The following is a 144,179-nucleotide window of genomic DNA, read 5'->3' as shown; positions in this document are numbered from 1 at the left end:
CCTGTATCTAGATCCAGAGTATTTAAACTCTATAGCCTTTAGATAGTTATTTCCCATTCACCCAATCCCAGGCCCTAGCAAATAAGCCTTGTGGTTTCATCACTGTGCAGCATTTAAGTAATACCAGAAAACAAACAAAAAAATGCAAGACTAAAACTTTAACCAAGCTTCTTTCTGTACTTTTCACATATTTTCTTGGTTCTTAAATTAAAATTATCTGATGGATTAAAATTTACTATTAATTCCTTGATTGTTCTTTTATTGAATGTATACAAGAACACAGAACATGTCAAAGCATTAGAATATAGAGAAACTTTTCAAGAACACTTTGAACGTCCCAATTTCTGAATGGCAGTATGGCATGTTCCACAGACTAGCTCCCACATGAAACAAGCATCACAAGTGAAAAATATTTTAAAGACAACTATTTAAAGTGTCTTTTAAAGAAATTACCCTAAAGACATACAGCAAATAAAGATACATTTATTCCAGAAATACACTAACAGTAAAATGAGTGATGGCCTATGGCATTTTAACCTCAACTGGCTCCCTCTCTCACCCTCTTTACTCAGGGTGAGAGACTCTATTCCAGGTAGGTTCAGAAAGAGCACGGGGTTCTCACTCCCCACAGCTCCCTTTTGAGTGCCGTGGTATCTTCTTGGAAGGATCAAGCTGCTTGACTTTCTATATCTCTCTCACACACACAGTTATGTGTTAGAGACAAAGTTCAGACAAATGTTGCTGAGAGGGATCTCCCTTATTCCCTTAGCCCCACTGATAGGAAGAAGCTCCATTAATGCGCACCATACTGAGAATACTAAATTCCAAGTACTCATTGCCCCAGGTCATTCATAGGATGGAGTTTCCATGAGGAAACAGGCAAACTAAAAATAGAGGCCATGGTCTTACTGCTAAAGTGGGGATATCACTCAGAAAGAAGTATGCCACTATTATTCCCCAGCTCTGGAAGCCAAGTTTCAGAGAATTTGACCAGAGGGAGACTCAGGACATAAACACAGAGCTCTAAGCTATTCAATAAGAAACTCACTTTATTTTGAAAATTCCTGTGGGAAGTTCAAACCTAAGAATGCCCACAAACTATGAAAGATAATTTGGCAAGCAATGAAGAGAAATCTGGTTGCCTCATAATAGATAGAGGTCAAACCACTGACAAACAAGTTTATCAAGGACACAGCTATGAAGAGCTTTCCTGAGGTAAAAATCCACCTGATACGCTGACTTCAAAGAGTATGCCCACAATATATTATCAGAAAATATTACTCATCACCCAACAATCAGTGAAAGCTAAAAGTAAGAAAAGAGGCAGTTAAAAGGAGTACCCTACTAAAATCATTGCTGCCCAGTAATGTGAATATACCCAAGGCTGCATCCTCCAAGAAACCATATCAGAGTCTTAACACAGTAGGGGAAAAAGACTTCACTAAAATAGCCCACGTAGTCACTAAATAAATACCAGTAACAATACATGGAGCTGAAAAGGGCCAGTATCCAGAGTAGCTACACTCTATTGTCTAAATGCAAAGTTAACAATAACTTCACAACATATATTAAAAAAAAAAAATTACTATGTGACCTACATGGAGAAAAAACAGGCAAAACAAACTTCCTGTTAGAGGTACTAATTTAATGGTTGGCTTTAACAGGAAAAACTTCAAATTAGCTAATGTCAATGGGCTCAATGACCCAAAGGAAATTACCAAAAAAAGACAAAACACTGAAATATGTAAAATAAGAAACTAAAATAAAAAATATAAATGATCATAAGAAACTATTGGGAATAGTATTATTCCTACAAATTGGAGAATTTAGAAGAAATGGATACGTTCTTGGAAGTATACAACCCATCCTCAGGAAACTATGCTTAAAGAAGAAAGGTGTAATAAAAATGTCCTACCTAATAGAGTCTATCAATAATAAATAGAAATCATATTTTATGAAGTAACAAATGAAAATTTTGAAGTAGAAAATTGAAATATCTGAAATGAAAAATTCACTAAGGTGGGGAGGTATTTAACAGCAGATTTGAAGAACTGATGAAAAAGCCAGAAAACTTAAGATAGATCAACAATATAATCCAAAGAACAGAGAGAAAAAAAAGAGCAAAGAAAATTAAACAGAGGGGTAGATAATTGTAGAACATAATTAAGCACAATACCTACACAAGGGGTTGACCCTGTGATTCAGTAGGAAAAAATCTGCCTATAATGCAGGGCATATGAAAGAAGCCATAGGTTCAATCTCTGGGAGGTCCCCTGGAGAAGGAAATGGCAACTAACTCCAGTATTCTTGCCTGGACAATCCCATGGACAGAGGAGCCTGGCATGACTCAGTGACTAATACAACAATAACACACACAAAATGGGAGTGCCAGAAGAAAAATGCAAAAGCAAAATCTTCAAAAAAATAATGCCTGAAAACATCCCAATTATGATGAAAAATATAAATCTACACACTGCATTTGCTCAACCAATTTCAAGTAGGATAAACACAGGAGAGCCATACAAAGACATTAGCGAAATGTTGAAAGCTAAGGACAGAAAATCTTGAAGCATTAAGAGAAAAATTATTCAACCGTAAAAGCAAACTCCACTAAGATACTACTTATTTTTCATCAGAAACAATGGATGCTCTCTGGCAGTGGGATGTCATGTTCAAAGTGCACAAAGTCAAAACTGTCAGCCAAAACTTCTGTCAAACAAAGCTATCTTTCAAAACTGAGGGCAAAATACATACATTTCTCTATAACCCACCCCGGAAAGAATTCTTTGCTATGAATTCTGACATACAGGAAAAGCCAAAGAGAGGTTTTCAGGGTAAAGAAAATAAACCCAGACTACAATTCTAATCACCATTATCAACCAAAGAGCACTGGTGAAGATAACTAAGGAATTATACAGGACAATACAAACACACTGTGGTGCTGGAGAAGACTCTTAAGAGTCCCTTAGACTGCATGGAGATCAAATCAGTCAATCCTGAAGGAAATTAGTCCTGAATAGTCATTGGAAGGACTGATGCTAAAGCTGAAGCTCCAGTACTTTGGCTACCTGACTGAAGAGCTGACTCATCGGAAAAGACCCTGATGCTGGGAAAGACTGAAGGCAGGAGGAGAAGGGGATGACAGAGGAAGAGATGGTTGGATGGCATCACTGGCTCAATGGACAGGAATATAAGCAAACTCTCAGAGATAGTAAAGGACAGGGAAGCCTGGCATGCCACAGTCCATCTGGTAACAAAGAGTCGGATATGACTGAGTAACTTAACAACAGCAAACACACATTTCTTCTCCTTTCTTCCCTTAACAAATATAAAATGCAAGCATGTAAATCAAGCATATAGTTATATTGTTAAGCACATTATAATATAGTTAATATATTAATATTAAATGGGTAGCTGTTGCTGCAGTGGTACAGCATGATAGATTAAAGCTGTGACGTAGGATACAGAGAGGCTATGTCGACCAGCAGCAGCTCAGCCTAGGTATGGCCAGTCAAAGTCACAATTAAGGATACAGAGTGCTATACTAAGTTGTTTCTGTCATGTGCAACTATGTGTGACCACATGGACTGCAGCCTACCAGGCTCTTCTGTCCATGGGGTTCTCCAGGCAAGAATACTGGAGTGGATTGTCATGGACTTCCTCAGGGCATCTTCTAGACTCAGGGATCGAACTCGAGCTTTTTACATATACTTTGCATTGACAGGTGGGTTCTTTACCACTAGCACTACCCAGAAACCCCCAGGAATACAGAGTGATATCCAAGGAAACAGCAGAGTGGCCCCAGTTATGGCAAGAAAAGCACTGACTTAGAACCTGGGGCCAGAACACAGAGCAGCAGCTTCAGTCTCATAGATGGCAAGGCACTGTAACATTTCAACAAGGAAAGCAAGGTACAGGAGTGATGGGGCCTCAAGCTCAGGTTTCACCACAGTGATGTTTCCAGTCTCAGGAAAGACACAGCAGCAGGGACTTTTGGCAGTCTGTCAAATGGAATCAGTGCCGGTGAAGACTGTGGAAGTCCTCAGTAACAAAGGCTGCAGATGCTTACAGAGGTGATGCTCTTTGGAATTCTGCTCTCTTTCTTTCCATGGGGAAGATCCTGTTGGAGGGATCCTTAATGCTGCCAAGCTGGTCTGAACTGAACGATGTTGTTATGTATGTAAAATCTTTCCCATGGTTTTTTACATGGACATCTTCAGTTTTTGCTTGGCCTTCTTCAGGATTTCTACTCCTTCATTATAACAGAACTTTCCCCAAATAATTTACATTGGTTTGTACTTGTTCACTTATTACTTTTGTTGTTTTTGTGAGGGATACAAGTGTTGGGACCTCCTAGACCTCCATCTTGAAGATGTCACCTTATTTCAAATTCTGTGTCAAGGAGACTGCAAATAAAAGTGCCTCTCATTCCTACTGTTTTTACACTAGTCTTATCTCTTACATAACGCAGTGAATTTGTTGTACAAGATCCTTGACTTTCAGATGAGTGATAGCACTGGCAAGACAGTACATTAAACACACTGTTATCTGGAAGTGTTCTACACTTTGCCCTTTCACTGCTTGCCACACCTGCTGACGGTTCATATCATGTATTGACTTGAAATGTAGGAGTTATAATTTAACTTCCAGATTGATTTCTCTTTGGCTATAAGCTTGAGCAATGGCAAAAGGATACAGTTATTTTAAAGAAGTACTGCATATGAACATGATGTCTATGAAATGGCTCTCGCTTCTGCTGCTGCTACAGCTGACTTGTTACTTTTGCTCTGGGAGTTGTGGAAAGGTGCTGGTGTGGCCAGTGGAATATAGTCACTGGATGAATATGAAGATAATTCTGGATGAACTTGCCATGAGGGGTCATGAGGTGACTGTTTTAACATCTTCAGCTTCCATTTTTATTGATCTCAACAAACCATCTGCCATCAAATTTGAGAATTTCTCAGTATCTTTAACTAAAGATGATTTTGAGAATGCTTTGAAGCATTTTGTCACGAAATGGACAGAACTGACAAATTCATTTTGGACATTTCCTTTGTTACTGCAAAGCTTATTTGAGGACTATTCTGATCTTACTCTAACGATCTGTAAAGAACTTGTTTCAAACAAGAAACTTATGACAAAACTACATGAATCAAGGTTTGATGCTGTCCTTGCAGATACCGTTGGACCCTGTGGAGAGCTGCTGGCTGAGATACTTAAAGTACCATTAGTGTACAGTATCCGCTTCACTCCCGGTTATTCAATTGAAAGGAAGAGTGGGAAACTTCCATACTCACCATCCTACGTGCCTGTTATATTGTCTGAATTAAGTGATCACATGACATTCATGGAGAGGGTCAAAAATATGATATATGTACTTTATTTTGACTTTTACTTCCAGATGTTAAATGAGAAGAAGTGGGACCAGTTTTACAGTGAAGTACTAGGTAAGTCAGGTTTTTAGTTGGTGGCATGAAGTCCTAACTTTCCTTGGAATAAAAGTTTGTATGAAGTCACAGAAATTTGTCTATTATAAGTAAAATGATGAAAAGAAAATATAAAATGTTCCATCAATCTCATAAATAGTATAGAAACATTAAATGATAGGGTAAGATATAATCTTATGGTCCATTATTAGTACAGGACACTCCAGGAAGTCATAAACCACAAATTGAAACACTTAGAACTTCTCTAAGAATTTGTATATCCATCTTACTAAACTTCTTTTTTAACTTGAAAAAAGTCACTAGAAAACTCATAAAATGTCTTAATAAATGAAGACACATAGATTGAAGAGTTATGCACATATTTGTAACACAAGCTTCTAGGTAGCATTAATTTTTTTTATTTATGTAGTTCAGTTTTCAGATATTTTATGTTTAATATATATTATACACATACATATATATTGGCTTTATCAAAGAATAGAAACATTCAAACATCTTTGGCTACATCATTCCAATCTCTTTTCCAAAACTTACATTATATATATATATATGGCAATATTCTCATTTGATCTGTCTTTTTTTTTTTTTCCTTCCTTCCAGGAAGACCGACTACATTATTAGAGACAATGGAGAAAGCTGAATTTTGGCTCTTTCGATCCTACTGGGATTTTGAATATCCTTGCCCACTACTACCAAATGTTGAATTTATTGGAGGCCTCCACTGCAAACCTGCCAAACCTCTGCCTAAGGTCACCTACTCTTATCTGTTGTGCTTCTTTAACTTTGCATTTTCAGTAGGAATAATTTTGCATTCTTTATTTATAATGTTTAATATAGTGAAAGTGACATAGGAAACTAAAGTGACTTCCAATTAGAAACTCATATCCCACACCAATACAAGTATCTGAATTTCATTAACATTACAGAATAAAAGAGGGATACCTGGGAGATTTTGAGAATATGTAAGTTAAATTATGATTTCATCATTTAATGCATAATAAAGCATCAGACACTCACTAAAAATAATTATAAAGTGACTAACATATTCCAGAAGTAAGTGATATTATGCAGAGAAATGGCAGAGACCCAGTTTCTGCCACTTGACACTTTACCTGGAAAGACAGAATACAAACAAGTAATAAAACTTGTGTGTTAATTTTTACAATATGGAAAGACCACAATGATAAGGAAACATCTAGCAGCAATCACAGAAATATCTCTGAGTCTTTAATAAGTAAGGTGAGATTCAAAGGACATTCAGGAATAATTGAAGGTATAGCACCGAAGAATTGATGCTATTGAACTGTGGTGTTGGAGAAGACTCTTGAGAGTCCCTTGGACTGCAAGGAGATCCAACCAGTCCATTCTGAAGGAGATCAGTCCTGGGATTTCTTTGGAAGGAATGATGCTAAAGCTGAAACTCCAGTACTTTGGCCACCTCATGCAAAGAGCTGACTCATTGGAAAAGACTCTGATGCTGGAAGGGATTGGGGGCAGGAGGAAAAGGGGACAAGAGAGGATGAGATGGCTGGATGGCATCACTGACTCAATGGACATGAATCTGAGTGAACTCTGGGAGTTGGTGATGGACAGGGAGGCCTGGCGTGCTGCAGTTCGTGGGGTCGCAAAGAGTCAGACACGACTGAGCGACTGAACTGAACTGAACTGAACTGAGGGCAGAAGTGGATACAGAGGGAAAGCAGGTTGAGTAGTAATAAAAGTAGCCAAGAAGTCCAAGTTCCATCAAAAAAGGAAGAAGCTGAGTCAGATGATGCTGAAGAGGTAAGTTGGAGACAGATAATTATGAGGAGTTTGAAGCATCTAGTAAAGGTGTTCAGTAGAAATTTAAAAGGGTCAAGGGAGAGATTTGATCACATTAAAAAAAATAAACCTACATAAGATATAGTCACTGGGTTGGATTGTAAAGGAGGAAGAGTAGAAAGGGACACCATTTAGCAAGTTGCTATGAAATAAAGGAAACAAGGATGGTAACGATATGACCACACTAAGTCATGATAATAGTACCAACCTCATATTGTTCCTGTGGGGAAAAAAAACTGTACATATGAAACATCCAAAATGTCCCTGACACAAACTCAGTGGTCTAGAAGAAATATTAAGTATTGTTATTTTGCTGCTATTCAGCTCAGTTCAGTTCAGTCGCTCAGTTGTGTCTGACTCTTCACAACCCCATGAATCGCAGCATGCCAGGCCTCCCTGTCCATCACCATCTCCCGGAGTTCACTCAGATTCACGTCCATCGAGTCAGTGATGCCATCCAGCCATCTCATCCTCGGTCATCCCCTTCTCCTCCTGCCCCCAATCCCTCCCAGCATCAGAGTCTTTTCGAATGAGTCAACACTGTGCATGAGGTGGCCAAAGTACTGGAGTTTCAGCTTTAGCATCATTCCTTCCAAAGAAATCCCAGGGCTGATCTCCTTCAGAATGGACTGGTTGGATCTCCTTGCAGTTCAAGGGACTCTCAAGAGTCTTCTCCAACACCACAGTTCAAAAGCATCAATTCTTCGGTGCTCAGCCTTCTTCACAGTCCAACTCTCACATCCATACATGACCACAGGAAAAACCATAGCCTTGACTAGACAGACCTTAGTCGGCAAAGTCATGTCTCTGCTTTTGAATATGCTATCTACGTTGGTCATAACTTTTCTTTCAAGGCGTAAGTGTCTTTTAATTTCATGGCTGCAGTCACCATCTGCAGTGATTTTGGAGCCCCCCAAAATAAAATCTGACACTGTTTCCCCATCTGCTATTACATACTATCAATAGCCCAATGTGTGCCAGCCACCTGGATTTAATTCCTAATTGAATCAAGACTGGTTTCCTAACACATCAAGATCATGCTCTCCAGCAAAATCCTAGAAAGCAGATATCCCATGAAGTGATTTAAAAATAAATTTTTAAAGTTTTTTTATTAGAAAAAAATTAAGTTAATAAAAGTAATTTAATAAAATATAATTTAATAATTTAAAATTTTAATGTTAAGAATTTCTTAAGGTTTCGGCAATTAAATAAGCAAGATGAAAAGGTAGAATTATTTTCTGAGGATTGACTCTATTCACCTGTGCTCTAGACAAAATGAAAATTATTCTTCGTCAACAAAAATGTATGCCCTAACAATTTTTGCAGCCAAATACAACATTTCCTTGCCTTCACATCAACTTTTAAACCAGTCCTCATTTGAAATCCCAGGGTTTTATAGCTTACAGCATAAAAGGAATAACTTCATCTATTAGGCCAAGTGTTTTCTGCTTACCTTGACCTTATACAAAAACCTCAGCAAAACTCTCTTAAGGAGTGTAGGTCTCAACATCATAGCGGCCTGACAGAATGAACACAGTGAAAATGCACACTGCCTATATAGGAATCATAAATTCTGCAGATTATGATAAAGACCAAACAATTTGTGCCACTTGAATCTGAAAACTGTCCAATTATAAAATTTCTTCAGTTCATAGGGCTCTATTTCTAATGAAGGAAAGCAAGAATATAATGTTATAAATTAAAATGATTCATTTTAAATTTAGTTAAAACTTAAATAGGAAGCAAATAATCTTCAGCAAACTATTTTGTGATCTCTTAAAAGATCCTTTTGTCTACTCATTATTGGTGGAAAAATTAAACTGGTATCTTTTTCAAAGGGAAAACTCTTTGGATTGCAAATTGTTTGAGTTATCTATGGTAATTTTCATAGTGTCCAAAGGGTGAAATAAGATTAGTGACAGTTCTTCACTACCTAACCATGTATTTTGAAACATTTCACCATTCTCATTTCAGGAACATGATAGTGTTAGTATGAAGGGAGGTTGGAAGGAAAGGGAGAATGACAAGGAAAGATGAACAGTAGGATAATGATAATAATCAGTAAATGTAGCTGTTGTTATTAAGTCATAAAACAAGATTTGAATCCAAGTCAATTACTGTGAAGATTTCATTATATAGAAAAACTATTCCTTCAAACAATAACTTTTCTATTAATTATTAGGTTCTCAGAAATTTTCATTACTTTTTAAAGAATTGACTTTTGGCAAAATGCATCAATAGTTTTGATATCAATTCCTCATTGAGTATGTGATTTGAAAAACTTTTCTCCCACTCAGTAGCTTGTATTTTCATTTTGTTGATTGTCTCTTTTGCTGTGAAGAAGCTTTCGAGTTTGATATGGTCCTATCATTGATTTTTTCTTCTATCATGATTTTGGTGTCATATTCAAAAAAATCATTTTCAAAACCAATATTAAGGAAGCTTCTCTCCACTTTTTTTTTAAAGACTACTATGCTGTCTAGTCTTACGTGAAGTCTCTGATTCATTTTTGTGAAATGTGTACAATAGGGATTTCCTTTCACTTTTTTGCATGTGCTTAGTTTTCTCAGAAGACAAAGAATAGACTAACATTTCCCGATTAGGTGTTCTTGTCTTCCTTGCCAAATATTGACTATAAATGCAGTTTTAATTCTGGGCCTTGCATTCTCCTTCACTGTTCTATTTGTCTATCTTTAGGCCAATATCATATTGTCTTAAATATTATAGCTTTGTAGTAGAATTTGAAATTGGTAGGAGTGCTGCTCTGGCTGGCATTGAGTAGTGTGGATATTTCAACAGTATTATCTCTTATGATCCATGAATACATTATGTTTTTCCATTTATTTGTTTTTTTCTGCTATTTCTTCCAACAAAGTCTTATAATTGTGCAGAGTTTTCACTTCATTGGTTAAGTTTATTTCTAGTTATTTTATTGTCTTTGATCATATAGTAAATAGCATAATTTTTTAGATGTTTCATTATTAGTATAGAAAAATGCAACTAATTTCTCTATGTTGATTTTTTATACTATAACTTTACTGAATTTGTAGATTAGTTCAGGTTTTTGGTTGAACCTCTGGGATTATCTGTACAAAAAAATTATGTCATCCAAAAAAAAAAAAAAAAGAGTGACAATTTTACTTCTTCCTTTCTGATTTGGATACCTTTTATTTTTTGTCTTGCCTTATTTCTCTAGCTAGGACTTCTAATACTATGTTGAATGAGTGTGAGAGGCCATCCATGTCTTGTTCCTGATCTTAGAGAAAAAGTTTTCAAATTTTCATTGTTGATCATGTTAGCTTTGGGTTTATCATATATGGTCTTTATTATGTTGAGGTATGTTCCTTCTACACCCAATATATAGGAGGTTTTATCAGGAAAGGATGTTATCTTGTCAAATGTTATTCTCCATCTCTTGAGATAATCAAGTTATTTTACCTTTTATTTTATTAATGCAATGTATTACATCTATTGATTTGGATGTTGAACCATCTTTGCCTCCTATGGATAAATTCTACTTGGTCATGGTATATAATTATTTAATTATTTTATTATTTTGTTGAATTTGGTTTCCTGATATTTGGATGAGAATTTTTGCATATATATTTACCATGGATATTGGCATATAGTTTTCTTTACTTATAATGTTCTTGTGTATTTGATATCAAGGTGCAATATTGGCCTTGTAGAATGAGTTTAGAAATGTTCCTTCTCTCCTGTTTAATTTTTTTAGGAAAAGTTTTTGAAGCAATGATTCTCAGCCCTTGGAGTAAGTACTGAGCATGAGCTTCATCCTATGAGGGGATGTGTCTGAGGGACTGACAGAGATCCCACTTTAGTCTTTATGGCGCTTCATACCCTCAGAATTACTACTTTCCTTTCTTTGGCTTTTTAAACAATATTACAAGTTTACATAGACATATTTGGAGGAGAGATTCATATTCTCTTCAGAGAATCATAATATTGTTTACAATATGAGGTCCATACTGTTTAAGCAGTCTCTGAAATGTAACTGTGAAATTCCTAAAAGACAACAAGTGAATCAGGTGGAAGAACTAAAGAGATTCAGGTTGAAAAAGCAAAAATGATATTAACTTACTGTCTTTTCTAATGAAAGACTTCATGATAAGTTTCATACAATTTTCATCAACCATATTTGAATTAATGGTACTTACATTTCTTTGATGTACAGAGATGAAAATATCCCTTTAATATTATTTTGATTCTTATAATGTTTATACTTCGGTAGAAGAAAAAAAAATCACACCCCAGGGGAGTTTAAGAATCTTTGAGTTCCAACCAGTGGATACCTAGGGTTCCTGGAACCCAAAATAAGAAAGAACCTTGCAATTTAGAAGCCATTTCTAAAGCCTGGGAAAATTATCTTAGGAGAGAACCCCTTGGGTAGGGGGCATTTTTGGTCATATAGTCTTTCCCCTTGTTGATATAACTTTGCTTGTGGCCTCCAAAGAAGACCTGAGAACGGGCTTAGAAGTCAGTGTGGACATGGGGATGTCCAAGTTAAAGAGCTTGGACAACAATGCAGTGATGACCATTTCCTTGTGTGTCATGGTGGATGCAGTTCCCTGACCTTGAAGGAATATTTTAGATTTTTTTTTTTTTAGACTTTGTCACCAGCATCAAATTCCTCCAAAGTTTTCAGGATTCTTTCCTCCAAATTCTGAAATTCACATATTTCTATGGACCAGGAAATAAATTTTATTCTAAGTTAAACTAAGATCATTGAGAATTTACAATACATACACAAATAGGGAGGAAAAAAAGAATGTATAATTTGGTTTCCCTGTTGGCTCAGTGGTAAAGAATTTGCCTGCCAATGTAGGGGACACAGTTTCAATCCCTGATCTGGGAAGATCCCCTGGAGAAGAAAATGGCAATCCATTCCAGTATTCTTGACTGGAAAACCCCATGGAGCCTGGCATGCTACTGGCCATGGAGTTGCAAAGAGTCAGACACAACTTAGTGACTCAACAACAGCAACAGAAAATATTAATATTTTATAGAATTTGTCAGTGAAGACTTCTAGTCCTGGTGTTTTCTGTGTTGGGAGATTTTGATTACAGGTTCAATATCTTTACTCATTATAATTATTCAGATTTTCTAATTCTTCCTGATTCTGTCTTGACTTATTATGTATTTCTAGGACTTTATCTATTCTTTGTGGTACGTAATTTGTTGGTATATAATTCTACACAGCAGTAACTTATGACCCTATGTATTTTTGTGATATCAGTTTAATGTCTTCTCTCTCATTTCTAACTTCATTTATGAGTCTTCTTTCCTTTGTTACTCTAGCTAAAGTTTGTCATTTTTGTTTATCTTTTTGAAAAGACAAAGACAAATACTGTATGATATCCCTTGTACGAGGAGGGCATGGAAACCCACTCCAGTATTCTTGCCTGGAAAATTCCCATGGGCAGCAGAGCCTGGCAGGCTACAGTCCGTGGGGTTGCAAAGAGTCAGACACAACTGAGTGACTAAGCACACACACCCATCCCTTGTCTGAGGAAACTAAAAAAGGTCAGACTTTTAATAAAAGAGAGTGATATGATAGTGGTTACCAGGGGCTAAGGGCTGGGAGAAATAAAGAGATGCTTTTAAGGGTACAAACTTGCATCTCAGAATAAATAAGTGCTAGAGATAAGATACAGACCAGTGAATGTAGACAACAATATTATAATCATCAATCATCAATCATGCTGAGACTAGATCTTAGTTATTACAATCACAGAAAAAGAAAATATAATTGTGTGACATTATGGAGATGCACACATCATTAAAATGGCAAACCTATTACAATATATAAATGTATCAAATCAATACATTATATGCCTTAAGTTACATAATGCTTTATGTCAAATATATTTTATTCTTTTAAAAAAGTGTATGAATTTTAAACTAAGGATATCCTTACTCAGTAGTATACCTTATTTCATTTTTATAACTTTTTGTATTCTGCATGCTTTTGCCATAAGCTTGTGTTATTTTCATAAAGATGTCAGAGAAGGAGAATAATCAGTCCACATCTGTGATTAATTTTTAAAGAAAGGCTGCATTACAATATGATAGAGATGAATCTTCCAGAGCAGAGAAAAATCAGCTTTGAGTAATAAGACAATGAGACAAAATACTGAAGACACGTAACTTTAAATACTGCTAAAGGTCACTGAAAATATACCTATGACCTGGATGTACCATGTGAGTCAGTCATTCCTGATGGCTCAGTGATAAAGAATCCACCTGTAATGCAGGAGCCAAAGGAGATGTGTGTTCAATCCCTGGGTCAGGAAGATTCCCTGCAGGAAGGCGTGGCAACCCACTCCAGTATTCTTGCCTGGAGAATCCCATGGACAGAGGAGACTAGTAAGTTACAGTCCTACAGGGTTGCAAAGACGAGGACATGACTGAGGCGACTCAGCATGCACACACCATGTGAGTCATAGGAAAGTTCACTTACCTTCATATTGAGACTGATATCATCAGGGTGAAATTACATCTTTAAAGAATTTTCTACACAATGTAATCTACAAGGTTAAAGTTTGAAAAAAGATTCCATTTTCTTTTTTCTCTGTTAAAAATAGGTTAAAAAATGTTTTGTGATCATAAGTAGGGTCAAAAAATATACATTTTATGATGGAAGGGTTGAGTCATTATTCTCCAGAAGAGAAAAATAATAAATTGAAAACAAAAAAAAGGAAAGAAGTTTAAAAGAGACGTACATCATTTTCACTAGCTATTCAGGAAACCTGCTTCCATGAATTTTTTTTGTAATAGAGTACAGTGAGGAATGTGGAATTATTCTAACATAGAAGATAAAAAATTTATATTGGAAAGTATAAAGCACTACAAGACAAAATAATTCTGATATAATTCCAAGCATACAATTTTTTTAGGAGAGTACATTGAGGAATGTGGATTTATCCTAGTATATTAGTGACAAAATTACTTTGAACTGATGAGGATCTGGGGTTACTCAATAGAATAATTCTAAAAGAACTCCAGCAAAGACAGCTTCACCAGTAGCTTTATTTAGTTTGATGTGAACTACACGTTCACAGCAGTTACGCATAGTACCTCCTACTGTGACATTAAGAAAGCGCAAACAAACTCAATAAAGTACAGAAATGGTATGGACCTAACAGAAGCAGAAGATATTAAGAAGAGGTGGCAAGAATACCCAAAAGAACTGTACAAAAAAGATCTTCAAGACCAAGATAATCACGATGGTGTGATCACTCACCTAGAGCCAGACATCCTGGAATGTGAAATCAAGTGGGCCTTAGAAACCATCACTATGAACAAAGCTAGTGGAGGCGATGGAATTCCAGTTGAGCTATTTCAAATCCTGAAAGATGATGCTGTGAAAGTCTGCCCTCAATATGCCAGCAAATTTGGAAAACTCAGCAGTGGCCACAGGACTGGAAAAGGTCAGGTTTCATTCCAACCCCAAAGAAAGGCAATGCCAAAAAATGCTCAAACTACCACACAATTGCACTCATCTCACATGCTAGTAAAGAATGCTCAAAATTCTCAAAGCCAGGCTTCAGCAATACGTGAACCGTGAACTTCCAGATGTTTAAGCTGGTTTTAAAAAAGGCAGAGGAACCAGAGATCAAATTGCCAATATCCTCTGGATCATGGAAAAAGCAAGAGAGTTCCAGAAAACCCTCTATTTCTGCTTTATTGAGTATGCCAAAGCCCTTGACTGTGTGAATCACAATAAACTGTGGAAAATTCTGAAAGAGATGGGAATACCAGACAACCTGACCTGACTCTTGAGAAACCTGTAAGCAGGTCAGGAAGCAACAGTTTGAACTGGACATGGAAAAACAGACTGGTTCCAAATAGGAAAAGGAGTACGTCAAGGCTATATATTGTCACTCTGCTTATTTAACTTCTATGCAGAGTACATCATGAGAAACACTGGGCTGGAAGAAGCACAAGCTGGAATCAAGATTGCCAGGAGAAATATCAATAACCTCAGATACGCAGATGACACCACCCTTATGGCAGAAGTGAAGAACTAAAGAGCCTCTTGATGAAAGTGGAAGAGGAGAGTGAAAAAGTTGGCTTAAAGCTCAACATTCAGAAAATGAAGATCCTGGTATCTGGTCCCATCACTTCATGGGAAATAGAGAGGGAAACAGTGGAAACAGTGTCAGATTTTATTTTGGGGGGCTCCAAAATCACTGCAGATGGTGATTGCAGCCACGAAGTTAAAAAACGCTTACTCTTTGGAAGGAAGGTTATGACCAACCTAGATAGCATATTGAAAAGCAGAGACATTGCTTTGCCAACAAAGGTCCATCTAGTCAAGGCTATGGTTTTTCCAGTGGTCATGTATGGTTGTGAGAGTTGGACTATAAAGAGAGATGAGCGCTGAAGAATTGATGCTTTTGAACTGTGTGTTGGAGAAGACTCTTGAGAGTTCCTTGGATTGCAAGGAGATTCAACCAGTCCATCCTAAAGGAGATTAGTCCTGAGTATTCATTGGAAGGACTGATGTTGAAGCTGAAGCTTCAATACTTTGGCCACCTGAAGCGAAGAGCTGACTCATTTGAAAAGACCCTGATGTTGGGAAAGATTGAGGGCAGGAGGAGAAGGGGACGACAGAAGATGAGACAGTTCGATGGCATCACCGACTCAATGGACATGAGTCTGGGTGGACTCCCGGAGTTGGTGATGGACAGGGAGACCTGGCATGCTGCGGTTCATGGGGTCACAAAGAACCAGACACGACTGAGCAACTGAACTGAACTGAAACAAACTCAGCAATATGATCACTCAAATATATAAATACACAGATATATCTCTGGGTTCTACATATAGGGCTCATAGGACTCTTTCGTACAGCATACAAACAGCAATACCAGACTCCTCATTGTCAGTGATTAGTAATTTAGAGAGAGAGTCTGGGAAATATTGGCAAAGTTTAAGGTAAGGTATAAGGATTATAGAGCTGAAAGAATGAGAGAGTCATTAGAATCGTCTTTTTTCTTAGTACTAATAGTCAGGAAAATAAAATACAAATGATGAAACTAAAATAACTCACCAGAATGTATGGAATAAATAAATGATTTAGTAGGATTATAATAATAAATAATTAAGATGAAGCAAAAAGTGAAACTGAAAGTTGCTCAGTTGTGTCCAGTTCTTTCTCTGTGACCCTGTGGACTATACAGTCCATGCAATTCTCCAGGCCAGAATACTGGAGTGGGTTGCCGTTCCCTTCTTCAGGGGACCTTCCCAACCGAGGGATCAAACACAGGTCTCCCACATTGCAAGTGGATTCTTTGCCAACTGAGCCACAAGGGAAGCAAATTTTTCCAATAATCTATGTTAGTAATCAATGACATTACTGATGAAGAATCTGAGTGTAGCATTGTTTAATAGTATCTCCTCACTATAGTCTTTTTCTTGCTTTTACACACATACACATTTACACAAATACACATATTAGAAGAAATTAACCTCATATTACATATCTCCTTCCCAAGGTTCTCAGGGATAACATCTGTTTGAAAGAGAGCTATTAATGAAAACCCTATGGAGATTCTTCAAAAAATAAAAAGTAGAATTACCATCAGTTCAGTTCAGTTCAGTTCAGTTCAGTCGCTCAGTCATGTCTGACTCTTTGCAACCCCGTGAATCGCAGCATGCCAGGCCTCCCTGTCCCTCACCAACTCCCAGAGTTTACTCAGACTCACATCCATAGAGTCAGTGATGCCATCCAGCCATCTCATCCTCTGTCGTCCCCTTCTTCTCCTGCCCCCAATCCCTCCCAGCATCAAAGTCTTTCCCAATGAGTCAACTCTGCATGAGGTGGCCAAAGTACTGGAGTTTCAGCTTTAGCATGATTCTTTCCAAAGAAATCCCAGGGTTGATCTCCTTCAGAATGGACTGGTTGGATCTCCTTGCAGTCCAAGGGACTCTCAATAGGTCAACAATTCTCCTTCTGGGGATATATATAAACAATTGAAATTAGTTATGAAATTAGGATGACATATTTACACACCATGTTCATGAAAGCACTATTCACAAGAGCCAAGAGGTTCAAGAAACCCAAGCATCCATCGACAGATAAAGCCAAAAAAAAAAAAAAAAAATGTGGTGTCTGCAAACAATGAAATATTACTCAGCCTTTAAAAGGAAATATGAAACAAGGCAAAACATGGATGAACCTTAGGCTAAGTGAAATAATCCATCACAAAGATACAAATACTGTACAATTCAGTTTTTATGAGATTGCTAGACTCTCAAGTTTGTAGAAACGTAGAGTAGAATGAAGGTCTCCAGGGGCTGGGCAAAGAAGAAATGGTGCTTCTTAATGGACATAGACGTCTAGTTTTGAGATGAAAAATGTCTAGAGATTGGTTCCACAAGACGAATATACTTGACACTACTGAACTATACACTTAGAAATGATGAAGATGGTAAATTTTATCTTATGGATATTTTACCACTTTTTTTAAAAGTCACTAATAATTCCTAACTATAGTGTTTGTAGCCACCCTTCAGTTAATGTTTGCTATGCTGTTGCTCTTTTGTGATGGAGCAAATGTTTTTTTCACAGGAAATAGAAGAGTTTGTGCAGAGCTCTGGAGAAAATGGTATTGTGGTGTTTACTTTGGGATCAATGGTCACTAACATGACAGAAGAAAGAGCCAATATGATTGCATCAGCTCTTGCCGAGATTCCACAAAAGGTACACACAGTAACTTAATAGTGGACAACTATTTAACAAGTTGGGCTTCTCTGGTGGCTCAGTAAAAGAGTATGCCTGTCAATGCAGGAGACTCAGGCTTGATCCTTGGGTTGAGAAGATCGTTTGGATAAGGAGATGGCAAGCCACTCCAGTGGCTTGCCTAGAAAACCCCATGGACAAAGGAGCCTGGTGGGCTAGTCCATGGGGTCGTGAAGCATTGGACACAGCTTAGCGACTGAATGACAGCAGCAACTAATGAGTCTGTTAAACTCTATAAAAAGTCTAATTACAGAAAATTTTTGCAAGAAAGGTAAACTACTATGATAGCTCCAACTTATCTGAAATATTTATAAAAATACAAAATATACATGGCAGATGCTAGAGTGGTATAGAGTGTTTTTGATTGACAGTAGCTTTGGACTAACATTGTAATCAAGAAGAGATATACTTAAGAGAATCCCAGGGACAGGGGACCCTGATGGGCTGCCGTCTCTGGGGTCACACAGAGTCGGACTCGACTGAAGCGACTTAGCAGCAGCAGTATAAATTTTGGTATTATAATAGTGTTGTAGGCGGGAAAAGAAATCTCAGATTCTGTTATGTAGTTTACTCCTTTACCTTGAAGGGCTCCTGAGGACACAATATATATATATATACAGGTGTTCTCAGAGGTTAAATTTTAACAGTAGGCATAATACCGATTCTTTGCAAACCTGTGGACTGTAGCCAGACTCCTCTGTCCATGGGATTTTCCAGGCAAGAATAATGGAATGGGTTGCCATTTCCTTCTTGAGGGGATCTTCTCAACCCAGAGATCAAACCCAGGTCTCCAGCACTGCAGGCAGACTCTTTACCAGGGAAGCCCAATAATACAATAATGTTAAGCAATATTGACAAAAATCTGAAATGTGCCATGCAATTTCTACCTGCCAGGAAATCCCAACCCCTTTCCTTCTCCTAAATGTTGAAACAGCCTTCTTCAGTGTCCTTTTCTGGTTGCTACACAGAGAAAGGATGGTCAGGGAACCGCAAGCTGCTGCCAGATATCCATATAGCCAGAGTGATTCAGAGAAAGAGAAACATCAGCCACCTTGGTTGACTGGGTCCTGCCAAAGTCTGAGGCAGGAAGAGCAAAGAGAAAGGGTGAAGGTGGGGTCCTGCCCTTTGGGTGAACCCGGTGCATTGTAAAGTCTGGTCCTTAATGGACTCTGCTTCTATTACTATTCTGAATTGAAGAAAGACAATAGGCTATAAGAAGGAGTCAAGCATGAGAAAGACTGGCATGGAAAAGGATCAGCTGCCTCCTTTTCCATAAAATAGAGTAGTAACTTATTTTCTAATGTATAAAATACACCAAGGGTCTTTGGATGTTTGTGAACTACTTTTTTAGTTTACTATCTGATATTGTAGTATTCTCCTAACCACACATGCTAATTTTTCGCTGGAAACCTACTTTACGTTCAGATAGCAAGTAGAAGTTAAACAACTAAAAATTATAATCCAGTTTATGAAGATTGCTTGGTACTAATTTAGCACCACAGTTTTTGAACTTTACCAACAGCTGTTTTGTAGATTCATGTTGATGTATGGTAAAACCAATACAGTATTGTAAAGTAATTAACCTCCAATTAAAATAAATAAATTTATATTTTAAAATAAAAATAAAAACCTCTGAGTATAGAAAAAAAATAGTTTTACAAATTGCTGACAGACTCTTCTTTTCTAAATTTAAAGAATTTCCTAACCTAGAAAAGTGGCAATACACTGGATTCATGTCAAAAATTGCTAATAGACACTTTTCTTGGAAGTAGTGTTTAACAATTTGTAGTCTACAAGAAGCTATCTTCCTAAACAGCATTAATTAACTTGCTATTAATAAATTACTAAATAGGCAGAAATATTAATTGTCATAAGTGGCTGATTGAATGTATTCCTTTTTGTAAACCAAAAGATATAAAACTCTAGTAAAAATAACTTAAGCTATATGAGTAAGTGTATATAAGTAAAGTCCCTACTATGAATCCAAAAGGAATCAGTAAGAGACAATTAAATTTAAAAATAAGAGCTAGTGTATGACATAAAGCAAAATAAATGTATGTTATTAATAACTTGCTACTTTTTTTAATAGAATGGATACCACATAGCAATTTCTTAAATATATAAATTTGCTATTCAAGATCTCATTTCTCTATGGCATCATCTGTAAGATGTCATTAGTGCATACCACACCTGGTTGAATAAGTTCATAAAATGTGGGTCTTCCTATTGATGGCAGTGTATTAGTAGATATTATTACTTAAGAGCTCATGTTCTTGTTTCCTTAACTGTCATCAGTTCAGCTCATTTCAGCTCAGTCACTCAGTCATGTCTGACTGTTTGTGACCCCATGGACTGCAGCACACCAGGCTTCCCTGCCTATCACCAACTCCCAGAGGCTACTCATACTCAAGTCCATTGAGTCGGTGATGCCGTCCAACAATCTCATCCTCTGTCATTCCCTTCTCCTCCTCCCTTCAATCTTTCCCAGCATCAGGGTCTTTTCTAAAAAATTAGTTATTTACATCAGGTGGCCAAAGTATTGGAGTTTCAGCTCCAGCTGAATGTCATATGGAATATGACAAAGTGTCATATGAAAGACATTTAACTAGATGTCTTCAATCTCTTTAGAATTCTATCCCTATAAACTTGAAGTTCAACTTATGGAATATTTTCTTTACTTTAACAGGTTCTATGGAGACACGATGGCAAGAAACCAGACACCTTAGGACCCAATACTCGGCTGTATAAGTGGGTCCCCCAGAATGACCTTCTTGGTGAGACTTGGTAGAGCAATTGAAAGCATGGGTGATTGTACTTCAACAGGAAACAAACTTACCGAGCATTTATTATTGAAACACTCAAAAAGAAAACTTTACTCCTTTATTTTTATTTCCAGCTCTAGGTGAAAATAGAAAATATAGCAACTGTCACTTTATTAAACATAGTGATCTCCCTTATAGAATCGAAGTGTCTTATTTTAGCTGTAATCATTTCTAGCCATGAATTTTTAAATAACTTCATGGACTGTTGTTCTGTCTTTGAATTCTCTATCTTTTCCCCCCATAGGGATATTTTAAGTTCCACTAAAAGAAAAAAAAAGTTCCACTGAAAAATAGCGGCTCCTCTTTTATTACCAATGACCCTTCATTTTCTGTAGGAAAAATTCTGCAATCATTTCCTTGAGGCAATTACACATTTTATGGTAATGTAGCTTTTCCTTCCTCTGGCTCCAGAACAACTCCCATTACCCTTCCTGTGGCCTTGTCACCCTTTCTATCAGACTGAATGACTTTACTGTTTCTTTAAGAGAATATATTTCTGACATGCCCTCCTCTGGTATTTTTGTTCATCCGCTTTATTTTACGCAGACTATTCTTTCAAGCTATTCACCTGCCGATCTTGAACTCATTTATGACATTCAAAAGGTAAAGTACTTCTTTCATGAAGTCTTCACTTACCTCTCCAGCAGACTTAGTGGATTCTTGCACTGAGTTCCAAAAGCAATTTAAATGCAGTTTCGTATGTGTAATCAAGGGTTATATTTAAAAAAAAAGAAAGAAAGAAAGAAAAACATTGCTTTCTTTCAGTGTCTTCTAATGCCCTTATCTCATTTTTAAGACTTTTAATTAATAATTTTACTGAAATTCACACAATCCTAGGTCATCCAAAAACCAAGGCCTTTATAACTCATGGTGGAACCAACGGCATTTATGAGGCCATCTACCACGGGGTCCCTATGGTGGGCCTTCCTGTGTTTGCTGAGCAACCTGATAACATCAACCGAGTGAAGGCCAAGGGAGCAGCTGTCAGATTGGACTTGGAAACAATGTCAAAAACAGATTTTCTCAATGCACTGAAGCAAGTCATTAACAATCCTTCGTGAGTATATATATATATATATATAAACATATATTTTTTACCACATATTATTTCTAGAGGCATTCTCATAGGAAGACACAAGAGGAACCAAGGAGTCTTCAGTAAAAACAATGAGGAGTAAGATTTGCTCAATGCTTTGAAAATAGTCATTAGTAACCTATTGGGTCACATTATGTGTTTTCAGTGGCTTTAGAGGAAAGATTTGTCAGAGGCTTAAGGATGGTGGAGAAATTTTGAAAGAGCTCCTCATTAGAATGAGAAGAATCCCTCAGTGGTAACAAACATTAAGAAGAAGCACTGAGAACAAAGTAAAAGTAGGAAACTATGAACTCTTTAAGCAATCATCTGCATACTTACGACCTTCGTTCAGCATATGAATTCCTCAAATGTGTTAGACTCTTCTGCTGCTGCTGCTGCTGTCGCTTCATTCGTGTCTGACTCTGTGTGACCCAATAGATGGCAGCCCACCAGACTCCCCCGTCCCTGGGATTCTCCAGGCAAGAACACTCGAGTGGGTTGCCATTTCCTTCTCCAATGCATGAAAGTAAAAGTGAAGTCATTCAGTCATGTCCTACTCTTCGCGACCCCATGGACTGCAGTCCACCAGACTCCTCCACCCATGGGATCCTCCAGGCAAGAGTACTGAAGTGCAGTGCCATTGCCTTCTCCATTAGACTCTTCTAAAATGGTCTAATTTTAGTAAATCACCATGACATGATCCATCTCAAATTCTCATTACATTGAGCACTTTTCAAATTTTCTGTGCTAATATTTTTCCATAAAAGATGAAAGATAAACATCTAGAACTATCTAATTAACTCTCTAATTACAACTATTTTGAGACTATTTATTTTTTACCACCAGTGCCACCTGTGAAGCCCAAATATAGGTACATTCTTAGTTCTTCTTTAGGTTGTTTTCGTCTTGTTTTGAAAAACTGTAAAATCAAAAAGTAATTGACTTTGAAAAGACATGTTGGGATATTCCTATGTAAAAATCAAATTTTCTGAAACCAGAAACATTTTGTTTTCAAATTGTTTCATGGTTTAACTTGAATAATATTATTACTATTAATATCACAAATATGATGCATGTATTTTCCCCCTATTGTTTTATGATGACTTTGGAAAAAAACATTTTGAGACTATATTGGTAATAATAGGACAATGGTCATTTGTGCTTTAAAAACAGTGTTATTTAATTTTAATTTTAGCACAAACATTACACTAAATGACTGCCATAAGAAGAATGTTTTCTTTCTTTTTAAAAGAAATGTTTCAGTAGGCAGTTTTATGTAAAAGTAACTCTGTGTAGTATCTTTGTGTATTTTTTTAATTTTTAATAATGTAAAGCTAGCATCAACAAACAAAGATAATGTACTGCTTGATATATATTGACTATTTATGAAATGGTACACATTGTACTAAGTCCATTATACATATTAAGTAACTTCTTCATTATAAACTTTCCCTACTCTATTAAAAGTATTTCTGAACTACTACCCTCTTCTCAAATACCCAATGCTCCCCCTGAGTTTTTTACAGAACAGGGAGAGAAGTTACCTCCATTGTTACCACACTGTTATTTAAAGTTCATGCATCACATCGCTTTATTCCTCCTTCCTTGTCTGTTAGTCCATCATCATTTCAACAGTAAAAACAAATAAAACTCGAAAGCCTGAAGGTGAAATGTTTGGCACACTCTGTATTCTAAAATAACTAGCAGGGAAAACAATAATATTAGGAAAAATTTACTGAGTATACTGTATACAATAAATCTAAGGATCAATATATTATTCCTCCAAATAGTCAGATAGGATACTATTGTTATTCATTCCATTTAACAATGAAAAACTGAGAAAGGGAGTTTAAAAAGCAGGCAGCAAGGTAAGTGTCAGAATCAGAATTCAAACGAAGGCAATTCACTTCCACACTTCAACCACTGCTTCACTAATACAAGGTCAACACCACCTCCTGGCCAGTGCTGTCTAGCCATGTCTCTGAAGCTCATGATGTATTTACCTCCTATCTCTGGATTATGATAGTGTTTCAAAGCTTCTCTGCCAGATCTCTTAACAATTCCTTACTGGATAGCTCAAGTCATGTATTTCTTTTCTTTTCACCTTCACTATTTAACTTATTCCATTCTCAAGCTACAGATGCTTCTCTCTTGTCTTTTTTCTTCATAGCTTGAAATCCTATGCCTTCAACAAATTCTAGCCCATAAGCTCCTGTATGTGTGTTCAGTTGCTTAGTCATATCCAGGTCTTTGTGACCCCATGGACTGTAGCCTGCCAGGATTCTCTGTCCATGAAATTCTCCACCAACAATACTGGAGTGGGTTCCCATTTCCTTCTCCAGGCCGATGAGCTTAGATCTCTATAATTATCTCTTAGAAAAACAATCAATTGTTCTTCCACTCTATGTGGCACTCATTTCCTCTCTTTGCATGGAAATTTCACATATTTAACTTTTCTAGTTCATTCTATAAATTGATGTCTCTTTGATTTTCCTTCAGGTATAAACAGAATGCTATGTGGTTATCAACCATTCAACGTGATCAGCCTATAAAGCCCCTTGACCGAGCAGTCTTCTGGATCGAATTTGTCATGCGCCACAAAGGAGCCAAGTACCTGCGACCTGCCGCCCACAAGCTCACCTGGTTCCAGTATCACTCTCTGGACGTGATCGGGTTCCTGCTGGCCTGTGTGGCAGTTGCTGTATTTGTCATCACAAAATGTTTTCTGTTCTGTTGCCGAAAATTTGCTGAAAGAGGCATGAAGAGGAAAAGGGAATAGCTGTATTTGGGTCCCAAAGCAGAAATGCCCCATAGGTGGAATTCTTCCAGCTTATTCCAACAGGAAGGAGTTATGAAAAGGCTCCTATCTTCCTGTGACAAAATGGCTTTTCACAGTTCAGCACCTCCTTTCAAAATTTGTTTACAAGGAATGTTTTAATGGTTTAAAATTTAGAAAAATGTCATACCAAGATGAAAGCTGATGAAAATTATATAAAAGTAAATGCATAAATATTGAAATTTATTATTTTAAATCAGAAGTTTTACTAAAAAAAATCACTGAATATGTTATAACAGTGTTTCACATGGTGTGCACAGACACCTCTGACTGACATAATCAGATAACAATGGACAGAATACAAAAATGACATAAAGTTTATGGAAAATTGGTAACTCAAATGACAGCAATCTGAAGTCACTTTTGTAAACTGCACATAGGAAAGCAGTTTATAATCAAGGTGGTCCAGGTGAGGAAATGGGTCTTATTGACCAAGAGGACCATTTAAGTCATATAACAAACATTCATCAGTCTAAGGCATAATTTATTCAAATTATTTAAAAGTAAATTGATGCTTAGGGAATGATAGGAAAGATGTACCATAGAATTTTCCATACTGCCTCTCAACATAATTACCATGTTTTAAAAAGATAGAATTACTATGGTACCATAGTAGATAATATTATTAAATCACATATATAGCTCTAAATAATTTTCCACAAATCTATCCTGCAACACTTGTAACAAAAAAAAAGGGTTTGTCATTATTGTACAGTGAGAATTACTCCAAATCCCCCCAAAAAAGTCAAACAGTCCAATATGAAAATAGATGAAGATGAATAAGAAAGTCACAGAAGTGAAATGGCCAATGACATATAAAAAGGGACAAAGGTCACTGGTGCTTTGGGAAATGGAAATTAAGTCACTTATGTCTCTGGATATGTTTCAGTATCTCCTAGTTTATAGTCTATAGGAACTTGAGTAGAATTTGTGTCCTAAGGTTATGTAAAAAATGCATAAATCTTAATATGTTGAATTGATTCATGATGCTTTTCAGGTCTACTATATTCTTCTACTTCTCTATAGATGCATTCTATTAATTTCTGAGAGTTTGATATTGAAATTCTAACTAAAAATCTTATCTACCTAAAAATTGTAATATACAGGGAACTATATGTAACTGCATTTTCCAAGTCTTCTATAAATGTGTTATCATATTTTCATAATTTAAAATTTGTTTAAAGCAAATTATTTTCCAAAAATAATTTTCAGAACAAATAATATGGGAGAACTATTTTTCTGTATGTATAATGTGGAGATACCCTTTGAAAATAAAATTTAAATGTACTGTTTAACACTGCAACTCTACATCTTGGTTATCTGTCATTCAGAAAGACTTGCATGTGTTCATGCATGCTAAGTCACTTAGGTCGTGTCTGACTTCCTACCACCCCATGGACTGTAACCTGCCAGGCTCTTTTGTCCATGGATTCTCTAGACAAGAATACTGCAGTGGCTTGCCATGCCCTCCTCCAGGGGATTTTCCAAACCCACATCTTTTATGTTTCCTGCATTGGTAGTTGGGTTCATAATTATATACTGAATTCCCACTAGCACTTAAATTGCTATCAGTTTATGAACACACTAACTAACTTACAACATAGTTGTACAGCATGAGAGAAAACAGACGGATTATGGACAATGCTGTCCATGTCACATTACTAAGTAAATAACAAGTTGCAAAAATTACAAAAAATAAGCATGACATTCTTCTTTGGACATAAAATGAAACATATGTAAATATATGTAAATTTGTGTACCACAGAGAAAATGATCTTAAAGAATACACTGAATTTCCAACGAAGAGAATTTAAATTTTAGTTCTAAATATTTTTCAATGGTTCCTAATTGTGCATTTATTGTTTTTGTAGATTTTATGTGGGATACAAGTATTGGGACCCTCTTAACCCTCCAACTTCCTGATGTCACTTTATTTCTAATTCTGTGTCAAAGGGGCTGCAGTCACAAGACCTCTCACTTGCTATTATTTTTACACTTTTTATTCCTTACAAGATATAGTTGATGTTCTGTGCAAGGGCATCAGTATTTAACTGTGTTCAGTTCAATTCAGTCGCTCAGTCATGTCCTACTCTTTGAGACCCCATGAATCACAGCACGCCAGGCCTCCCTGTCCATCACCAACTCCCAGAGTTCACTCAGACTCATGTCCATCGAGTCTGTGATGCCATCCAGCCATCTCATCCTCTGTCATCCCCTTCTCCTCCTGCCCCCAATCCCTCCCAGCATCAGAGTCTTTTCCAATGAGTCAACTCTTCACCTGAGGTGGCCAAAGTGCTGGAGTTTCAGCTTTAGTATCATTCCTTCCAAAGAAATCCCAGGGTTGATCTCCTTCAGAATGGTCTGGTTGGATCTCCTTGCAGTCCAAGGGACTCTCAAGAGTCTTCTCCAACATCACAGTTCGAAAGCATCAATTCTTCGGTGCTCAGCCTTCTTCACAGTCCAACTCTCACATCCATACCTGACCACTGGAAAAACCATAGCCTTGACTAGAAGGACCTTAGTCGCCAAAGTAATGTCTCTGCTTTTGAATATGCTGTCTAGATTGGCCATAACTTTTCTTGCAAGGAGTAAGCATCTTTTAATTTCATAGCTGCAGTCACCATCTGCAGTGATTTTGGAGCCCAAAAAAATAAAGTCTGACACTGTTTCCACTGTTTCCCCATCTATTTCCCATGAAGTGATGGGACCGGATGCCATGATCTTAGTTTTCTGAATGTTGAGCTTTAAGCCAACTTTTTCACTCTCCTCTTTCACTTTCATCAAGAGGCTTTTTAGTTCCTCTTCATTTTCTGCCATAAGGGTGGTGTCATCTGCATATCTGAGGTTATTGATATTTCTCCCAGCAATCTTGATTCCAGCTTGTGTTTCTTCCAAATAGAGGAAAAGAGCAGAATGGGAAAGACTAGAGATCTTTTCAAGAAAATTAGAGATACCAAGGGAACATTTCATGTCAAGATGGGCTTGATAAAGGACAGAAATGGTATGGACCTAACAGAAGCAGAAGATATTAAGAAGAGGTGGCAAGAATACACAGAAGAACTGTACAAAAAAGATCTTCACGATCCGGATAATCACGATGGGGTGATCACTCATCTAGAGCCAGACATCTTGGAATGTGAAGTCAAGTGGGCCTTAGAAAGCATCACTATGAACAAAGCTAGTGGAGGTGATGGAATTCCAGTTAAGCTATTTCAAATCCTGAAAGATGATGCTATGAAAGTGCTGCACTCAATATACCAGCAAATTTGGAAAACTCAGCAGTGGCCACAGGACTGGCAAAGGTCAGTTTTCATTCCAATCCCAAAGAAAGGCAATGCCAAAAATGCTCAAACTACCGAACAATTGCACTCATCTCACATGCTAGTAAAGTAATGCTCAAAATTCTCCAAGCCAGGCTTCAACAGTATGTGAACCATGAAATTCCTGATGTTCCAGCTGGTTTTAGAAAAGGCAGAGGAACCAGAGATCAAATTGCCAACATCAGCTGGATCATGGAAAAAGCAAGAGAGTTCCAGAAAAACATCTGTTTCTGCTTTATTGACTATGCCAAAGCCTTTGACTGTGTGGATCACAATAAGCTGCGGAAAATTCTGAAAGAGATGGGAATACCAGACCACCTGACCTGGCTCTTGAGAAATCTGTATGCAGGTCAGGAAGCAACAGTTAGAACAGGACATGGAAAAACAAACTGGTTCCAAATAGGAAAAGGATTGCGTCAAGGCTGTATATTGTCACCCTGCTTATTTAACTTATATTTAAATGTGTGATGACTGACAAATCAATATTAAACACACTGTATAATCTGGAAATGTTCTACACTTTGCCCTTTCAGTTGCTTTCCACATCTGCTATTTATATATTTACTTGAGGTAGAGCTGTTATAATTTAACTTCCTGACTGATTTCTCTTTGGATATAAGCATCAGTTTGGTTCAGTCACTCAGTTGTGTCCAACACTTTGTGACCCCATGAACTACAGCACACCAGACCTCCCTGTCCATCACCAACTTCCAGAGTTTACTCAAACTCATCTCCATTGAGTCGGTGATGACATCCAAACATCACAGGATGAAAATACACATCTTTAACATACTCCTTTACCTATTTGGAAACGGTCTGTTGTTCCATGTCTAGTTCTAACTTTTGCTTCTTGTCCTGAATACAGATTTCTCAAGGCAAGTAAGGTGGAGTGATATTCCTATTTCTTTCAGAATTTCCCACAGTTTATTGTGATCCACAGAGTCAAAGGCGTTGGCATAGTCAATAAAGCAGAAATAGATGTTTTTCTGGAACTCTCTTGCTTTTTTGATGATCCAGAGGATGTTGGCAACTTGAATTCTGTTTCCTTGGCATTTTCTGGAAACATCTTGAACATCTAGTTCATGGTTCACCTACTGTTAAAGCCTGGCTTGGAGAATTTTGAGCATTATTTTACTAGCGTGTGAGATGAGTGCAATTGTTCGGTAGTTTGAGCATTCTTTGGCATTGCCTTTCTTTGGGATTGAAATGAAAACTGACCTTTTCCAGTCCTGTGGCCACTGCTGAGTTTTCCAAATTTGCTGGCATATTGAATGCAGCAACTTCATAGCATCATCTTTCAGGATTTGAAATAATTCAACTGGAATGCCATCACCTCCACTAGCTTTGTTCATAGTGATGCTTCCTAAGGCCCACTTGACTTCATATTCCAGGATGTCTGGCACCAGTGAGTGATCACACCATCATGATTATCTGGGTCCTGAAGATCTTTTCTGCATATATCTTCTGTGTTTTCTTGCCACCTCTTCTTAATATCTTCTGCTTCTGTTAGGTCAATACCATTTCTTTCCTATATTGAGCCCATCTTTGCATGAAATATTCCCTTGGTATCTCTAATTTTCTTGAAGAGATCTCTAGTCTTTCCATTCTATTGTTTTTCTCTATTTCTTTGCACTGATCACTAAGGAAGTCTTTCTTGTCTCTCCTTGCTATTCCTTAGAACTCTGCATTCAAATGGGTTTATCTTCCTTTTCTCCTTTGCTTTTTGCTTCTTTTCTTTTCACAGCTATTTGTAAGGTCTCCTCAGACAACCACTTTGCTTTTTGGATTTTTTTTTTTTTCTTAAGGATGGTCTTGATGCTTGTCTCCTGTACAATGTCACAAACCTCCATCCATAGTTCATCAGGCACCCTGTCTATCAGACTAGTCCCTTAAATCTATTTCTCACTTCCACAGCATAATCACAAGGGATTTGATTTAGATCATACCTGAATGGTCTAGAGGTTTTCCCTACTTTCTTCAATTTAAGTCTGAATTTGGCAATAAGGAGTTGATGATCTGAGCCACAGTCGGTTTCCACTCTTGATTTTGCTTACTGTATAGAACTTCTTCATCTTTGGCTGAAAAGAACATAATCAATCTAATTTCAGTGTTGACCATCTGGTGATGTCCGTGTGTAGAGTTCTCTTGTGTTGTTGGAAGAGGGTATTTGCTATGACGAGTGCACTCTCTTGGCAAAACTCCATCAGCCTTTGCCCTGCTTCATTCCATACTCCAGGCCAAATTTGCCTGTTACCCCAGGTGTTTCTTGAATTCCTACTTTTGCATTCCAGTCCCCTATAATGAAAATGACATCTTTTTTGGGTTTTAGTTCTAGAAGGTCTTGTAGGTCTTCATAAAACCATTCAACTTCAGCTTCTTCAGTATTACTGGTTAGGGCATAGACTTGGATTACTATGATATTGAATGGTTTGCCTTGGAAACGAACAGATGTCATTCTGTCGTTTTTGAGATTGCATCCAAGAACTGTATTTCAGACTCTTTTCTTGACTATGATGGCTACTCCATTTCTTCTAGGGGATTCTTGCTCACAGTAGTTGATATAATGGTCATCTGAGTTAAATTCACCCATTCCAGTCCATTTAGGAATCAGTTCACTGATTCCTAAAACGTCAATGTTCACTCTTGCCATCTCCTGTTTGACCACTTCCAATATGCCTTGATTCATGGACCTAACATTCCAGGTTCCTATGCAATATTGCTCTTTATAACACTGGACTTTGCTTCTATCACCAGTCACATCCCCAACTGGGTGTTGTCTTTGCTTTGGCTCTGTCTCTTCATTCTTTCTGGAGTTATTTCTTCACTGATTTCCAGTAGTATTTGGGCATCTACTGACCTGGGGAGTTCATCTTGCAGTGTCCTATCTTTTTGCCTTTTCATACTGTTCCTGGGGTTCTCAAGGCAAGAAAACTGAAGTGGTTTTCCATTCCCTTCTCCAGTGGAGTGGACCACATTTTGTCAGATCTCTCCACCATGACCCGTCTGTCTTGGGTGACCCTACATGGCATGGCTCATAGTTTCATTGAGTTAGACAAGGCTGTGGTCCATGTGATCAGATTGGTTAGTTTTCTGTGATTGTGGTTTCATTCTGTCTGCCCTCTCATAGAGAAGGATAAGAGGCTTATGGAAGCTTCCTGATGAGAGAGACTGAATGAGGGTGAAACTGGGTCTTGTTCTCATGGATGGGGCGATATTCAGTAAATCTGTAATCCAATTTTCTGTTGATGGGTGGAGCTGTGTTCCCTCCCTGCTGTTTACCTGGGGCCAAACTATGGTGGAGGTAATGAAGTTAATGGGACCACCTTCAAAAGATCCCATGCATGTACTGCTACACCCACTGCCCCCAACCTTGCAGCAGGCCACAACCGACCCACGCCTCCCCTGGAGACTCCTGGACACTTCCAGGCAAGTCTGGGTCAGTCTCTTGTGGGGTTGCTGCTCCTTTCTCCTGGGTCCTGGTGCACACAAGGTTCTGTTTGTGCCCTTGAAGAATTTATTTCCCAGTCTTGTGTAAGTTCTGGCAGCTCTATGGTGGGGTTAATGGTGAGCTCCTCCAAGAGGGTTTATGCCATACCCAAGTCTGCTTCACCCAGAGTCCCTGTCTCTGTAGCAGTCCACTGCTGACCCGTACCTCCACAGGAGATGCTCAACATAGCTCTGTCTCTGTAGGGTCCCTGGGTCCTGGTGCACACAAGGTTTGTCTGAGCCCTCTGAGCATCTCTAGAGGGAATGGGATTTGACTCTAAATGCGAATTCACCCCTCCTACCATCTTTCTGGGGTTTCCCCTTTGCCCTGGGTCATGGGGTACCTCCTTACAGCCACTTCAGCACTGCACAGCTGCCACTCCAGCACCTATCCTCTTACTGGGGTTTCTCTGACCTTGGACATGGGGTACCTCCTCATAAGCATGAGGAGATATAAGCATGAGCAATGGCAAAAGGATTCAGCAATTTTTGCATACGAATAAGATGTCTACGAACTGTCTGTCATTTCTGTTGCTGCTAAGGCTGACTTGCTACTTTAGCTGTGGAAGTTGTGGAAAGGTGCTGGCATGGCCAGTGAAATATAGTCATTGGATTAACATGAAGATGATTCTGGATCAACTTTTCACAAGGAGTCATGATCTGACTGTTTTGACATCTTCAGTTTCTATTCTTATTGATCCCAACAAACCATCTGCTATTAAGTTTGAGGCTTTCCATGCATCTTTAGCTAACGATGATTACAAAAATTTTATCAAGCATTTTGTCAAGATGTGTGGATGAATGTGTCAAAACACTCATTTTGGACACATTTCTCAATGCTGAAAAATGCAATTTTGGAATATTTTGATACTACTATGAAGTTTTGAGACGATGTTGTTTCAAACAAGAAACTTATGACAAAGCTACAGGAATCAAGGTTCAAGGTCGTTCTTGCAGATGCCATTGGACTTGTGGTGAGTTGCTGGCTGAGAGACTTAAAATACCTTTAATGTACAGTCTTTGTTTCACCCTGGTTATTCAATTGAAAAATATAGTGGAAAAATTCCATTCCCACCATCCTAGATACCTGTTATTATGTCAGAACTAAATGACCATATGACATTCATGGAAAGGCTAAAAAATATGATATATGTACTTTATTTTGACTTCTGTTTCCAGGCACTTAATGCAAACAAATGGAATCTGTTTTACAGTGAAGTGCTTAGGTAAGTTATCTTTTAGTTTTTAGGATGAGCCCTAACTTTTCTGGTGCCTCAGGAAGTGTGTTTGTATAAAGTTCCAAGAATTTTTCTTCTATAAGTGTAAAGATGAAGTGAAAATATAAAATAATCCACTGATCTCATAAATAATACAGAAACACTTAAATTATACAGCAAAGTAGAACCAGAGATCAAATTGCCAACATCTGTTGGGTCATCAAAAAAGCAAGAGAGTTCCAGAAAAATATCTGCTTCTGCTTTATCGACTATACCAAAGCCTTTGACTGTGGATGACCACAAACTGGAAAATTCTTAAAGAGATGGGAATACCAGTCCACCTTACCTGCCTCCTGAGAAACTTGTATGCATGTCAAGAAGCAATAGTTAGAAGTGGATATGGAACAACAGACTGGTTCCAAATAGGGAAAGGAGTACATCAAAGTTGTATATTTTCACCCTGCTTATTTAGAAGGACTGATGTTGAAGCTGAAACTCCAATATTTTGGCCACCTGATGCAAAGAGCTGACTTATTTGAAAAGACCTTGGTGTCGGAAAAGATTGAAGGCAGGAGGAGAAGGGGACGACAGAGGATGAAATGGTTAGATGACATCACTGACTCAATGGACATGAGTTTGGGTAAACTCAGGGAGTTGGTGATGGGCAGGGAGGCCAGGTGTGCTGTGGTTCATGGAGTCGCAAAGAGTCGGACATGACTGAGCAACTGAACTGAACTGAACTATTGAACTTATATGCAGAGTACATCATGAGAAATGCCAGGCTGGATAAAGTACAAGCTGGAATCAAGATTGCTGGGGGAAATATCATTAACCTCAGATATTTGGATGACATCACCCTTATGGCAGAAAGTGAAGAACTAAACAGCCTCTTGACGAAAGTGAAAGAGGAGAGTGAAAAAGTTGGCTTAAACCTCAACATTCAGAAAACTAAGATCATGACATCTGGTCCCATCATTTCATGGCAAATAGATGGGGAAACAGTGGAAACAATGAAGACTTCATTTTCTTGGGCTCCAAAATCACTGTACATGGTGTCTGCATTCATGAAATTAAAAGACGCTTGCTCCTTAAAAGAAAAGTTATGACCTAGACAGCATATTGTAAAGCAGAGACAACTTTGCCAACAAAGGTTCATCTAGTCAAAGCTATGGTTTTTCCAGTAGTCATGTATGGATGTGAGAGTTGGACTCTGAGCACTGAAGAATTAATAATTTGAATTGTGGTCTTGGAGAAAACTCTTGAGAGTCCCTTGGATAGCAAGGAGATATAACCAGTCAGTTCTAAAGGAAATCAGTTCTGAATATTCATTGGAAGGACTGATGCTGAAGCTGAAACTCCAATACTTTGGCCACCTGATGCGAAGAGCTGACTCATTTGAAAAGACCCTGATGCTGGGAGAGATTGAAGGTGGGAAGAGAAGGGGATGACAGAGGATGAGATGGTTGGATGGCATCACTGACTCAAAGGACATGAATTTTAGTAAGCTCTAGACCTGGCATGCTGCAGTCCATGGGGTCACAAAGAGTTGAACACAACTGAGAAACTGAACTGAACTGAACAGATAGTAGAACCCTGTGGACCATCACTAACACAGAACATTTCAGGAAGTAACAAGCCACAAACTGAAGAACTTGGAAATTCTCCAAGCAATTATATAACCAACTTACTAAATTTTTTTTTTAACTTAAAAAAAAATCACTGGAAACCCCATACAATTTCTTGATAGATGAAGTCATTTAAATTGAGAAATGACACACATATTTGGAGCACTAGTATCTAGATAGGATTTAGAAGTTCTTCTTATTTGGTTATCTCAGTTTCTATACTGTATTATTCGTGTCCAACTCTTTGCGACCCCATGGACTATACAGTTCATGGAATTCTCCAGGCCAGAGTACTGGAGTGGGTAGCCTTTCCCTTCTCCAGGGGATCTTCCCAACCCAGGAATAGAACCTAGGTCTCCCGCATTGCAGGTGGATTCTTTACCAGCTGAACAATAAGGGAAGCCCATATTATATTATAATATAATATTATTCTATTGTTATATTATTATATTATAGGGTTTCCCAAGTGGCTTGGTGGTAAAGAATCTGCCTGCCAATGCAGGAGATGCAAGAGACCCAGGTTTGATCCCTGGGTTGGGAAGATTCCCTGGAGGAGGACGCAGCAACCCACTCTATTATTCTTGCCTGCAGAATCCCATGGACAGAGAAGCCTGGCAGGCTACAGTCCATGGGATCTCAAAGAGCTGGACATGACTGAGAGACTGAACACACATGTGTATTACAGTATACCCATATCTAATGGCTTTATCAAAGAACAGACACTTTCAAACATCTTTGGCTGTATCATTCTAAGCTCCTTTCTAAAAATTACTTAAAATACCACATGGTAGCATTCTCATTTTGTCTAATCTTCCTTCTTGCTTTTGTTTTTGTTTTTCCTTTCAAGAAGACCCACTACATTATCAGAGACAATGGGGAAAGCTGAGATGTGGCTCATTTGAACCTACTGTGATTTTGAATTCCCTTGCCTTCTGCTACCAAATTTTGAATTTGTTGGAGGCCTCCACTGCAAACCTGCCAAACCCCTGCCTAAGGTGGCATATTCCTATTTGCTTTGTTTTGTTTACTTTGCATTTTCAATAAGTCTGTTTGCTTTATTTAGAATATTTGATTTCAATGAGTGAGATGTAGAAAGCTTACAAAAGTGATCTGCCAACTAAAAACTCATTTATTTCTATGCCAACACAGTATCTGGATTTTACTATCATTAAAGAGTAAACTGGGAAGGAGGGTATCCTGGAGAAATGAGAAACCCATGAGACTTTGAGAATATGTTGATCAAATCATGAATTCATTATTGAACACATAATAAAGCATCAGAGATTCATTCAAAAAATTATAATGGTGACTAGCATATTCCAGAAATAAGTGCTATAATGCAGAGATATGGTGTAGGCACAGTTTCTGCCACCTGATACTCTATGTGGAAAGATAGAATGGGAAAGTAAAGTCATTCAGTCATGTCCAACTCTTTGCAACCCTGTGGACTGTAGCCTACCAGGCTCCTCTGTCCATGGGACCAGGCATGAATACTGGAGTGGGTTGTCGTTTCCTTCTCCAGGGGATCTTCTCGACCCAGGGATCAAACCCAGGTCTCCCGCATTGCAGGCAGACACTTTATTCTCTGAGCCACCAGGGAAGTAAAAGATAGAATAACAGCACACAAAAATTGTGTGAAAATTATTATAAGAAGAAAAGACCACAACACTAAGGAAATATCCAGGGTGAATCATAGAAATTATCTCTGAGACACTGTTATTAAGGTGAGATCTGAAGGATATTTAGGAATAAACAGAAGGGATAGGGCATGTGTGGAGGAAGACAGGCTGTGCTACCTAACTCCATTTTTTAAAAGATTTCCCCATTCTCATTTCAGGAAAGTGACAATGTTAATAGGAGAAGAGATTAGCAGGAGAAGAATAAGGTAAAAGAGAAAGATGAATAGCAGTAAATCACAATAATTAGTAATAATATGTATTTTTATTAAGTTGGAGAAACAAGATTTGAATCCAAGTCAATGACTGTGAAAGTTTTATTATACAGAGAAACTTCTTTCAAACTACCACCTTTTCCTTAACTATTAGGTTTTCAGAAAATTTCTGTACATTTTGAAGAAACAAGATGTTTGGCAAAATGTGTCCAGAATCTTAAAAATGCTTATAGCCTTTGGTTTCACAATATACTCCTATGAAATGATACAGAAAAAAATAATCAAGATATGCAAAAACAATATTATGGGCAGTAATTCATAAGAGTCAACACAGGAAGCAATATAAATATCCAATATTAAGCAATAATTAAACAATGTATCAATGTGCACATTGCACCATTATAATTGAACTATCAAAGAATACTTCATTACCCTAAATCATCTACATATGAGACTTATTTGGAAACAAGTGGAAAATAACAAACATAATAAGATCATAATTTTTTGTAGGATAAAAAAGAATATGTTAGATTACAATTTTCAAAATATATGTCATAATGTATATTTAATTATAGAAGTAGATAAAAGATTAGAATGAATGTACAAATTCTAGCATAATCTTGTCAAAGTTCATCCATGTTATCAAATATGACAGAATTCCTTTCCCATGGATGCATATATTTTATGTCTGTGCCTGTGTGTGTGTGTGTGTATCAGATCTTCTTTATGCATTCATCAAGTGATCGGCACTTAGGTTTTTTCCCTTCGGTTCAGTAGAGTTCAGTCACTCAGTAGTGTCCAATTCTTTGCAACCCCATGGACTGCAGCATGCCAGGCCTCCCTGTCCATCACCAACTCCCAGAGTTTATTCAAACTCATGTCCATTGAGTCGGTGACGCCATCCAACAATCTCATTCTCTGTTGTTCCCTAATCCTCCCGCCTTCAATCTTTCCGAGCCTCAGGGTCTTTTCCAATGAGTCAGTTCTTCAAATCAGGTAGCTGAAGTTCACAGTTTCAGCTTCAACATCAGACCTTCCAATGAACATTCAGGACTGTTTTCCTTTAGGATGGACTGGTTGGATCTCTTTGTAGTCCATGGGACTCTCAAGAGTCTTCACCAACACCACAGTTCAAAAGCATCAATTCTTCATCACTCAGCTTTCTTTCCAGTCCAACTCTCAATTCCATACATGACTACTGGAAAAAGCATAGCCTTAACTAGACAGACCTTTGTTGGCAAAGTAATGTCTCTGCTCTTTAATATGCTGTCTAGGTTGGTCATAACTTTTCTTCCAAGGAGTAAGCATCTTTTAATTTCATGGTTGTAGTCACCATCTACAGTGATTTTGGAGCCCAAAAGAATAAAGTCTGTCACTGGTTCCACTGTTTCTCCATCTATTTGCCATGAAGTGATGGGACCGGATGCCATGATCTGATTTTTCTGAATGTTGAGCTTTAAGCCACTTTTTTCACTCCCCTCTTTCACTTTCATCAAAAGGCTCTGTAGTTCTTCACTTTCTGCCATAAGGGTGGTGTCATCGGCATATCTGAGGTTATTGATATTTCTCCCGGCAATCTTGATTCCAGCTTGTGCTTCATCCAGCCCAGGGTTTCTCATGATGTACTCGGCATGTAGGTTAAATAAGCAGGGTGACAATATACAGCCTTGACGTACTCCTTTTCCCATTTGGAACCAGTCTGTTGTTCCATGTACAGTTCTAACTGTTGCTTCTTGACCTGAATACAGATTTCTCAAGAGGCAGGTCAGGTGGTCTGGTATTCACATCTCTTTCAGAGTTTCCCACAGTTTTTTGTGATCCACACAGTCAAAGGCTTTGACATAGTCAATAAAGCAGAAACAGATGTTTTCCTGGAACTCTCTTGCTTTTTCCATGATCCAGAGGATGTTGGCAATTTGATCTCTGGTTCTCTGCCTTTTCTGAAACAAGCTTGAACATCTGGAAGTTCACGGTTCACCTACTGTTGAAGCCTCGCTTGGAGAATTTTGAGCATTATTTTATTAGCATATGAGATGAGTGCAATTGTGCGGTAGTTTAAGCATTCTTTTGCATTGCCTTTCTTAGGGATTGGAATGAAAAGTGACCTTTTCCAGTCCTATGGCCACTGCTGAGTTTTCCAAATTTGCTGGCATATTGAGTGCAGCACTTTCACAGCATCATCTTTTAGGATTTGAAATAGCTCAACTGGAATTCCATCACTTCCACTAGCTTTGATCATAGTGATGTTTCCTGAACGCCACCTGACTTCACATTCCAGGAAGTCTGGTTCTAGGTGAGTGATCAACACCATTGTGATTATCTGTGTTGTGAAGATCTTTTTTGTACAGTTCTTTTGTGTACTCTTGCCACCTCTTCTTAATATCTTCTGCTTCTGTTAGGTCCATAACATTTCTGTCCTTTATTGAGCCCATCTTTGCATGAAATATTCCCTTGCTATCTCTAATTTTCTTGAAGAGATCTCTAGTCTTTCCCATTCTATTGTATTCCTCTATTTCTTTGCACTGATCACTAATGAAGGCTTGCTTATTTCTCCTTGCTCTTCTTTGGAACTCTGCATTCAAATGGGTATATCTTTATTCTTTTCCTTTGCTTTTTGCTTCTCTTCTTTTCACAGCTATTTGTAAGGCCTACTCAGACAGCCATTTTGCTTTTTCACTATAAGGGACTGGAATTTTCCCCTTGGCTCCATGAATCACTTCAGTTCAGTTCAGTCACTCAGTCATGTCCGACTCTTTGCAACCCCATGAATCACAGCACACCAGGCCTTCCTGGCCATCACCATCTCCCAGAGTTCACCCAGACTCACATCCATCGAGTCCGTGATGCCATCCAGCCATCTCATCTTGGGTCGTCCCCTTCTCCTCCTGCCCCCAATCCCTCCCAGCATCAGAGTTTTTTCCAATGAGTCAACTCTTCGCATGAGGTGGCTAAAGTACTGGAGCTTCATCTTTAGCATCATTCCTTCCAAAGAAATCCCAGGGCTGATCTCCTTCAGAATGGACTGGTTGGATCTCCTTGCAGTCCAAGGGACTCTCAGGAGTCTTCTCCAACACCACAGTTCAAAAGCATCAATTCTTCGGTGCTCAGCCTTCTTCACAGTCCAACTCTCACATCCATACATGACCACAGGAAAAACCATAGCCTTGACTAGACTGACCTTAGTTGGCAAAGTAATGTCTCTGCTTTCGAATATGCTCTCTAGGTTGGTCACAACTTTTCTTCCAAGGAGTAAGCGTCTTTTAATTTCATGGCTGCAGTCACCATTTGCAGTGATTTTGGAGCCCTCAAAAATAAAGTCTGCCACTGTTTCCACTGTTTCCCCATCTATTTCCCATGAAGTGATGGGACCGGATGCCATGATCTTTGTTTTCTGAATGTTGAGCTTTAAGCCAACTTTTTCGCTCTCCTCTTTCACTTTCATCAAGAGGCTTTTTAGCTCCTCTTCACTTTCTGCCATAAGGGTGGTGTCATCTGCATATCTGCATGTCTGAGGTTATTGATATTTCTCAATTCCAGCTTGTGCTTCCTCCAGCCCAGCTTTTCTCATGATATATGTACTCTGCATAGAAGTTAAATAAGCAAGGTGACCATATACAGCCTTGACGTACTCCTTTTCCTATTTGGAACCAGTCTGTTCCATGTCCTGTTCTAACTGTTGCTTCCTGACCTGCATACAGATTTCTCAAGAGCCAGGTCAGGTGGTCTGGTATTCCCATCTCTTTCAGAATTTTCCACAGCTTATTGTGATCCACACAGTCAAAGGCTTTGGCATAGTCAATAAACCAGAAATAGATCTTTTTCTGGAACTCTCTTGCTTTTTCCATGATCCAGCGGATGTTGGCAATTTGATCTCTGGTTCCTCTGCCTTTTCTAAAACCATCTGGAACAAATATTTCTTTACCACACTGCTTTTGTTTTCTTCAGGTATATACCCAGAAGTGAAATTTCTGGATCACATAATAGACCTCTTTCTAATTTTGTAGAAAACTACATTTTGTTTTCCACAGACACTCAACCAATTTACATTTCCTTTTCTCCACATTCTCATCAACACATATCGCTTATATTCTTAATGGTAGACTTTCTAACAGGTGTGAGATGGTATCTCATTGAGGTTTTGATTTCCATTGCCCTGAGTACCAACGATGGTAAACATCTTTTCAGATACCTGCTGGCCATTTGGGTACCTTTGGAAAAATGTCTATCTTGTCTATCTGCCAATTGCAATTAATTTTTTGATTATTGAGATGTATGAGTTATATATAATATATATATGATGTTAATGCCTCTTTTTATGTGTGGTTTGCAATATTTTTCTCCTATACTGCAGGTTGCATTTTTATCTTACTGTTTTTTTTGCTGTGCAGAAACTTTTAAGTTTGATTTAGTCCCAATTAGTTGATTTCTTTTTCTTTTGTTGTGATTTTGGTGTCATATCCAAAAAAAAAAAAAAAGAAAAGAAAAATAGGAGCTTCTTTTAGGAATGTTATTATTTTTGGTCATATTAAACCATTGATCCATTTTCAAATAATTTTTGTGAGTGGTGTAAGTTAGGGGTCTTGTTTCATTCTTTTTTTTTTTTTTTGCATGTGTTAATCTAGTTTCCTCAGAAGAGAAAGAAGAGACTATTCTTTCAAGATTGGATGTTCTTGCATTCATTGTGAATATTAGTTGACTGTACATGCAAGGATTTAATTCTGGATCCTGTATTCTGTTTCATTGTCTATGTTTCTATTTTTAGGCCAATACCTTATTGTCTTAAATACTATAATTTGCAGTATAATTTGAAATTGAGAGGTGTGTTATCTTTGGCTTTGGAGAGTGTGGACATTTTAACTATTCATTCTTTTGATCCAAGAACACAAGATGTCTTTCCATTTCTTTGTGTTTTATTCTATTTCTTTCAACAAAGTCTTGTAGTTATCATTGTACAGATCTTTCACTTCATTGGTTAAATTTATTTATAGTTATTTTCTTATTCTTGATGCTATTGTGAATGGGAAAGTTTTTTTTCAGATGTTTCATTGTTCAGTTCAGTTCAGTTCAGTCACTCAGTCCTGTCCGACTCTTTGTGACCCCATGAATCACAGCACACCAGCCCTCCCTGTCCATCACCAACTCACGAAGTTCACCCAGACTCACATCCATCGAGGCAGTGATGCCATCCAGCCATCTCATCCTCTGTAGTCCCCCTCTCCTGCCCCCAATCCCTCCCAGCATCAGAGTCTTTTCCAATGAGTCAACTCTTCACATGAGGTGGCCAAAGTGCTGGAGTTTCAGCTTTAGCATCATTCCCTCCAAAGAAATCCCAGGGCTGATCTCCTTCAGAATGGACTGGTTGGATATCCTTGCAGTCCAAGGGACTCTCAAGAGTCTTCTCCAACAACAAGTTCAAACATATCAATTCTTTGGCGCTCAGCCTTCTTCACAGTCCAACTCTCACATCCATACATGACCACAGGAAAAACCAGAGCCTTGACTAGATGGACCTTAGTCGGCAAAGTAATGTCTCTGCTTTTGAATATACTGTCTAGGTTGGTCATAACTTTTCTTCCAAGGAGTAAGCGTCTTAATTTCATGCCTGCAATCACCATCTGCAGTGATTTTGAAGCCCAAAAAATAAAGTCTGGCACTGTTTCCACTGTTTCCCCATCTATTTGCCATGAAGTGATGGGACCGGATACCAGGATCTTCATTTTTTGAATGTTGAGCTTTAGGCCAACTTTTTCGCTCTCCTCTTTCACTTTCATCAAGAGGCTTTTTAGCTCCTCTTCACTTTCTGCCATAAGGGTGGTGTCATCTGCATATCTGAGGTTATTGATATTTCTCCTGGCAATCTTGATTCCAGCTTGTGTTTCTTCCAGTCCAGCGTTTCTCATGATGTACTCTGTATGTAAGTTAAATAAGCAGGGTGACAATATACAGCCTTGACATACTCCTTTTCCTATTTGGAACCAGTTTGTTGTTCCATGTCCAGTTCTCACTGTTGCTTCCTGACCTGCATACAGATTTCTCAAGAGCCAGGTCAGGTGGTCTGGTATTCCCATCTCTTTCAGAATTTTCTGCAGCTTATTGTGATCCACACAGTCAAAGGCTTTGACATAGTCAATAAAGCAGAAACAGATGTTTTTCTGGAGCTCTCTTGCTTTTTCCATGATCCAGCAGATGTTGGCAATTTGTTCTCTGGTTCCTCTGCCTTTTCTAAAACCAGCTTGAACATCAGGGAGTACACGGTTCATGTATTGCTGAAGCCTGGCTTGGAGAATTTTGAGCATTACTTTACTAGCATGTGAGATGAGTGCAATTGTGCAGTAGTTCGAGCATTCTTTGGCATTGCCTTTCTTTGGGATTGGAATGAAAACTGACCTTTGCCAATCCTGTGGCCACTGCTGAGTTTTCCAAATTTGCTGGCATATTGAGTGCAGCACTTTCATAGCATCATCTTTCAGGATTTGAAATAGCTCCACTGGAATTCCATCACCTCCACTAGCTTTGTTCATAGCGATGCTTTCCAAGGCCCACTTGACTTCACATTCCAGGATGTCTGGCTCTAGATTAGTGATCACACCATCGTGATTATCTGGATCGTGAAGATCTTTTTTGTACAGTTCTTCTGTGTATTCTTGCCACCTCTTCTTAATATCTTCTGCTTCTGTTAGGTCCAGACCACTTCTGTTCTTTGTTGAGCCCATCTTGACATGAAATGTTCCCTTGGTATCTCTAATTTTTTTGAAGAGATCTCTAGTCTTTCCCATTCTATTATTTTCCTCTATTTCTTTGCATTGATCGCTGTAGAAGGCTTTCTTATCTCTTCTTGCTATTCTTTGGAACTCTGCGTTCAGATGCTTGTATCTTTCCTTTTCTCCTTTGCTTTTCGCCTCTCTTCTTTTCATATCTATTTGTAAGGCCTCCCCAGACAGCCATTTTGCTTTTTTGCATTTCTTTTCCTTGGGGATGGTCTTGATCCCTGCCTCCTGTACAATGTCACGAACCTCATTCCATAGTTCATCAGGCTCTCTATCTATCAGATCTAGGCCCTTAAATCTATTTCTCACTTCCACTGTATAATCATAAGGGATTTGATTTAGGTCATACCTGAATGGTGTAGCGGTTTTCCCTACTTTCTTCAATTTGAGTCTGAATTTGGTAATAAGGAGTTCATGATCTGAGCCACAGTCAGCTCCTGGTCTTGTTTTTGTTGACTGTATAGAGCTTCTAGTATACAGAAATACAACTGATTTCTGTATGTTGATTTTATATCTTGCTACTGCTGCTACTGCTAAATGGCTTCAGTCATGTCCGACTCTGTGCGACTCCATAGACAGCAGCCCATCAGGCTCCCTCGTCCCTGGGATTCTCCAGGCAAGAATACTGGAGTGGGTTGCCATTTCCTTCTCCAGTGCATGAAAGTGAAAAGAGAAAGGGAAGTCACTCAGTCGTGTTCGACTTTTAGTGACCCCAAGGACTGCAGCCTACCAGGCTCCTCTGTCCATGGGATTTTCCAGGCAAGAGTACTGGAGTGGGGTGCCATTGCCTTTTCCATATATCTTGCAACTTTACTTAATTTGTTGATTAGTTCAGTTTTATGGTTGACTGTCTGGGATTTTCTATACAAAAAAAATTTGTCATCTGCAAAAGTGATAATTTCTATTATTCCTTTTTGATTTGGATCCTTTGATTCCTTTGTCTTACCTCATTGTTCTAGCCAGAACTTCTAGGTTAAACTGACTAAGTGTGGGAGTGGCCCTCCTTGTCTTATTCCTGATCTTAGATAAAAACCTTTAACTTTTCACCATTGTGTATAATGTTACCTTTGGATTTGTCATATATGGCTGTTATTACTGAGGTATGTTCTTTCTATATCCAGTATGTTGAGGGTTTTTAATCATAAAAGGATTTTTTTGTCTTGTCAAATGCATTTTCTGCATCTACTGAGATGATCAATTTATTTTGTCTTGTATTCTATTGATATAAAGTATTGTGTTTGATTTTGTTATGTTGAACCATCCTTTCATCTCAGGGATAAATCTGTCTTAGTCATGCTATATGGTCCTCTTAATGTATTCTTGAATTTGGTTTGCTATTTGGATGAGAATTTTTGCATGTATATTCATCCTGGATATTGTCTTATGGTTTTTTATTGTAATGTTCCTATTTATTTTGTATCAGGATAATGCTGTCCCGCTGGGGAGCAGATGCTCTCTGGGGTACCCATTGAGATGATAGCAAGAGTCCTTCACAGCAGTTGCACATAGCACAGCCTACTGTGACATTGATCATACAATATGAGCTCAGGGCAAAGGGTGTAATATGTAAACAAACCCAGCAATATGGTCACCAAAATATGTAATCACATAGGCATATCTCTGGGTCATATATAAATAGGACTCAAAGGATTGCTTTACAGATCTTCCAAACCATAATGCCAAACTCTTCAATGTCAGTGATTAGTAATTTAGATAGAGTGTTTTAGAAATTCTGAAAAAGTTTAAAGTAAGGCATAAAAATTACAGAGCTGACCAACTGATAAAATCATTTATATTATAATTCTTTCTTAGTGCTCATAGTCAGAGAAGTGAAACAGTAATGACTAAGCTAAAATAATTCCCTAGAAAGTCTGACTGGAGTAAACAGATAATGTAGTAGAACTACAACAATAAAGAATTAGAGGTGACTTAAGATCCTGTGGTCATCCCTCCTGCTAAGAATCTACGTTAGTAATTGATTACATTACTAATAAAGAGTCTAAGCATAATCATGTTATCAAGATTATATTATCCCCTCATTACTATGTTTACTGGCTCTATCACATTTCTTGCTTACACACACACACAGATACACAAACACACACACATACACAGACATTCCCACAGATATACCTAGTAGAAAAAACTGTCCTCAAATCACACATATCCTTCTCAAGGACCTAAGGAGTGAAGTCTTAAAAGACAGCTATTACTGAAGACAATTTGGATATTCTTCAAAAATTTGAAAATATAATCATAGTCCAGAAATTCCTCTTCTGGGCATGTATCCAAAATAATTGATATTAGAATCCCAAGATCTATTTGCACACCGCATTCACAAAAGCACTATTCACAAGAGCCAAGAGGCTGAAGCAACGAAAGTGTCCATCAACAGATAATCCATAAACAAAATGTGATATCTACAAACAATGAAATATTACTCAGGTTTTAAAAGATTTGACATTTGTCACAATGAAGAATCTTACATGAGTGAAATAAGTAAATCACACACACAAAAACAAATACTGCAAAATTCAACTGATATGAGATATCCAGACTAGTCAAATTTGTAGAAACATAGAGAAGAATGAAGGTTGCGAGGGGCTGGTGGAAGAAGAAAATGGAGTTTCTTAATGGACATAGACTACCACTTTCGCCAGATGAGAAAGTTCTGGAGATAGGTTGCAGAATATGAATATACTTTACTAAGCTATACACTTAGGAGTAGTTAACGTGGCAAGCTTTATGTTTTATGTATTTCACCACAATATTTTGAAAAACAGCCACAATTATAATAATTCCTCATAATATCAGATTTTCTCTTTAACTGTTTGCAGTCATTCTTCAACAAATGTTTGCTACGCTGTTGCTCTTTTGTGATGGAGCAACTGCTTTTTTTCACAGGAAATGGAAGAGCTTGTGCAGAGCTCTGGAGAAAATGCTGTTGTGGTGTTTTCTTTGGGGTCAACTGTCACTAACATGTCAGAAGAAAGAGCTAATATTATTGCATCAGCCCTTGCCCAGATTCCACAAAAGATACGCACAGTAACTTAATAGTGGACAGTTATTAATATTTAATAAGTTGGTTACACTCTATAAAAGGTCAGATTTTAGACATCTTCTGTAATAAAGGTAAACCATTTTAATAGTTTCAGCTTATCTCAAATATTCATGTTGTTGCTATTGCTTAGTAACTAAGTTGTATCTGACTCTTTTGTGGCCCCATGGACCATAGCCTGCCAGGCTTCTCTGTGGGATTTCCCAGGCAAGAATACTGAAGTGGACTGCCATTTTCTTCTTCAGAGGATCTTCCCAATCAAGGGACTGAACTGTGTCTCCTGCATTGCAAGCGGATTCTTTACCATTGAGCCAGCATGGAAGCCCCTCAGATAAAAACCAAAATATACACAGCAGGTGCTAAAGTAGCACAGGTGTCTTTGATTGATGAGAATTTTGAAGTAATATTGTGATAAAAAAGAAGTATATTTAAGAGATGCATTGTGAATTCTGATATTATGATAGTAGTGTGGGCAGGTACAGAAACTGCCAAATTATGCCTGTCATTTACCCTTTACCTTCAAGGATCCCTAAGGATACAGTAAACATACAGATGTTCTCAGGAGTTAAATTTTAACAATAAACATCAGTCAGTCAGTTCAGTCGCTCACTCATGTCTCTTTGCGACCCCATGAACTCCAGCATGCCAGGCCTCCCTGTCCATCACCAACTCCCAGAGTCCACCCAAACCCATGTCCATTGAGTCAGTGATGCCATCCAACCATCTCATCCTCTGTCATCCCCTTCTCCTCCTGTCTTCAATATTTCCAAACATCAGGGTCTTTTCAAATGAGTCAGCTCTTTGTATCAGATGGTCAAAATGTTGGAGTTTCAGCTTCAACATCAGTCCTTCCAATGAACACCAGGACTGATCTCCTTTAGGATGGACTGGCTGGATCTCCTTGCAGTCCAAGGGATTCTCAAGAGTCTTCTCCAACACTTCAGTTCAAGAGCATCCATTCTTCAGCGATCAGCTTTCTTTATAGTCCAACTCTCACATCCATACCTGACCACTGGAAAAACCATAGCCTTAACTAGACGGACCTTTGTTGACAAAGTAATGTCTCTGCTTTTTAATATGCTGTCTTGGAATGCGGAATGAAGCAGGGCAAAGACTAATGGAGTTTTGCCAAGAAAATGCACTGGTCATAGCAAACACACTCTTCCAACAACGCAAGAGAAGACTACACATGGACATCACCAGATGGTCAACACCGAAATCAGATTGATTATATTCTTTGCAGCCAAAGATGGAGAAGCTCTATATAGATATAGTCAACAATAACAAGACCAGGAGCTGACTGTGGCTCAGATCATGAACTCCTTATTACCAAATTCAGACTCAAATTGAAGAAAGTAGGGAAAACCGCTACACCATTCAGGTATGACCTAAATCAAATCCCTTATGATTATACAGTGGAAGTGAGAAATAGATTTAAGGGCCTAGATCTGATAGATAGAGAGCCTGATGAACTATGGAATGAGGTTCGTGACATTGTACAGGAGGCAGGGATCAAGACCATCCCCAAGGAAAAGAAATGCAAAAAAGCAAAATAGCTGTCTGGGGAGGCCTTACAAATAGATATGAAAAGAAGAGAGCTGAAAAGCAAAGGAGAAAAGGAAAGATACAAGCATCTGAACGCAGAGTTCCAAAGAATAGCAAGAAGAGATAAGAAAGCTTTCTTCAGTGATCAATGCAAAGAAATAGAGGAAAATAGCAGAATGGGAAAGACTAGAGATCTCTTCAAAAAAATTAGAGATACCAAGGGAACATTTCATGTCAAGATGGGCTCAACAAAGGACAGAAATGGTCTGGACCTAACAGAAGCAGAAGATATTAAGAAGAGGTGGCAAGAATACACAGAAGAACTGTACAAAAAAGATCTTCACGATCCAGATAATCACGATGGTGTGATCACTAATCTAGAGCCAGACATCCTGGAATGTGAAGTCAAGTGGGCCTTGGAAAGCATCGCTATGAACAAAGCTAGTGGAGGTGATGGAATTCCAGTGGAGCTATTTCAAATCCTGAAAGATGATGCTATGAAAGTGCTGCACTCAATATGCCAGCAAATTTGGAAAACTCAGCAGTGGCCACAGGATTGGCAAAGGTCAGTTTTCATTCCAATCCCAAAGAAAGGCAATGCCAAAGAATGCTCGAACTACTGCACAATTGCACTCATCTCACATGCTAGTAAAGTAATGCTCAAAATTCTCCAAGCCAGGCTTCAGCAATACGTGAACCGTGAACTCCCTGATGTTCAAGCTGGTTTTAGAAAAGGCAGAGGAACCAGAGAACAAATTGCCAACATCCGCTGGATCATGGAAAAAGCAAGAGAGCTCCAGAAAAACATCTGTTTCTGCTTTATTGACTATGTCAAAGCCTTTGACTGTGTGGATCACAATAAGCTGCAGAAAATTCTGAAAGAGATGGGAATACCAGACCACCTGACCTGGCTCTTGAGAAATCTGTATGCAGGTCAGGAAGCAACAGTGAGAACTGGACATGGAACAACAAACTGGTTCCAAATAGGAAAAGGAGTACGTCAAGGCTGTATATTGTCACCCTGCTTATTTAACTTACATACAGAGTACATCATGAGAAACGCTGGACTGGAAGAAACACAAGCTGGAATCAAGATTGCCAGGAGAAATATCAATAACCTCAGATATGCCGATGACACCACCCTTATGGCAGAAAGTGAAGAGGAGCTAAAAAGCCTCTTGATGAAAGTGAAAGAGGAGAGCGAAAAAGTTGGCTTAAAGCTCAACATTCAGAAAACGAAGATCATGGCATCCGGTCCCATCACTTCATGGCAAATAGATGGGGAAACAGTGGAAACAGTGTCAGACTTTATTTTGGGGTGCTCCAAAATCACTGCAGATGGTGACTCTAGCCATGAAATTAAAAGACACTTACTCCTTGGAAGAAAAGTTATGACCAACCTAGACAGTATATTCAAAAGCAGAGACATTACCTTGCCGACTAAGGTCCATCTAGTCAAGGCTATGGTTTTTCCGGTGGTCATGTATGGATGTGAGAGTTGGACTGTGAAGAAGGCTGAGCACTGAAGAATTGGTGCTTTTGAACTGTGGTGTTGGAGAAGACTCTTGAGAGTCCCTTGGACTGTAAGGAGATCCAACCAGTCCATTCTGAAGGAGATCAGCCCTGGGATTTCTTTGGAGGGAATGATGCTAAAGCTGAAACTCCAGTACTTTGGCCACCTCATGTGAAGAGTTGACTCAATGGAAAAGTCCCTGATGCTGGGAAGAATTGGGGGCAGGAGGAGAAGGGGACTACAGAGGATGAGATGGCTGGATGGCATCATGGACTCAATGGGTATGAGTCTGAGTGAACTCCGGAGATGGTGACGGACAGGGAGGCCTGGCGTGCTGCCATTCATGAGGTCGCGAAGAGTCAGACACGACTGAGTGATTGAACGGAACTGAACTGAACTAGGTTGGTCATAACTTTCCTTCCAAGGAGTAAGCGTGTTTTAATTTCATGTCTGGAATCACCATCTGCAGTGATTTTGGAGCCCAGAAAAATAAAGTCAGCCACTGTTTCTCCATCTATTTGCCATGAAGTGATGGGACCGGACGCCATGATCTTCGTTTTCTGAATGTTGAGCTTTAAGCCAACTTTCTCACTCTGCTCTTTCACATTCATCAAGGGGCTCTTTAGTTCTTCTTCACTTTCTGCCATATGGGTGGTATCATCGGCTTATCTAAGGTTATTGACATTTCTCCTGGCAATCTTGATTCTAGTTTGTCTTCCTCCAGCCCAGGGTTCCTCACGATGTACTCTGCATATGTTAAGCAAGCAGGGTGACAATATACAGCCTTGCCCTACTCCTTTTCCTATTTGAAACCAGTCTGTTGTTCCATGTTCAGTTCTTTTTTTCTTTATTTTTTTAACACTTTTTAAAATATAAATTTATTTATTTTAATTGAAGGTTAATTACAGTATTGTATTGGCTTTGCCATACATCAACATGAATCTGCCAGAGGTATACACATGTTCCCCATCCTGAACCCCTCTCCCTCTTCCCTCCCCGTACTATCCCTCTGAGTCATCCCAGTGCACTAGCCCCAAGCCTCCAGTATCATGCATCGAACCTGGTCCATGTCCAGTTCTTACTGTTGCTTCCTGACCTGCATACAGGTTTCACAAGAGGCAGGTCAGATGGTCTAGTATCCCTATCTCTTTCAGAATATTCCACAGTTTATTGTAATCCAAACAGTCAAAGGCATTGCATAGTCAATAAAGAAGAAATAGATGTTTTTCTGGAACTCTCTTGCTTTTTTGATGATCCAGTAAGCATAGTAGCACAATAATGTTAATTGTGATAAAATCCGGAAATGTGCCATGCAATTTGTACTTGCCATGTAATCCTGGCCCCTTTTATTTCCTCTAAATTTTGGTACGCTATTCAGCGTGCTTTTCAGGGAGCTACCTAGATAGAGCAAGGATGGTCAGGGCTCCCCAAACTGCCTCCAGACATCCAACCAGCCACAGTGATTTAGAAAAAGAGAAACATCAGCATCCCTGGTTGACTGGGCCCTGTCAGATCAAAGTGTGAAGATGGGGTCCTGCCCTTAGAATGAACCCTGCCCATTGTTAAGTCTGACTCCTAGTGGACTCTGTTTGTCCTCCAAATTGAGGAAGGAAAAGAGACTGTAAGAAGATGTCAAGTATGAGGAAGACTGGCATGGAAAAGATTCAGTTGCCTCCTCCTCCATCAAATATAGTAGTAATCTATTTTCTACTATGTAAAATACACTTGGGTGTTATTTTCTACTATGTAAAATATCATTTTGGAAATTTGTGAACTACTTTTTAGCTTGCCAACTGATTATATAGTCTTCTTCTAAGCACCTACACTAATTTTTTGCTGAGAACTTAGTTATTTTACATTCACATGACAAGTAGAAGTCAAATGCTAGTAAATTAAAGTACAGTTAAAGGAACTGCTTGGGAATCAAAGTTGGTTATCTTATTTTAGTACTGGGCAAGCAAACCACAATAATCAATGCTGTCAATGCTTTGTGCCTCATTGTCAAAATGTTCAGGATTGATTCGACAAATTTTAGCAACATCATTTTGGAACTTTGTCAACAGCCTTATTGATATTTATAAAGTAGTAACATGGTTTTCTTTTCTAAATTCAACAGTTTTGAAACTTGTAATAGTGCTAATACTCTGGATTCATGTAAGATACTACCAGTCGTCATTTTTGTTGGAAGTAGGGCTTAACAATTTGCAATCTAAAAGAACTTATACTTCCTAGGCAGCATAAGTTACATTGATTATTGATAAGTTAGAGACTTCCCTATAGCTCAGATGGTAAAGAATCTGCCTGCAATGCAGAAGACCTGGATTCGATCCCTGGGTCAGGAAGATACCCTGGAGAAGAAAATGGCAATCCATTCCAGAATTCTTGCTGGGAGGATCCCATGGACAGAGGAGCCTGGCAGGCTACAGTCCATGGAGTCACAAAGAATTGGACATAATTACATCAATTTGTAAAAATATTTCTCATCGCATGCATGATTGTATGTACTTTCCTTTCTGTAAACAAAAAGATAAAAACTCTAATAAAATAATGAGTTATATTAAGTGGATATGTTAGCTCCCTTCTATAACAGTCAAAAAGAAATAAACCAGTAACTATTAAATCTGAGAGCTAGTATACAAATAAAGTAAATTGTAAGTTATTAGTAATCTGTGACTGTTTTGCACTAGACTGAAGACCACCTAATGATTTCTCAAATATTTATACTTGTCATTGAAAATCTCATTTGTCTATGCTATTATGTGTGAAAGGTCATGGCTGCATAGAAACAGTAATAAGTACATAAAATGTGGGCATTCCATGTCACATTTCATGATAAAATTTGGTTTTTCCTCCCTCTGCTTGCAGTTCCACTACAATTATGCTTCCTGTTGCCTTGACTCTCTTCTTATTTGAATAAATAGCTTCACTATTTCTTTGCTGCTGCTGCTGCTAAGTTGCTTCAGTCATGTCCGACTCTGTGCGACCCCATAGACAGCAGCCCAGCGGGCTCCCCCATCCCTGGGATTCTCCAGGCAAGAATACTGGAGTGGGTTGCCATTTCCTTCTCCAATAAGAGAATATATTTCTGACATGCCCTTCCCTGGTTTTTTTGTTCATGCGCTTCCTTTTATCCAGACTGTTCTTTCCATTTGTTCACCTGCCAATCCTGGATTCACTAGTGGAATTAATGTGACAAAGCACTTCTTTCAGGAAGTTTTCACTTACCTCTTCAGCAGACTTAATGGATTCTTGCTCTGAGTTCTGAAAGCAGTTTAGATGAAGCTTCCCCTGTATCATCATCTGTTATCTAAAAGACACTGCTTCTTTCAGTGCCTTATAATGCCCATTTTTCATTTTATTTCTAAGACTTAAAGTTAATAATTCTACTGAAATTCACTCAACCCTAGGCCATCCAAAAACCAAAGGTTTCATAACAACAGCATTTACAAGGTGATCTACCATGGGATCCCTATGGTGGGCCTTCCTTTGTTTGCTGATCAACATGAAAACATCACTCATATGAAGGCCAAGGGAGGAGCCTTCAGATTGGAGTTGAAAACAATGTTAAGAACAGATTTTCTCAATACTTTGAAGCAAGTCATTAATAATCCTTTTTAAGTATAGTTTTGTTTTTCTAGATACTCTTCCTAGAGAAGTTCTCATATAAAGACAAATGAGACTTCATATAAACACAATGAGGAGTAAGATTGTTCAAAACTTTGAAAATGGTCATCAGTAACCATTTTGAGTGTCACGTTGAGTTTTTTCTCTGTGGTTTTTAGGGAAAATGTTTACCTCAGGTTTAGGGATAGTGGAGCAATTTTGAAAGAGCTACTCATTAGAATGAGAGGAATCACTGAAATGGTAACAGAAGGATTAAGAAGAAGCATCCAGAAAAGAGTAAGAGTAGGGACTATGAATGTTACAAGATTATTCATCTGACAGTTAACACTTTCTTTCAGTGTGTAAACTCCACAAATGTTTTGGAACTCTTCTAAAATGGTTTATTTTCAGGAAACCGGTGTGACATAATCCAGCTCAAATTCCAATTACACTTAATATTTTCCAAATTTTCTATGCTTATATTTTGACCCCATCACTGATAAACAGTAAACAATCAGAACCTTCTAATTTACCCAATTTCAACTATGTAGATACCACTTATAAATATAGGTATATTCTTAGTTCTTTTAGTTGTTATGTTATTTAGAAGAATGTAAAATCATAACATAATTGATTTAGAAGATATACATTGGGATATTCCTGTAGAAAAGCCAAATTTTCTAAAACCAGGAATATTTGATTTCCAAATTATTTCAGGATAAGCATCCATTGCAATGATATTATTAATATCATAACTATGATATATATATATTTTCCCCTTTTGCTTCATGGTAACTTTGGAAAGAAAACATTTTGAGAATATATTGGTAATAATAGCACAGTGACAGTGGACACTTTTGTTTTAAAAGTAGTAGTATTTTTATTTTAGCACAAATACAGTGAATGAGTACCATAAGAATCACATTTTCTTCTTTTTTGAGCTATAGGCTTCACCTGGTGGTTTTTATGTAAAAGTACATCTCTCTAGTATCTTTATACATTTCTTAATCTTTAGTACTGTAAAGCTGCTGTCCAAAAATGAAAATGTTATTACCTGATATATACGGAATGTTTATGAAACTCTACAAGGTGTACTAAGTCTTATTGCACATACTAAGTAACTTTTTCATTATAGTCTTTCCCTAGAGTATAACAAAAATGTGTCTGGATTACTGACCTTTTCTTAAAAACCCAGTGTTCCCACCTGTTTTGTACAGAACAGGGAGAGAAGTTGCCTCAATAATTATTGCTACACTGCCATGTTGTAGCACTTTGTGATTCAGAGCTCCTGAGTCATATTTCTTTATTCCTCCTTCTTTCTTGACTGTTAGTCCAGCATCATTTCAACTGTAGAAATAAATGTAACTGCAAAGCCTGGAAGTGAAATGTTGAGCCTTCTCCAGATTCTAAAACAACTAATAATGAAAACAACAATACTAGCAAACATTTGCTGAGAGCTTACTTTATGCTAGGAATGCCTCTAAGAATCAATACATTATTTCTCAAAATAATCAGATAAGGTACTATTTCCATTCATTCCATTTAACAATAAAAAAGCCTGTGAACTAGGAAGAATGAAAAACAGGCAGCAAGTAAGAGTCAGAGTCAGGATTCAAACCAAGGCAATTCACTTCCACACTTTTAACTGTTACTTCACTAATAAAAGGTCAATATCGATTTCTGGGCTACTCCTACTCATCCCTGCCTGGATGTGCCTCTGAACCTCATCATAGATATACCAGCTATCTCTGGGTTATGACAGCATTTCAAAACTTATGTATTAAAAATTCTTTACTGGATGATTCAAGCTTTGAACACTCAAATCATGTATTTACTTCTTCTCTCCTTTCTCTTTCTTTGCCTTAGGTACTTAACTCATTCAACTCTTTAGACTTTGATGTTTCTCCTTCCCCATCTTCTCTCTCTTTCATAGCTTCAAATTCTATTCATTTAACAAATTCTAGCCCATAAGCTCTCTTTAATTTTCCCTAAGGAAAGTGAAGAGGAACTTAAAAGCCTCTTGATGAAAGTGAAAGAGGAGAGTGAAAAAGTTGGCTTAAGGCTCAACATTCAGAAAACGAAGATCATGGCATCCAGTCCCATCACTTCATGGGAAATAGATGGGGAAACAGTGGAAACAGTGTCAGACTTTATTTTGGGGGGCTCCAGAATCACTGCAGATGGTGACTGCAGCCATGAAATTAAAAGACGTTTACTCCTTGGAAGAAAAGTTATGACCAACCTAGATAGCATATTCAAAAGCAGAGACATTACTTTGCCGACTGAGGTCCGTCTAGTCAAGGCTCTGGTTTTTCCAGTGGTCAGGTATAGATGTAAGAGTTGGACTGTGAAGAAGGCTGAGCACCAAAGAATTGATGCTTTTGAACTGTGGTGTTGGAGAAGACTCTTGAGAGTCCCTTAGACTGCAAGCAGATCCACCCAATCCATTCTAAAGGAGATCAGCCCTGGGATTTCTTTGGAGAAAATGATGCTAAAGCTGAAACTCCAGTACTTTGGCCACCTCATGCGAAGAGTTGACTCATTGGAAAAGACTCTGATGCTGGGAGGGACTGGGGGCAGGAGGAGAAAGGGACGACAAAGGATGAGATGACTGGATGACATCACGGACTCGATTGACCTGAGTCTGAGTGAACTCCGGGAGATGGTGATGGACAGGGAGGCCTGGTGTGCTGCAATTCATGGGGTCGCAAAGAGTCGGACACGACTGAGCGACTGAACTGAACTGAACTGAAGGAAAATAATATATTTTCCTTCTTTTATGTGGCATTCATTTATACTAACTGCATGAAAATTTCACAGATTTATCTTTTCTGGTTCGTTGTATAAATTAATGTCTCTCTGGTTTTCCTTTAGGTATACAAAGAATGTGCTGAGGTTATCAACCATTCTACGTGATCAGCCTATGAAGCCCCTGGACTGAGCAGTCTTCTGGATCGAGTTTGTCATGTGCCACAAAGGAGCCCAAGCACCTGTGGCCAGCTGCCTACCTCACCTGCTTCCAGTACCACTCTCTGGATGTGACTGGGTTCCTGCTGGCCTGTATGACAACTGTTATTTTCCTTGCCATAAAAGGTTGCTTGCTTTGCTATCAAAAGTTTGTTAAGACAGGAGAGAAGAAAAAGAGGGAGTAGACTGTGAGATCTCAGGCTAGCAGACATGATAGATAGTGTTATTCCATTTAATTCAACCACTATGGACCAAGCTGTGACGAGATTTTCCTCCATATTTGACAAGAACTGTGTCTTCCTGTTTTACCCAAAATTTTAATCTTGATTGAATATATTGTGTTAGTTAATCCACTCAACTCTAAGGATGAAAATAATCCTGTGTATTTCTTGATAAACACTTAAAATATTCCTCTTGAAATGATCAGTTCTGTTCATCAAACCAAAGAAAAATGGTACCTAAAAATATAAGGTGGATTATAGTCAATTTAAAATTCTAATTTCATATATCTTTCAGTAATTAATTCTTTTTAAAATGCTGATTTATATATAATTTTACAATAAAAAATAAAATTACAGGTGAATATCTTTGATGAATATTGATGCAAAAATCCTTTTAAAATATTAGCTAACAAAAAAATTAGCAAACTGAACTCAATTATACATAAAAAGAATCACACACCATGATCAATTTGGATTTATTCTAAGATTACAAAGATGGTTCAACATATCCAAGTCAATCAATGTGATACACTACAGAAACGAAAGGCAAGGTAAAAATCACACAAATATCACCAATGTGATAAAATTCAGTATCTATTCATGACAAAAACTCTCATCAAAGTGGGTACAGAGGAAACATATTTCAACATAGGGGCTTCCCCAGTGACTCACGGATAAAAAATCAGCCTGCAATGCAGGAGACATAGGACACACGGGATGGAACACTGGGTCAGGAAGATCCACTAGAAGAAGGAATAGCAACCTACTTCAGTAGTCATGCCGAGAAAGTCCCATGAACAGAGGAGCCTGGCAGGCCACAGACCGGGGGGTAGCAAAAAGAGTCAGACACAACTGAGCAACTGAGCATATTCAGCACAATTAAGGCCAAAATCACTGCAGATGGTGATTGCAGCCATGAAATTAAAAGATGCTTACTCCTTGGAAGAAAAGTTATGACCAATCTAGATAGCATATTGAAAAGCAGAGACATTACTTTGCCGACTAAGGTCCGTCTAGTCAAGGCTATGGTTTTTCCAGTAGTCATGTATGGATGTGAGAGTTGGACTGTGAAGAAGGCTGAGCGCCAAAGAATTGATGCTTTTGAACTGTGGTGTTGGAGAAGACTCTTGAGAGTCCCTTGGACTGCAAGGAGATCCAACCAGTCCATTCTGAAGATCAGCCCTGGGATTTCTTTGGAAGGAATGATGCTGAAGCTGAAACTCCAGTACTTTGGCCACCTCATGTGAAGAGTTGACTCACTGGAAAAGACTTTGACGCTGGGAGGGATTGGGGGCAGGAGAAGGGGATGACAGAGGATGAGATGGCTGGATGGCATCACTGACTCGATGGACGTGAGACTGAGTGAACTCCGGGATTTGGTGATAGACAGGGAGGCCTGGTGTGCTGCGATTCATGAGGTCGCAAAGTCGGACACGACTGAGCGACTGAACTGAACTGATGACGACTGAGCGACTTCACTTCCACTTTTCACTTTCATGCATTGACGAAGGAACTGGCAACCCACTCCAGTGTTCTTGCCAGGAGAATCCCATGGACAGTGGAGCCTGGTGGGCTGCCATCTATGGGGTCGCACAGAGTCGGACACGACTGAAGTGACTTAGTAGTATGACAAACCTACAGCAAACAGATTAATAAATAAATAATAAAGCAAAACACAATAAGATATGTCTCTATCACAAAGCTGGAGTTGAAACAATAAATTGAAAACTGGTATAACAGACAATAGTACTTCAAATTTTTCATTCATTAACATCCCAAAGGTTTTTGCATCCTTGAGCCCAGCATCATAATAAAATTCAGGTGAATAGAGGCATGTGTAGGTGCTCAGTTATGTACGACTCTGTGATCCAAAGGACTGTAGTCCGCCAGGTTCCTCTGACCATGGGATTTCCTAAGCAAGAATACTGGAGTGGGTTGCCATTTCCTTCTCCAGGGGATCTTCCTGATCCAGGGAATGAACCTGTACCTTCTGCATTGGCAGGCAGATTCTTTTCCACTGTGCCACCTGGGAAGCCAAATAAAAGGCACAGCTTGTCTATAAAATGAAGTTCATAAAAGTGGTAGTAGAGAGAACTGACAAACATGAATAAAAGTAGGTCCCCTTGGGTCTGGAGCACCCCTGGTGGTCACTTCTTTACTGTTCAAATGTATGGTAGAATAGACTAGATTTTCTATGTAAGTAATAGCTAGCTCAGTCTAAGCCGAATATGCCATCCCAAACTATGACACTTTGGCATGTTACTTTGAATTAAATACTTAGGAAAGTAAAGTTACTTAGGAGAAAACAGGTGTAAGGTTACTCTGACTTTCCTCTATCCCCACTGATAGCAGGAAATAAATCACCCAGTGAGCTACCCTCTATTCCAAAAGAGTAGAAGGCATCCTTATCAACAGAGATAAGGAATTTAGGGCTGAGAAGACTATTTAAACAAAACTTGCTACTTTTTCATGAATTTGCTATGCAAAGGGCAAACCCCTTTACCTTGTCAATTCTTCATCAAGGTATTCTTTCTTTGTCTAAAACATATAAAATCTGCCTGGTTGGTCATTTCTTTGAGTCTCATATTTTTATGGGCTCTCGTATATACAAAATTAAATGTTTCTCCTTGTTTATCTGTATTATGCAAATTTAATTGTAAGATCAGACAATGAACCCAAAAGAGAAGGAAAGTTTTCCTCCCCTAAAAGCCCACATAAGCTTTCATCTCTGAACCCATCACCCGTCTGTTCAAACATCCATCAAACCAGCCCTAGAGTGACCAGGTAATTGGGGTCTCCTTTATGATGGATATTAAATCAAACAATGCAAAATATATAGAAATATAGTATTTTATTGATTTACCTGGCAAATCTCTATTAACATGATTACCCATTTTTTTGTATGGTGGTTTTGGTTTGTTGTTGTTTATCCATTCAAGACTCTTTTTTGTATGTACCAAACTCCTTCTCTATTGTGGTGCTTTTCTACTGACTCTTCCTTGGCTTAGAGAAGGTATGAAAGGTCAAAAAAATCTAGAATCCCAGAGTCATGGATGACCATGACTGAGAGTGACTGGCAAAGAAACAAGATTCACAAAAGACAGATTTAACTGGTAAAAATTAACCAGAAATTCAAGATCAGAGAAGTTGAGCTTTGGAGCTGGGTTGATCAGTCATAATGAGGACATGCAAGTTACATGAGCCAGGAAAGAATGAAATAAAAAGGAAAGCAAACACACTGAATCAGATTACAAATAATGCAATGTAGCACAGGATGGGTAAGTGTGGCCAGGAAAACACTTAGAAACACAAGAACTTTAAAAGCACCACAGATAATCAGGAGAGCTCTGATGTAACGTATTAGCAAACAAACACATATTCTAATCAGTTTACTGAAAACTCCTAGAGCCTTCAGGTCTAGAGGCTCTGTTAAGGTTCAGTCAGAAAAACAGAAAATTCACTAATTCTCTCTACAATTTATCATATTCATTTTTCTGTTCATCCATTCAGTTCCATTATAGTTCATATAATTAGTGAATATATTTCTGATTTCTAGAATTTCTAAATGGTTCTTTTTATAGTCAACTTCCCACCCCAACCCATTCTTACCTGCATTTTCATCTCTGAACAGTCTAAACATGCTTTTTAAATAAAAAGACTTATTGACATACAGTTGATTTACAATGTTAATTTCTGGTGTACAGCAATTTATATATATATTCTTTTCCATTAGTTTATTACAAGATATTGAATACAGCTCCCTGTGCTATATATAGTAGGACCTAGTTATTATCTATTTTATATATAGCAGTTTGTAGTATCTGCTAATCCCCAAATCCTAATTTATCCTTTCCCTCACTTCTACTTTGGTAACCATAGATTTGTTTTCTATGTGAGTCTGTTTTTGTTAAGTAAATTTGTATTATTTTTTAGATTCCACATATAAACAATATCATATTTATCTGACTTATTTCACCTCGTACAATAATCTCGAGGTCCATCCATGTTGTTGCAAATGGCATTATTTCATTCTTTTTACGGTTGAGTGGGGCTTTCCAGGTGGCTCAGTGGTAAGAATCTGGCTGCCACTTCAGGAGACTTAGATTCAACCCCTGGATTGGGAAGATCCCCTGGAGTAGGAAATGGCAACCCACTCCAATATTCTTGCCCGGAAAATTCCATGGACTAAGGAACTTGGCAGGCTACAGATGATGGGGTCACAAAGAGTAGGATACGACTGAGCATGCATGCACTTATGGCTGAGTAATATTCCACTATATTTATGTGTGTGTGTGTGTGTGTGTGTGCGTGCACACATCTTTTTCATCCATTCATCCACCAGTGGACATTTAGGTTGCTTCTTTGTCTTTGCTAAACAGTGCTGCTATGAATATTGCAGTGATTGTATCTTTTCAAATTACAGCATTTTCAGATAAGACATTCCCTTTTAATTATTTTTTAAATTTTATTCAAGTCAGAGATGTTTCTATAAATACTTCAGAATTCATTGATTTCATTTGTGACCCTGTCCAAGGTCAATCTTATCAAATGTTTCATGTGTGCGCTCTTGAAAAGAATGTATATACTCTATATGGAGCTACAGAATTCAACAGATGAAACTTGTTTTCCCAAAACAATCAAGTTTCATACTAATTTTTGTTTGCTTGATCTATCAGTTTCCAAGAGTACATTAAAATATCACAATTTTTATATGTTCTTAATCAGTTAGTTCTACCCATAGAAATGTTTATCACATTTTGCTTTTCATTTTTCATTCTGCTTGTTTGAAATTAATAGTATGACATCAATTTTTGTTTGGAATGTATGTTTAATAATATATACATAATCTTAAGTAATCGAAAAGAAAAGAGTTCCAGAAAAACATCTATTTCTGCTTTGACTATGCCAAAGCCTTTGACTGTGTGGATCACAATAAACTGCGGAAAATTCTGAAAGAGATGGGAATACCAGACCACCTGACCCTGCGTCTTGAGAAACCTGCATGCAGGTCAGGAAGCAACAGTTAGAACAGGACACTGAACAACAGACTGGTTCCACATAGGAAAAGGAGTACATGAAGGCTGTATATGGTCACTCTGCTTATTTAACTTCTATGCAGAGTACATCTTGAGAAACGCTGGGCTGGAGGAAGCACAAGCTGGAATCAAGATTGCCAGGAGAAATATCAATAACCTCAGATATGCAGATGACACCACCCTTATAAGGCAGAAAGTGAAGAAGAACTAAAGAGCCTCTTGATGAAAGTGAGAGAGGAGAGTGAAAAAGTTGGCTTAAAGCTCAACATTCAGAAAACTAAGATCATAGCATCCGGTCCCATCACTTCATGGCAAATAGATGGATAAACAGTGGAAACAGTGGCTGACTTTATTTTTCTGGGCTCCAAAATCACTGCAGATGGTGATTGCAGACTGAAATTAAAAGACACTTACTTCTTGGAAGGAAAGTTATGACCAACCTAGACAGTATATTCAAAAGCACAGACTACTTTGTCAACAAAGATCCGTCTAGTCAAGGCTATGGTTTTTCCAGTGGTTGTGTATGGATGTGAGAGCAGGACTATAAAGAAAGCTAAGCGCTGAAGAATTGATGTTTTTGAACTGAGGTGTTGGAGAAGACTTGAGAGTCCCTTGGATTGCAAGGAGATCCAACCAGTCAGTCCATCCTAAAGATCAGTCCTGGGTATTCACTGGAAGGACTGATATTGAAGCTGAAACTCCAATACTTTGGCCACCTGATGCAAAGAGCTGACTCATTTGAAAAGACCCTGAGGCTGGGAAAGATTGAAGGCAGGAAAAGGGAACGACAGAGGATGAGATGGTTCAATGGCATCTTCGACTCAATGGACATGGGTTTGGGTGGACTCTGGGAGTTGGTGATGGCCAAGAAGGCCTGGCGTGCTGCGGTTCATGGGGTTGCAAAGTCAGACACGACTGAGAAAGTAAACTGAATGACATGACAACTAAATGCTAAGATTAAAAGATTAATTATCTAAGATTAAGAAAGACTAAGATGATATGACAACTAAATGCAATCTATGAACCTGGATTGGATCCTGGTGCAGAAAAAGTTAGAGAATAGAAAAATCTATAGCTAGACTGTTATACTGTGGTTTCTACATTCTACCTAACCCACAACTCCCAAAATTAGAGTTCTTTTGTATAGAAATTGAAAAATTGTCCAGGGAGAAATAAAGTACCTAAAATCAGTGTAACACATCAAAGTAAATCCTTTCTCATTCTGACATGTATGGGTCCCCTGAGTAATGTCTAAAATACACACTCAGCATAAAAATCAAAGCCAGTTAACAAATCCTTTACAGGTACAGAGCAATCCCAGTGATTTATTTGATCTATTGCTCATTCTTAAATACAAAGAGACAAGCAAAGATCAGAAAACATTTATGGATAGCTTATAAAATGGCAGATTAAGGCCGGCACACACAACACACACACACACACACACACACACACACACACACACACACACACACCAGAATAAACATAATGAACAAATGAGAATTTTAAAAACTAAAGTTTAACCTTATTTAGTAACCTCAGAGGCAGTCAAAAATATTTCATTATTACTGCAAAATGAAATGAGGAAAAAGGGAGGGCTCTTGTATATTTCACACCTCATGTCATACCTCCTACCTTTTTAACCCATTTTGCTCACTAGCTTTTGCTGTGCCAAGGAGCTTCTGGAGTTACAACTGGATAGTACAGATCTCTCACTTTCTACACAAGAGCTTCAACACCACTGCATGAAACTGCTGAAGGAACTCATCTCACACAAGCATAATCTAGCAGAATGTTGAATAGCAGCCCTCTCCCATCGTTCAGGTGGTCATTTGTGAGTATATTATACATGGCGTCTTACTGGGGCCCAGTGGACTTAGGTTCCACTTGCTCATTAGCTTCGTAATATGTGTACTAACTGTTCTCGCTTCCTGTCTCATCCTTCCCTGTTCCTTACTCCTGTACCCTAGGATTTCTCAAAATAAACTACTGCTTTCTGATCCTTATCTCAGACTGTTTTCTGAGAATATATTGAGATAGGCTGTACCAGAACTGGCTCTAGAAAGCAGACCTGCACGGTAAGATGTGGGAACTGGCTAACTCATTGATAACTAGCAATAACAATCTCACTCCTGATGACATGTGCAACACTGAGAGCTCCTAGCATTTGGCAACATGACAATTTATAAGAATCATACAACCGGTGAGGTATGTGGAGAAGATAAAAAGTATTCATTTATGGACAGTACACTGTGAAAGCGTTAGTTACTCAGTCATATCCAACTCTTCGCAACCCATGGACCATAGCCTGCCAGGCTCGTTTGTCCATGGAATTCTCCAGGCAAGAATACTGGAGTGCGTAGACATTCCCTTTTCCAAGGGATCTTCCCGACCCAGGAATGGAACCCGGGTCTCCTGTGTTACAGATTCTTTACCATCTGAGTCACCAGATAATGCCTATGTGGAAATTACTACTGGTAATAATACAGTTTACAGAGTGACATGGGTTTTTTTAAAAAACAAAAAGTTTTAGAAGTCTTGTAAATGACAAACTCAGTTTAAGTAGATATCAAATCAAAATACGCTGTGCAAGTCAGAAGTTCCCCTTGGCAGTGTTTAGCCTCTTTCTTCCGCAGCTGAAAAAACTAGACTTAGAATATAATTGCAAAGATCGAAGTCTACAAAGAAGATTCAATTCACAACCTCAACAAGTTTTCCTACAAAAGTCAGGGTCTGGATAGAAAAATGGGGAACTCTTGAAACCTGGGTTGGGGGAGTAAGCCTGAAAATGCTCAATACCCAGGTTCTTCTAGGTTCTGCTTCTGGGGGTACAGTAGTGAAGACAGTTCTATCAAGGGTCACAGTAAAGTCACCAATGAACATAAAGCTATGAATATCTCATTTTGGACTCTTCGTACCAGTGACTCGGTGGCAAAGAAAATAGTAACTGTTAGAGTGGACAAAAGACCCTGATCCAGGTCAGGAGATAGGATCATAGTTACATGACAGGGAAAGAAGGGATTAATCTGAGACTCAGGATGCAGTGTGCTATGCTGTGTGCTAAAGTCTATCAGTCATGTCTGACTCTTTGCAACTTCATGGACTATAGCCCACCAAAGTTCTCTGTCCAAGAGATTCTCTAGGCAAGAATACTGGAATAGGCTGGCCATAACTTTCTCCAGGGTATCTTCCTGACCCAGGGATCAAACCTAAGTCTCTTCTATCTCCTGCATTGGCAGGTAAGTTATTAACCACTAGCAGCACCTGCGGAGAAGGCAATGGCAACCCACTCCAGTACTCTTGCCTAGAAAATCCCATGGATGGAGGAGCAGGTAGGCTGCAGTCCATGGGGTCACTAGGAGTCGGACATGATTGAGAGACTTCACTTTCACTTTTCACTTTCATGCCCTGGAGAAGAAAATGGCAACCCACTTGTGTTCTTGCCTCGAGAATCCCAGGGACGGGGGAGCCTGGTGGGCTGCCATCTCCGGGGTCACAGACAGTCAGACACGACTGAAGCGATTTAGCAGCAGCAGGCAGCATCACCACCTGGGAAGCCCGAGGATGCAGAAGGGTGCCTAAAATTTAGGGGGGTAGAACTCAGTGCTAGTGATAACCACGAACTGACAAGGGTAAGGTAGTTTGAGGGTCAAGGTTCATGTCATCCCATCAGACTAGCAATTTAGGACAGCCAAAGTGCTGGCAAAGAGAGAAATAAGAGAATCTGCAGTAAAGGAAGATGAAGAGACAAGCAAAGCTTTTTCTAAAGCAAAAGATAGTGGTCACAGTTCCTCAGTGGAGGCATTGAGATAAAAAATACAGCTGATATGGAAAAAAGCAAAATTTTTTTATGATGGTTGGGTCAATGAATTAAATATATATACATATATCCTGATGCTCGGAAAAACTGAAGGCGGGAGGAAAAGGGGATGACAGAAGAAGAAATGGTTGGATGGCATGACCGACTCAATGGACATGAGTTTGAGTAAACTACGGGAGCTGGTGATGGACAGGGAGGCCTGGCATACTGCAGTCCATGAGGTCGCAGAGTCAGACATGACCGAGCAACTAAACTGATATTAACTTGTAAAATGTACTCATGAATATAAACAAAATGTTAGTGAAATTTATTACCAGTTGGTTTAATCAAAGGCAACGCTGATTCCGAATCCAGGTTTCTTAACACATAAGTGTTCGTTCTTCTCAACCCCACTGCAGAGATTTAAAATAAATCCTTTTTTTGAAAGACTGAAAGGCAGGAGGAGAAGGGGACAACAGAGAACGAGATGAATGGATTGCATTACCGACTCAATGGACATGAGTTTTTGAGAAAGCTCCGAGAGATGGTGAAGGACAAGGAGGCCTGATGTGCTGCAGTCCATGGGGTCACAAAGAGCTAGACACAACTGAGCAACTGAACAAAATATTTATCTATTAGGCTGGTACAAATGTTAATTGTGGTTTTGGACTGTGAATTTTAAATCATTATAACTAGACTCAAACACATCTTTATTAATCAAAATAGGAACCACTGCAATCAACACATTTTTGCCAATGAGAAACAAGTTTGCTTATTCCTGTAGCACAAAAATCTATGCTTCAGGATTCAATGAACTCTTGGAAAGCATTTCCTACCTCCTGCTGGTTGTAGAAGGATTTTCCCTGCAAAAAGTTGTAAAATGCTTGAAGAGGTGGTAGCTGGCAAGAGGTCAGGTAAATACAGTGCATGAGGCAAAATTTCATAGCCCAATTTTTTCAACTTATGAAGCACTGGTTGAGTGGTCAGATACTGTTGTGGAGAAGAACTGGGCCTTTTCAGTGCAGCTCATCGATCTGCTGAGCATACTTCTTGGATGTAATGGTTTTGCCAGGATCCAGAAAGCTGTAGTGGACCAGACTGGTAACAGACCACCAGTAACCATGACCTTTTGGGCGTGCAAGTTTGGCTTTGGGAAGTGTTTTGGAGCTTCTTGGTCCAACCAGAGCTGGTTGTCGCATAAAAGCCATTTTGAACTCGGATTAGAAAATTGCTTGAATTTGCTTTTTGTCTAATATCATTTCTCTAGTCTAAATTAAACAGCTATAAATCTTCAGCAAAAACATAAAGAAATGTGCTAAAATGATGTAAACATAACATTTATTTAAGAATATATTTCAATATCGAACGACAAAGTTCAACAATGCAAAACCACAATTACTTTTGTACCAACCTAAACACTAATTGGGAGCACATGGGAAAATATTCTAAATATCAATGAGAATACGAAAGCAGTAAACTGAAGGTTTTAAAAATCATTTAACAGTGAAGTTCTTGTTTTCTTTTGACACTAATTATAAACATGATTTAGTACAGAATTACAACAGTGTCAAACATGCAAGTATCACAAATATTTAAATATTCAACATAACAAAGGCCAAAATGGTAACTTAAAATACAGCTCTTTCAGCCATCTTGGATCCTGCAGAGGCCTGCTGGGAGCAGGATGTCTAAAATGACAGATATGTCTGGAAGCCTGTGGTACAAGGCCATTTTTACTGGCTAAAAGCAGGGTCTATGGAACCAGAGGGAACACACAGTTCTGCTGAAAATTGGAAGGTGTATATGCTTGGGATGAATTCTATCTAGGCAAGAGATCTGCTTATGTGCACAAAGCAGAGAACACCACAGTAAATCCTGGCAGATAACCTAACAAAACCAGAGTAATCTGGAAAAAGATAACTCACGCTCACAGAAACAGTGGCATGGTTCATGCCCAATTTCAAAGCAACCTTCCTGCTACTGGACACAGAACCTGTGTGATGTTGCACCCTTTAAGTATTTAAACTTACTAAAAAGTAAATAAATAAACGTGTGGATTTATGAAAAAAAATTTAAATCTCTTATAAACTATATTTTATATAGCTTGCTACTACTGAGAGGGATTAATGATCAACTTAAGTAACTCTATGAGGATTAATTTTAAAGGTGTATTTTAAAAGTAAAATAGGAAATATCTAACTTATCAAAGATGAACACAAAACCTGAAAAAACAAAATAATCCTGTAACCAAAGTAGATCCAAAAATGCTACCAAATGAATACCTTAACCAAAATATCAATAAAATTCCACTGTGTATCATTAGTTCTTACATTAGAAACAAAAGTAAGCATTTATATATAATTGACCTAGGTTAATCATTTTTTATAAAATACGCAAAAAAGACAAATGGGGTTCCCACAGTTTCTAAGCACAAAGCATTCTTTTATGTCCACTAATAGGTTGGTCAAAAAGTTCATCTGGGTCTTTCCATAACATCATATGGAACATCCAAATGAACTTTTTGGCCAACCCATACGTCATACACAAGAAAACAAACTTGCGTTCAGACAAGAAAGAAACACAAGAGATAATTGTCAATCTTTACCAATTTATTTTATACAAAACAGTAGCAATGTAGAATATGGGAATTATCTTCTGCTGCCACACACGCAAGTTGTGAACATTCCAAGCCAATGTATACAGTTTGGAGAAGAAGGCTAAACCAATAGCATCAACCATGCTACTGAACATAAGAAGTTTTCCTATCTAAAAAGATTAAAAATTAGATAGCAATGTCTTCTTAATATTGCTCTCATCATTGAAGACGAAGAAAAATAAAAAGTGACTTTTTTAAGATTAAAAAAAAGAGGGAAAGGGAGAAACCAAGAGGCTGCTACAACACTGCCATAGAGTCAAACCATCATACTTCAATATTTGCATACTTGATAGCAGCATTATTTTTACTGAACCGTGTGCAACTACATGTAGAAATACATCAAAGCAAAATATCATGGCAGTCATCAATCAAGATCCAAAAGAAAGAAAATGAACAAAAAATAACTCTAGGATGAACACCCTATAAGCAGATGAAGATTTACAGAGACTGAATCAGTATCTACATTCTTGGACTGTTCCATTCTGTCCCAATAAAAGTATCAACTCAAATTGTCAACTGTGCATTTTTGGAGGATTTGAGTTTTTCCAGTTCTTATTATACTGCATGCTTGGAACAAAGAGGGTCATAATAAATCCTTCTACACAATGAACTTTTAAGTAGACAGTTGAAAATAAATTTACTACTTGTAAACACACACAAAAAGAAAAATACAAGATTGTGTATCTTTAAACAATCAGTGCTTCCAAAACGCATTATCTCCTATATCTACCTCTCTCCCCTCGGTCTCTGTCCCGATCACATAATCGCTCTCTTTCTCTTTCTCTATCACGTCCTCTATCTCGCTCTCTGTCTCTTCTGTTATCTCTAGGTCGGTCTCGTTCTCGCTCCCGATCTCTTTCACGGGGTCTACTTCTCCGGCCACTGACAACAGCCTGTGTTCGACGAAGGAAATCATCCACCCTCATATCATAATCATGCTAGAAAAGGTAAGAAATGGATAAGGTATGTCAAAAATCAAATGTAATTTATGAGTCCATTTATCGTAATTATTGTCTGGTAGAGAGAAGAATCTAAAGAAATACCCTAATGTATTAATTCACAGAAAGCAATTTTGATAATGTTTATAAAAAGGATTCTGATGTCTTACTAATTAGACACAACAAATGATTTACTCAGACCTCATTAAAAAAAGCATTTTTTGTAGTCAGTTTTTAATTTCTCTACCCAATCTCTTTTATAAGATTTATGCCAAAATAACCACCTAATGATGACCTCCAAACACATGATCAATAACATCAATACATGGGGCCACCTAAGCTAAATGTCAATGTTTTTCTTCAACAAGTGGATTCTACTTAATTTTTCCTCCTTTGAGTCTACAAACTAAAGCAAACCAACTCTGCCCTCTAAAGGTGAAATTGGGAATTCTTCCATTCCTGATTTTCTTTCCAACTAAATCACTGTTAACAATTTATGGAATTTGACAGAATTTTTTAAAAATATGTACTGCAGTAATACTGTGAAGTCTATTTCACAGAGCTAATAATACACATAAGGCTGAGGAGGACAGTGAAGGGTAAGATAAGCAAGTAAGTGAGGTGCAAGGTTGTCACTGTGGCTACTACTAAGCTTGACCCCTGCTCTAGAGTTCCTCTTTCAGTTCTCAACTCATCTTTACTTACTAAACTTTGTTTCTTCAAAAGTCAGCTTATAAGATTAAAATTTTCACACTACCTTTCATATATTAAAAAAAAAAAGCGATTAAGTAAATACAAAATACATTACACATATATATTAGCCAGAAAGCTACTATATAATGGTGCATGAAGCACAACCTGTTAAAAAGGACAAGAATATTTTGGTAAGAGTCTCAGAAAAACTTACTTTCTTGAAAATAATCTGATCATTTAAAAAAGGCATTTTTAAAAACACCACAACCTAGCTATACAACTAAGATTTCATCGTACATTGGCTGTATACTTCGAGTGGTTGGGAAAAAAAAAAAAACTACTAAAAGTCTACTGCTGTGCAGTTGTGAAGTCATGTCCAACTCTTTCTGTGACTCCATGAACTGCAATGCAGCCTGCCAGGATCCTCTGTTTACAGGCTTTTCCAGGCAACAGTACTGGAGGGGGTTGCCATTTCCTTCTCCAAAAGTCTGTTAGAATTCTCAGATTGTTTTACTAAATATTAATGGTCCTAGTGTGACTTTATTTTGAAGGATTAATAACTTCATGAGATAAGGAAATAAATGACAGATCAAAGTATCTCAAATATAGGAAACTACCGCTCTGACTGGTTCTCAGACATGCATGTTCCTTATCATGTGGGAAGATAATAAGAAGTTTATGTGGCCCAGCAGAGTCATCATGTGTGGAGCATTTAATAAACAAACTCAGCCCAACTATTATATTGAAGACCCAGAAATATTAACTCAAAAAATAATCCACTGAAATAATCAAAGGGATTAGCCTAAACAATCTGCAATAGGAATATGAAACCATTATCTATTAATCAACATAATCTGGTTGTTGTTCAGTCACTAAGTCATGTCAGACTCTTTTTGACCCCATGGACTGCAGCACACTAGGCTTCCCTGTACTTCGCTATCTCCCTTCACTATCTTCACTATCTCACTCATAACCACTGAGTTGGGATGCCATCCAACTATCTCATCCTCTGTCGCCCTTTTTCTCTTGCCCTCAATCCTTCCCAACATCAGGGTCTTTTCCAGTAAGTCGGTGTCCCCCACATTTAAATTATCTACAGAATTCTAAGTAGTTCCCTCACGCTTTTGCCTTCTTGTGCACTTACTACTCGTTTATCTCTGTATCTTGCTTCATGTGGTACTGGGTGATGTCCTGAATAAGGGGGATGAGCTTGAGGAGGTGGAGCATGGTGCTGATAGTAAGGATGGTGTGGAGGTTGTTCCATTCCAGGATAAGGAGTCTAAAAAAAGAAAACCATTTCCTTAAGCATCTAAAAAACATCCTTGGTAACAAACCATTCTTAGAATTCCCCTATCCAAACCACCCATCCCAAAGAATTTACTCTGTTGAAGCCATTTACTTTGATGACATTAGCATTCTTTAAAATACCCTCTTTATTTGCTTGTTGAAAAAAAAATGTGTGTAATAAAACTTCTGAATATTTAAACTCCATCATCTAACACATAACATTTATACTTACATACCATAAAATACCACTAGAAATCAAAAGCCTCCTACACAGTGATTACTATTGTCCAGGCACTGTCCTAAGCACTTTACAAGTCTCATTTAATCCCCACAGCAACCCTACAGATAGGTACTAATAGAATTATAGCTAATAGTATTATTATGTGATCCTAGTTTACAAAAAGGGAAACTGAGGCTCCAAATGGTTAGGTCACTTGCTCAAATTCACACTGCTACTAAAGGGGGTAGAAGTTAGACACAACATCAGACATTCTGACTCTAGAATCAGTCATGTTAATACTATGCACAAATGTATTTAAAGAGCTAATGAACTTTTAAATGCAATTATAAAATGAATGATGGAAAATCAAGGTAGTTCTCCTCCTAGTTAGGGCCAAGATATTACTATTAAATATTTTTTTAGTTTCATACTCTAAAGGAAAGAAATAATTAATCTGTCTATATACAGTACCTTAAGTGAAACAAAAGTCAGATGAAAACGCCACATTACAGGAAGCATTTCAAGATAAAAAGGTAAGAAACAATCAGAACAAATTAAACTTCCAAGCTGTTTTATTTTATTAGGAATTAATGCTTCAGGTATCTTTAATACTTAAAGAAAAAAAATTCAAGTTTAGGAACAAGATTTAGTTAACCTTATTTAACATAGAGAATTTACTGAATATCAGGGTCAGGCACTATGCTAAACTTATCATGTATTTTGCAAACTTAGCTTCTTGACAATCCTACGAGGTTGACACTATTCCATTAAATTTTAAACTATACAAGCATAGGCATACTGTCCCATTTATTCACTGATGTACACCAAGAGCAAACAGTGTTCTGCAGAGTAGGTACTAAATAGTTTGATGAGTCAAAGAATGAATGGATATCCAAATTTCACAGATAAGGAAAATTAAGACAAAAATGTATTATGAAACTTATCTAAAGTCAGAGTTGAGAAGGGAAGGTATTTGAACCCTGAAGAGTTTATACTACTAGCCACCACAATAATAAATCATAACATTTATCAACTAAGCCTCCACTGTTAATACAAATCCAATCATTCATTAGCCTTTCCTTTAAAAAGAGCATGCAATATTTTATGTCTCTTAATGGGTAACTATAACAATCATACTCCAAGTAAGCATTCAAAATGTATGGAACTGCAAATGAAATTATATAACTTGCAAAAACAGAATTAATACAAACCATTCCTTGCCAAGGTGGTGGTGGTCCCATGTTATGAAATTCCCTCACATAATCATTGTAGGACTAAAATGAAAGATGATAATGTCAATAAATAAAAAACCCGGAACTTACAAAATCAAGCAGATACTGATTTTATTATGTGCATTAAATTAAAAAAAAGAAACGCTTACCCCATTTAAAAATACATCTCGGCGAACTCCTGAAAACCGTCTGTTGGGAATAAGATTTGTGAAACTAAATTCAGGTGGTTCATAAACTAGTTCCAAGAATGTAATTCAAAACTGAACAAAAATGAACCCAAACTTACCTATCTACTTCCTGGTATCGTGGATCCTTTAAATACCCTGTTCAAACATCAAGCATTTTAGTATATCAAACTTATATTTTTTATTATGGCATCATAATTAAACCTTCCTTACCACTCATTTCAATTCTTCCCATGATATAATAGTGAAGCTATTAAATGATACTATTATCATACTATTCCATTTTCAAATTTTCTTCTCAGATTACATAATTAGAAAGTAACTAAATAACTTACTGATATCACAGAATTATAAACTGTTAGAGAGGTTTGCATATGGATCTTCTAAATCCACACCCCAATTCTTGCTAGACAGAAATTTCTTCATGCTGCACCACAGGAAGGTAAGGACAGAGGAATTATCTTGAGGACACTGTAATAGGTCTTCCTTAAAACAAATGTTTACCTTCCACCTTGAGTATACATAAGCCTTGCTAAGTCAACCAAAGCTTTAAAAAATGCAAACTTAAGGGGAGAAAAACAAAATTAACAAAAGTTGCAAAAATTAAAATATATACATTTTAAATGAAAGAACCACAGTAATCAGAGAAATATTCTCCCCTCTTCTTCTCCTAAGAACTTAGTAAATTAAAATGTGAAAAAGTTTAAGTGGCCAAGTTACTGGGGAAAAATTTTACTTCTTCAGAATATCCCATTTTGGAGAAGAATGAGGCTTATCAAGCCACCTGTCATATAACAATGCTGTAATGCTCACTAACACCAACTTCCAAATGGTCTGATTTTTCTAAGTGTGTCCGTGACTGTTTTAAATAAATATGTTCTCTTAACTATAGTGTGCCTTTTTCAACTCCAGTAAGGGAAAGGTTAACTGAAAAGCTGCTTTTAGATTACAAACCAAGCATTTCCCATTCCTCTCTAAAAATATGAAAATCAAAGATGTATTTAGAAAAATATAGCGTAATTTCAGTTTCCAAGTAAAGCTTTCTACCACAGGAAATACTAAGTATCAAAGAGAATAAAAATCCTAATAAGAGTGTAAGTTCATTGCTTTCCCTAACTACACTTAATCTTAAAACACTTAAAACACAAGTGCAGTTTCCATTTCCTACAATTTCAGGTCATTAATAGCTATCCTAAAGTTTTCTCACTTTTAAAACTATAGGGTCATGATAGAAGATTCTGTGCTGTTGTTGCTTTTAATAATTTCAAGTCAAATATCTGCAGGATTATAAAATATTAACCTGGTCTCTGATGAAACTCAGGGGCATAGTCAATCCTTGGTTTCTTTCTGCTGTTATGAATATCATAATCTTCTGGTCGACGCCTACATAAATTAGACACATTAGAAATTAAACCAAAAACTGCTAGGAGAACAAACAGCAAAGCAAGAGTTTCTGACAGAAATAAGTACAAAGAAAAGCTCATTATTTCCTTTAAAATAACAGCCTTGTCTTTGGTGGACAAACATCTTAAAATCTCTAAATTTTAATTCCTCAAATTATTACACACCAATCCTTAGATGTATTGCTAGAAAGAAACATATTCTCTAATCCTTGTGCTATGATCAGACACTTAAAAGTAATCTGCCAAAATACGTAAATCACATTTTAGTTATCTAAACAAAAGTAAATGAGCTACCCTAAAGCTAATATAAATATCCAGTTTAACAATTAAAACACTTTTCTGAATAAACTCTTCATTCAGGTAAAATAAAGGGGAAAAAACTTCTCATCATTACACAACAGGTAACCCTAAAATCTATATATTTAAACTTATTAATGTCATTTTAGGTTAAATCTAAAGAAAATTATGTATTTCTTAAATATTTTTCTTCTGCTTTGTACAAAATTATACTTTTCACATGATCATACAGAAAATTTGATACTTATTAAAAGCTATTTTACAGGAAAGTTTTAAAAATATTTAAATACTCTGAAAAACTAATTTCTAAAGTTAATAACATTTACAAATTACGGGAATTTTTTTCCCAGAAACAATGCCTTAAAATAAACTGGAAAATAATGGGGCAGAGTTTTAACAGAGTTTCATAATACAAATTCAAAATGTATTCTTTAGAAGGTGAAACTTTACTATCTGCAGCAGGCTGCTCTTCATGATCTTCCATAAGTCTCAACGGTTAATGTAACCATTAAGGTTAATGTATATACATCATGAAACACACTTCATTTTACTTAGCATTTAATAAAGAGCTACACAAAAGAAAAAACAAAATTTCAAGTTTTTTAAGGTAATAATAAATATATCTTTTTACCCTTATTGTCAAAATCTCTGTAATAACCTGGGCATCACTAGCTTTCCAGTTATTTCTGAATGTTTACTGCTTTCATAAACTTCTGCAACACAAGTTTACTCAAACTACAAAGCTGCAATAAACCCAAGCCCCCCAACATAATAAAACAGTTGCATCTACAATAAATAAGACTAAGAAAATTAAAAACTGGTTTAAAAAAATAAACATACCGCTTTCCTGTAGTTTGGGGAGTGCATTTACGACCGGTATAAAACATGATAGTAACAGTTCATAAAGTAGTCCAACTACTGACTTTAAGCTGTAAGCCACATACAAATATGGAGGCCCTGGCAGGCTTGAGAGGAGTAGTGGTGTAATAAGTATAGTTTACAGTCCATTGCAAATCTGAGGTAAAAACTTCACTTGTATGTACTGTAATTGCACTGGAAATCTCTTAGCCTCAAACTTCAAAAGACATCTTGGTGATCAGTCCTTTTAGGCCAAAAGTAAGGGGGCTCTGCCAGGTTTCCTCCTACCTACTTGACAGTGTCCTTCTTAAGCTCAAAGAAATGGGGACTCTTGTTGGATTATCTGTACCTACCACAGGATGTTTCCACCAAAAGGAAACTTAACCAAAGGTTTCATCCCATCAACCACACATCCAACAGTCTTTAGCAGAATATTTTAGATTTAGCTGTATGCAAATCTACTCAGGGTAAGGTGTTGGGTGAAGGGCTTAAATCAGTCCTTTGCAAAGACTTCTCCAATTCTGTAACAAGTTAAAACCCCTTTTCCTGGAAAATGCTGTTTAGTTCATAAAGTAGTGATCAACAACCATGGCGATCCTCTAAAAAACACTTTTAAGTCCACAGGTACTGCCAGCATCTGGAAAAGCTGTAAACAGACACAGCAACAGCCCTTCTTTTTGGTTTGTTGCCGGGTCTCCCAGGGCCACTTGATCCCCTTTGGAAAGAACCTATTGTTTTCAGAAGCTCAGCAAGATGTGTGAATTCACGGGGTACATGTTAGACAATATTGAGAATGGGGTTAACACATCACGATGGTAAAATCTGAAATAGTCCCAACAATGCTCCTCTTGAATATCAAAATAACTTAAAATATTTTATCCTCTAATAAATGAGGCGTCATCTTCTGAAAAATAATAGTGATCCTTTATAAAAGTCCCATATCTGATAAGGCTTATCCAGAGACACACCTGAAAGAAAAGGCTTTTTACAAAATATTAACAATTTTTGCAAATAAAGACTTCCTCCTCTTCCTCCTTTCTAGCCTGTTCTTAGCAACAAAGGCCTACCTCATTTCAATGATATACATTGGATTATCAGATTACTATCTAATCTAAACTGGTTATCACTCTTTAGCAGATAATTTTTTCTGCATAAGGAAAGATCCCCATTTTCCTCTTGAAAAATGACTGAGACCAAGGTGACCATCTGAAATCCTCAATGAAGCCACAAACTAGTCCATGCAGCTTGATTTGAGGATTTTCTCTTTCTTCTTTACCGCAGGACAAACTTTTGACGAATCACATTCCTCCATCATGTTATTCTGATATATGTGCCTATTATCAGTCCAAAGAACGTTTCTAACCTTCCCACATCCCGGACTGGTTCTCGACGGGATGGTCGTCCTCTTGATCGGGGCTGAGAATGCATTCTTCTCTTGTGACGCATTTTATGAATGACCTGATACAAGTCAATACTTTCATCAGGGGGAAATAGAAGACAAAGCTGGGTTCCACATTCAAGTTCAATTTCCTGGAATAAGAAAGCAATAATTTACAAAATGAAAGAAGGGAGAAACGTCTTATAGACTTGTTTTATTTTCCTGACGTACAGAACAAAAACAGGCTGACTTGGAGGTTTCCTTCCCAAGGTTGATGATCACATGAGATTCCAATCAACTTCCTTGAATGATTTAAAAAAAACTTTTCAAAAGTGTTTCATGTATTTATGTAAGGGGAAAAATGGTTTCCCTGGTGGCTCAGACAGTAAAGAATCTGTCTGCAATGTGGGAGACCAGGGTTTGATCCCTGGGTTGGGAAAATACCCTGGAGGAGAGCATGGCAACCCATTCCAGTATTCTTGCCTGGAGAATTCCCATGGACAGAGGAGCCTGATGGGCTACAGTCCATGAGGTTGCAATGAGTCAGACACAACTGAACGACTAAGCACAGCACAGAATCTGCAAGGTTAACTACAGAATCTGTAACAGTCACCCTCTGTAACAAAGGAGTATTTCTTTGTGCAAAATACATTAAGTATCAGGACGAAGTCATCCATCTAAATACAATGGAGAAAAAATGTTTAGTGTGTGTCAACAATTTTCATGTTTATGAACTGCAAAATGCACTGAAATATATTAACAAGGGCAAATTAATCTATGGGCTTTGTATAATTTTTATTTTAAATTACCAACATTTTCACTTATGAGCAATAAAAACTTGGTTCAAAACTACATTTAGAAAACTAAGGGTCACAGGCCTAAGTTTATTTTAAATCACTGCACATTTTTAATTTCATCTGCAGACTAGACAACCTACATATACACACATTCATCTCCTTTTAATAAAGTTTCTTTCTATTCAGAAAACTTCAGTAAAGATGTTAAGTGGCATTTATAAAATGTATCAGAATCTGTTAAACAGTAATAATACAATGAAAAACCTAAACCTAAAAGGTTTTTAAAAATCATGCCAGTTCTCTTCAAAAACTTTTCCTTCAATTGTATAAATCAAGTAGCACATAAATCTACCTTTCTACATTAATGGAAGTCATTCAATCAGTCATAATTACAGTAATCACAAACTCCAAATAAGACTATTTTCCCCAATCATTCCCAGAAATTCATTCAAAAATGGTTTTAAAGTAACTTTCAATAAAGATTTCTAGAAGAGTGATTAAATATATGTTTTTTAGAATCAATTAAAATAACAAACCTGTCCATCACGTCCAATCTTTACTGGCTTATGTTCATTCCAAGGATTGGTGAGATGAGCTGACTTAGTAAAGGGTAATTCACGCCTAAACACAAAATGATATCAATTTTATTATTTTGCAGAATCTTTTAAAGACCTTATACTACTTTAGTAGAGAGTTCCTGTTAATCATGACTTAAATGCGACTAAATAAGATTGATAGAGATTACTTCCCAGAAACAAAGCCACATTCAGAGACACACTTTTCACATTCTCCTATATTCTCAAAAAGGAAAAAAAAAAAAGCTAAATACGCTTAAAAACATGAGCTAAGACACCAAGACGGTTTGGTCTCTCTCAACTTTTCTGAGCCTGAGTTTCTTCATCTTATAAGGATAGCGCCACTCTCTTCAAACTTGTTTTAGGTAGCTTGCAAATGAAATAACACATCAAATGTTTACATCTTACATCTATATACTAAAAATCTTGTATATTTTAATAACTGATCAATAAAGAAATGAACTTTAACCAGGTAGTTAATACCACATGAATACACGTTCCCTACCCTTGGTTCAAGACTGCTTTCCCAGATTCAATTATCCTCCCCTTTTGCTAAAGCAATATTCTCTACCACACATAGAACAGCTCTTGGTAATACAAAATTTTATATTATAAATTTACATATGCACGTGTTAATTATGCACTACCTCTCCTCTTACACTACAATGCTATACTTCATTTATTTAATTATTAATTGGAGACTAATTACTTCACAATATTGTGGTAGCTTTTGCCATACATCGACATGAATCAGCCACGAATGTACGTGTCCTCCCAGCCTGAACCCCCACTGCCACCTCCCTTCCCACCCCAACCCACCCTCTTTCGGGTGGTCCCAGAGCACTTGCTTTGAGTACCCTGCTTCATGTCCTCTATTTTACATATGGTAATATACATGTTTTAAGGCTATTCTCTCAAATCATTCTGCTCTCACCTTCTGCAACACAGACCAACCAAAAGTCTATTCTTTACATTGCTGCATCTTTTGCTGTCTTGCATATAGGGTCGTCGTTACTGTCTTTCTAAATTACATATATATGCATTAATATACTGTATTGGTGTTTCTCTTTCTGACTTACTTCACTCTGTATTATAGGCTCCAGTTTCTGAGCCACAGGGCAAAATAGTCTCACCAAGTTTAGAAAAAAAAAAGATACCCTGCATTTTTATAGCACAACAATGAACATAAACATGACATGTAATAAATACCTGTTGCCAAAAAAATCAGAAATTAACATCATTCAATGTTTCATCTATTTGTGCATAAAGTAAATTAAATAAACGCTTTAATTAAAGAACTATATCTACAAGTAAAACTGCTCAAAAGACATACAAAGATGAGTAAGATAAAAAGCTTTAATTCCTAACCTTTTTTAAACAGCTTTCACCAAGCAATAAATAAGCACACACAAGTATTTTGTAAAAAGAATGAATACTATAAACAGAGTATAGAACTTTTGCTTTTAATGTGAATGGTCATATTTATCTTGGCAAGCAAGAAAGAAACAAACAGAAATGCTTCGTGGTAAAGGTGGCCTAAGGGAGAAGCCTGAAAGAAAAGTGACTTGGGAAAAGTCATAGGTAGAAAGGTAAAGCAGAGATACTTCTGAAGCAATGAAAAGGACCTGAGGGAAGACATAACGGAGAAGAAAAATTACAAGCAAATGACCTGGTCCAATGGACAAGCTATACAACCATTTACTTCTAGCCTTATGCGAATTTTTTTAAAGATGAATATTAAATGCTCAAAGTTTCGACTTTTTTAAACCTCAGAAATTATTTTTAACATCTACAGGAAAAGATTAAAGTTACAAAGTGGCATGATCTGTTGTGGTGGTGATGTCAATGTATGGCAGAAGTGAGCAATGAGTGGTGAAAATAAATGCCCACTAGAGCAACTGAAGTGACTTGGCAGCAGCAGCAGCAGAGCAACTTCACTTCCACTTTTCACTTTCATGCCCTGGCGAAGGCAATGGCAACCCACTCCAGTACTCTTGCCTGGAGAATCCCAGGGACAGAGGAGCCTAGTGGGCTGCTGTCTATGGGGTCGCAAAGAGTCAAACACGACTGAAGCAACTTATCAACAGTAGCAGCAACAGATACTACTAAAAGGGCTGAATCTTCATCTAAAAGACATCTTACCTCACACATCAAGAGTGGTTCAAGAATGTATACAAATAAAATTATGTGTGTACATATATATATATATATATCTATATATACACACACACACACACACACACATCCCCACCCCGCCACTTCAGGGAGGGCTGGGAGGAAAGAGATCATTAAGCTAGACTAGATCTATACCAAAGCCTAGAATATCCAGACACAGATCTATAGTTAAAAACTGTATTTTAATAGTTCCTTGTATTTTTCTTCTAAATTGCCACTTAATAAGTTACAGAAAGGAATAACCTACAACCTTCCCTGGTGGCTCAGATGGTTGAGTCCACCTGCAATGCAGGAGACCCAGTTGGGTTCTATCCCTGGGTCAGGAAGATCCCCTGCAGAATGGAATGGCAACCTACTCCAGTATTCTTGCCTGGAGTTCCATGGACAGAGGAGCCTGGAGGGCTACAATACATGGGGTTACAAAGAGTTAGATACAACAGAACAACTAACACTTTCACTTTCAACTACCAAAGCAAAGGAAGGTTTCAAGCTATTATTGCACAGAATTATCACTGTTATTTAAACATTAGCCATGGATTACTCTTGGTCCCAAAAAAAGGCTTTATGTTGAGATGGTTGAGTCACTTGGGGTTAAAATTCTTCGGTGGCTCTTTGATGGCACTGGTTCTAACTGGATTCCAGAGACATGTGCCCATTGTTTTGACAAATTAGTTAATCTCAGCCTGAACATCACAGCCTTAAGTAAAACAGGGCTCAGGTTAAAACTAAGAGAAATGGTACATCTGTGGTTATCACGATTATAGAGCAGGCATCCTAGAAACTAGCTTTTGAGCAGACATGTAATGAAGAGGCCTACAGATGATTATCTCTACTGTGAGTATTCTAGGTAACATGGCAGTGATTCTCTTTGAGGAGCTTAGTAAATGGGACATATTTAAAAAAAGAACATGAACTGTACAAAGACTGCATGTACTAAATAATAGGTGGTCATTAAAGCTAATAGGAACAGCAGAGAAACCATGAACGAAAAGAGAAATGGTTTATTTGGAATGGACATGATACGGGTGACGTTAAAACACAGATATAATTCTGGTTGAGTAATATTTTATAATTTTAGTCTTATTTTGATCTAACTCCCAGTAGCAACTTAAATGAATTACTTTTTATGCATGCTTCCTTCCTCATGTGCTACCATGCACCATCTAGTCTTAAAAACTCAAGTGTGCCTACGGGGCTTCTCCGATAGCTCAGCGGTAAAGAATCCACCTGCAAATCAGAAGACACACTAGATTCAGGAGACTCAGGTTTTATCCCTATGTTGGGAAGATTCCCTGGAGGAAATGGTAACCCACTCCAGTATTCTTGCTTGAAAATAATCCTGTGGACAGAGGAGTCTGGCGGGCTAAAGTCCAAAGGGTAACAAAGAGTTAGACACAACTGAGTGAGTGAGCATGAGTGTGTGCATACAGGTTTGAGGCGCATGTCAGGATCCTACATTCTAATAATCAGATACTACTGATGCAAGTGATCCAAGGACCACACCTAAAAAAAACTCAGAGCCAGTTATTAAATCCAAAAGGCACTTAAATAAAACTCTAGTAACTATAATATCTGATTTATATTTATTAAAGTTTAATCCTTTTAAACTGGATCATCGAAAAAGCAAGAGAATTCCAGAAAAACATCTATTTCTGCTTTACTGATGATGCCAAAGTCTGTGACTGTGTGGATCACAATAAACTGTGGAGAATTCTGAAAGAGATGGGATTATCAGACCACCTGACCTGCCTCTTGAGAAATCTGTATGCTGGTCAGGAAGCAACAGTTAGAACTGGACACAGAACAACAGACTGGTCCCAAATAGGAAAAAGAGTACGTCAAGGCTGTATATCGTCACCTTGCTTATTTAACTTCTATGCAGACTACATACATCATGAGAAACGCTGGGCTGGAGGAAGCACAAGCTGGAATCGAGATTGCCGGGAGAAATATCAATAACCTCAGATATGCAGATGACACCACCCTTATGGCAGAAAGTGAAGAACTAAAGAGCCTCTTGATGGAAGTCAAAGAGCAGAATGAAAATGTTGGCTTAAAACTCAACATTCAGAAAACTAAGATCATGGCATCCAGTCCCATCACTTCATGGCAGATACATGGGGAAACAGTGGAAACTGGCTGACTTTATTTTTGGGGGCTCCAAAATCACTGCAGATGATGACTGTAGCCATGAAATTAAAAGACACTTACTCCTTGGAAGGAAAGTTATGATCAACCTAGATAGCATATTGAAAAGCAGAGACATTACTTTGCCAATAAAGATCTGTCTAGTCAAGGCTATGGTTTTTCCAGTAGTCATGTATGGATGTGAGAGTTGGACTATAAAGAAAGCTGGCTGCCGAAAGCTGATGCTTTTGAACTGTGGTGTTGGAGAAGATGCTTGAGGTCTCCTGGACTGCAAGGAGATCCAACCAGTCCATCCTAAAGGAGATCAGTTCTGGGTGTCCACTGGACTGATGTTGAAGCTGAAACTCCAATCCTTTGGCCACCTGATGTGAAGATGACTCATTGGCAAAGACCCTGATGCTAGAAAAGATTGAGGGCAGGAGAAGGGGACGACAGGATCAGATAGTTGGATGGCATCGCTGACTCAATGGACATGAGTTTGGATAGGCTCCGGGAGTTGGTGATGGACAGGGAGGCCTGGCGTGCTGTGGTTCATGGGGTCGCAAAGAGTTGGACATGATTGAGTGACTGAACTGAATCCTTTTAACACCAACAGTTAAAAGTAATTCTCATTTCATGTGGAGAACAGTTCAAGTGACTTACCCAAGGAAGTATCAATGTAATAACATCATGTGCCTCCTCAGAACTTTCAAGTACTATAAAGTACTTTCAATTACTCTTGAACATACTTGTGACTTTTTCTTTTTAAAGCTGTAATTTTTTGAATTTAAAAATATTCTTTTCAGGTAAACCTTAAAACTTACTTAAAAATAAGAATTACTACCTAAAATTTTGCACAAAGTGCTAGAAGGATGGACTACTTGAATTTTTACCTCTTCTGTTGCTAATATAAATAAGATAGTAAAACTGCCAGTAAGTCAATGAGGAAGAAAATGAGACAATAATCTGTGTATAAATTAATATTCCAAAATTGAGAAATTTCCTTATCAATAATTTGAAAATAAAAGTTAGATAAGTAACATCCAAAATAAAATTTGCTACCACCAATCTAAAACTGGGTAATTACTTTTCTTCTATTCCTAAGAAAGCATCATCTCCAAATCTCTTTCTGTAACACCAGTAATGTCTCTAGTCATAAAACCACAGACTTAGCAAGCCTTTCCTTTGGCCTTTATCTATCAAAAAAATTATAAGTAAAAATGTCTTATCTCTAAAACATAATTTGTCTTCCTTATAAACTACCACCAGATTTCTAAACTTTGTAATTTTGATTATGATTAATTTTAGAAATAAAGAACTACATTTTAAAACCCTGGGTACAATGGAGATGGGAATATTATCTATAGTCTCACCATGCTAACAAAGCATTTCAATGTAATTATGTATCCTTTCATCTGTTAAATCTTTCCATGTTACCCGTATTACCTTACAAACCATAATTTACGTAACCAATTTCCTATACAGGAGAATTTAGATTGCTTCTAATTTCTCCCTATAGAAAGTAATGGTGATATATTTGTATGTATCTAGCATTTCGCTATTCTATTAAATATCAACATAATTTGCTGTATCACTGCCCATGCATTTTCTTAGTTCTTCACTGTCCCAAAGTAAAAGTTTAACTCCTTAGGCTGACCCACATTATTAATAATTTCTGCCTTTTGTTGTTCTCTTTACTGACTTTGCTTCATTAAAAAGGTGGCTCCCAACATACCCCACCTCCCACCCCCAAGGTTTCTGATTTCATGGTTCTTCTCTGTGTTAGTTCTCCTGTGTGTTAGTTTGCCTTCCTGAAAACGAATAGCTATTTTTCCTTCTTATCTAATTCCTCTATCCCCCTCAAAATCCACCTAAGTCAACTTATAATACCAAAAAATCCATATGGTCCCTTTCAGATAATTCTTATTAAACTAAAATTAATTTTACAAGTAGCAGATTTGTGCATGCCAAGATCACTTAAATAACTAGCTTTTCAGACTGCTGAAATACCTTTTTAGGCCCAAGATGGAGTCACTCCTGCCCAAGGTGCCAAACCAGCAAACTGAAATTTAGGTAACCTTCATGTCCCTGTAAATGCTCCATTTGACCAGAAATGCAGTATGTCCTGTCAGCCAATCCCCAAACACGAAGACAGCTCTGGGCTTCCTCATCCCAAGCAACGTTGACAATGTTACCCCACCCAATCAAATAATCTCTTATTAGTATCTTTCTTGTTCATTACTATTTATCCTATAAAAGCTTTCTGCTTTCACCCCAGCTGGCAGTTCTAGACAACAAACTGTCCATTTCCTGAAGTGTTAAGTTTTTTTGCATTATCTAAACTGACTGCTTTAATCATTTTTTTTAAATAATGTATAATCATTCACTAAAGTCAAAAAAAGTAGTAAATAACTCTAAGTTCAAAATAAGTCTATTTTTATAACAAACATTTAAATCTTAATTATTTTAGTTTCAAGGATCATAATGCTTACTAACATGACTTTGCTAATTTCCTTAAAAAACACTACTTGTTCACAACTAAATTAGTCACCTCCAAAATGTTATTTAGCCACGCCAAAAAGTGACTATTTTCCCACTTTACAGTAATAAAATGTCAAGTTAAACCACTAAATATAAATGTTAAATAACATTCCAAGCAGTTGTCTGGTTCATAAATTTCTGCTATGTTACTAACACAGAGAACCAATGAAATACATAAAACTCTTGACTAAATCTTTGCCCTATTCACCTTAGATGATAAAGGTGATAAAGTATATAATATTATTTTTACTTTCAACATTGTTGAATAAACCCCACAGATGCCAATCAGATTAGCAGTAAGACCAAAAAAGGGGAGAATAATTAGGATAATAAATTACAACTACATAACTGTAATGTTAACATTATCAACTGGTAGCCCACTCAAAACAAGGGCAATTTTAATTATCTACAGTGAAGTGTATAATTTACCTGCAAATCCAATCTATTTTAAAGACACCTCCCAGCATTTTAGCACTCATTCCTGCTGGAAGTACCCAATGTATAGGAGATCCTCCATGATGTGATTCTGAAGAAAGTCTTGCAAATCCTAAGGGGATAAATTATAATGTATTCATGCAAATATAATTAATGTTTTTACATATCCAAATTATTTTTACCTTGAAATTTCCCTTGAAAAATTAACACTTAAATTTTACCTTGAAATTTTCCACTCTCTCTCACAGAAAATATTAAGATAACACTCCTTGCAGATCTGAATGCAACATTCAATTTCTTCTCATTTACAGGCAGTGTAGACCATACACCCTATATAAATGACGTGAAGATCACAGATTGAAATTAATATATATCTTTTATGTTTCCAGTTATATTTGCAAAAGACCAAGGCTACCAATAAGCTATTATGAATAAAGGTCCTATTTATCAGCAGTCAAAATAATATAACACTCAGGAAAAATATGGAGAAAATTAACCAAACTTAACAAAAATATTAAAACTACGAGTGAAAACACATGAGGGCAGGAGGTGACCAAAACATATGAGCTAGAATTTTATACAATAAAAACAATCACCAACAGTTCCTCTAAATTAGAGCCATTTACTACCAGAAAAACATTTTGTTTGAAAGTGAATCACAATGTGTACATTTCTTCTTTAAAAATTGTGTCTAGACTTTCAATGGCTAAGTCAGAGATCTCTTTTGGTAAATGTCACAAAAAATGCACTTGAAAATATGTGTGTTATTTCCAAATATCTCTTGACACTGATTTCTAACATAATTCCACAATGATAAGAGAACAGACTGTATGATTTCAATACCTTTAGACCATGAAATTTTTCACTTTGTTTTACATCCTTGGATATGTTCCAATTGTCTCCTGGATTATAGTCTATGGGAACATGAATAGAATTTGTACCCTGCTGTTGTGTGAAAACTGTATAAATCTTAATTATGTTGAATTGGTTCATAGTGCTTTTCACGTCTACTATACCATTCTACTTTTGTATATTCACTCTATTAATTTTAGAGTTTAATACTGAAACTCCAAAAAAAAAATCTTAATTCATCTACTTAAAAAGTTGACTGTAATCTGTAGTGGAAATTTTCCAATAAATGTGTTATCCTAGTTTCATAATTTAAAAAAACAAAAACAAAACTTGCTCAAGGGACTTTCCTAGTGGTCCAGTGGTTAGGACTCTGCATTTCCACTGCAGGGTACACAGGTTCAGTCCCTGGTCAGAGAACTAAGATCCCACATGTAGTGCATCAGGGCCAAAAAAAAATTTAATTTAAAAAATAAAATAAAAATAAGTAAAATAAAAACTGCCTAATGATGAAAAAATATGTTAGTAAACCACAGGGAAGAATTTCTATTAAGTTTGAATCATTTCTCTTTTCAATTTAAGTTCAAATTTTCATATACCAATAGTTTGAAGAGACTTGTGTTTTATGTAGAGCTGGAACACAGCTACCATTTCCAAAACATTTTAATCAATTCTTTCTTCATGAAAGATTAAGAGGCAGAATGGTAAAGTAAAGCAGAAGCTCCAATTCAGTTTGATCTGCTGATACATACTAGATCTCATTCACATTAGATGCTTAAATACTTTTGCCTAAATCCACTTCAGTTAAGGAACAGAATAAATTTCCATTAGATAGTTATTTGCCATATTATTCCTTCCATTTGTAAAATTTAATGGGTTAACCTCAAATCAGAAATACAGGATCATTAATACTGACAGAAATATCTTTAAAAAAAAAAATGTTTAGTTTTACCTTTCTTGAAGTCAGTGGAAACTGTCTTAAACCAAAAATATGAAAATACTGTAATACTTTGTATAAAAAGCAGATGTAGTTTACAGCAAAGACATTAGAAAAAAATTAATGTTACAACATCTGACAGCAGCCAGGTATATCCCTTTTGTAAAGGCGAGGGTAGGCCTATAAATTTGAGTCTTCTCTTTTCTTTGAAATCCAAGTGATCTTACTTTTGAGATGCTCCATAGAGGAACACCTTCTTTCCAAGAAAACCTCTGGTGGAAAACAAGCAGTAACATAAAACAAAAACTGGCTGACTAAAGAACCTTTTTAAAAAGTGTTGGTATAATAAGCTAGCAACTTGAATAAAGAAACACAAAACTTGAACCACTTTTGCAGTACAATGTATAATGAAATATATTCTTCAAATATTGAGTAATTTTACTTCTAAACTCATCTTCAGAAAATTTAAAAGAAAACTTAAAGTTACTACTTGGGTTGCTTAACCAGTCAAAAAAAGCAGACCCTGCAGGGCAACTGGGGGAAAGAGCTTTAAAGCTTTAATGAATATTACAGTATCTCATGTACTCAAGTGATACTTAAGTCCACCTTCACAGTTAAAATTTTCAAGGTTAGAATAGTATCAACAGAACTGATGCTAATACCTTAGCTTTGGCAAGGGACACATTCTCATGGTTGTTACTCTTTATGAGAAAAAATCTTGCATCCTGTAGAACATATTTGAGTTTACTGGTTTGATCTGAAAAAAAGAAATCCAAACTGATTAACCAGAGGCCATTATCACACAGAGGAATTTAAGTTGTACTAACTGAAATTAGCCCTCCACAACCCAGCTAAACTTTTAAAATTCATAATCACCCATTCAACCTGAAAAGCTAAGCCACAACACGTAGTAAAGCAAAGCTAAGAAAAGACACCAGCATTTTGCAAGAAGGCAAACCTAATATAGTAATGTTCTGATATATCAGATCCATATTTTGTGTGAAAATAGCTACAAATTTTATGGATTTTTATCACATTAATCATTTAAAATTGTTAATAAATTCTTATGCTATTAAAAAATATATATATATTTTACACACACACACCATCCACTCTGTCCAGAAACTAAGATAGCTGAAGATGTTTGCTATTTTTCTAAAAGATATGGCAGTAAAAAGTGAATATGGAGCTCTGTGTAAGACATTATTTTTCCCCCCTTAATGCAATATATCAGAACATTACTACATTAAAACCAACTATTAATGGAGAACCAATAAGGCAAAATAATGACTTTAAAGCAGCATGCAATGAAAACAATTTCAAATTTAAATGATACCTTTTCGGACAGCACGAACGGAAGATGATAATTTCTCATGCTTCTTTTCTGAACCTGTATTTAGCCAAAGTACATTTGTTCAGATTGGGCTTTAATAGAGATAAGACAAAATTTCTACAGTCTTGTCACATAAAGTTCTCATTCAAGACAAATTATTCTTCCTGGCGCACCCACACACACAAAAAAAATACTTCTCAATGTGTACGAGTGTTTTGCTTTTTGGGTTGTTTGGATGTTTTTAAAAATATTTGAACAATTTCTTACTCAGAAAACTAGTCACTGAATCATCATCTTCCAAGAAAAAAAAAAAAAGTGAAATTCCACTTAAGCAGTAACAGAACAGGATTAAAATAATAAGAAAAAGCTTAGTTTCTTCTAGAATTATTACACTGAACATGCCAGAAATCAATACTAATGAACATCAACAAGTTCACGCTAAACTACAGCCTCCACACTTTTTACAGCAGATTACATTAGAATCAGTCAGATATAATCACAAATAAGATTAAATGAGAATACCTGCATATGACTCCGATGCAGAGCTTCCACTTCTATCAAAAATAATAGGAGATATGCCTCTAGCTCTCTTTCTTTCCTTCTTTTTCTCATCTAAGAAAGAATTAAGACAAGATTTTTAAAAACATTACAATGTAAGTTAATCAAATAAGAATGTATCATCATGTCTGGATTTTCCGTAAGTATTATTCATTACTAACCTCTCCTGACCTACTTAACTTCCTCAGAAGAAAGTGTTCCAATTCAGACACTGTTCAAAAGCGAAGCACATTTTTTATTTCTCCTACCAATGTGAATCAAATAAAAATGCACAGCCATTAATTAAAAACTACTTACCCTATATATAAAAGAAAGTCTTAAAAGTTTTGAAAGGGGGGAAAAAAATTCTGCAAAGCAAACACTACTTTTCTTTCAATTCAATTTATGGTGTTTCCTCACACCAGCCAGAATGGCTGTCATCAAAAAATCCACAAATAATAAATGCTAGAGAGGGTGTTGGGAGAAGAGAACCCTCCTACACTTTTGTTGGGAATGCAAATTGACACAGCCACTATGGAGAACAGTATGGATGTTCCTTAAAAAGCATTCAGCCTGTATGACCCTGAATCCCACTCCTGGGCATATATCCGGAGAAAAATATGACTGAAAAAGATACATACATCCCAATGTTCACCACAGCACTGTTTAGAACAGCCAAGCCATGGAAGCAACATACAGTCCATCAACAGAGGAATAAATTAAGAATATGTGATACATATATACAACAAAGTATTACTCAGCCATTAAAAAGAATGAGATAATGCCATCTACAGCAACAGGGATGGATCTAGACAGTGTCATACTGAATGAAATCAGACCTAGAAAAATATCTTATGACATCCCGTATATGTGGAATCTAAAAAGAAATGATACAAACAAACTTACAAAACAGAAATAGACACACAGACTTCAAGAACCAACCTATGGTTGGGGGCGGGGGGAGGTGGGAATGAGGGGAAAGGATAGTTAGGGAGCTTGGGATTGATACGTACATACTGCTGTATTTAAAATGGGTAACCAACAAGGACCAACTGTATAGCAGAGTAGGTATTCTGATCAATGTTATTCGGCAGCCTGGATGAGAGGGGAATTTGGGGGAGAATGGATACATGTGTATTTATGGCTGAGTCCCTTCCTTGTTCACCTGAAACTAGCACAACACTGCTAATCAGCTATACCCCAATAAAAAATAAAGTTAAAAAAAAAATTTACAATGTTCCCTTCTATGCACCAAGTATCACTGTTTTAAGTCCTCTTTTTAAAAAGTTTACTATCATTCTTCAGCAAAATTCCAAGTCTGATTTGAGATGTCCAATGAACCCCAGAACTCAAAGGTTTTCAACTGTTCAAAAAAGAAAATTACACTAAACTAGTAACTCCCTCCTGGTTGCTACTGCTTGCTTCTGTGTCTTAAAATACATTCTTTTTGACCATTTCCTTCCTGAATTACCGCTTATTTTCAAATTCAATTCAAAATTTATCTCTAAAAATCTCAGTGATAGTCTGTACAGTGCTGTTAAAAAGATGGGAATCTTTAATAGACAGAAAAGGTTTGTATTACTTATAAAAACAACTTCAAGCTTAATTTGGAACTTTATAAGCATATAAATGAAGACATAAAATGGAATATGGCTTTTCTGTCACTGTTTATCAGTATTTTAATTGCATCATGATAAGCACCTTTACAGCTAAAAAAGAACAAATATGATGGGAGAAAACACATATACTTATTTTTATAAAAATAAGAGAATGTTGAAATGAAAATCAACAATCTTTCATATAAACTTCTATTTTAAAAGCTTTAAATAGATTATCTCCCTTAATCCTTAAAACAAACTCGTGAGATACATAATACCATTATTCTCACTTATAGAAAAGGAAACCTCAACTTAGTGGTGTGGTTAGGAAACTTGGGCAGGGTCCCATGGTTTCTGAGTGGCAGATCCTAGTTTCTAACTTGAAAGTACAAGCCAAGAGCTCTATTCTTATTAAGAGAATAGAAAAGATATTTTACTACTGTTCTTGAAAGTGGATTCTAAGTTTAAGCTAGTTTAAAGAGGGAAAACTACAAGGTAATAAGTTCCTTTTAAGTAAGCATTTCTCCCCCTTGTAATTTACTACTAATACCTTCTCCAAATAAGACTGTTAACAAGAAGTTTATAAATGATGCTGATGTTTCTAACTCTGGCAAACAGGGAAAGGCAAGGCAGTACATACTGACACAATTTCAAAACCAAGCCCATTTAAAGCTAGCAACTGGGGAACATATTGCTGCTGCTGCTGCTAAGTCGCTTCAGTCATGTCCGACTGTGCGACCCCATAGGGAACATACTGATGATATTCATGTAATTAGCTATAGAAAAAAGTATTCCTAGGCTTGCCAGCTTTGAATGAGGCCTAACTTTCAAGTTTTAAAATCCTCTCCCTTGGGGTAAACTGTTAAGACTTTAAAAGAAATTAAACTGAAGTTTTGGTACAAAATAACTGAAAACCTCAACCAAACAGATGAGAAACAGTAGTTTTTGTCACATCCAAAATCTCTTTCTCATCATGTCTGTTTTGTTCACTGACTACACATTCTTATATAGCATCTAGCATACAGAAGGAACTGAATTCATTGAATCAATTAACATGCACATGAAGGAGACTAGAAAAATAAACTTTGTTTTAAAAAAAATCATTCTAAATTATTTCTTTCAAAACGTCTAACATGTTTCTTTTACTTTTTCCTATTTGAACAGCTAGGGAATCTAAGCATTACAGCGTTTCCCTGGTGGCTCAGATGGTCAAGAATCTGCCTGCAATGCAGGACACCCAAGTTCAACCCTGGATGGGGAAGATCCTCTGGAGAAAGGAATGGTGATCCACTCCAGTATTCTCTCCTGGAAAATTCCACGGACAGAGGAGCCTGGGGTGCTACAGTCCATGGGGTTGCAAAGATTCGGACACAACTGAGTGACTGACATTTCCAAACATTACAAATTGATCACAAAAAATAATACAACTCCTATTGCTGTTTAAAAATAATACTTTATGATTCTAAGTACTAAAAGAATCTCAACTAAGATAATGCAGGGAAAATAAGAGAAGCAGATCTTGCCCAACAATTTTTATATAACGTTAAATATTCTATTACCATGAAAAATCTCCAAGGAGTTTTTATCTTTTTTGTACAACTAACTTTCACTGCTCTTAAGTTTATGATCCCCTCTCTCCTATTATTCTCAGATCAAAAAAACAGTTCACCTAGAAAATAACCTTTAACAAGCACCAACTGTTGTCACTTTTATTATCAAAGGAAGTTGCTAAAGGTCTGAGGAAAAAATAAGGTAAAATAAACCAGAGTCTAGAAAATTCATGACAAGGAAACTAAACTGTCATCCTTTGTATTCTTTTTAAAGAGTTTCAGGTTCTTTTTCTTTCACAGTAATAGAAACTGCTCCGTGATAAAAATAATAATATCCTGCATACTAAACAGTCTTTAAAACATGTTCCATGTAAGAGTTCTTCCAAAGAAAATCACAAAGCTTCCTTTAATAAGGAAAGTAAGAGTTCCAGGTATCTCTAACAACAAATCTCTTTAACAGTTTTAATACCCAGGTTTTCTAAAAACCATTGGCTAGTATTCAATACAAAATATCTAATCTACAAAAAACATAAAAGTATGAATAAGTATCTTGCTAAGTATTAGCATCTAGGAGCTTATTAAAAATACACATGATTTCAGGTCTGATCTATTTATACAATCTCCTTGGTGTGCGTGTTTACTTGCTCAGTCGTGTCCGACTCATTGCAACCCAATGGACTGTAGCCTGCCAGGCTCTACTGTCCATGGATTCTCTAGGCAAGAATACTGGGATGGGTAGCCAGTCATTCCCTTCACCAAATAAGTCTCCCCTATTTAACTTAAACAAGAAACATTCAAGTCTAAGAAATATCATTCCTAATGTAGAGACCAAAAAGAAGATTCCTACAATAAAATCTCCCCTACTTCTACATTTTCACACATTCTCCACAATAAAAGAACACTCATTCATACTTTCAATGCAATTTGTGTTCTCCATCCATTATCATAAATTATAAATGCATATCCCATCAGTCTATGCAAAGTATGATGGAATAATAGTAACAGATTTCACAAGTTTTTTTTGTATTAAACCCAACTACCCATCTGTTCAGTTTAACTCTTTAACCACCTTCAAAAACCTAACTCCCAAACCTAGACTCTGGTGAATAAAAGGCTAGCACTACTTCAGCTGCCAACTGGAGAATACCTGGCCATCTGCTCTAACATTTACGCTATTAAGAATATGATTAACCAACAATCTACTACTAAAATGATAAAATTCTATAATGACATTGTAACTATCACATACATCAAAAGAATAGAACTTTTCTTGTCTTCCAATGTTTGTTACATTTGGCCTATGTAGCAGATCTGATTGGACCTTTACATTAAGACAGCCATGGGACTAGAATCATCATTAGTGGCCAATGTTCTTTAAGGACCCTGACCTCTCCTTGCTCTACCTTCTGAATTTCTCCCCCAAAGAGGGTCCCTTCAGCCTACTGACTACAACTATCTACTATTCCTACTTTAAGTCTCCTGGGTCAGAGAAAGTGTCAAAGCATTTAGTATTCTTTCCTAGTCTCTCATAAGAATTTTATACTCTTATTTTCCATCTAATACCTTTTACACCCAGCCCTCTGGAGGCACTGCCCCAGTCAGTCAACCCAAAGGTATAAAAATAAAACTTCATGCTCCCAAGAGAAAAACAAAGTTATTTTGATTTCCATTGCCACATTATGGAAATCTAGAGGCATTTAACATGAAAATACTGTAATACCTAGCAGATAGGTTCCATATGAATATACTTTAAGTACAGCAGTGTTTAAAAAAGCTGGTGTCGACTAGTATGTAAATCTAAGAATTTATAACATTAAAAACCTCAGATGTATTTCCTTATTAGAGTAACAAATAAAGTAATGTGCATTTGCAATACAATCAATTTGGAGCTGAGAAACACCTTTACTAAGAAATGTAAATCTTATTCAAGTGCATAATACATCCCAAAACACACCATATTTTTTTAAAAAAAGAACAAAAACACAGGACAGTCTTACTAACATCCCACAGTGCCTCAAATTTCATAATTCAATTTTAAAATATTCAAGAAAAACATCAATCAGGTCAATTAAAAAACTTTTACATGTAAAAATTAGTACCTGATCCATCTGTTCCTGAACCAGATCTGACAGACCCATCCGTGAAGGTAACAGATTCGGAATCAGAGTCGCTAGCCTCACTTCTAGTGTCATAATCGTTTCCCTCTTCCTTCTGGTCTCTCTCATCCTGTTCATATTCTTCTTCCTCCTCTTCCTCCTCCTCTTCCTCCTCCTCCTCCTCCTCTTCCTCCTCCTCCTCCTCTCCATCTTCATCCACCTCTTCATCTTCCTCTGCATCTTCTTCTACCTCTTCGTCTTCCTCCACATCTTCCACCCCCTCCTCCTCATTCTCAGTGTTGTTGCCTTGCTCATCAGAAGAACCACTGCTGCCAGTCTCGTGGTCAGAGCCATATTCTTCAGAGTTCACTTCCTCCTTAGAAGACTGGCTGGATCTGCTTGCACGTCTATCCACTTCAAGCCCAATTCTCTGATGTTTAAAGAAAAAGGGAATCAGCAGTCATACAACAGACAAGGTCAGAGTGAATAAACAGTTCTAGCCTCAAACAGAAATGAAAGAATTGCTTTCTGTATTATATCTGCAATAATATTTACTACCTCAGAATCATCTGGTGTAGGGGATTTGACCCTCCTTTCAGGATCCCTTTTCCGCAGACAAGTTTTGTCTGGTTGACTCTTATAAGGTTCTCTGGAGGCACTGCTTGACAAACGAATCTTCCGATCAGCTTCTAACCGCTTGTTTCTTTCAGATCTTTGATATTCCTCATTTTTATACTCTGTGACTGATTTTCCTTTTGTACTAACCATTCTTTTGTTGTTGTTAACTGATGAGCTCAGTGGCTTAGAAATCAACTGTCTTGAATGAACAGAAGGCTTTTGTCGCTTTGTGTCAGCAGATTCCATTCGGTCACTTTTCCTTTTTGAACCTTGAAAATACCAAAAAAAAAAGTTTGGGTATTAAGACTTATTTCACCGAAGTTCAACAAGTAAATATATCAGAGAGAAAAAAAAGCCTCATTTCTTTAAAATGTCTTCTGAAATATTTGTACTCCAAAGTTAATCATAAAGAAAACACAGCTTTCAAATACTCGAATAAATTCACTTATCTGAGACATTTCACATGTTTGAAAAAATATATATTACTCTCTTTCATGTGGAATTGGGTACCACTGCTTGTTATGATTTTGCTTTTGGTGTTAAGAGCCTCAAGGAACAAGTACAAAAGCAAAGACTTAAGATATTTATCTCTATGTACACTGTTATTTTAACAAAATAAACAGAAATCTTACCCTTTTTCTCATTTTTATCTTGTTCACTCTCTGGATTATAGAGTTCATCATCCTGTTCTGGTACTTCAGTCAAGATATCATCTAGAACATTAAGTTCTCCATCTGAAAGCAAGGAAATTAAAAAGTAATGGGGAAAAATCATTAAGTATTTATTTTTGAGTACTTACTGTGAAGCTATTTAAGTATGAGAACATAACCTTTAAGGAGCTTTTATTTCAGGATCAAGACACAAGAATAATCCCTATAAAACCATACAAAGTAGAGGATATGATACAGAGCCCTGGTCTACAAAGCCTAGAGTATATATCACATAGGGTATGAAAGGATATACTGGAGTACAAAAAGAAAAAGTGAGAACTTATTTGTGCATCATCCTTTCATCTCTAGTTTTCGTCAACTGCTTTAAACTATACACAATGAAAAAAAAAAAACACAATACAGGTGCATAACTTTTAAATAAACATATCTATCAAAGGGATTCCCAGGTGGTGCTAGTGGTAAAGAACCCGCCTGCCAATGCAGGAGATGTGAAGAGATGTGTTTGATCCCTGGGTCTGGAAGATCCCTGGGGGAAGGGCACGGCAACCCACTCAAGCATTCTTGCCTGCAGAACCCCATGAAGAGGAGCCTGACAGGCTACACAGTCCATGGGGTCACAGAGCATCAGGCACAACTGAAGAGACAGCATGCGTATTTATCAAAGATTGTGTATTTTGGGAAAATACTTACTGATTACCATTTTACAATTCAGAAACTCTGATAGACTGCAGCTTAAACAAGTAATCAAAATTAACATCACCCACAGTGGGTCAAAGCAGTATCATGGACCCTGGTATGACACACTACTCATGGAATAATTCTGCAATATTCCTATGCAAAATACAAAACCTAAACCTATACATAAAGAAACAAATACAAAACCAACCCAAATTTAGAGGCATCCCAAAACATCAATATCATGAAATACAAACAGTAGGAAAACACTTCAGATAATTAAAGGAGACTAAAAGACATGTGATACAGCACATGATCTGAGACTTAACTGGAAAAACTAGTGAAATCTAAGTAAGGTCTGCAGACTACAAGTATCAATGTTAACTTCCTGATTTTGATAGTACTACTGTTAAGTAAAAGAGAATTCTACTTTTTAGAAAATACATATGTAAGTATTTAGGACCAAAGAAGCATCCTGTCTGCAACAGACAAAAGATGGAGTGTGAATGAATTAGAAAGACCAATATGGTAAAAAAATGTTAACATGTGAAATGTGGTTGAAAAGCAAAAAAAATCTTTGTACTATTGCTACAGCTATCCTGTTGTCTGAAATAAAGTCGGAACAGGTTAAAAGAAGGAAATTAGTGATGGGGTACATAACCAGAAACATTTGAGGCTGCTGGTTTGGACTATAAAAAGTATAACTTGTCCAGACAAAGGAACCATTAACCATTGACTATAACTGATACTTCCAATGATCACGAAAACTTACAACTCAGTTTCATCATCCCACCCCCCTTTATACCCCCCCATCCTGTCTAATAGGACAAAAAAATTCTTAGAAATATATGCAATTATGTATTTACTACTTTAAACTGATTTTTCCCCCAAATAAGGCACTAAGCTAATGGTTAACGTTTTAAACACTAAGCATACAAGCATTAAAAATCTTTCCAAATTTAAGGTGTCATAACAAGAGGTATAAAATCATAAAAACTGATGAGACAGGACAACTGTACCCATGGCTCTAGCCAAAAAGCAAAGCCCACTCAAAGTGTAACAAGGTTTATTAACCTGAGGTCTTTGAACACGTTAGATATAACTCAAACTTCCCCAAAGAGGAATAGAAATCAGGGACTGAAGAGAACTAAAGCAGATAATGTAGGTAAATAAGAGGAAAAGCAAGGTGACACAGGATACAGAAAACAAATCTTCTGTACTTGGAGCCACAGTTGCTACTTAGAATACTGAAAATTACATATGCCTGAAACAGCATAGTAACTGATTTCTTTGAGCCATAAAAATGCTTCCCTGTACTTTACTATTTTTCTAAAATGAATATATACTATATGGACGGCTTCCTTTTTTTTTTTTTAATGTTACTGAAAATCAAGATATGTAAATCAAAATGGTTTCTCTCATCCTCTGGGTTCATGTTTTCACTGAAGACAATCCCCTCGAAACCTGAACAGTGCAAACACAATCTTTGGATGCTACTGCTAAGTTGCTTCAGTCGTGTCCGACTCTGTGACCCCAGAGACGGCAGCCCACCAGGCTCCCCCATCCCTGGGATTCTGCAGGCAAGAACACTGGAGTGGGTTGCCATTTCCTTCTCCAATGCATGAAAGTGAAAAGTGAAAGTGAAGTCGCTCAGTCATGCCTAGCGACTCCTAGCGACCCCATGGACTGCAGCCTACCCGGCTCCTCTCTCCATGGGATTTTCCAGGCAAGAGTACTGGACTGGGTTGCCATTTATATTATAAATAAAGAATAAAAACAGATAATTTGATTTTTAGAAATCCATGTTTTTCAGATATTAAGCAATCTTTGGGTCAAAGTTCTCTAGTCAGTAAAAAAGTGGGTCCAACAAATCCTGAAAGATAAGACATCTGTAGAACCAAAAGAAAAAAAAAAAAAAAAAAAACTATGACATGACAGCAAATAAGACAATTAATACAGTGCTACCTAAATCTTTACAAGAAATTGCTAGTTCTTGATTAGAAATATCCACCCAAAAGCTTGAACAGTCACATGAAATTATACACTTTTATACACGCTAAATCTAACACAGAAAGAAATACTGTGAAGCTGATTATATCAATTTAAATTTTAGACATGCCTAAATTATGGTTTCCCTACATAAAGAGTACTATACTCTTTAAAAACTTCAATAAATAATTTTATTAGACAAACCCAAAGATTAGTTGCAGTTTTAGAAAGTGTTTACAAATTTTTAAAATACTTGCTTTTCCAACATTTTATCACTTTCATACATATCATACATGATACACATAAAGTATATTTTAGATAGACTACTTTGCAGATAAAGAAATAAGAAGCTCAGAAGTTCAAGTTACAAAAATTCACTTGTCTAGAGTTCAGGCTTTCTAAATATATGGTTAAATTACATGTAAACAATAGAAGTACTCTTAAACAAAGTGTAAGAAAAAACCACAAAGCATCACTGAAAGGTTGGGTGCACTAGTAATTAATTTCAAATTAGTGCATCACAAAGCCCTGTATCCCAAACACTGCAGCATCTTAAATTTACTTTAAGTTCAATTATAATATCCTCATTTGATGTCTACAAATTTTTACCCATTTTATACTCTAGGACAACAAAAATGTGATTGATTTTATCACAAAATTGGCAAACTAAGACCTGCAGGACAAAATTCAGCCCACGGCCTATTTTTGACTGGCAAGACAAGAATGGGTTTCGACATTTTTAAGACTGTGTTTTTAAAAGAGAAAAAAATATACGACAAAGACCTTATGAGGCCTACAGAGCCTAAAATATTATTTTCTGACTCCCCGATATAAAAGATTGTATTTGTTACTTTTCTCCACCACTGAAATCTTTTATTTGCTGAAATATGATACAGATGAGATTTGTGTTTGAAAGGAAGAAAATCCAGGTCATCATTCAAGAGCTAGGTATCTTTGGGGAAGTCCCAATCTGAGCTCCAGTTTCTTCACCTCTGATAAGAGGTATTTAGAAAAAAAGGATCACTGTTTGGGGAGGGGACGGGGAGGGGCGGGGGGGGGGGGCAGGTATTTGACCCTCCTGAACCTTGCATTAATAACGACTAGGGTACATGATACACAAAATATAGTCCTGAATATAAAACAAAATCCTCTTTTCTCAGTAACACAAATATATAAATATTCTGACTATTGCAGTAAATTTAACATGCTATCCCAAAACTTGGTGACTTAAAACAATACAGTCATTTATTATTACTGCTTATGGTTCTGAAGCTCAACTAAAGTCTCACAGGTGGCTGTAGTTAAAGGATGGCTAAAACCATCTGAAGGCTTGCTTATTCACACTGGCTGGATAGATTCAAAACAGCTGGGGCTCCTAGGGCATGCTTTTCAAATGGCACTTTCTACCATGACAGCTGCAGCATAGGTCAACCTCTTTCGTGGTGGTTTAGAGCTCTAAAGATAATACAGCCCAAAAGAAAAAGGGCCATAGTTATTTTACTCCAAGACAATCATAAAAGTCTACTCAGGTTCAAAGAGAAGAGCCAGGGACTCCAACTACTGTGGAAGAAATGTTCCAAATACTTGGAAGGTGTTATCCAAACTATCACCACTTGCTTAGTTTTGCTTATTTAATTATAAATGTAAGATGTATTCTTAAAATAATGAGAGAGTATTAGGTTATAAAGCTAACTGCTTCCTATGACCATTCATTGGCCAGAAAATGTACACTTTGTGTGTATTTTAATTCATGTTTTTAATTTAAAATGAATTAGCTATAAAGTATTATTTTAGCAATCTCAGAAGTTACTACTATGAAAGATTAACCTACCCCTGGTACATCCTTTTGGGGAAGAAGAGAGAAAGTAACAACCACTGGTTCTCCAGTGTGACTTATTTTATGCTTTAAATCACTCGTTTTATCCTGAAATTTAACATTATTCTGCACAGTGATATGCACATGTTCAATTTCGTCACAGTAGTTTGACAGCAGCACCATAAGAATATTAGCAATAAAATGAACAAAGGTTAGCAGATGCCTGGTTAAGAATTCTATATAAAATATAACTCAAATGCAGCATTTCCTAATAGGATTTTTAGATGAATTTATTTACTTAAAGATCTATTTATTTTTATTTTTTGACTGTGGTGAGTCTTCACTGCACAAAAGCTATTTTGTGGTGCTTGAGTTTCTCATTGTGGTGGCTTCTCATTGCACAGGCTCTAGAATTTGGGCTCAGGAGTGATGGCACATGGGCTTCTCATTGCAGTAGCGTCTCTTGCTGCAGAGCAGAAGCCCTAGGGTGCGAGGGCTTCAGCAGCTGCAACACATGGGCTCAGCAGTTGAGACTCCTGGGCTCTAGAGCACAGGCTCAACAGTTATGGCGCATGGGCTTAGCTGCTCTGTGGCATGTGGGATCTTCCCCAACCAAGGATCGAACCCAAGTCCCTTACACTGCAAGGTGGACTCAACCACTGGACCACCAAGGAAGCCCCTCAAATGCAGTATTTAAAGTGCTTTGTTTATTTTTTGAGAAATCTATATAAAGTCTTCTTTAAAAAAAAAAAGACCCTTTTAAAGCCACAGCAAAAAATGAATTTTTCACAATGTGTCGATGCAACAAAGTAACTCAAATGAAACACAAACAGTATTCCCATTTATAGTTAAAGTTCAAATCTATTCAAAGTTATACATTAAGAGCCTGTAGAATGAATTTAGCTCTTGGATGGTTTGTTTCTGAAAGCTCCAAGGGTTTAAAGTAAGAACATAAATTCTACATTTTAATAAAAGACTATTTGATCACTAGGGGCCCAGATTCTTACCTGAAAACCACCAGATGGAGCAGTCCTGAGAGTCTTTGGTAAAGACACAGACAAGGTAATTTATGTCAAAGCTGTGCATGAGACAATCTAGCTTTATGTTTCATCAGGGTATTTACCAACACTTCCTGAACATAGACCATACTTAACCCTTGCCATTACCTATTGTATTACACAGGGCTTCCCTGGTGGCTCAGATGGTAAAGAATCTGCCAGCAATATGGAAGACCTGGGTTCAACCCGAGTTGGGAAGATCCCCTGGAGGAAGGCATGGCAATCCACTCCAGTATTCTTGCCTGGAGAATCCCCATGGACAGAGGAGCTGGTGGGCTACAGTCCATGGGGTCACAAAGAGTCAGACACAACTGAGCGACTGAGACATACACAGTTCAGTTCACTCACTCAGTAGTGTCCGACTCTCTGCGACCCCCATGGACTGCAGCATGCCAGGCCTCCCTGTCCATTACCAACTCCCGGAGTTTACTCAAACTCATGTCCATTGAGTCAGTGATGCCATCCAACCATCTCATTCTCTGTCGTCCCCTTCTCCTCCTGCCTTCAATCTTTCCTAGCATCAGGGTCTTTTCCAGTGAGTTAGTTCTTCGCATCAGGTGGCCAAAATATTGGAGTTTCAGATTCAACATCAGTCCTTCCAATGAACATTCAGGACCGATTTCCTTTAGGATGGACTGGTTGGATCTCCTTGCAGTCCAAAGGACTCTTACGAGTCTTCTCCAACACAACAGTTCAAAAGCATCAATTCGTCGCCGCTCAGCTTTCTTTATAATCCAACTCTCACATCCATACATGACTACTGAAAGAGTCATAGCTTTGTCTGTACTGACCTTTATCAGTAATGTGTCTGCTTTTTAATACTGTGTAAGCTGGTCATAGCTTTTCTTCCAAGGAGCAAGAGTCTTTTAATTTCATGGCTGCAATCACCACCTGCAGTGATTTTGGAGCCCAAGAAAATAAAGTCTGCCACTGTTTCCACTGTTTCTCCATCTATTTGCCAACACACACTCTATTAAAAAAGCATTTTATCTGCCTGACCCTAGAATGCATATACCCATAACTCTTAAGCAACACTGATATTAAGTAACTACAAAGAAAATTTAAGGTTCAATTCAAGACACTGAGGTAACAGGAACACCAAACATATATACTTTTAGTACACAAGATATCTTGCGAAAGAGTAGGAATGCTAAAGGGGACAACCCTACTCAACTCCAGTGGATTCACTGTCTTAAGAGAAATGCAAGTACCCTGTCAGAGCTTATAAATTTTCAAGAGGATTTCCAAATTCAGATTTCTACTTGAATTGTCTGACTTTCAAATACTCCTTGATTTAAAACAAAGCACGCTGCTGCTAGCTTGATTCCCTTATGGAAATACAATCATCTGTGAATGCTTTTGCATATGCAATATATGATGTTCATACATGGACTTCATTATCATCACTGGTTAAGCAAGCATCATCTTATGTTACCATCACAAACTACTAACAAACTGAGTTTTGAGATAAATATACAGATCCACAATACAACAAACAAAACAAAGAAAAAAATCACTGTTTTTAGAGAACCTGTTCAAAACTGTGTTGGTCAACAAGGCTTGTCTTCTGTAGATGAGAGTATTTGTTTGGATAAGATAAGCACAGGAACTTTAAAATCTAACTGGCTTTCAAAGTAGTTTTTAACCTTTAGAAGGTTATGTATGGAACAAGTATTCCAAAAAGCCCAATGAATTCAAGTACTGTGAATAAAATCTCACAGTTCTGAATCCAATCACCACAGGAATTAAGCAGGCAATTTCTCCAATTACAGGCTTGAGCTTTCAGGTACAGGTATTACAGAAGCATTTATACAAGGTAATGTCTGCTTATTACGTAGCAAATGTGCAAAGCCCAATAATACAAGGGGTTTATGACCAAAGTTTAACTGTTCTGTTATTTACAGCAAATTTTTGCAACTTAGTACTCTTTCCACTCTACCAGAATTATAGCTCAACCTTGAAATTCCTGGCCTGAAAGGCCACAGTCCTTAACTCCAGGGATATCAGTGTTGAAAATAATCTTTATCTGAGAAATGGTTCGTTTTTTGTTTTTTTGGACTCTGGAAGCTTCTGGATCAGGAGATACAGAGTACTATTTATTTCAGGATCCAGGTTCAGACTAAGACCTTAAGTATTTAAAGGAAGGAAAAACAAAAAAAAAGCCTGAGCAGTTAAATATATTGTGCTTTTTGTGTCTAACATAGGGCACCAATACAATACGACTGTTATTTTAATTCAGTTAATATAGTTATAGCGGGGTTTGGCAATGGAGCAACATTTCCTGGAGCCTCCCATTCTGTTTTGTTTTGGATTAGACGAGTCTCTCAGTTATTTTTTTGTCATTCAAAATTGTCACTGCTCTCAAAGAAGAGACTTGGATTTCCCATCCCATCCAAACTTCCTGTCTTTCAAAAAACAAACAACTGAAGTCTACGGGGAGCATTTGTAGCTTTCTGTTCTACATCTATCATGGATAAAACAAATACACTGGAATATCAAACATACTCTATGCTTTATAAAGCCCTAACTAAAGTGAACGAACACTATCTAGCCCTAAGGACTTACTAGAGTGAGGACTTGTGTGCGTGTGTGTGTTACCAAATGCACATATTTGTATGTACTTGCATGAACGTGTTATGTATAAACTGAGAAACTCAATTTTGGACATAAATAGCAAATATCATAGAACTAGTCAGTTTTTAATGAAGTCCAACCTTGAACTAACTACAATTTTCTAAATCATTTATTCAAGGTACTGAGACAATTACTGTACACCAGGAATAGGGTAAACAAGACAGACATATTCCTGGCCCTCATGGAGCTTCCAGTTGGGTAACACGCAAAAAAAATGTTACTTTTTAAAGTGGTACCTCATTATCCACATTTTAGATACATTAAACTTGTGTAACTGTTCTCCAGAAAGAACTTTTTAAGAACTTAAATAAAATGCAAAGATGTTTATACAGAAAAGCAGCAAATAACATTCGATAATACCACCAACATTTCAACATCTTCCAAATCTCCACTTTGGATAATCACCACAGGAATTAAGCAGGCAATTTCTCCAATTACAGGCTTGAGCTTTCAGGTACAGGTATTACAGAAGCATTTATACAAGGTAATGTCTGCTTATTACGTAGCAAATGTGCAAAGCCCAATAATACAAGGGGTTTATGACCAAAAGTTGAACTGTTCTGTTATTTACAGCAAATTTTTGCAACCTAAACTCATTTCTTATCAAGATCTTACACCACTTATAGAATCTTTAAAGAAAGGCCTAAGGTTTGTGCCATGTCTAAGATTCTTACAGGGCTTATCTTTATAATTTCTTAACGTTTCATTCAAGACAACTGATGACAGTAAGTACTGAGCTGCTCATTTTTCCTTGTTCAATGTGAAAATAAAGTCAAGTATTAATTCTAATTCTAGCTATTTTCCAGCTGTTTGACAAATATCAAGAAAGTAAGACACCCTAGGCCTCAGTTTACTTATTTGCAAAGTAGGCTATTCTAGAAATCTTTCCATTTCAAAATTAAATAAGCAACTCCAGTAGGTATGTATCTGCTAGCTTTCCCAGTAAATTATAGACAATCTTAAACTATAAGATAAGCACTTTTATCATAAATTTTGAAATAAGCTCAATTATGAAAATTAAGTTTTTAAAAACTACACAAATGTGAGGCCTTTCAAAAGCTGGACAATTTATCCTAAGTATTCATGTAGTTAGACATTTTCACCTCTAAATCCATTTCTAAAGCAAAAAATTCAATATAGCACCTACTCTTTTTCCTCGTGTACAACTGTCTACTCCATAACTGACTTACAACTATGTTCATCTTGAGACAAGTAACTCTTGAGAAGTACCAAGTTTTACTCATTTTTTATCTAGCTCATATCACATACCACAACCGCCACCCCACACACATAGCTCATAGATTACACTCTTGAAACAATTGTTGACTGAGTTAATTCTTACTGATTAAAATCATCTATTTAATACTACTATACTTCTGATTAAAAGCAGTTTGTTTTATTTACTAACATCATGCAATCTTATGATCACATTCCTTCTGGATTTCTCAAAAGGCGGGGAGAAGATTTTCAGGGCTCATTAAGGAAGGAAAATTCAACTACTAAAACCTAATCAATCCTATGATTGCATTCCTTCTGGATTGCTAAAAAGGAGGGGAGAGGATTTTTAGGACTCATTTAAGGAAGGAAAATTCAACTACTAAACCCAGTCACCATCTCCTGCTTACTCCAGGAGCAGTTATCTTAAACATATTCCCACCTAGTCCATTTCCCAAGGTTGTCCGTATCCCTAGAACAGTTCACTGATTTTTCCAGTTCACTGACTCTTTCTTCTTTTAAGGAGCAAAATTCGAGATCACAGATCTAATGGAACTTGACTCTACAGTCCATTTAACAAATTGCTCCCCTCACCAAGTTAATTAGCCACACAAAAGGGTAGATCCGAGAAATACAGGGCAGCAGCTGGCCATATATGTATACATTTTTTAATAATCAGCTATATCCTTCCCAAAACTATTACAGTAATCTTTGGGTTGTAAAAAACCTTAACGCACCACTCAATCTAGACTACTCTTCAGACTTGTATTGATTCTGGATCTACATTAACATTTCTAGGCCAGGAAGGCCAGTATTTCAAAAGACCTGATATTTCATTCTGGCAAAATCAGTTCCTCCCAAATTTCAAAGCAACTGTATCCCTCCGACTCTATAAATTACATTGGTTCCTAGTTACCCTCCAGGAACTACGCAAAACGTGTGTCTTTCAGAATAGGGGCCAAGATTTTTTCTGCCTGGCCTGAACCACATAATCATCTTTTCAAACATTACCTTTCCCATAATAAGTAAATATGTAACCAAATAGGCCATTCCTGCCACTGCCTACTTAACAGGAACAGCCAGAAATTACTCGTCGACATTTCCCCGGACTAATCATCTATCTATACCACGTCTTAAACATCTTTACTTACTAGACTACCAGCTTTAATCGTGGCATTAAGGGTTTTCGAAATTCAGCCTAACAGAAAAGATTGTTCTGAAAATACGCATTACCTCCGCATACTACTACCAGGAAATAAACCAAAGGGCCTGCAACTCAGAAGAGGCCTTCTCTCAGCCGCGCCCAGGACGCATAAACGTTACGTGAAGGAAATTAGGATCAAAGAAAAAACCCAAGGCTAGATGAAGTGTTAGGTCATGTGGAGACCGAGGACGAAAGGGCAGGCCTGGTCCTTGAGGAGACCGGCTCCGCGCGGAGTAAGCTAACCTCCTCAACCCCCAACTCACAATGATGACCACGGTTCGGGCGACCACTCCAGAGCTCCGACTCCGCTCGTCACCTTTCTCCGCACTAACCTTTCTCCTCTCGGCTGTCGGCCGCCATTGCTCCCCTCTTGTTTCCGCTGCTGCTGCTACCGCCGGGGCCGCTTCGAGGCGACTCGCGCGGGTGCCACAGGCGCGGCAGCAAAACAGGCGCGTCCGTCAGTCCGTCCGCTGGGCTGCGCGCTCCGCACCGTGGCCTCTACACTTAGCCTTCCCGACTCACCCTTTCTCCCCGCTTCTTCCCTTTCTCTCTTTTCCCCTTCCCTCCTTTCACTCTAGCCACCCGCAGTTTAGGCCCAGCCTTCCCGTTGGGGCTTAAAGACGCGAGGCGGGGGGGAAAGCGGGGGGTTGGGGGGAGGGAAACAGATGGCGACGGCGGGCGGCGCTAAAATGGAGCCTGCTTCCTGCGTGAAACAATCCAGCTCCCGAAGTGCCCTGCGCTGTTTACGCTACGTTCCTCCCTGGGAACGTCACAGTGCGGAGAGGGACGAGGAGGCGGGACGGGCAAGAGAACGTGACGTAACGTCCGCACGTCGTGCCGCCCCCCGCACCCCGGAAGTCTCTGGAATGAGTTTCATTTCTAGTGATTAAGTATTTCGAGTTACGTGCTATCCTGCGTACTCCCAGGTTTTGTCACCTGAAGCGCCTATTAAAGTACCTTCCAGCCTCAAGGCAAAGATGCTTCCTGTCTCTCCGCGGGACACCTGATTCAGTTCTGAAAATTGAAGGCTTATTTAGCACAAGTCTGGGCCAGTCCCTGTGCGGCCACCACTTTCTCCACTAAGTACAGGATGTACTTTCTAATTTGGTGCTGAAGGCTTACCGAAGGGCAGCTCAGGATGCGATCAGCATACTTGTAACAAAAGCCTACTAGTTTTGTTTTTTACTGGGGAAAGGAATTATATTGTATTTTAAAATAGCTTTGTAAGTCACATAAATTTGACTTAAACATGTATCGAGCTCCTAGGGTACACAGTTGAGTTAAACAGACTTAAGAAATGAAAACTACGAAAGTGACCAAAAATCATTTTACATGATAGAGTAAGATCTTCGAGGACACTTGCTTAAAGTTCATTGTCTTAGGGAGGAAAATGTAATTTTGCTTCACTGTTCCATAACTGAGTTTACAAGGGAAAGAAGATTTGAATGCAAAAAAAAAAAAGGTTAACATTGTTAAGATAAAAAAATCAAACTAATGACAAATTTAAAGAAAGACAGGATCTATGCTGCCTTGTTCTTTGACCTTGATTGGTTTCTCTCTTTAAGGAGTTAGTTTATGTTCTACTGAAGAAGACAAAGCATAAGTAAAAAATTAAAAATCATGATGAATTGTATGAAAGACAAAGCTAATATGGCAAGGCAGGGGGATAGGTGAAGGCTTTTCATATAAAGTCCTGAGGAGATGAAGTTGAGATGGATACCCAGAAAAAGGTGGAGATAAGGGTCTTCTAGCAGAGACCAGCACACCCAAAGGCTCTGATCAGGAAAGAGACCTTGGTGTGGTCAAGGATCCACAAAGAACATTACTGAGCTACCACCCAGATAATGAGTGAGAGAGCAAGTGGCTGAGATAATGTTTGAGACAGGCCACATCTTTAGGAGTAAGGGCCTAATCAGGACCCAACCGAAAACAAAAGCAGCTCAGTATCTACAGAGAGAAATAATTTCAGGGGTGAGCCCACTGGAGGGAGACGGAAAACACCTTTGGCTTTCCACAGATCCACACCTATAAAATGTGAAAATAAGCCAACACAAGTTCAAGATGAGCAGCACATCTAACAGGAAAACAGCAAAATCTTAAACATCTCTGAAACATTTTCTGCAATGTTTACTATTAAATCAGACCAGGGCCAGGTCCTATAGAACAGGTTGCAAACTGGTGCCTGCTAACCTAAGACATCTTGAACCATCAGTGTTTGTGTGCTTTTACTGAAGCTTAATTCCTTTAATTGGGGCAGGCACTTTCCAGTAAGACTCTTCCTCCACCATCCCTCTCAACTGCCTTACCTTTGTCCAATGTTACTGACTGAAGTATGTATCAATGAATTGTGTGGATTCAGGAAAAAAAAAAAAAAAATGGTAGTTGGATTCTGTTGCCCTGGGAAGGTTATATAGAATGAAGAGTAAAGTAAACTCAGTACAGAGTCTTAGATAATATCAATAAAGGGAATATACAATATGAACCTAGAACATCTTGTCATTAAGAGAATGCTGCTGCTGCTGCTGCTTCTAAGTCACTTCAGTTGTGTCTGACTCTGTGTGACCCATAAATGGCAGCCCACCAGGCTCTCCTGTCCCTGGAAATCTCCAGGCAAGAACACTGGAGTGGGTTGTCATTTCCTTTACACTGCATGAAAGTGAAAAGTCGAAGTGAAGTTGCCCAGTCGTGTCCGACTCTTCATGACACCATGGACTGCAGCCTACTAGGCTCCTCCATCCATAGGATTTTCCAGGCAAGAGAATGCTAGGGCCCTATCAAACTATGAGGCATTTTGAGCAGCTGTAAAGATAAAATTGCAGTGGACCAAAATATACCAAATATGTTTAAATCCTTGAATTTATCATAGTTCAAAAAAATCTATCAGTCCCCTTTGGGTGATGCTAGGGAACCAGTTCATTATTTTGAAAAATGGTAAACAAGAGAAGTCATCATTTAACCTGTCTTTCAAAAGAACTGTATCTCATGGTTACCAGGCAAGTAGTTGATGAAAGAAAGTTTCTCTTTAGGGAGGTATTCAAGTTAATATGTGTCCAGGGTGAAGCAATGTTAGAAGTTAGGACATCATCATTTTATAACCATGAATGACAACAGATCAAGACAGTAGTTATTGATGGTTGCTAATTTGTATAACAGAAAGACTAAAACCAAGGCCCAGAATTAGCCACAAGAGGAAACAAAATGTGGAAGTTGAGTCTTGAATATTGGAAAAGATTAAAAAACATAAATATGCAACCTACAGAAGTTCAAGGTGATTAGCCTTCATATGACTGCAGCCCTAATCTGACCTCAATTTCCTGAGCCAGAACTACTCAGCTAAGTGGTTCTGAAATTCCTGACCCACAGAAATGACAAAAGATAATAAAGGTTGTTCTTGAAACCACTAAACTTGGGGGTATGTTGTTACATGGCACTTAGAGAAGTAATATAAAATGCCATATGTTAAAATCAATTGAATTTCTAAATATAGCAACACACAATTGGAAAATAAAATTTAAAAACATTTGCAATAGCATTGAAAATATAAGATACTTAGGAATTCTGAAAACTATAAAACAGTGTAGACAGAAAATTAAAGAAGACCTAAATAAATGAAAAGATACTCATCATGCATTGAAGGACTCACTATTGATGTCAACCCTCCGTGAATTGATCTATAAATTCAAAGCAATCTTATTCAAAATCCCAGTGGAGTTTCTTAAAAGAAATTGACAAGGTGAAATTAAATTTGTAGGGAAGTGAAAAGGGTCTAGAAGAGTAAAAATAATTCAGGAAAACAAGAGCAATTTGGAGGATTAGCATTACCTGACTTCAACACTTATCATAAAACTACAGTAACACAGTGTGGTAAAGTAAGACAGATTAATAGATCAGTCTGGTTCCAAATAGGAAAAGGAGTACGTCAAGGCTGTATATGGTCACCCTGCTTATTTAACTTATATGCAGAATACATCATGAGAAACGCTGGGCTGGAAGAAGCACAAGCTGGAATCAAGATTGCCAGGAGAAATAGCAATAACCTCAGATATGCAGATGACACCACCCTTTTGGCAGAAAGTGAAGAGGAACTAAAAAGCCTCTTGATGAAAGTGAAAGAGGAGAGTGAAAAAGTTGGCTTAAAACTCAACATTCAGAAAACGAAGATCATGGCATCCGGTCCCATCACTTCATGGGAAATAGATGGGGAAACAGTGGAAACAGTGCCAGACTTTATTTGGGGGCTCCAAAATCACTGCCGATGGTGACTGCAGCCATGAAATTAAAAGATGCTTACTCCTTGGAAGAAAAGTTATGACCAACCTAGATAGCTTATTGAAAAGCAGAGATCTTACTTTGCCAACAAAGGTCCGTTTAGTCAAGGCTATGCTTTTTCCATTGGTCAAGTATGGATGTGAGAGTTGGACTGTGAAGAAGGCTGAGAGCTGAAGAATTGATGCTTTTGAACTGTGGTGTTGGAGAAGACTCCCTTGAACTGCAAGGAGATCCAACCAGTCCATTCTAAAGGAGATCAGCCCTGGGTGTTCTTTAGAAGGAATGATGCTAAAGCTGAAACTCCAGTACTTTGGCCAACTCATGCGAAGAGCTGACTCATTGGAAAAAGACTCTGATGCTGGGAGGGATTGGGGGCAGAACGAAAAGGGGCCAACAGAGGATGAGATGGCTGGATGGCATCACCGACTCAATGGATGTGAGTCTGAGTGAACTCCGGGAGTTGGTGATGGACAGGGAGGCCTGGCGTGCTGCAATTCATGGGGTGGCAAAGAGTCGGACATGACTGAGCGACTGAATTCAACTGAACTGAAAGTATGATATAATCATACCTAGGCATGGAATACAGAATTGAATGTATAGATAATTTGTGTTATATTCATACACAGTTACATAATACAGCATTAAAAATGAACAATAGCTACATTTAAAACATGGCTGAATTTCAAAAACATAATGTTACGTGAAACAGGAGCTTTCAGATTGCTATCGTAATATTGTTTAAATGTTAAAAACATAAAATGTAATGTATTATTTCATACAGAAATAATGTATGAAAAATACAAAATTATGGGATGTGAGGAAGGAATAGAACTGAGAAGGGGTACAAGGAGGAGTTAATGCTCATCAGATATGCTTTATTTAAAGATAAGAAAGAACTGAAATACATGTCAAAGCAATTACACTAATACATGTTACATTAAGTATTATTACTTATTAATACATTAATATGAGGGTTATGTTACTGTCTTCAGTGTCTTTGAAATATTTCATTTTTTAAAATTACATATGAAGAATTTTAGGCAAATCTCTAAATTGAACTTAACATTGAGCAGCATGCAATTATGTTTAAAATAGTTGCTCAAGGCAGGAGTAAAGAGGCCGAGAGCCCACTGTCATTGTCTGTGGCCTTTTCCACTACAGGCCTTGTATTTGCTCATTCTGAAGAGTTTGATGCAGATGAGGACATTTCCTATTTCTAACCAAGTGCATGTAGGTGAGAGGAGAGCAGGAGATAGGAGTCTGTATCTTTTACTGAAATGCTTATCTGGACTTCCAGATGCGTAAAGCCTAGCGTGCCTTCAGCTTCCACCCTCTTTTCTATTTACTGCCAGCCTGAGTGCCTCTGTAAAGTACTATGTGAGCTAATTTAATAGGACCTGATGTGATGCTCCTGCCTCTCTATTTTCCCATCTTCACCTATGCCTGGTAAGGATGAAGTATCTTTATAAAATAATAACATCAAAAAGTTTAGTATAACAGAGACTTCCCTGGTGGCCCACTAGTTAAGAATCCTCCTTGCAGTGCAGGGGACCTGGGTTCTATCCCTGGTTGGGGAACTAGATCCCACATGATGAGGAGCAACTAAACCCAGTGAGCCACAACTACTGAACCTGTACACCTCATCGAAAGATCTCTCGTGATGCAATTAAAACCTGACGCAGCTAAATACAAACATATACATCTATTTAAAAAGAGACTTCCCTGGTGGCTGAGATGGTTAGGAATCTGCCTGCAATGCAGGAGACCTGGGTTCAATCCCTGGGTTGGGAAGATCCCCTGGAGAAGGGAATGGATACCCTCTCCAGTATTCTAGCCTAGAGAGTTTCATGGGCAGAGGAGCCTGGTGGGCTAAATAGTCCATGAGGCAGCAAAAAGTCAGACACAACTGAGTTACTAACACGCATACATACACACATATTTTAAAAAATAAGTTTAATAAAATAAGAGAATACAATATTAGGAGAGCCTGGTGGCTCAGAGGTTAAAGCGTCTGCCTGCAATGCGGGAGACGTGGGTTCAATTCCTGGGTTGGGAAGATCCCCTGGAGAAGGAAATCGCAACCCATTCCAGTATTCTTGCCTGGAAAACCCCATGGACAGAGGAGCCTGGTGGGCTACAGTCCACGGGGTCGAAAAGAGTCGGACATGACTGAGCGACTTCACTTTCACTTTCACAACAGCTTTAAGATGACTAAGTTCTAGAATCTAATGTACAGCCTGGTGACTAGTTCATAGTTCATTTCACACATGCTTTGATTTTCTTACAGGGTAGATCTTAAGTATTCTCACCACACCAAAGGGGGAAAAACAGTTACTATAACTATGTAAACGGATAGAGATGTATATTAACTTGATTGCAGGAATCATTTCATAGTATACATGTATGTGTGTGTGCTAAGTTGCTTCAGTCGTGTCCAACTATGACTGAAGTAGCCCACCAGACTCCTCTGTCCATGGGATTCTCCAAGCAAGAATATTGGAGAGGGTGGCCATGCCCTCCTGCAGGGAATCTTTCTGACCCAGAATTAAACCTGGGTCTCCTGCATTGCAGGCAGATTCTTTACCATCTCAGCCACCAGGAAATGTAACTCTATAAAGGAAAACTATGTATTTATTTGTATATTGGGCTTCCCAGGTGGCACTACTGGTAAAGAATCCACCTGCTAATGCAAGAGACAAAAGAGACACTGGTTCAATTCTTGGGGAAGGAAGATTCCCTGGGGAAGAAATGGCACCCCACTCCAGTATTCCTGCCTGGAGAATCCCATGAACAGATGAGTCTGGCAGGCTATGATTCATGGGGTCCCAAAGAATTGAACATGACTGAGCATCTGAGCACAAACATTTATATATTCCTTTTTTTTCTTTTTTAATATATCATCCAGCCTGTCTCAGGTAATCACTGTCTACCCTGTAGTCCCATGACACTTGCTGTTCTCATTGTGGTTACTTGTGAACATGGCTATGCAAACTGCTATCTAGCTATCCAAACTCATAGTCATCTCTTAGCAGTAATAATCTTAAAACTACCATCTTATTTTTTGAACCAACTATACCTCAATTTATTTTCAGTTTTGGGGCTTCCTTGCTGGCTCAGAAGGTAAAGAGTCTGCCTGCAGTGCAGGAGACCTGGGTTTGATTCCTGGGTCGGGAAGATCCCCTGAAGAAGGAAATGGCAACCCACTCCAGTATTCTTGCCTGGAAAATCCCATGGACAGAGGATTCTGGCAGGCTACAGTCCATGAGTTCGCAAAGAGTCGGACATGACTGAGCAACTTCACTTTATACTTCAATTAAAAAAATAATTTAAAAAATTGTAGAAGCATAAATTGTATTATCAATTGTGTTACAGTTAGTTTGAAGGAACTTGTCTTCTAGTACAATGGAAGGAGATAATAAAGGGTTTTGATTCCTTTAATTGGTGGTGAGCTGGTAGATATTTAACAACCAGCTCTCCAGAAGGGAAAACTATCTTTATAACGTTTGCCAATTTCTATGGTATAGATAATTCCATGATGACCTATTTCAAGCTACCAAAGTAAGACCATATCATGAACAAAGTGATATGTTCAGTTGAAAAGTGTGCAGTAACACAATTGTGTAGTATTTTCACAACACAGATGCAATCGATGAAAATACAAATAAGCTCAAGAACAGAGACAGCATTAACTTTTAGTTGAAAGAATTAAAGTGGTGAGTTTTGAAATTTATTACTTTTGTTTTTAAAATAATCTATTTACAACTTTTTTGTTCAGTATTGATAAATTGTCTCCAACTCTTTGTGACCCCATGGACTGCAGCATGCCAGGTGGCTTCCCTTTCACTATCTCCCGGAGTGTGCTCAAACTCAAGTTCATTGAGTTGGTGATGCCATCCAACCATCTCATCCTCTACTGGCCCTTGTCCTCCTGCCCTCAATCTTTCCCAGCATCAGGGTCTTTGCCATTGAGTCAGTTTCTCACATCAGGTAGCCAAAGTACCGGAGCTTCAGCATCAGTCCTTCAAATGAATATTTAGGGTTGATTTCCTTTAGGATTGATGTGTTTGATCTCCTTGTTGTCCAAGGGACTCTCAAGAGTCTTCTCCAGCACAACTCGAAAGCATTAATTCTTTGGCACTCAGTCTTCTTTTTTTTTTTTTTTTTTTTTACTGTGGATTTATTTTTTTTTTTTTTTAAATTTTAAAATCTTTAATTCTTACATGTGTTCCCAAACATGAAACCCCCTCCCACCTCCCTCCCCATAACATCTCTGTGGGTGATCCCCATGCACCAGCCCCAAGCATGCTGTATCCTGTGTCAGACATAGACTGGCGATTCAATTCTTATATGATAGTATACATGATAGAATGCCATTCTCCCAAATCATCCCGCCCTCTCCCTCTCCCTCTGAGTCCAAAAGTCCGTTATACACAGCCGTGTCTTTTTTCCTGTCTTGCATACAGGGTCGTCATTGCCATCTTTCTAAATTCCATATATATGTGTTAGTATACTGTATTGGTGTTTTTCTTTCTGGCTTACTTCACTCTGTATAATCGGCTCCAGTTTCATCCATCTCATCAGAACTGATTCAAATGAATTCTTTTTAACGGCTGAGTAATACTCCATTGTGTACATGTACCAAAGCTTTCTTATCCATTCATCTGCTGATGGACGTCTAGGTTGTTTCCATGTCCTGGCTATTATAAACAGTGCTGCGATGAACATTGGGGTACATGTGTCTCTTTCAATTCTGGTTTCCTCGGTGTGTATACCCAGCAGTGGGATTGCTGGGTCATAAGGTAGTTCTATTTGCAATTTTTTAAGGAATCTCCACACTGTTCTCCATAGTGGCTGTACTAGTTTGCATTCCCACCAACAGTGTAGGAGGGTTCCCTTTTCTCCACACCCTCTCCAGCATTTATTGCTTGCAGATTTTTGGATCGCAGCCATTCTGACTGGTGTGAAGTGGTACCTCATTGTGGTTTTGATTTGCATTTCTCTGATAATGAGTGATGTTGAGCATCTTTTCATGTGTTTGTTAGCCATCCGTATGTCTTCTTTGGAGAAATGTCTATTTAGTTCTTTGGCCCATTTTTTGATTGGGTCGTTTATTTTTCTGGAATTGAGCTGCATAAGTTGCTTGTATAATTTTGAGATTAGTTGTTTGTCAGTTGTTTCATTTGCTATTATTTTCTCCCATTCAGAAGGCTGTCTTTTCACCTTGCGTATATTTTCCTTTGTTGTGCAGAAGCTTTTAATTTTAATTAGATCCCATTTGTTTATTTTTGCTTTTATTTCCAGAATTCTGGGAGGTGGATCATAGAGGATCCTGCTGTGATTTATGTCTGAGAGTGTTTTGCCTATATTCTCCTCTAGGAGTTTTATAGTTTCTGGTCTTACATTTAGATCTTTAATCCATTTTGAGTTTATTTTTGTGTGCGGTGTTAGAAAGTGATCTAGTTTCATTCTTTTACAAGTGGTTGACCAGTTTTCCCAGCACCACTTGTTAAAGAGATTGTCTTTACTCCATTGTATATTCTTGCCTCCTTTGTCAAAGATAAGGTGTCCATATGTGTGTGGATTTATCTCTGGGCTTTCTATTTTGTTCCATTGATCTATATTTCTGTCTTTGTGCCAGTACCATACTGTTTTGATGACTGTGGCTTTGTAGTAGAGCCTGAAGTCAGGCAAGTTGATTCCTCCAGTTCCATTCTTCTTTCTCAAGATTGCTTTGGCTATTCGAGGTTTTTTGTATTTCCATACAAATCTTGAAATTATTTGTTCTAGTTCTGTGAAAAATATGGCTGGTAGCTTGATAGGGATTGCGTTGAATTTGTAAATTGCTTTGGGTAGTATACTCATTTTCACTATATTGATTCTTCCAATCCATGAACATGGTATATTTCTCCATCTATTAGTGTCCTCTTTGATTTCTTTCATCAATGTTTTATAGTTTTCTATATATAGGTCTTTAGTTTCTTTGGGTAGATATATTCCTAAGTATTTTATTCTTTTTGTTGCAATGGTGAATGGAATTGTTTCCTTAATTTCTTTTCCTACTTTCTCATTATTAGTGTATAGGAATGCAAGGGATTTCTGTGTGTTGATTTTATATCCTGCAACTTTACTATATTCATTGATGAGCTCTAGTAATTTTCTGGTGGAGTCTTTAGGGTTTTCCATGTAGAGGATCATGTCATCTGCAAACAGTGAGAGTTTTACTTCTTCTTTTCCAATTTGGATTCCTTTTATTTCTTTTTCTGCTCTGATTGCTGTGGCCAAAACTTCCAGAACTATGTTGAATAGTAGCGGTGAAAGTGGACACCCTTGTCTTGTTCCTGACTTTAGGGGAAATGCTTTCAATTTTTCACCATTGAGGATAATGTTTGCTGTGGGTTTGTCATATATAGCTTTTATTATGTTGAGGTATGTTCCTTCTATTCCTGATTTCTGGAGAGTTTTTATCATAAATGGATGTTGAATTTTGTCAAAGGCCTTCTCTGCATCTATTGAGATAATCATATGGTTTTTATTTTTCAATTTGTTAATGTGGTGAATTACATTGATTGACTTGCGGATATTGAAGAATCCTTGCATCCCTGGGATAAAGCCCACTTGGTCATGGTGTATGATCTTTTTAATATGTTGTTGGATTCTGATTGCTAGAATTTTGTTGAGGATTTTTGCATCTATGTTCATCAGTGATATTGGCCTGTAGTTTTCTTTTTTTGTGACATCTTTGTCAGGTTTTGGTATTAGGGTGATGGTGGCCTCATAGAATGAGTTTGGAAGTTTACCTTCCTCTGCAATTTTCTGGAAGAGTTTGAGTAGGATAGGTGTTAGCTCTTCTCGAAATTTTTGGTAGAATTCAGCTGTGAAGCCGTCTGGACCTGGGCTTTTGTTTGCTGGAAGATTTCTGATTACAGTTTCAATTTCCGTGCTGGTGATGGGTCTGTTAAGATTTTCTATTTCTTCCTGGTTCAGTTTTGGAAAATTGTACTTTTCTAAGAATTTGTCCATTTCTTCCACATTGTCCATTTTATTGGCATACAACTGCTGATAGTAGTCTCTTATGATCTTTTGTATTTCTGTGTTGTCTGTTGTGATCTCTCCATTTTCATTTCTAATTTTATTGATTTGATTTTTCTCTCTTTGCTTCTTGATGAGTCTGGCTAGTGGTTTGTCAATTTTATTTATCCTTTCAAAGAACCAGCTTTTGGCCTTGTTGATTTTTGCTATGGTCTCTTTTGTTTCTTTAGCATTTATTTCTGCCCTAATTTTTAAGATTTCTTTCCTTCTACTAACTCTGGGGTTCTCCAATTCTTCCTTTTCTAGTTGCTTTAGTTGTAGAGTTAGGTTATTTATTTGACTTTTTTCTTGTTTCTTGAGGTATGCCTGTATTGCTATGAACTTTCCTCTTAGCACTGCTTTTATAGTGTCCCACAGGTTTTGGGTTGTTGTGTTTTCATTTTCATTAGTTTCTATGCATATTTTGATTTCTTTTTTGATTTCTTCTGTGATTTGTTGGTTATTCAGAAGTGTGTTGTTCAACCTCCATATGTTGGAATTTTTAGTAGTTTTTCTCCTGTAATTGAGATCTAATCTTAATGCATTATGGTCAGAAAAGATGCTTGGAATGATTTCGATTTTTTTGAATTTATCAAGTTTAGATTTATGGCCCAGGATGTGATCTATCCTGGAGAAGGTTCCATGAGCACTTGAAAAAAAGGTGAAATTCATTGTTTTGGGGTGAAATGTCCTATAGATATCAATTAGGTCTAATTGATCTAAGGTATCATTTAAAGTTTGCGTTTCTTTGTTAATTTTCTGTTTAGTTGATCTGTCCATAGGTGTGAGTGGGGTATTAAAGTCTCCCACTATTATTGTGTTATTGTTGATTTCCCCTTTCATACTTGTTAGCATTTGTCTTACATATTGCGGTGCTCCTATATTGGGTGCATATATATTTATAATTGTTATATCTTCTTCTTGGATTGATCCTTTGATCATTATGTAGTGGCCTTCTTTGTCTCTTTTCACAGCCTTTGTTTTAAAGTCTATTTTATCAGATATGAGTATTGCCACTCCTGCTTTCTTTTGGTCTCTATTTGCGTGGTATATCTTATTCCAGCCCTTCACTTTCAGTCTATATGTGTCCCTTGTTTTGAGGTGGGTCTCTTGTAAGCAGCATATAGAGGGGTCTTGTTTTTGTATCCATTCGGCCAGTCTTTGCCTTTTGGCTGGGGCGTTCAACCCATTTACGTTTAAGGTAATGATTGATAAGTATGATCCCGTTACCATTTACTTTATTGTTTTGGGTTCGGGTTTATACACCCTTTTCGGTTTCCTGTCTAGAGAATATCCTTTAGAATTTGTTGGAGAGCTGGTTTGGTGGTGCTGAATTCTCTCAGCTTTTGCTTGTCTGTAAAGCTTTTGATTTCTCCTTCGTATTTGAATGAGATCCTTGCTGGGTACAGTAATCTGGGCTGTAGGTTATTGTCTTTCATCACTTTAAGTATGTCTTGCCATTCCCTCCTGGCCTGAAGAGTTTCTATTGAAAGATCAGCTGTTATCCTTATGGGAATCCCCTTGTGTGTTATTTGTTGTTTTTCCCTTGCTGCTTTTAATATTTGTTCTTTGTGTTTGACCTTTGTTAATTTAATTAATATGTGTCTTGGGGTGTTTCGCCTTGGGTTTATCCTATTTGGGACTCTCTGTGTTTCTTGGACTTGGGTGATTATTTCCTTCCCCATTTTAGGGAAGTTTTCAACTATTATCTCCTCAAGGATTTTCTCATGTTCTTTTTTTCTGTCTTCTTCTTCTGGGACTCCTATAATTCGAATGTTGGAGCGTTTCATATTGTCCTGGAGGTCTCTGAGATTGTCCTCGTTTCTTTTAATTCGTATTTCTTGTTTCCTCTCTGATTCATTTATTTCTACCATTCTATCTTCTATTTCACTAATCCTATCTTCTGCCTCAGTTATTCTACTATTTGTTGCCTCCAGAGTGTTTCTGATCTCATTTATTGCATTATTCATTATATTTTGACTCTTTTTTATTTCTTCTAGGTCCTTGTTAAACCTTTCTTGCATCTTCTCAATCCTTGTCTCTAGGCTATTTATCTGTGATTCCATTTTGATTTCAAGATTTTGGATCATTTTCACTATCAATATTCGGAATTCCTTCTCAGGTAGATTCCCTACTTCTTCCTCTTTTGTTTGGTTTGGTGGGCAACTCTCCTGTTCCTTTACCTGCTGAGTATTCCTCTGTCTCTTCATCTTGGTTATATTGCTGCGTTTGGGGTGGTATTTTTATATTCTGGTAATTTGTGGAGTTCTCTTTATTATGGAGCTTCCTCACTGTGGGTGGGGTTCTATCAGTGGCTTGTCAAGGTTTCCTGGTTAGGGAGGCTTGTGTTGGAGTTCTGGTGGGTGGAGCTGGGTTTCTTCTCTCTGGAGTGCAGTGGAGTGACCAGTGATGGGTTATGAGACATCAAAGGTTTTGGAATAATTTTGAGCTGCCTGTATATTCAAGCTTAGGGGAGTGTTCCTGTGTTGCTGGAGAATTTGAGTGATATGTCTTGTTTTGGAACTTGTTGGCCCTTGGGTGGAGCTTGGTTTCAGTGTAAATATGAAGGCATTTGATGAGCTCCTATTGCTTAATGTTCCCTGAATTCAAGAGTTCTCTAATGTTTTCAGGCTTTGTATTTAAGCCTCCTGCTTCTGGTCTTCAGTTTTTACAGTAGCCTCTAGACTTCTCCATCTATACAGCACCGATGATAAAACATCTAGGTTAAAGATGAAAAGTTTCTCCAGCTTGAGGGACACTCAGAGAGGTTCACTGAGTTACAAGGAGAAGAGAAGATGGAGGGGGTAGTTAGAGGTAACTGGAATGAGATGCGGTGAGATCAAAAGAGGAGAGAGCAAGCTAGGCAGTAGTCACTTCCTTATGTGCGCTCTATAGTCTGGCCCGCTCAGGTATTTACGGAATTATACAGGGAAAAGGAGAGGGAGGAAGTAGACAGAGGTGACCAGGAGGATAAGAGAGAGGAATGAGAAGGAGAGAGACAAATCCTGCCAGTAACCAGTTCCTTAGGTGTTCTCCACTGTCTGGAACACACAGAGATTCACAGAGTTGGATAGAGAAGAGATGGGGGAGAAAAGAGACAGAGGCCACCTGGTGGAGAAAAAGGAGAGTCCATAGGAGAGGAGAGTGGTCAAGCCAGTAATCTCGCTCTCAGGTAAACTTGGGTAGTGAAGTTTGGGTTTTTAAATGAACATAATTGACAACAAAAACCTAAGAGCAAAGGTTAAAAATCTAGAGTAGAGGTTGGATTTTCAAAAATACAATATTAAAGAAAAGAAGCAGAAGGAAAAAGCAGGAAAGAAAGAAAGAAAAAAAAAACAAGAATTATTAAAAAAAACAAGCAAACAAAAAAAACAAAACAAACAAACAAAAAAAAACCCCACCAACAACCATCCAAAGGCTATATATGGTGTTTGCCTTAAAAAAAAAAAAAAAAGTCCTTTTTTTTAAAAATAGTAATAATAGGTTATAGTAATAAAAATTAGAGGAGAAATAGAAGATTTAACAATTAAAAAAAAAGGTTAGAAAAAAAAAGAAAAAAAAAAGAAAAAAGAAAAAAAAAAAAAAAAAGGAATGATTTTTAAAATAGTAAAAATATATCTGGCTCTTCTCTGATGTTTTGGGCCTTGTGGGATCACTTCCAAGGTGGTTCCCTCTGTTTAACTTCTTCCGTTTGCTGGTTTTTCAGGCTCACTAGTTCAGTCGCGCTGTGGGGAGGGGGAATGCCGCAAACAAATAGCGCTGTCGTGTGCTCACAGTGTCACAGCCCCGCTTGACCTGTCCCTTCTTGTGGCGCACAAACCGCTCCGGCTCTACGATGCACCGCCGGGAACCGTCTGGGGCCGGCCCTAGGCTGCGTGCACTTCCCGGTCCAAGCCGCTCAGATTCGGCGCTCAGGCAGCCCTCAGAGGCACAGATTCGGCTGGGACTGTGCTTTGTGCCCTTCCCAGGTCCGAGTAGCTCAGGAGTTTGGCGAGCGTGATCGCCGCGGCTTGTCACCTTTTCTGTCGCTGCTGCTCAACTTTCTGGGTGGACCGCTGGCGTCCCCCGTGAGGCAGATTGTGACTGTCCAGCACCCCCAGAAGTCTTAGCAAAGAAGCCCGCTTGCAGTTAGGTAAGTAAAGTCTCTCCGGGTCTGCAATTGCCCCTTTCCAGTCCTTACGGCTCTGGCTGCCTGTCCCCGGCGGGGGATGATCTGCAGCCGGCTTTTTCCGTTCCGTCCTTTGTTCTGTGCTCAGTCCTGGCGGCGTCTTATGTTCGAGCTTTTCGTGCTGTAGCTATCACACAGTCTGGTTTGCTAGCGCAAGTTAGATCGTTCTGGTTGCGCGTGGGGCGTTCCTGCCCGATTCTTACAAAGCACTGCAGCCCGCGCCTCCCGCGCGTCCCTGCCCTGCCCCCACTTCCCAATGGCGGATGCAGGCGTCTGTGCTGCTTTTCCGCTGGGGGAGTTACTGTTGGGCTTGTAATCTCTTGGTTTTAATTATTTCTTTATTTTTCCTTCCTGTTATGTTGCCCTCTGGGTTTCCAAGACTCGCCACAGACTCAGCAGGGAGAGTGTTTCCTGCTGTTTGGAAACCTCTCTTCTTAAAATTCCCTTCCCGGGACGGGCTTCCCTTCCCGGGACGGAGTTCCCTCCCCACCTCCTTTGTCTCCTTTTTCGTCGTTTATATTTTTTCCTACCTGTTTTTGAAGACAATGGTCTGCTTTTCTGGTTGCCTGCTGTCCTCTGCCAGCCTACAGAGGTTGTTTTGTGGAGTTTGCTCAGCGTTGAAATGTTCTTTTGAGGAATTTGTGAGGGAGAAAGTGGTCTTCCCGTCCTATTCCTCCGCCATCTTTATTTCCCAATCTCAGTCTTCTTTATGGTCCAACTCTCACATCTATATGTGACTACTGGAAAAACATAGCTTTGACTAAACAGACCTTTGGCGGCCAAGTGATGTCTCTGCTTTTTAATATACTGTTTAGGTTTGTCATAGCTTTTCTTCCAAGGAGTAAGTATATTTAATTTCATGGCAGGAAGTCACCTTCCACAGTGATTTTGGAGCCAAAGAAAATAAAATCTGTCATTGCTTCTACTTTTTCCCCTTCTATTTGCCATGAAGCAATGGGACCTGATGCTCTAATCTTAGTTTTTTGAATGTTGAGTTTTAAGCCAGCTTTTTCACTCTCCTCTTTGACCCTCATCAAGAGGCTCTTCAGTTCCTTTCACTTTCTGCCAAGAGAGTGCTATTGTCTGCATATCTGAGGTTGCTGATATTTCTCCTAGCAATCTTGATTCCAGGTTGTGATTCATCCAGCCTGACATTTCACATGATGTTCTCTGCATAAAGTTAAACAAACATGGTGATAATATACTTGATGGACTCCATATATAATCTAATTTTAAATAATCCCATTAACAACCAGCTTGCAAAATTTCTGAAAATCTCACAATTGGCTCTTGTATAGGGCTTCCCAGGTGGCTCAGTGGTAAAAAATCTGCCTGCCAATGCAAGGGATGCAGGTTCAATCCCTGGGTCAGGAAGATTCCCTGGAGTGGGAAATGGCAACCCATTGTAGTTTTCTTGCCTGGAAAACTCCATGGATAGAGGAACCTGGAAGGCTACAGTCCATAGCGTTGCAAAGAGTTGGCCATGACTGAGTGACTGAGCACACGCACACAAGTCATTATAAGCCAGTTCCAGCAAACCACTGCGCTCACATATACAGCTCCCAGTGGCTATATCTGTATAATGTCCTGGTCACTCCTGGCCGCAGGTGATGCGAGTAATGCAGGATTTAGGAGTGAATTAAGACCAAGGATCATTTTCTTTGTGTGACTGAGCTATAATTAACACTTGAATATTTGAACTAATCACCACAATGTGGACTGAGTAGCAGGTAAGATTGATCTTCTAGTAAGGAAGAAATGCAAAGGGGAAGCAGAAAAGGAAACTACCCATTGTGGTTGTCTTACAGCATTCTAGTTTTCAGCTGCAATTCTTTCTAAGACTTAGCTGCATTTTATCCTTGCATTTGGACAGATAATCTTACCTGTGTGAAATTAATTAAATGAGGAAGCCATTATTCTTAGATGGCTCTAACACCATAGGGGCTGATGTAAGCAAACCAAATCCTAAACCTGTAAATGTCTCAAGGTTACGAAATCAAACCACTAAGTGCAACACATCACAAATAACCATCTAGGCCTTAAGCTATAGCCAGTCAAATATTTTCCTTTCTTTGCTTCTGTGCTTTCTTATATAAAGTCTTTCCCCTGACTCTTTTCAGTCAAGTGCTCCTAACTACTTGCAGTTTGAATCTATTTTTTGCTCAAACAAACAGGATTTTTAATTTGCCTCAGTTTATCTTTTTACATTGGTGACAAGGCAAAAGAGTACAGCCATTGGAAGGCAGTTGGGCTATTTCCTACAAAATTAAACATACTCTTACTATAGCAATCATCCTTCTTGGGTTTTACCCAAAGGAGTTGACAGTTTATGCCCAAGGAAAAACTTGCACATGGATGTTTATAGTAACTTTATTCATAATTGCCAACATGTGAAAGCAAACAAGATATTCCTCAATATGGATGAACAAACTATGGTACTCCAGACAATGGATATTATTAATCAGCACTGTAAAAAGATGAGCTATTAAGCATGAAAAGATACAGAGGAATCTTAAATGCGTGTTAGTAAGTGAAAGAAGCTAATCTGAAAAGACTATCTACTGTATGGAAAAGAAAACTATGGAGACAATAAGATCATAAAAAGATCAGTGGCTATCTGGGGTTGAAGGCAGGGAAAGGATGAATAGGTGGATCAGAGAGGATTTTTAGGGCAGTGAAATTACTCTGTCTGAAACTATAACGATGGATACATGTCCTTATATATTTGTCCAAACCCAAAGTATGTACAACACTGAAAATGTGCTTAAGATAAACTTTGGACTTTGAGTGATTATGATGCTTCGGTATAGATTCATCAGTTATAACAATTACCACTCTGGTGGGGAATGTTAATAATGGGAAACGCTTTGCATGTGTGTGGGCCGGGGTTAAACAGAAATCTCTATACCTCCCTTTCAATTTTGCTATGCACCTCAGTCAGTCAGTCAGTTCAGTCGCTCAGTTCGTCTCCGACTCTTTGTGACCCCATGAATCGCAGCACACCAGGCCTCCCTGTCCAGCACCAACTCCCGGAGTTCACTCAGACTCACGTCCATCAAGTCCGTGATGCCATCCAGCCATCTCATCCTCGGTCGTCCCCTTCTCCTCCTGCCCCCAATCCCTCCCAGCATCAGAGTCTTTTCCAATGAGTCAACTCTTCACATGAGGTGGCCAAAGTACTGGAGTTTCAGCTTCAGCATCATTCCCTCCAAAGAAATCCCAGGGCTGATCTCCTTCAGAATGGACTGGTTGGATCTCCTTGCAGTCCTTAAAACTACTCTAAAAAATAGTAATGTCATCTTAGGGACTTCCCTGGTGGCCCAGCGGCTAAGACTCCATGCTGCCAAAGCAGGGGGCCCAGGTTTGATCCCTGGTTAGGGAAATGGATCCCACATGCTGCAACTAAGACCCAGTACAGCCAAATAAATATTTAAAAAATAATAATAATATAGTCTTAAGATAACTGGGACAGTTTTTAGTTGGGTAAGTTTGGACTTAAATTGTGCCAGCCTTTCTGAAACACCTTTCAGGTCAAATTTCCAGGAACGTTTTAGAAATTCCGTGGACGAACTAGAACAGACCTACTGTTCTAGTTGTAGTGACTGCACCACAGTCTAGTAGTGACTGCAGTCACTACTTTCGTAAATGTCTGACTGGGGTGTCAACACAAGCTGTGCTCCTGTACATCATTGCTTCCATCCAAACTGACTCATTTGACCGGAACAACCAGTTTGCATGCCAGTGCAAGCAGAGAAAGGGGAGATAAAAAGGAATAGAATGAAAGGCATTTAAAAGGTAAGTAGTTACATTTATGCTTAAGTTAATGCATTTGTTTTTCAAGGGCTACCATCTTTTGGAGAAAAAAGAACAGGACAGAAAACAAATCCTGGAATATGTACAGGATTTCTGCAAGAAATCTATTCTGTCTTCCTATCTCCATTTTAAGCCTTAGTTTTATCCAAAACTTAAGTAGCCGAACCTACTTCCTCCCCTTCTTGCCCCTTTGGGTTTCTCCCAAAAGTATTTATTGTACATCTGTTACACAGCAAGTACTGCCCAAGACATTGGTTTTTGTCCCAAAATACAGAGTCTGAACTTGACCCTCTTGATCTAGTGTTCTCAAAGTATACTGTGCATAGGATTCATAAGGAAAATTTATTGAAAATGTAGATTCCTGGCCTTGAACCCAGAAATCAGATTCAGGGGATTGTTATAAACCTGGAAACTTGAAATTTTAACAGGCATCTTGAGGGACTGATAGGAATAACATGATTGGATCATTTTAAATATGATAACTCCATCAACTTCTCTATGCATCTAGTAATTTGGTTTTCGACAGGCATGAGTCTACAAATTTTTCTCTCCTTAAAAACTCTGGAATCAGGCTCTCTGTTATAATCCAGACTCTGCCACTTGGCTATTGATTAAATTAACCCCTTTCTGTTCTGTGTACTAATGTTGAGGTTATATGGGAATCAGAATACTGTATCCGCCTCAAAGACTTGCAGATTTAGCAGGTAAAGCATATGTGGCCTTACAGAAGTAAGCACTTAAAAAAACGGAAGTCCTTATTGTTGTTGTTCTTGTCGTTACTGATAGTAGTAATGACAGTTACTGGGACAGTTTTTAGTTGGGTAAGTTTGGACTTAAATTGTGCCAGCCTTTCTGAAAGGCTATTTTTTAGAGGGAAGAAGAGTAGGACATACTTCCCTGTTGGCTTAAACAGTAGAGAATCTGCCTGAAATGTGCGAGAACCAGGTTTGATTCCTGGGTTGGGAATATCCCCTGGAGAAGGGACTGGCAACCCACTCCTGAATTCTTGCCTGGAGAATCCTATGGACAGAGGAACTTCGTAGGCTACAGTCCATGGAGTCACAATGAGTTACAGACACAACTGAGTGACTCACACACTAACACATGTAACTGTCACCTTGTTTAATTAATTTAACACAAGAGAACAAGAAGAAAAAACACCAATAAATTGTTCAGAAAAAAATTAAACCTACCCTCCACATTCCTTCTCTCTCCCAAGAATTAGATGAGCAAAAACAACATGGAGGAGAGCAGGGTTTCTACCATTTATGTGGATTTTAGCCAAATTTGTTTGAATGATACAGGACAGACAGATACCTAAAAACAAATGCTTTTGTTGGAAAGTGAGTGGTACAGCAACAGAATCGTGGTTTAGCTGAAAAGCAGAAGGGAACTCTTTTAAAGTGCTTTGTTAAAAAAAAAAATCATTTTTAATTTTCCTACAACCACGTTCAATTGTTAGCTCTTAAAGCTATTATAGAGGGAGAATCCCAGGGATGGCGGAGCATGGTGGGCTGCCGTCTATGGGGTCGCACAGAGTCGGACACGAGTAAAGCGACTTGCAGCAGCAGCAGCAGCAGCAGCAGCAGCAGCAGCAGCAGCAGCAGCAGCAGCAGCAGCAGCAGCAGCAGCAGCAGCAGCAGCAGCAGCAGCAGCAGAGGGCCTTTAAGTAAACAGTTTTTGAGGCAAATGATTTAAGCTATAAAAAATGAACGATTGAGCCGTAAAAATAAAATTACAGAATTTACTCCTATGTGATCAAATTTTGACCACGTAATTTTTAAATTGATGTGTGTCGTATTCCATCGTATGAATGAGCTATTAGCTATGGTTGCGTACCATTCTATCTGGCCCAAGTAGGAGAAATTTATTACCCGGTGTTAGGTGGCTTAACTCTGGCATCCGGGAGCTTCCGGGAAGGACTTCCACTCACCAGAACTACACCGCCAACCCTTACTCCCAAGTAGCATTTTCATTAGGAAACCACCAAAGCGCGAGGTTGTATGGGGTACAGAACAATACAGGCTCCTCCAGGCTTCGCAGCATCAAAACCAGCTTCGGCTGCGCTCCCGCTGCGCTCCGGCGTTCACTGATCTCTGAGTGGCAGGTCCTAAACCCATCCCAACCCCAACAGCTAGGGTATCTGGGAAATGTAGTTTTTACTTTCCAACTTCGAAGGCACAGAAAGAATACTAGAAGCAGACAGGAATGCAAGTAGAACTTTGTTATGATTTACTTAAATTCCTTAAATTTTAGACTTTTAGGTTGTTACATATTTTTCTCTTTGGTAAATAAATAAATTCCTCTAAGTGGAATCTCAGTCAAATGGTATACTTTTCAAGATTTTATAATTATTGCAAGATTCCCCTCTTGAAAATTTATACCAGTTTATATTCTTTCCAACCGTCCTGTTCCATATTGCCAATCGCAATTAATGTAATTTAATTTCCTTTAAAAAGGAAAATGACACATCATTTTAAAATTTCTAATTTTTTGCTAGTAAGTTTGAACATTTTCGTTCTTACTGTAGATGAAGCACAATGAAGTCCTTAGACTACCCATTACCCCAGTATTTCTCAGTGAGATAGGCTACCCACTCCAGTATTCTTGGGCTTCCCTTGTGGTTCATCTGGAAAAGAATCTGCTTGCAATGCAGGAGACCTAGGTTCTATCCAGGTGTTTGGAAGATTACCTGGAGAAGGGAGAGGCTACTCACTCCAGTATTCTGGCCTGGAGAATTACATGGACTCTATAGTTCATGGGGTCGCAAAGAGTCGGACATGACTGAGAGACTTTCACACAAAGCCTGTAGATCATAACTTGATTATGATAAAACCACTTTAAGTACAAATAATAGACTTGAATTGTAAGCATCTGAATATCTATGCTGAAGTTGAATGGTTTTATGAAGACCTACAAGACCTTTTAGAACTAACACCCAAAAAAGATGCCCTTTTCATTATAGGGGACTGGAATGCAAAAGTAGGAAGTCAAGAAACACCTGGAGTAACAGGCAAATTTGGCCTTGGAATGCGGAATGAAGCAGGGCAAAGACTAACAGAGTTTTGCCAAGAAAATGCACTTGTCATAGCAAACACCCTCTTCCAACAACACAAGAGAAGATTTTACACATGGACATCACCAGATGGTCAACACCAAATTCAGATTGATTATATTCTTTGCAGCCAAAGATGGAGAAGCTCTATACAGTCAACAAAAACAAGACCAGGAGCTGACTGTGGCTCAGATCATGAACTCCTTATTACCAAATTCAGACTCAAATTGAAGAAAGTAGGGAAAACCGCTAGACCATTCAGGTATGACCTAAATCAAATGCCTTATGATTATACAGTGGAAGTGAGAAATAGATTTAAGGGCCTAGATCTGATAGATAGAGTGCCTGATGAACTATGGATGGAGGTTCATGCCATTGTACAGGAGACAGGGATCAAGAACATCCCCATGGAAAAGAAATGCAAAAAAGCAAAATGGCTGTCTGGGGAGGCCTTACAAATAGCTATGAAAAGAAGAGAGGCAAAAAGCAAAGGAGAAAAGGAAAGATACAAGCATCTGAACGCAGAGTTCCAAAGAATAGCAAGAAGAGATAAGAAAGCCTTCTTCAGCGATCAATGCAAAGAAATAGAGGAAAACAACAAAATGGGAAAGACTAGAGATCTCTTCAAGAAAATTAGAGATACCAAGGGAACATTTCATGCCAAGATGGGCTCAACAAAGGACAGAAATGGTCTGGACCTAACAGAAGCAGAAGATATTAAGAAGAGGTGGCAAGAATACACAGAAGAACTGTACAAAAAAGATCTTCACGACCCAGATAATCATGATGATGTGATCACTAATCTAGAGCCAGACATCTTGGAATGTGAAGTCAGGTGGGCCTTGGAAAGCATCACTATGAACAAAGCCAGTGGAGGTGATGGAATTCCAGTTGAGATCTTTCAAATCCTGAAAGATGATGCTATGAAAGTGCTGCACTCAATATGCCAGCAAATTTGGAAAACTCAGCAGTGGCCACAGGACTGGAAAAGGTCAGTTTTCATTCCAATTCCAAAGAAAGGCAATGCAAAAGAATGCTCGAACTACTGCACAATTGCACTCATCTCACATTCTAGTAAAGTAATGCTCAAAATTCTCCAAGACAGGCTTCAGCAATACATGAACTGTGAACTCCCTGATGTTCAAGCTGGTTTTAGAAATGGCAGAGGAACCAGAGATTAAATTGCCAACATCCACTGGATCATGGAAAAAGCAAGAGAGTTCCAGAAAAACATCTGTTTCTACTTTGTTGACTATGCCAAAGCCTTTGACTGTGTGGATCACAATAAACTGTGGAAAATTCTGAAAGAGATGGGAATACCAGACCACCTGACCTGCCTCTTGAGAAATCTGTATGCAGGTCAGGAAGCAACAGTTAGAACTGGACATGGAACAACAGACTGGTTCCAAATAGGAAAAGGAGTACGTCAAGGCTGTATATGGTCACCCTGCTTATTTAACTTCTATGCAGAGTACATCATGAGAAACGCTGGACTGGAAGAAGCACAAGCTGGAATCGAGATTGCCAGGAGAAATAGCAATAACCTCAGATACGCAGATGACACCACCCTTATGGCAGAAAGTGAAGAGGAGCTAAAAAGCCTCTTGATGAAAGTGAAAGAGGAGAGTGAAAATGTTGGCTTAAATCTCAACATTCAGAAAACGAAGATCATGGCATCCAGTCACATCACTTCATGGGAAATAGATGGGGAAACAGTGGAAACAGTGTCAGACTTAATTTTGGGGGGCTCCAAAATCACTGCAGATGGTGACTGCAGCCATGAAATTAAAAGACATTTACTCCTTGGAAGAAAAGTTATGACCAACCTAGAGAGCATATTCAAAAGCAGAGACATTACTTTGCCGACTAAGGTCCATCTGCTGCTGCTACTGCTGCTAAGTCGTTTCAGTCGTGTCCGACTCTGTGTTACCCCAGAGACGGCAGCCCACTAGGCTCCCCCGTCCCTGGGATTCTCCAAGCAAGAACATTGGAGTGGGTTGCCATTTCCTTCTCCAAAGGTCCATCTAGTCAAGTAAAAAGTGAAGTGAAGTCGCTCAGTCGTCTCTGACTCTTTGCGACCCTGTGGACTGTAACCTACCAGGCTCCTCCGTCCATGGGATTCTCCAGGCAAGAATACTGGAGTGGGTTGCCATTTCCTTCTCCAGGGGATCTTCCCGCCCAGGGATTGAACCCGGGTCTCCCACCTTGCAGGCAGATGTTTTTAACCTCTGAGCCATCTAGTCAAGACTATGGTTTTTCCAGTGGTCACGTATGGATGTGAGAGTTGGACTGTGAAGAAGGCTGAGTGCCGAAGAATTGATGCTTTTGAACTGTGGTGTTGGAGAAGACTCTTGAGAGTTCCTTGGACTGCAAGGAGATCCAACCAGTCCATTCTGAAGGAGATCAACCCTGGGATTTCTTTGGAAGGAATGATGCTAAAGCTGAAGCTCCAGTACTTTGGCCACCTCATGCGAAGAGTTGACTCATTGGAAAAGACTCTGATGCTGGGAGGGATTGGGGGCAGGAGGAGAAGGGGATGACAGAGGATGAGATGGCTGGATGGCATCACCGCATCGATGGACGTGAGTCTGAGTGAACTCCGGGAGATGGTGATAGACAGGGAGGCCTGGCGTGCTGTGATTCATGGTGTCGCAGAGAGTCAGACACGACTGAGCGACTGAACTGAACTGAGCTGAACTGAGTATCTATCAATATGATTTTTTTGCTTTAATATTTATTTATTTGGCGCTGTGGGCTCTTAGTTGTAGCATGCTGAATCTTTGATCTTTGTTGCAGCATACAGGGTCTTTTAGCTGCAGCATGCAAACTCTTGGTTGCAGGTTGTGACCAGGGATTGAAGCTGGCCCCCCTGCATTGGGAGTGTGGGGTCTCAACCACTGGACTGCCAGAGAAGTTCTTATCAATATAAGTATATGATGAGTATATATACATATATATATAAGTATAATTATGAGTATACATATCTCAGAATTTTATGAAATCTGTAGGTTACATGTCCAGGCTCTGAAATTCTTACCATTTACAGTAAAAACCATGGAAGGAGGGAAGCTCTGTGAGGAAGCACTCTACAGCTCAGGGAGGTCTGAAAGGCCCAAAGTCATTCCATCAGCTAGAATCCACTAACAGAGTGACTACCCTTCTGTGATTTAATGTGGCTTGATGAATTCCCCAGGAACCCTTGGGCTGTCAGGACACAAGTTCCCATGTCAGTTTCTTCCAGCAGGTAGCATGTACAGCATGCACTCCGAAATGGTAGTGAAAATTTTGGTGTCGTTTCTGGGGACTCCAAAGAGCTCCTGGTACCAGAGTCCTTTATGTCTCAGCACAGAACATAATTGAGCAAGAGACAAAGCAATAGATAAGAAGTGATTTATCAGAAGAGGACACTTATGAGGCTTTCAAGTGGGCAAGCAAGAGAGTGCCATACCTTGAGAATTTCCTGGACTATAATTTTATAATGAAAGGAAAAGCAGGGAAGAGAAGAAGAGCTTCTTTTTCTTGAGTAGTCATGCTTCCAGCATCAGCTCCTCCTCCAGATTGGGCAGGGGAATTTTCTTGTCCCTGTGTGGTCAAGCTAGGTCCACAGATTATTGTTTTTTGTGTGTGCAGAGAGCATGTCCCAGGGATCATTAACCTACTGAGCTCACTGGACAGGCTGTGTGTCTCATGCCACCATTGTTTTATTGGTTGGGGGCATGTCTCATGCTTCTGTTGCTTGGTTTTGTTGCTAAGCAAGGCTACTTGGTTTTGCAGTTAAGCAAACCTGCTTTCTTGAGCGATCATTAACTTACAGAGTCTCCCATATTTTTTGTACTTACAATCCCCTAGTGGGATTAACTCTAATCACCCACTTTGTTCCTTTATTCTGTCCCTATTGGTAAGAGACTGAATGATTGATTGATTGATTTCTTACTGTTCTTGAGGTTAAAGATCCTCTCTTTTCTTCCCAAAATAAACATAGGGATATTTAGTGAAGGCATTAAAGATATGGCTTGTTTTATTAATATTTAGTGAATTAGAAGGGGAAGAACTTGTTATAAATTCACCTTTGAAACTAGAATATTAACTTTTCACCAAATTAAGACAAGACTCTGTACAAAGGCATTAAATAGCTATCATAAAAGTTGTTTGAGGGCTTCCCTGGTAGTTCAGCTGGTAAAGAATCTGCCTGCAATGTAATCGAGACCCTGATTTCCTGGGTCAGGAAGATCCCCTGGAGAAGGGCATGGCAACCCACTCCAGTATTCTTGCCTGGAGAATCCTCATGGACAAGGGAACCTGGTGGGTTACAGTCCATGGGGTTGCACAGAGTCAGATATGACTGAGCAACTTAACACAAAAGCTGTTTACCACAAGTCCCTAAACGGTCATTACTCTCCACCTAGTGGCAAGATATGTTAATTGAAAGCAAGAAATATTCTGACACTTGAATGCTAAAGTGAAATATTATTTTAAAAAGAGTCCAGGTTAGATGCACGATACAGGATGCTCGGGGCTGGTGCACTGGGATGACGCAGAGGGATGGTATGGGGAGGGAGGTGGGAAGGGGGTTCAAGATGGGGAACACGTGTATACCCGTGGCGGATTCATGTCAATGTATGGTAAAACCAATACAATATTGTAAAGTAATTAACCTCCAATTAAAATAAATAAATTTATATTAACAAAAAGAGAACAGTTAGTATTTACAGCATCAAATAAACCTGATCACTGTTCTATTAAATTTTGGTATAAAATAAAATGCTATGTAAAATAATCCATGACTGTAATTTGATATTGTGCCAAGTCATCTAATTTGGAAATGAAAATTCTTTCAGGATGATAAACAGGATATTTGTAAATACAGGCCTTATCTTGAAAGCATTTCTTCTTAACATCTTAAATATTTTATGACCTTAAAAATCTTATTGTTCTTAAGAAAATGCCAAATTATATTTTAACTGTTGCAAGGAGGTTTAGAAAATATGCTACCAAGCAATTTTAAAGAAAATCAAAATCAGCATTGGGACACTGGGCAGGATATTTTTAGTACAAGAACTTTGTAATCTGGGGCTATTAATCAGGAATATAGTAGTACTTATAACTAGCAAAGGTAGCTGATAGTCTCAGATTAAGCTGACATTCAGTATTGAGCCCATATAGGGTCATTGCAGTGGGAATCCATCTGCTCAAATGAGTTCAACATTCTATTAAGATTAGTCCATGCAGTCTGCTTATTAAATCATTTGGATATTACTCCGGATCCTAAGGGACGTAAGAGAAAATAACAAAGTAGAAAGAATGCAAGTACTATGAAAAGAAAGTAAGCAAGCTGAGAAATCTTTAGTGGAAGTCAAATGAATGGACCAGACCAAACAAGAAATTAAAAAAAAAAAAAAACATACTAAATAACATTAGAAAGGTAATGGAGGAAATTGGAAGCATGAATCAGGAAAATCAGGTATGAAGGACCAATTGGATTCATTGAATATGAAAAATCTACCAGATGAAATTGTGTAGTAAGAACTGTATCAGAAACACCTTACTACTGTTTTGTGGATGCTATTTATCTCAATAATTTACTAATTTGAAAAATAAATTAGTAAAATGAAAGATCAGGTCAATGAACATTTCTGAAGGAATTGGGTAAAGATGAAGTGGTACTAAACAACTGAAAGAACGGACTTTCCTGGTGGTCCCATGGCTGAGACTCTCGCTCCCAATGCCAGGGGCCCAGGTTTGATCCCTGGTCAGGGAACTACATCCCACATGCCAAAACTAAGAGTTCCCATGCCACAAGTAAAGATCCTACATGTCACAACTAAGACCCATTAGCCAAAAAATAAATAAAATAAATACCTTTTTAAAAAATGAGAAAAAGATTAAGACATACTGGCAGATTTTTACAAAAATTAAGAATGATATTACTATCTAAATGGAAAGCACTCAGAGAAAGTGCTGAAACAGGAAAATATCAAGTTAGCATTTTTTAATCTAATTAATTTTATTTAAGAATGAATCTGAAATTCGTTATTGAAAGGTACACAAAACTTGAGAAGGCTGCCACAGAAAGATCCTGTTTGAAAGCATTGTGGGAGGAAGTGTTTGGGCAAGAAAAAGAATGACTCCAAGAGGTAATGTAGTTGATGTGGAAAGTATGGGAGAAGCACTTACACTTGGATCAGAAGCCTCCAGAGGGTCTTTAAAACAAGAGGGATAGACAAGATTGGACTTCTTCCTTTACCCCAAAGATTTTATAGAGTATACAGACGTGTGACATGTATTTGTATATGTGTGCATTTGCTGGAGGAACAGAGGCCAAAAAAACGGTCCATGAATTTATTTACAGGTTGTACATGTAAATATGTACAATTTCCCATAATCAGAAATTATATTTAAAATATATAGCATCCAGTACGGGAACTTTTCTGGTGGTCCAGTGGCTAAGACTCCACACTTCCAATGCAGGGGGCCCAGGTTCCATCCCTCATCAGGAAACTAGATCCCACACACCACAACCAAAGATCCTGAATGCCACAACAAAGAACAAAGAAACTGTGAGCCTCAGCTAAGACCTGGACCGGCCAAATAAATAAAGTATATAAAAAGGAAACCAAGCATCTGGTACAGCATGAAGCACTGAGCACTCAGAGCAGACATCAAAGGGCTGGAGCAGATTCCAGGAGGCTCCTACCTCGCTCTTCACCTGGGGATTAGGAGTACATGTGGGGCGGGCTGGGGCAGTGGGGAGGCATGGGAATGGGGCTCAGGGCAGCTTCTATTTACCAGCAGATACCACATAGTTCAAAATTTTAACAGTCAGTATGATCGTGTACCCTGGCAGATGTTCCTTCAAGTTTGATAATGCTACGCAATTTTCTTAACCATGCCTAACTTGTTTTTTAAAACAAACCTTGGGTAGACGTTATTTTCCTGAGAGGTGGAAACTGTCTCTGTAGTAAAACAATTTGACATGTTGGAGAGCCTTATCTTCTGATATTGCAAGTCAGAAAAATTACATAGGGGACATTAAGTTGTAATAAAGGAGAGAGAATAATCAAAAAATCTTACTCAAGATATTTTCCTGACTAGTCATCTTACAAAGGTTTTTACTAAGTTTTGGGGGTTATGAATATCACGTATCATTTTGTTTCCTATGTTTTAAGGAAAGGTGGTTTAAAACATGAAACCTATTAAGCAAAGTTAAAACAACAACAACAAAACCTTTAAGGATAATTTCTTCTTATTGCAGACTGCAGGCTGCTATCAGGCCCAGCAGATGTGAGCAGAGCCACAACTTCCTTCAGACCAGTCTGCATACCCATGAATGAGAAATTAACTTTTATTCATTGAATTTTTCAGTTGTTTGTTATGTAGCAAAAGACATTCCTTTGTCACTTATTACTATATTCATCATTCATATGATATATATTGCATATCTGTGTACTGTAAAAATCCAAATTGCTGTTTTCTTTTTTTTTTCCTGTAAAAGGTTGATTAGACCAGTTTCTGATAAAACTAATCAGGAAGAACTTCCCTGGTGGTTCAGTGGCTAAGATCCATGTTCCCAATGCAAGGGGCCCGGGTTCAGTCCCTGCTAAGGAAACTAGATCCCACATGCCAAAACTAAGAATTCACATGCCACAACGAAAGAACCTGCACGCAGAAGCTAATACCAAGCAGAGCCAAATAAATAAATATTTTAAAAAACTAATCAGGGAAAAAGGAAAGGATGCAATAAATAACACCACCCATGAAGTTCTGCTATTGAAATAGAAAATAAACAGAGAAACAAACTTGGAAATACATATGGCTGATAAGCAAATGAGTTATTTCACCTTGCAAGTAATAAGAGAGATGCAAATTGAAACATCAGTCAGAAACCTGATAAGATCAAGTAAAAGTGAGGATGTTGAGAAACAAGAATTATCCCATAAAGCCTGAAAGAAAGTAAGCTGGTGCAACCATTCCAGAGAGCAACCTGCAAGTCCTTGGTACATCATATTGCTCATACTCTCTATGAAAGTGAAAGTGAAGTCGCTCAGTCATGTCCGACTCTTTGCGACCCCATGGACTGTAGCCCACCAGGCTCCTCCATCCATCGAATTTTCTAGGCAAGAGTACTGGGGTGGGTTGCCATTTCCTTCTCCAGGGGATCTTCCCGACCCAGGGATCGAACCTGGGTCTCCTGCATTGCAGGCAGATACATAGCAATTATATCCTAGATCCCTTGCACATGTCCCTAAGAATATTTTTTATAGCACTGGGTGTAATAATCAGAATGAAAGAAGCCTAGCTGCCTATGAAATGAGAAGTGAGAGATAATTACATAATATAGTTATTATGTATATCATGTATATATAACAGTATCCAGAATTAATGTTCTAGATTAGTTTATAGCTCAGTGGATCTTAAAATATCATGACAAGTAGAAAAAAACAAACTATAAAATTTACAAAAGAATACCTTTCAAGGAGATTAAATGCACATACTCAGAAAGCAAAACTATATTTCTTTTTAAGGATACATGTCTATCTAAATAAACATGGAAAAGCATATATTTTAATATTATATACAAGGGTAGAAGAGAGATGAGGACAGTGGATGAATGGAAAAATAGTGAAACAAAAGTAGGAAAAATAAGAGACACTTGCTGATAATGTAAAATGAAAGTTAGGAGAAGACGATTAATTCAATTTTGTGCACTTAATCATCAAAAAGGGATAATAAATTGTAGAAGCTGAGGTATGGGATCTGGGGTAATTTGAAAGCATAAGAAAACCAGTGCTATCTGAGCATGAGAATGTGGAATTCTCAGGCTTCTGAAGACCCCTTCTCTTATAAAGTCTTCCTGGGATAAGTGGAAGATAATAAGTATCATAGTAGCTATATTTTAATTCTGTTTTAGTTTAGCAAATGATAACAAGATAAGCTATAAAGCTCTGACACATCTACATATATCAGTAAACAAATGTAAAAAAAATACTTTTAAAAAGAACATGATGTATTATGTTCATTGAAAACTTCACATTTCCATGTGACAAACATGATGATTTTCTCATAGTGGGAATTCCTTTGCAATTATCTTGTTAATTGGCATACTGTGGGGCTTAAATTGCATTCATGGATTTTAATATTTATCATTAGAAATTACTTCAATTGAAGCTTTCATTTTATCTTTCTTTAACTATCATCCATGACCCTGAATGAGGATTATCTTTGGAAATCAGTGCCTCTCAAAATTTTTTGTCTTGGATTTACCTTCTCTACATTCTTTTGTCTTGGTTCCTTTGAAAAATCACAAGAGGAAAAGATTGCAATGGAGTCTATAGCATAGCCTATTAGAGAAAATAGATGAAATAATATTTTCTTAACTGTTGCATGTGAATATTAAGAGGATATTATGCTTCCCTGTAGAACATCTAATTATATTCAGTGTGTTTTAACATCACTGACTGCTTCTTAGTTGATGGTGTAATGAAAGTTTGTCATATGGAAAACTGCCAACTTTACATCTCAGGGAATCTGAAGAATGTCTTCGGCTGCTGATTAAAATGCTTCAAAAAATTTTAAAAGAGGAGTGTGTGGGGTTTTTGTGTGTGTGTGGTGAGGAATGATAGACATTACCATTTGAGGAAGGAAAAGCTATTGTATTACTCAGAGATGACGATTACAATTCAACTGTCATCTTTCTTTTTCATCTTCTAAATAGTGAAGGGTAGGTTACTTATTTCTTTGACTAATTGAATTGAGAAGGAATAGGTTCAGAAAGATTACCTAGGAAAATGGATAATTATGGTAAATTGATTTATATTCACTCTATAAATGAATATGATGCTGCTTTCCTTTTTATTTTCATCATAATTATGCTTATTTTCTCTGGTTATTTCAAGTGAATGTCTAGATACACTGTATTTCAAAATGATTCTACAGTTGCAAAAATGACTGAAGACAGATGAACAAGCTAACTCTTGGTGTCTGATCATGTTGGAACTATAAGGTCTTGCTTATTTTTCTCAGCATTTGCCTTCCAGTTGCTGATTATCATTCCTCATGATTTGTTCCCCCCAAAAGCAGGATTGGTGAGACTTGGCTCCTCCACTCCTAATTTTGATCCCTCCCTATGAGACAGGTTAAGTTACAAACTCCCTGGTTCATTACCACAATAAGCAGTGTAACTAAGAATGCCCCTTAGGATTTGCTTTCAAAATGAAATGGACCAAGACTCTATGGTCCTCATCCCCCATGTCCTCTACCTGCCTTTTATCTGTGGAGAAACTTTAGCCAAAGAATAAGTTTAATCAGAGAAGTGAGAACATGCAGAAACAAAGGCGAAAACACTCAAAGGAGACCAAATAATAATAGTTTAGTCATTAAGCATAGTCAAGGACCTCTAGTTCCTTCTCAGGGTCTATAGGTAATATTCTGAGCCATATGCTGTGAGCTGTCTTATGGAAACTGAAACCCCTACTAGGTGGAGAGGTTAACTCCATGATGTCCAGACTGTAGCCGTGTCATTGGCCACTACAATTCTAAGAACTGGCCTCAAAAACTGGAAACAAACTGATGTTGGAACTGAAGATTAACTGTACTTAAACAATCAAGATGATGCTAGTCAGACCACCAAAGACCAATTTCAAGATAACTGTCAGAGCTGACTGTACTGTTTCTGCACATAAGCCCCTCCCTCAGCCTCTAGCTCACAATTGTCAGTGGAGGGAGTCAGTCTTTGAACAGGAATCTGCCCTCCCTTGAGATTGCTGGCATCCAAAGTAAAGCAAATCTTCCTTTCCACTAACCTGGCACCCAGACCCTACTTTAACTTACAATGTAACTTGTGAAATATGAAACAAAACGGAGTCACTTATGTCAAGGGGTTTTAAAATGGAATTTGGAGGCCATAAATAAGGTGGACTTTATACATGTCCCATTGGATGGAGCCATGGAATTCTGAACTGGGCCAATCCACTAATATTGCAAGGACTCTGCAAGAATGCCTACAACTTGTCACAATAATAAACTTTTCCATCTTCCTAGTGGTAAAGAAACTGCCTGCCAAAGCAGGTTAGATAAAAGAGACTTGGGTTCAATCTCTGGGTCAGGAAGATCCCCTGGGGAAGGGCACGACAACCTCCTCCAGTAATCTTGCATGGAGAATCCCATGGACAGAGGATCCTGGCAAGCTACAGTCCATAGGGTCGCACAGAGTCAGATGTGACTGAAGTGTTTAAGCATGTACATAAGGATAGCCTTAGCACTCAGTCATGACTAGTTGCTACCTCTAACTCCAATTAAAATTCTTTGCAATGCAAATCTCCATTCTTTGCCTTTAAAAGCTCCTGACTTTTGCTCCCTAGTGGACACTGTTTGGATTGAGTCAGTGTATCTATGTATCTGTGTGCCCAGAATTGCAATCCTTTGATCCCAAACAAACATTTTTTGCTTGATTATTGTTTCCTAGGTTCGTTTAGGTTTGCAGACTAGTAACTAGGATGTGCTTCGATTCACGGGGTCGCAGAGTCGGACACGACTGAAAGACTGAACTGAACTGAATTGAACTGAACTATGATGTGGACTGAAGTCATTTTGCCACTTCCAGACCTAGCGCCTTAAATGTCTCTTCAAAAAATTTTATGCACTCTTTTCATTTCCCCAAGACTGTAAGCAAAGAATTCTGAGAGTGGAGCTTCCTTAAATCAACATTTGGAAGAGAACTGTGAGATCACCTGTGGCCTGTGGCTTCATTAAACCACTAAGATTTTGGGATGGCAAGGACAGTAATTGTCACATTCAAAGATACAATCTAGAAGAAAAGCACAAGTCTGAATTTAATCTGTTGGAATGTTAGAAAAGAAAGGGTATTACAGGGAATTATTGGATTCCTTGGAATATTGCACAGTATATTCCAAGCATAGATAGGATCATTACAAAGAATGTTGCCTGCCGTTCAGGTAAACAAGGGATATCGCCATCCATCAAGACATCAGTCACTACAGTCGTGCCCGATGATGCACTCTGAGTGAAACTCAGGATGGAGAAAAACAGGATACTGGCCCTACATAGTTAAGAAGCATATCAAAGGAATATTTCAATAAGCCCAGACTCTTGTATCTTTCCATGATATGGAAAAGCACTAAAATCATTCATTTGAGGTTTTATTTTGTTGTTGTTGTTGTTTTGGTAATTAGCAGTGTCATTTGATGTTAAACTACATATATTTTTTTCCAACAAAAACTCTGATATATCTTGGTTCCTTCCTTACCTCTTTGGAGCAGTTTCCTCAGTCATCTGAGAGGCTGTCTTCCCAAGGTATAGTCTTCAGTAAAGTGAAGTCGCTCAGTTGTGTCTGACTCTTTGCGACCCCATGGACTGTAGCCTATCAGGCTCGTCCGTCCATGGGATTTTCCAGGCAAGAGTGCTGGAGTGGATTGCCATTTCCTTCTCCAGGGGACCTTCCCGACCCAGGAATTGAACCCAGGTCTCCTGCATTGCAGGCAGATGCTTTACCATCTGCGCCACCAGGGAAGCCCTAATGTCCTCAAATAAAACATAACTCTCAACTTTAAGGTTGTACATTTGTTTTTTCAATTGACAGAATAGAAAAATGGAAATGGGTAATTACCTCTTCAAAACAGAATAAAAGCAGCAAGAAGCAAAGGAACGATAAAAAGTGGTCTTAGACAATGATTCCCAGAACAGGGGTTGGGTAAGAGGAGGAGCTGGGGAGTCATGTAAATGACTTAAAAATTTTTGTGGAGGCTAAGGTATTTTTAGTGAGTCCTACAGGTGGGAATTGTGTGTTTGCCTTATCCAAGGAACAGTTTCTGAGCCCAGGAGGATAAAATACTCAGAATTGCTCATCTAAGACATGAATGGTTAAGAGCCCTGAAGGAAAAGTTTAAATGTACATAAGATAATAGAAATATTGTTTTTAAGGAAAATGAGTTCTTGAAAAGTTTGTTAAGGAGAAAGAAGCATCAAATTTTTGAAACAAAGTCAGATTTTCTCATTTTTTAATCTTTAACCGTTTCTGTCCCAAAATAAGGGTTTTCCTGGTAGCTCAGCTGGTAAAGAATCCACCTGCAATGCAGGAGACCCTGGTTCGATTCCCATGTTGCGAAGATCCCCTGGAGAAGATAATGGCTACCAATTTCAGTATTCTTGGGCTTCCCTGGTGGCTCAGACAGTAAAGAATCAGCCTGCAATGCAGGAGAGCTGGGTTTGATCCCCAGGTTGGAAAGATGCCCTGGAGGAGAGAATGGCTACCCACTTCAGTATTCTGGCCTGGAGAATTCCTATTTTATATTTGGCAGCACTTGCTACTTTCTCTTTAAAATTTACCCTATTCATATGGAGCTAAGTTCATTCCTTTATCTATGTATATTTATCGTTCCTGGTGTGCAGAACATTCAAATTACACTGTATACTACAAGTGTGAAAAGAATAAAGATTTTAGTCTTCAGAGAGTTTACAATTCATTTCAACAAAAATCTATTAAGCTCAGCAATGAGGATATAGGATGAGTAAGTTATAACACCTACCCTCAAGGAGTGAACAGTCAGTTTTCAAGAAGGACTATTGTTCTTTTTCCTATTCCATGATGTGGGTTCCCTCCCTACATCATCAAGCATTCTTCTGTCATCAGGTGAGTGTCCTACAATTCAATTCAATTTTGACACTATCTACACAAAGATGGGCTTCCCGGGGCGCTAGTGGTAAAGAATCTGCCTGCCAATGTCAGAGACATAAAAGACCTGGGTTCAATTCGAGGGTCAGGAAGATCCCTTGGAGGAGGGCACGGCAACCCACTCCAATATTCTTACCTGGAGAATCCCATGGACAGAGGAGCCTGGTGGGCTACGGTCCATAGGGTCGCACAGAGTCAGACACAATTCAAGTGGCTGAGCACTCACGTACCCAGAGATAAGCATCATATTGAGTTCAGTCGCATAAAACTGCCCTCCATTTCATATGCCAATTGCAAGTCCAAGTTGTGACTTGTGCTTCTGACTAACTGGCTATAAATCAGAGGTTCCCATGACCCCATCCTCCCTTGCTACCGTTTGACTGATTTATTGGAACAGCTCATAGAACTTAGGAAATGAGTTTCCTCACTAAATTACCTGCTTGTTACAAAGGATTTTTTTTTTTTTAATATAAATTAATGGCCAGAAGAAGAGATACACAGAGCAAGGTCTAGAACAAAGTAGCTTCTGTCATCTTGGAGTTTGGGACCTGGCACAGATGATATGGAAATGTAATTGTAGCTGAACAGGACCCTGGTGTCTTCCCAGGACAGGCCCTCCTCCATGTCCTCTGCTTTAGTTTCTCTCTGAAGTGCTTGGATAATAGTATTTAATGCTCATTTCCTGAGATGTTCTTCAGATGAAAAAAGCCTCCTTATCTCCAACACATGGAAGATGTTAACTACTTGACAACCATGAACACATAGCTCTAGGTCTCCTGGAACCTAAGGACTGATAATATTCACCTTGTGTGACCCCACCTTGCTACCTCACATCAGCCAGAGAACTTGATCAAGCTGGTCATGAATCGTGTGACTCAACAATAGAGAAGCCTCTTTGCTGTTGTTGTTCAAGTCATGTCCAACTCTTTGTGACCCCATGGACTGCAACACACCCGGTTCCTCTGTCCTCCACTATCTCATGGAGTTTGCTCAAATTCATCTCCACTGAGTTGGTGATGCTATCTAACCATATCATTCTCTGCCACCCCCTTAGCCTTTTGCCATCAATCTTTCCCAGCATCAGGGTCTTTTCCAGTGAATTATCTCTTCATATCAGGTGGCCAAAACTTCAGCTTTAGCAACAATCCTTCCAATGAATAATCAGGGTTGATTTCCTTTAGGATTGATTGATTTGATCTCCTTGCTTTCCAAGGGACTCTCAAGAGTCTTCTCCAGCACCACAGTTTGAAAGCATCAATTCTTGGGCATTCAGCCCTCTTTATGGTCTAACTGTCACATCCGTACATGACTACTGAAAAAACCACAGCTTTGACTATATGGACCACACTTCACCTCCCTCACTTGGCTTTTAAAAGTGCTTTGCCAAAAGTTTTGGGGGGCTCAAGGCTTTTTAAGGCATGAGCCACCTTATCACCTTGAATGACATTGCAAGAAACATTTCTCTGCTCCAAACTCCGTTGTTTCAGTTTGTTTGGCCTCACTGTGCTTCAGGCACAAAAACTTTCATCAGCAGTTTGGTTCAGCAGCTTAAAAGCTCTTAGAATTTTTTCTTTTTCTGAAACAGTTTTTATTTATTTGGCTGTGTTGGCTTTAGTGGCAGGACCTTCGTTGTGTTATGTGGGACCTTTTGTTACAGAGTACAGACTCTCTAGTTCTGGTGCTCGGGCTTAGCAGCTGTGGCACACAGGCTCTGGAGCTCAAGAGCTCAGCTTAGTTGCTCCGGCATGAGATCTTTGTTCCCTGACCAGAAATCGAACCCCTGTCCCCTGCATTGGAAGGCAGATTCTTAAGCACTGAACCATCAGGGAAGTCCCTCAGAATCCGCCCTTTTTTTTTTTTTTTTCCGAGTTTTTATGGAAGCTTCATTGCAAAGTCTTAAATGATTAAATCACTGGCCTTTGATAGTTGAACTCAATCTCCCACCTCTCAATCCTCTCTGGAGGTAGGGAGGTGGGATTCAAGGATCCAAACTTCTAATCACTTGGTTGATTCCCCTGGCAACCAAACCCCACCCTTAGGTGATCTAGGAGCTTCCCAATAGTCAGTCAACCCGGGTTTGATTCCTAGGTAGGGAAGGTCCTCTGGAATAAGGAATGGCTACCGCTGCAGTATTCTTGCCTGGCAAATCCCATGGACAGAGGAGCCTGGTGGGCTACAGTCCATGGGGTTGTAAAGAGTTGGACACAACTGAGTGACTAACACTTTCACTTTGGCTTCCCAAGTGGCACTAGTGGTAAAGAATCCGCCTGCCAGTGGAGGAGATGCAAGTGACACAAGTTCATGCCTTGGATGGGGAAGATCCCCTGGAGAAAGAAATAACAACTCACTCCACTATTCTTGCCTGGAAAATCCCATGGACAGAGGAGCCTTGTGGGCTACAAGTCCATGGGTCACATAGAATCAGATACTACTGAGCTACTGAGGACACACAACATAACATAATACACTTCTATGGCTCCAGTCACTTAGGAAATTCCTAGAGTTTTAAAAGCTCTGTACCAGAAATGAGGATGAAGACTAAATATATATTTCCTATTATAAATCTGAGAAATGAAATATTCCTGCCATATTAGTAAACAAAGATGTCACAGCCCTCAGTGATTCTGGCCCTCCAGTTGCGAATTTCTGAGCCCTGAGGATGCCCAGAAAGGAGAACAATACCTGTGATGGAGCAGGCATTAGGCTACAGCCACTCCCTACACTGAGC

At 38.1% G+C, this 144,179-nt stretch overlaps 2 protein-coding genes and 3 pseudogenes across 10 annotated transcripts; 4 read left to right on the top strand and 1 right to left on the bottom strand.

The window, feature by feature from the left end:
• Positions 1-4,716: 4,716 nt before the first annotated feature.
• LOC138082058 (UDP-glucuronosyltransferase 2B31-like) lies at positions 4,717-26,059 on the top strand. Of its 6 annotated transcripts, none has more exons than XM_068975284.1 (7): positions 4,717-4,885; positions 5,402-5,447; positions 6,048-6,196; positions 17,863-17,994; positions 20,720-20,807; positions 21,693-21,912; positions 24,430-26,059. In XM_068975284.1, exons 1-7 carry the CDS (start codon positions 4,721-4,723, stop codon positions 24,707-24,709), a joined length of 1,080 nt encoding a protein of 359 aa, XP_068831385.1. In that variant the 5' UTR covers positions 4,717-4,720; the 3' UTR covers positions 24,710-26,059. The 6 variants fall into 6 exon arrangements, with proteins under 6 accessions (XP_068831385.1, XP_068831384.1, XP_068831383.1 ...); XM_068975283.1 differs by having other exon boundaries at positions 4,717-5,044; positions 5,396-5,447; XM_068975282.1 differs by lacking the exon at positions 5,402-5,447 and having other exon boundaries at positions 4,717-5,199; positions 6,052-6,196.
• Positions 26,060-32,031: 5,972 nt separating this feature from the next.
• Positions 32,032-46,126, top strand: LOC138081839 (UDP-glucuronosyltransferase 2B4-like; annotated as a pseudogene).
• A 5,152-nt stretch (positions 46,127-51,278) lies between these two features.
• Positions 51,279-55,943, top strand: LOC138081838 (UDP-glucuronosyltransferase 2B15 pseudogene; annotated as a pseudogene).
• Positions 55,944-56,615: 672 nt separating this feature from the next.
• On the bottom strand, positions 56,616-106,025 carry YTHDC1 (YTH N6-methyladenosine RNA binding protein C1). Of its 4 annotated transcripts, XM_068974791.1 has the most exons (18): positions 105,724-106,025; positions 94,762-94,863; positions 94,070-94,398; positions 93,515-93,941; positions 88,253-88,342; positions 87,734-87,787; positions 87,060-87,154; positions 84,833-84,941; positions 84,606-84,723; positions 77,295-77,379; positions 75,947-76,113; positions 73,326-73,408; positions 72,127-72,163; positions 71,990-72,029; positions 71,820-71,882; positions 70,246-70,380; positions 68,201-68,408; positions 56,616-57,614 (listed from the first exon to the last, which is right to left on the bottom strand). In XM_068974791.1, the coding sequence occupies exons 1-18, from the start codon at positions 105,749-105,751 to the stop codon at positions 57,598-57,600; spliced, it is 2,187 nt and encodes a 728-aa protein (XP_068830892.1). In that variant the 5' UTR covers positions 105,752-106,025; the 3' UTR covers positions 56,616-57,597. The 4 variants fall into 4 exon arrangements, with proteins under 4 accessions (XP_068830892.1, XP_068830890.1, XP_068830891.1 ...); XM_068974789.1 differs by lacking the exon at positions 56,616-57,614 and having other exon boundaries at positions 67,470-68,408; positions 71,990-72,053; XM_068974790.1 differs by lacking the exon at positions 56,616-57,614 and having other exon boundaries at positions 67,470-68,408.
• LOC138082324 (large ribosomal subunit protein eL33 pseudogene) lies at positions 66,517-66,838 on the top strand (annotated as a pseudogene).
• Positions 106,026-144,179: the final 38,154 nt, after the last annotated feature.

This window comes from Capricornis sumatraensis, chromosome 7 (assembly GCF_032405125.1).
Source record: "Capricornis sumatraensis isolate serow.1 chromosome 7, serow.2, whole genome shotgun sequence".
Lineage (NCBI taxonomy): Eukaryota > Metazoa > Chordata > Mammalia > Artiodactyla > Bovidae > Capricornis > Capricornis sumatraensis.
This window is presented reverse-complemented; position numbering and strand designations above follow the sequence as displayed.

Bases quoted from the DNA above. Each gene is read 5' to 3' on its own strand.
- LOC138082058 (XM_068975279.1), top strand. From the start codon at position 4,721: ATGAACATGATGTCTATGAAATGGCTCTCGCTTCTGCTGCTGCTACAG. The intron at 20,808-21,692 runs GTGAGACTTGGT...ACACAATCCTAG, and splicing joins CCCCCAGAATGACCTTCTTG to GTCATCCAAAAACCAAGGCC. The intron at 21,913-24,429 runs GTGAGTATATAT...ATTTTCCTTCAG, and splicing joins CAAGTCATTAACAATCCTTC to GTATAAACAGAATGCTATGT.
- YTHDC1 (XM_068974789.1), bottom strand. From the start codon at position 105,751: ATGGCGGCCGACAGCCGAGAGGAGAAAG. The intron at 76,114-77,294 runs GTTTGTTATTTT...TTCTTATTCCAG, and splicing joins AGATTGGACGTGATGGACAG to GAAATTGAACTTGAATGTGG. The intron at 71,883-71,989 runs GTAAGCGTTTCT...CTTTCATTTTAG, and splicing joins GAGATGTATTTTTAAATGGG to TCCTACAATGATTATGTGAG.